The following is a 144,179-nucleotide window of genomic DNA, read 5'->3' on the forward strand; positions in this document are numbered from 1 at the left end:
TTACAGACTCTCTACCTGCTTCACCTTGTCTTACAGACTCTCTACCTGCTTCACCTTGTCTTACAGACTCTCTACCTGCTTCACCTTGTCTTACAGACTCTCTACCTGCTTCACCTTGTCTTACAGACTCTCTACCTGCTTCACCTTGTCTTACAGACTCTCCACCTGCTTCACCTTGTCTTACAGACTCTCTACCTGCTTCACCTTGTCTTACAGACTCTCTACCTGCTTCAACTTGTCTTACAGACTCTCTACCTGCTTCACCTTGTCTTACAGACTCTCCTCCTGCTTCACCTTGTCTTACAGACTCTCCTCCTGCTTCACCTTGTCTTACAGACTATCCACCTGCTTCACCTTGTCTTACAGACGATCTACCTGCTTCACCTTGTCTTACAGACTCTCCACCTGCTTCACCTTGTCTTACAGACGATCTACCTGCTTCACCTTGTCTTACAGACTCTCTACCTGCTTCACCTTGTCTTACAGACTCTCCTCCTGCTTCACCTTGTCTTACAGACTCTCCTCCTGCTTCACCTTGTCTTACATACTCTCTACCTGCTTCACCTTGTCTTACAGACTCTCCTCCTGCTTCACCTTGTCTTACAGACTCTCTACCTGCTTCACCTTGTCTTACAGACTCTCTACCTGCTTCACCTTGTCTTACAGACTCTCCTCCTGCTTCACCTTGTCTTACAGACTCTCTACCTGCTTCACCTTGTCTTACAGACTCTCTACCTGCTTCACCTTGTCTTACAGACTCTCTACCTGCTTCACCTTGTCTTACAGACTCTCTACCTGATTCACCTTGTCTTACAGACTCTCTACCTGCTTCACCTTGTCTTACAGACTCTCCACCTGCTTCACCTTGTCTTACAGACTCTCTACCTGCTTCACATTGTCTTACAGACTCTCTACCTGTTCACCTTGTCTTACAGACTCTCCACCTGCTTCACCTTGTCTTACAGACTCTCTACCTGCTTCACCTTGTCTTACAGACTCTCCACCTGCTTCACCTTGTCTTACAGACTCTCCACCTGCTTCACCTTGTCTTACAGACTCTCTACCTGCTTCACCTTGTCTTACAGACTCTCCACCTGCTTCACCTTGTCTTACAGACTCTCTACCTGCTTCACCTTGTCTTACAGACTCTCCACCTGCTTCACCTTGTCTTACAGACTCTCCACCTGCTTCACCTTGTCTTACAGACTCTCTACCTGCTTCACCTTGTCTTACAGACTCTCTACCTGCTTCACCTTGTCTTACAGACTCTCCTCCTGCTTCACCTTGTCTTACAGACTCTCCTCCTGCTTCACCTTGTCTTACAGACTCTCCTCCTGCTTCACCTTGTCTTACAGACTCTCTACCTGCTTCACCTTGTCTTACAGACTCTATACCTGCTTCACCTTGTCTTACAGACTCTCTACCTGCTTCACCTTGTCTTACAGACTCTCTACCTGCTTCACCTTGTCTTACAGACTCTCCTCCTGCTTCACCTTGTCTTACAGACTCTCTACCTGCTTCACCTTGTCTTACAGACTCTCCACCTGCTTCACCTTGTCTTACAGACTCTCTACCTGCTTCACCTTGTCTTACAGACTCTCCTCCTGCTTCACCTTGTCTTACAGACTCTCCTCCTGCTTCACCTTGTCTTACAGACTCTCTACCTGCTTCACCTTGTCTTACAGACTCTCCACCTGCTTCACCTTGTCTTACAGACTCTCCACCTGCTTCACCTTGTCTTACAGACTCTCTACCTGCTTCACCTTGTCTTACAGACTCTCTACCTGCTTCACCTTGTCTTACAGACTCTCTACCTGCTTCACCTTGTCTTACAGACTCTCATCCTGCTTCACCTTGTCTTACAGACTCTCTACCTGCTTCACCTTGTCTTCCAGACTCTCTACCTGCTTCACCTTGTCTTCCAGACTCTCTACCTGCTGCACCTTGTCTTACAGACTCTCTGCCTGCTTCACCTTGTCTTACATACTCTCTACCTGCTTCACCTTGTCTTACAGACTCTCTACCTGCTTCACCTTGTCTTACAGACTTTCTACCTGCTTCACCTTGTCTTACAGACTCTCCTCCTGCTTCACCTTGTCTTACAGACTCTCCTCCTGCTTCACCTTGTCTTACAGACTCTCTACCTGCTTCACCTTGTCTTACAGACTCTCTACCTGCTTCACCTTGTCTTACATACTCTCATCCTGCTTCACCTTGTCTTACAGACTCTCCACCTGCTTCACCTTGTCTTACAGACTCTCTACCTGCTTCACCTTGTCTTACAGACTCTCTACCTGCTTCACCTTGTCTTACAGACTCTCTACCTGCTTCACCTTGTCTTACAGACTCTCCTCCTGCTTCACCTTGTCTTACAGACTCTCCTCCTGCTTCACCTTGTCTTACAGACTCTCTACCTGCTCCACCTTGTCTTACAGACTCTCTACCTGTTTCACCTTGTCTTACAGACTCTCTACCTGCTTCACCTTGTCTTACAGACTCTCTACCTGCTTCACCTTGTCTTACAGACTCTCTACCTGCTTCACCTTGTCTTACAGACTCTCCTCCTGCTTCACCTTGTCTTACAGACTCTCCTCCTGCTTCACCTTGTCTTACAGACTCTCTACCTGCTTCACATTGTCTTACAGACTCTGTACCTGCTTCACCTTGTCTTACATACTCTCCTCCTGCTTCACCTTGTCTTACAGACTATCTACCTGCTTCACCTTGTCTTACAGACTCTCTACCTTCTTCACCTTGTCTTACATACTCTCTACCTGCTTCACCTTGTCTTACAGACTCTCATCCTGCTTCACCTTGTCTTACAGACTCTCCTCCTGCTTCACCTTGTCTTACAGACTCTCTACCTGCTTCACCTTGTCTTACAGACTCTCTACCTGCTTCACCTTGTCTTACAGACTCTTATCCTGCTTCACCTTGTCTTACAGACTCTCCACCTGCTTCACCTTGTCTTACAGACTATCTACCTGCTTCACCTTGTCTTACAGACTCTCTACCTGCTTCACCTTGTCTTACAGACTCTCTACCTGCTTCACGTTGTCTTACAGACTCTCCTCCTGCTTCACCTTGTCTTACAGACTCTCTACCTGCTTCACCTTGTCTTACAGACTCTCCTCCTGCTTCACCTTGTCTTACAGACTCTCTACCTGCTCCACCTTGTCTTACAGACTCTCTACCTGCTTCACCTTGTCTTACAGACTCTCTACCTGCTTCACCTTGTCTTACAGACTCTCTACCTGCTTCACCTTGTCTTACAGACTCTCCACCTGCTTCACCTTGTCTTACAGACTCTCTACCTGCTTCACCTTGTCTTACAGACTCTCTACCTGCTTCACCTTGTCTTACAGACTCTCCTCCTGCTGCACCTTGTCTTACAGACTCTCCTCCTGCTTCACCTTGTCTTACAGACTCTCTACCTGCTGCACCTTGTCTTACAGACTCTCCTCCTGCTGCACCTTGTCTTACAGACTCTCCACCTGCTTCACCTTGTCTTACAGACTCTCTACCTGCTTCACCTTGTCTTACAGACTCTCTACCTGCTTCACCTTGTCTTACAGACTATCTACCTGCTTCACCTTGTCTTACAGACTCTCTACCTGCTTCACCTTGTCTTACAGACTCTCTACCTGCTTCACCTTGTCTTACAGACTCTACCTGCTTCACCTTGTCTTACAGACTCTCCACCTGCTTCACCTTGTCTTACAGACTCTGTACCTGCTTCACCTTGTCTTATAGACTCTCTACCTGCTTCACCTTGTCTTACAGACTCTCTACCTGCTTCACCTTGTCTTACAGACTCTCCTCCTGCTTCACCTTGTCTTACAGACTCTCCTCCTGCTTCACCTTGTCTTACAGACTCTCTACCTGCTTCACCTTGTCTTACAGACTTTCTACCTGCTTCACCTTGTCTTACAGACTCTATACCTGCTTCACCTTGTCTTACAGACTCTCTACCTGCTTCACCTTGTCTTACAGACTCTCTACCTGCTTCACCTTGTCTTACAGACTCTCCACCTGCTTCACCTTGTCTTACAGACTCTCTACCTGCTTCACCTTGTCTTACAGACTCTCCTCCTGCTTCACCTTGTCTTACAGACTCTCTACCTGCTTCACCTTGTCTTACAGACTATCCACCTGCTTCACCTTGTCTTACAGACTCTCCACCTGCTTCACCTTGTCTTACAGACTCTCTACCTGCTTCACCTTGTCTTACAGACTCTCTACCTGCTTCACCTTGTCTTACAGACTCTCTACCTGCTTCACCTTGTCTTACAGACTCTCATCCTGCTTCACCTTGTCTTACAGACTCTCTACCTGCTTCACCTTGTCTTCCAGACTCTCTACCTGCTTCACCTTGTCTTCCAGACTCTCTACCTGCTGCACCTTGTCTTACAGACTCTCTGCCTGCTTCACCTTGTCTTACATACTCTCTACCTGCTTCACCTTGTCTTACAGACTCTCTACCTGCTTCACCTTGTCTTACAGACTTTCTACCTGCTTCACCTTGTCTTACAGACTCTCCTCCTGCTTCACCTTGTCTTACAGACTCTCCTCCTGCTTCACCTTGTCTTACAGACTCTCTACCTGCTTCACCTTGTCTTACAGACTCTCTACCTGCTTCACCTTGTCTTACATACTCTCATCCTGCTTCACCTTGTCTTACAGACTCTCCACCTGCTTCACCTTGTCTTACAGACTCTCTACCTGCTTCACCTTGTCTTACAGACTCTCTACCTGCTTCACCTTGTCTTACAGACTCTCTACCTGCTTCACCTTGTCTTACAGACTCTCCTCCTGCTTCACCTTGTCTTACAGACTCTCCTCCTGCTTCACCTTGTCTTACAGACTCTCTACCTGCTCCACCTTGTCTTACAGACTCTCTACCTGTTTCACCTTGTCTTACAGACTCTCTACCTGCTTCACCTTGTCTTACAGACTCTCTACCTGCTTCACCTTGTCTTACAGACTCTCTACCTGCTTCACCTTGTCTTACAGACTCTCCTCCTGCTTCACCTTGTCTTACAGACTCTCCTCCTGCTTCACCTTGTCTTACAGACTCTCTACCTGCTTCACATTGTCTTACAGACTCTGTACCTGCTTCACCTTGTCTTACATACTCTCCTCCTGCTTCACCTTGTCTTACAGACTATCTACCTGCTTCACCTTGTCTTACAGACTCTCTACCTTCTTCACCTTGTCTTACATACTCTCTACCTGCTTCACCTTGTCTTACAGACTCTCATCCTGCTTCACCTTGTCTTACAGACTCTCCTCCTGCTTCACCTTGTCTTACAGACTCTCTACCTGCTTCACCTTGTCTTACAGACTCTCTACCTGCTTCACCTTGTCTTACAGACTCTTATCCTGCTTCACCTTGTCTTACAGACTCTCCACCTGCTTCACCTTGTCTTACAGACTATCTACCTGCTTCACCTTGTCTTACAGACTCTCTACCTGCTTCACCTTGTCTTACAGACTCTCTACCTGCTTCACGTTGTCTTACAGACTCTCCTCCTGCTTCACCTTGTCTTACAGACTCTCTACCTGCTTCACCTTGTCTTACAGACTCTCCTCCTGCTTCACCTTGTCTTACAGACTCTCTACCTGCTCCACCTTGTCTTACAGACTCTCTACCTGCTTCACCTTGTCTTACAGACTCTCTACCTGCTTCACCTTGTCTTACAGACTCTCTACCTGCTTCACCTTGTCTTACAGACTCTCCACCTGCTTCACCTTGTCTTACAGACTCTCTACCTGCTTCACCTTGTCTTACAGACTCTCTACCTGCTTCACCTTGTCTTACAGACTCTCCTCCTGCTGCACCTTGTCTTACAGACTCTCCTCCTGCTTCACCTTGTCTTACAGACTCTCTACCTGCTGCACCTTGTCTTACAGACTCTCCTCCTGCTGCACCTTGTCTTACAGACTCTCCACCTGCTTCACCTTGTCTTACAGACTCTCTACCTGCTTCACCTTGTCTTACAGACTCTCTACCTGCTTCACCTTGTCTTACAGACTATCTACCTGCTTCACCTTGTCTTACAGACTCTCTACCTGCTTCACCTTGTCTTACAGACTCTCTACCTGCTTCACCTTGTCTTACAGACTCTACCTGCTTCACCTTGTCTTACAGACTCTCCACCTGCTTCACCTTGTCTTACAGACTCTGTACCTGCTTCACCTTGTCTTATAGACTCTCTACCTGCTTCACCTTGTCTTACAGACTCTCTACCTGCTTCACCTTGTCTTACAGACTCTCCTCCTGCTTCACCTTGTCTTACAGACTCTCCTCCTGCTTCACCTTGTCTTACAGACTCTCTACCTGCTTCACCTTGTCTTACAGACTTTCTACCTGCTTCACCTTGTCTTACAGACTCTATACCTGCTTCACCTTGTCTTACAGACTCTCTACCTGCTTCACCTTGTCTTACAGACTCTCTACCTGCTTCACCTTGTCTTACAGACTCTCTACCTTCTTCACCTTGTCTTACAGACTCTCCTCCTGCTTCACCTTGTCTTAGAGACTCTCTACCTGCTGCACCTTGTCTTACAGACTCTCCTCCTGCTTCACCTTGTCTTAGAGACTCTCTACCTGCTTCACCTTGTCTTACAGACTCTCTACCTGCTTCACCTTGTCTTACAGACTCTCTACCTGCTTCACCTTGTCTTACAGAATCTCTACCTGCTTCACCTTGTCTTACAGACTCTCTACCTGCTTCACCTTGTCTTACAGACTCTCTACCTGCTTCACCTTGTCTTACAGACTCTCTACTTGCTTCACCTTGTCTTACAGACTCTCCTCCTGCTTCACCTTGTCTTACAGACTCTCCACCTGCTTCACCTTGTCTTACAGACTCTCTACCTGCTTCACCTGGTCTTACAGACTCTCTACCTGCTTCACCTTGTCTTACAGACTCTCTACCTGCTTCACCTTGTCTTACAAACTCTCTACCTGCTTCACCTTGTCTTACAGACTCTCCACCTGCTTCACCTTGTCTTACAGACTCTCCTCCTGCTTCACCTTGTCTTACAGACTCTCTACCTGCTTCACCTTGTCTTACAGACTCTCTACCTGCTTCACCTTGTCTTACAGACTCTCCTCCTGCTTCACCTTGTCTTACAGACTCTCCTCCTGCTTCACCTTGTCTTACATACTCTCTACCTGCTTCACCTTGTCTTACAGACTCTCCTCCTGCTTCACCTTGTCTTACAGACTCTCTACCTGCTTCACCTTGTCTTACAGACTCTCTACCTGCTTCACCTTGTCTTACAGACTCTCTACCTGCTTCACCGTGTCTTACAGACTCTCTACCTGCTTCACCTTGTCTTACAGACTCTCCATCTGCTTCACCTTGTCTTACAGACTCTCTACCTGCTTCACCTTGTCTTACAGACTCTCTACCTGCTTCACCTTGTCTTACAGACTCTCTACCTGCTTCACCTTGTCTTACAGACTCTCTACCTGCTTCACCTTGTCTTACAGACTCTCTACCTGCTTCACCTTGTCTTACAGACTCTCTACCTGATTCACCTTGTCTTACAGACTCTCTACCTGCTTCACCTTGTCTTACAGACTCTCCTCCTGCTTCACCTTGTCTTACAGACTCTCTACCTGCTTCACCTTGTCTTACAGACTCTCTACCTGCTTCACCTTGTCTTACAGACTCTCTACCTGCTTCACCTTGTCTTACAGACTCTCTACCTGCTTCACCTTGTCTTACAGACTCTCCATCTGCTTCACCTTGTCTTACAGACTCTCTACCTGCTTCACCTTGTCTTACAGACTCTCTACCTGCTTCACCTTGTCTTACAGACTCTCTACCTGCTTCACCTTGTCTTACAGACTCTCTACCTGCTTCACCTTGTCTTACAGACTCTCTACCTGCTTCACCTTGTCTTACAGACTCTCCACCTGCTTCACCTTGTCTTACAGACTCTCTACCTGCTTCACCTTGTCTTACAGACTCTCTACCTGCTTCACCTTGTCTTACAGACTCTCCACCTGCTTCACCTTGTCTTACAGACTCTCCACCTGCTTCACCTTGTCTTACAGACTCTCTACCTGCTTCACCTTGTCTTACAGACTCTCCACCTGCTTCACCTTGTCTTACAGACTCTCTACCTGCTTTACCTTGTCTTACAGACTCTCCACCTGCTTCACCTTGTCTTACAGACTCTCCACCTGCTTCACCTTGTCTTACAGACTCTCCATCTGCTTCACCTTGTCTTACAGACTCTATACCTGCTTCACCTTGTCTTACAGACTCTCCTCCTGCTTCACCTTGTCTTACAGACTCTCCTCCTGCTTCACCTTGTCTTACAGACTCTCCTCCTGCTTCACCTTGTCTTACAGACTCTCTACCTGCTTCACCTTGTCTTACAGACTCTATACCTGCTTCACCTTGTCTTACAGACTCTCTACCTGCTTCACCTTGTCTTACAGACTCTCTACCTGCTTCACCTTGTCTTACAGACTCTCCTCCTGCTTCACCTTGTCTTACAGACTCTCTACCTGCTTCACCTTGTCTTACAGACTCTCCACCTGCTTCACCTTGTCTTACAGACTCTCTACCTGCTTCACCTTGTCTTACAGACTCTCTACCTGCTTCACCTTGTCTTACAGACTCTCCTCCTGCTTCACCTTGTCTTACAGACTCTCTACCTGCTTCACCTTGTCTTACAGACTCTCTACCTGCTTCACCTTGTCTTACAGACTCTCTACCTGCTTCACCTTGTCTTACAGACTCTCTACCTGCTTCACCTTGTCTTACAGACTCTCTACCTGATTCACCTTGTCTTACAGACTCTCTACCTGCTTCACCTTGTCTTACAGACTCTCCACCTGCTTCACCTTGTCTTACAGACTCTCTACCTGCTTCACATTGTCTTACAGACTCTCTACCTGTTCACCTTGTCTTACAGACTCTCCACCTGCTTCACCTTGTCTTACAGACTCTCTACCTGCTTCACCTTGTCTTACAGACTCTCCACCTGCTTCACCTTGTCTTACAGACTCTCCACCTGCTTCACCTTGTCTTACAGACTCTCTACCTGCTTCACCTTGTCTTACAGACTCTCTACCTGCTTCACCTTGTCTTACAGACTCTCTACCTGCTTCACCTTGTCTTACAGACTCTCCTCCTGCTTCACCTTGTCTTACAGACTCTCCTCCTGCTTCACCTTGTCTTACAGACTCTCTACCTGCTTCACATTGTCTTACAGACTCTGTACCTGCTTCACCTTGTCTTACATACTCTCCTCCTGCTTCACCTTGTCTTACAGACTATCTACCTGCTTCACCTTGTCTTACAGACTCTCTACCTTCTTCACCTTGTCTTACAGACTCTCTACCTGCTTCACCTTGTCTTACAGACTCTCATCCTGCTTCACCTTGTCTTACAGACTCTCCTCCTGCTTCACCTTGTCTTACAGACTCTCTACCTGCTTCACCTTGTCTTACAGACTCTCTACCTGCTTCACCTTGTCTTACAGACTCTTATCCTGCTTCACCTTGTCTTACAGACTCTCCACCTGCTTCACCTTGTCTTACAGACTATCTACCTGCTTCACCTTGTCTTACAGACTCTCTACCTGCTTCACCTTGTCTTACAGACTCTCTACCTGCTTCACGTTGTCTTACAGACTCTCCTCCTGCTTCACCTTGTCTTACAGACTCTCTACCTGCTTCACCTTGTCTTACAGACTCTCCTCCTGCTTCACCTTGTCTTACAGACTCTCTACCTGCTCCACCTTGTCTTACAGACTCTCTACCTGCTTCACCTTGTCTTACAGACTCTCTACCTGCTTCACCTTGTCTTACAGACTCTCTACCTGCTTCACCTTGTCTTACAGACTCTCCACCTGCTTCACCTTGTCTTACAGACTCTCTACCTGCTTCACCTTGTCTTACAGACTCTCTACCTGCTTCACCTTGTCTTACAGACTCTCCTCCTGCTGCACCTTGTCTTACAGACTCTCCTCCTGCTTCACCTTGTCTTACAGACTCTCTACCTGCTGCACCTTGTCTTACAGACTCTCCTCCTGCTGCACCTTGTCTTACAGACTCTCCACCTGCTTCACCTTGTCTTACAGACTCTCTACCTGCTTCACCTTGTCTTACAGACTCTCTACCTGCTTCACCTTGTCTTACAGACTATCTACCTGCTTCACCTTGTCTTACAGACTCTCTACCTGCTTCACCTTGTCTTACAGACTCTCTACCTGCTTCACCTTGTCTTACAGACTCTACCTGCTTCACCTTGTCTTACAGACTCTCCACCTGCTTCACCTTGTCTTACAGACTCTGTACCTGCTTCACCTTGTCTTATAGACTCTCTACCTGCTTCACCTTGTCTTACAGACTCTCTACCTGCTTCACCTTGTCTTACAGACTCTCCTCCTGCTTCACCTTGTCTTACAGACTCTCCTCCTGCTTCACCTTGTCTTACAGACTCTCTACCTGCTTCACCTTGTCTTACAGACTTTCTACCTGCTTCACCTTGTCTTACAGACTCTATACCTGCTTCACCTTGTCTTACAGACTCTCTACCTGCTTCACCTTGTCTTACAGACTCTCCTCCTGCTTCACCTTGTCTTAGAGTCTCTCTACCTGCTTCACCTTGTCTTACAGACTCTCTACCTGCTTCACCTTGTCTTACAGACTCTCTACCTTCTTCACCTTGTCTTACAGACTCTCCTCCTGCTTCACCTTGTCTTAGAGACTCTCTACCTGCTGCACCTTGTCTTACAGACTCTCCTCCTGCTTCACCTTGTCTTAGAGACTCTCTACCTGCTTCACCTTGTCTTACAGACTCTCTACCTGCTTCACCTTGTCTTACAGACTCTCTACCTGCTTCACCTTGTCTTACAGAATCTCTACCTGCTTCACCTTGTCTTACAGACTCTCTACCTGCTTCACCTTGTCTTACAGACTCTCTACCTGCTTCACCTTGTCTTACAGACTCTCTACTTGCTTCACCTTGTCTTACAGACTCTCCACCTGCTTCACCTTGTCTTACAGACTCTCCTCCTGCTTCACCTTGTCTTACAGACTCTCTACCTGCTTCACCTTGTCTTACAGACTCTCTACCTGCTTCACCTTGTCTTACAGACTCTCCTCCTGCTTCACCTTGTCTTACAGACTCTCCTCCTGCTTCACCTTGTCTTACATACTCTCTACCTGCTTCACCTTGTCTTACAGACTCTCCTCCTGCTTCACCTTGTCTTACAGACTCTCTACCTGCTTCACCTTGTCTTACAGACTCTCTACCTGCTTCACCTTGTCTTACAGACTCTCCTCCTGCTTCACCTTGTCTTACAGACTCTCCTCCTGCTTCACCTTGTCTTACATACTCTCTACCTGCTTCACCTTGTCTTACAGACTCTCCTCCTGCTTCACCTTGTCTTACAGACTCTCTACCTGCTTCACCTTGTCTTACAGACTCTCTACCTGCTTCACCTTGTCTTACAGACTCTCTACCTGCTTCACCGTGTCTTACAGACTCTCTACCTGCTTCACCTTGTCTTACAGACTCTCCATCTGCTTCACCTTGTCTTACAGACTCTCTACCTGCTTCACCTTGTCTTACAGACTCTCTACCTGCTTCACCTTGTCTTACAGACTCTCTACCTGCTTCACCTTGTCTTACAGACTCTCTACCTGCTTCACCTTGTCTTACAGACTCTCTACCTGCTTCACCTTGTCTTACAGACTCTCTACCTGATTCACCTTGTCTTACAGACTCTCTACCTGCTTCACCTTGTCTTACAGACTCTCCTCCTGCTTCACCTTGTCTTACAGACTCTCTACCTGCTTCACCTTGTCTTACAGACTCTCTACCTGCTTCACCTTGTCTTACAGACTCTCTACCTGCTTCACCTTGTCTTACAGACTCTCTACCTGCTTCACCTTGTCTTACAGACTCTCTACTTGCTTCACCTTGTCTTACAGACTCTCCTCCTGCTTCACCTTGTCTTACAGACTCTCCACCTGCTTCACCTTGTCTTACAGACTCTCTACCTGCTTCACCTGGTCTTACAGACTCTCTACCTGCTTCACCTTGTCTTACAGACTCTCTACCTGCTTCACCTTGTCTTACAAACTCTCTACCTGCTTCACCTTGTCTTACAGACTCTCCACCTGCTTCACCTTGTCTTACAGACTCTCCTCCTGCTTCACCTTGTCTTACAGACTCTCTACCTGCTTCACCTTGTCTTACAGACTCTCTACCTGCTTCACCTTGTCTTACAGACTCTCCTCCTGCTTCACCTTGTCTTACAGACTCTCCTCCTGCTTCACCTTGTCTTACATACTCTCTACCTGCTTCACCTTGTCTTACAGACTCTCCTCCTGCTTCACCTTGTCTTACAGACTCTCTACCTGCTTCACCTTGTCTTACAGACTCTCTACCTGCTTCACCTTGTCTTACAGACTCTCTACCTGCTTCACCGTGTCTTACAGACTCTCTACCTGCTTCACCTTGTCTTACAGACTCTCCATCTGCTTCACCTTGTCTTACAGACTCTCTACCTGCTTCACCTTGTCTTACAGACTCTCTACCTGCTTCACCTTGTCTTACAGACTCTCTACCTGCTTCACCTTGTCTTACAGACTCTCTACCTGCTTCACCTTGTCTTACAGACTCTCTACCTGCTTCACCTTGTCTTACAGACTCTCTACCTGATTCACCTTGTCTTACAGACTCTCTACCTGCTTCACCTTGTCTTACAGACTCTCCTCCTGCTTCACCTTGTCTTACAGACTCTCTACCTGCTTCACCTTGTCTTACAGACTCTCTACCTGCTTCACCTTGTCTTACAGACTCTCTACCTGCTTCACCTTGTCTTACAGACTCTCTACCTGCTTCACCTTGTCTTACAGACTCTCCATCTGCTTCACCTTGTCTTACAGACTCTCTACCTGCTTCACCTTGTCTTACAGACTCTCTACCTGCTTCACCTTGTCTTACAGACTCTCTACCTGCTTCACCTTGTCTTACAGACTCTCTACCTGCTTCACCTTGTCTTACAGACTCTCTACCTGCTTCACCTTGTCTTACAGACTCTCCACCTGCTTCACCTTGTCTTACAGACTCTCTACCTGCTTCACCTTGTCTTACAGACTCTCTACCTGCTTCACCTTGTCTTACAGACTCTCCACCTGCTTCACCTTGTCTTACAGACTCTCCACCTGCTTCACCTTGTCTTACAGACTCTCTACCTGCTTCACCTTGTCTTACAGACTCTCCACCTGCTTCACCTTGTCTTACAGACTCTCTACCTGCTTTACCTTGTCTTACAGACTCTCCACCTGCTTCACCTTGTCTTACAGACTCTCCACCTGCTTCACCTTGTCTTACAGACTCTCCATCTGCTTCACCTTGTCTTACAGACTCTATACCTGCTTCACCTTGTCTTACAGACTCTCCTCCTGCTTCACCTTGTCTTACAGACTCTCCTCCTGCTTCACCTTGTCTTACAGACTCTCCTCCTGCTTCACCTTGTCTTACAGACTCTCTACCTGCTTCACCTTGTCTTACAGACTCTATACCTGCTTCACCTTGTCTTACAGACTCTCTACCTGCTTCACCTTGTCTTACAGACTCTCTACCTGCTTCACCTTGTCTTACAGACTCTCCTCCTGCTTCACCTTGTCTTACAGACTCTCTACCTGCTTCACCTTGTCTTACAGACTCTCCACCTGCTTCACCTTGTCTTACAGACTCTCTACCTGCTTCACCTTGTCTTACAGACTCTCTACCTGCTTCACCTTGTCTTACAGACTCTCCTCCTGCTTCACCTTGTCTTACAGACTCTCTACCTGCTTCACCTTGTCTTACAGACTCTCTACCTGCTTCACCTTGTCTTACAGACTCTCTACCTGCTTCACCTTGTCTTACAGACTCTCTACCTGCTTCACCTTGTCTTACAGACTCTCTACCTGATTCACCTTGTCTTACAGACTCTCTACCTGCTTCACCTTGTCTTACAGACTCTCCACCTGCTTCACCTTGTCTTACAGACTCTCTACCTGCTTCACATTGTCTTACAGACTCTCTACCTGTTCACCTTGTCTTACAGACTCTCCACCTGCTTCACCTTGTCTTACAGACTCTCTACCTGCTTCACCTTGTCTTACAGACTCTCCACCTGCTTCACCTTGTCTTACAGACTCTCCACCTGCTTCACCTTGTCTTACAGACTCTCTACCTGCTTCACCTTGTCTTACAGACTCTCCACCTGCTTCACCTTGTCTTACAGACTCTCTACCTGCTTCACCTTGTCTTACAGACTCTCTACCTGCTTCACCTTGTCTTACAGACTCTCCACCTGCTTCACCTTGTCTTACAGACTCTCTACCTGCTTCACCTTGTCTTACAGACTATCCACCTGCTTCACCTTGTCTTACAGACTCTCCACCTGCTTCACCTTGTCTTACAGACTCTCGACCTGCTTCACCTTGTCTTACAGACTCTCTACCTGCTTCACCTTGTCTTACAGACTCTCCTCCTGCTTCACCTTGTCTTACAGACTCTCCTCCTGCTTCACCTTGTCTTACAGACTCTCCTCCTGCTTCACCTTGTCTTACAGACTCTCTACCTGCTTCACCTTGTCTTACAGACTCTATACCTGCTTCACCTTGTCTTACAGACTCTCTACCTGCTTCACCTTGTCTTACAGACTCTCTACCTGCTTCACCTTGTCTTACAGACTCTCCTCCTGTTTCACCTTGTCTTACAGACTCTCTACCTGCTTCACATTGTCTTACAGACTCTCTACCTGCTTCACCTTGTCTTACAGACTCTCCTCCTGCTTCACCTTGTCTTACAGACTCTCTACCTGCTTCACCTTGTCTTACAGACTCTCTACCTGCTTCACCTTGTCTTACAGACTCTCTACCTGCTTCACCTTGTCTTACAGACTCTCTACCTGCTTCACCTTGTCTTACAGACTCTCTACCTGATTCACCTTGTCTTACAGACTCTCTACCTGCTTCACCTTGTCTTACAGACTCTCCACCTGCTTCACCTTGTCTTACAGACTCTCTACCTGCTTCACCTTGTCTTACAGACTCTCTACCTGTTCACCTTGTCTTACAGACTCTCCACCTGCTTCACCTTGTCTTACAGACTCTCTACCTGCTTCACCTTGTCTTACAGACTCTCCACCTGCTTCACCTTGTCTTACAGACTCTCCACCTGCTTCACCTTGTCTTACAGACTCTCTACCTGCTTCACCTTGTCTTACAGACTCTCTACCTGCTTTACCTTGTCTTACAGACTCTCCTCCTGCTTCACCTTGTCTTAGAGTCTCTCTACCTGCTTCACCTTGTCTTACAGACTCTCTACCTGCTTCACCTTGTCTTACAGACTCTCTACCTGCTTCACCTTGTCTTACAGACTCTCCTCCTGCTTCACCTTGTCTTAGAGACTCTCTACCTGCTGCACCTTGTCTTACAGACTCTCCTCCTGCTTCACCTTGTCTTAGAGACTCTCTACCTGCTTCACCTTGTCTTACAGACTCTCTACCTGCTTCACCTTGTCTTACAGACTCTCTACCTGCTTCACCTTGTCTTACAGAATCTCTACCTGCTTCACCTTGTCTTACAGACTCTCTACCTGCTTCACCTTGTCTTACAGACTCTCTACCTGCTTCACCTTGTCTTACAGACTCTCTACTTGCTTCACCTTGTCTTACAGACTCTCCTCCTGCTTCACCTTGTCTTACAGACTCTCCACCTGCTTCACCTTGTCTTACAGACTCTCTACCTGCTTCACCTGGTCTTACAGACTCTCTACCTGCTTCACCTTGTCTTACAGACTCTCTACCTGCTTCACCTTGTCTTACAAACTCTCTACCTGCTTCACCTTGTCTTACAGACTCTCCACCTGCTTCACCTTGTCTTACAGACTCTCCTCCTGCTTCACCTTGTCTTACAGACTCTCTACCTGCTTCACCTTGTCTTACAGACTCTCTACCTGCTTCACCTTGTCTTACAGACTCTCCTCCTGCTTCACCTTGTCTTACAGACTCTCCTCCTGCTTCACCTTGTCTTACATACTCTCTACCTGCTTCACCTTGTCTTACAGACTCTCCTCCTGCTTCACCTTGTCTTACAGACTCTCTACCTGCTTCACCTTGTCTTACAGACTCTCTACCTGCTTCACCTTGTCTTACAGACTCTCTACCTGCTTCACCTTGTCTTACAGACTCTCTACCTGCTTCACCTTGTCTTACAGACTCTCCATCTGCTTCACCTTGTCTTACAGACTCTCTACCTGCTTCACCTTGTCTTACAGACTCTCTACCTGCTTCACCTTGTCTTACAGACTCTCTACCTGCTTCACCTTGTCTTACAGACTCTATACCTGCTTCACCTTGTCTTACAGACTCTCTACCTGCTTCACCTTGTCTTACAGACTCTCCACCTGCTTCACCTTGTCTTACAGACTCTCTACCTGCTTCACCTTGTCTTACAGACTCTCCACCTGCTTCACCTTGTCTTACAGACTCTCCACCTGCTTCACCTTGTCTTACAGACTCTCTACCTGCTTCACCTTGTCTTACAGACTCTCCACCTGCTTCACCTTGTCTTACAGACTCTCTACCTGCTTTACCTTGTCTTACAGACTCTCCACCTGCTTCACCTTGTCTTACAGACTCTCCACCTGCTTCACCTTGTCTTACAGACTCTCTACCTGCTTCACCTTGTCTTACAGACTCTCTACCTGCTTCACCTTGTCTTACAGACTCTCCTCCTGCTTCACCTTGTCTTACAGACTCTCCTCCTGCTTCACCTTGTCTTACAGACTCTCCTCCTGCTTCACCTTGTCTTACAGACTCTCTACCTGCTTCACCTTGTCTTACAGACTCTATACCTGCTTCACCTTGTCTTACAGACTCTCTACCTGCTTCACCTTGTCTTACAGACTCTCTACCTGCTTCACCTTGTCTTACAGACTCTCCTCCTGCTTCACCTTGTCTTACAGACTCTCTACCTGCTTCACCTTGTCTTACAGACTCTCCACCTGCTTCACCTTGTCTTACAGACTCTCTACCTGCTTCACCTTGTCTTACAGACTCTCCACCTGCTTCACCTTGTCTTACAGACTCTCCACCTGCTTCACCTTGTCTTACAGACTCTCTACCTGCTTCACCTTGTCTTACAGACTCTCTACCTGCTTCACCTTGTCTTACAGACTCTCTACCTGCTTCACCTTGTCTTACAGACTCTCATCCTGCTTCACCTTGTCTTACAGACTCTCTACCTGCTTCACCTTGTCTTACAGACTCTCCTCCTGCTTCACCTTGTCTTACAGACTCTCCTCCTGCTTCACCTTGTCTTACAGACTCTCTACCTGCTTCACCTTGTCTTACAGACTCTATACCTGCTTCACCTTGTCTTACAGACTCTCTACCTGCTTCACCTTGTCTTACAGACTCTCTACCTGCTTCACCTTGTCTTACAGACTCTCCTCCTGCTTCACCTTGTCTTACAGACTCTCTACCTGCTTCACCTTGTCTTACAGACTCTCTACCTGCTTCACCTTGTCTTACAGACTCTCCTCCTGCTTCACCTTGTCTTACAGACTCTCTACCTGCTTCACCTTGTCTTACAGACTCTATACCTGCTTCACCTTGTCTTACAGACTCTCTACCTGCTTCACCTTGTCTTACAGACTCTCTACCTGCTTCACCTTGTCTTACAGACTCTCTACCTGATTCACCTTGTCTTACAGACTCTCTACCTGCTTCACCTTGTCTTACAGACTCTCCACCTGCTTCACCTTGTCTTACAGACTCTCTACCTGCTTCACATTGTCTTACAGACTCTCTACCTGTTCACCTTGTCTTACAGACTCTCCACCTGCTTCACCTTGTCTTACAGACTCTCTACCTGCTTCACCTTGTCTTACAGACTCTCCACCTGCTTCACCTTGTCTTACAGACTCTCCACCTGCTTCACCTTGTCTTACAGACTCTCTACCTGCTTCACCTTGTCTTACAGACTCTCCACCTGCTTCACCTTGTCTTACAGACTCTCTACCTGCTTCACCTTGTCTTACAGACTCTCTACCTGCTTCACCTTGTCTTACAGACTCTCCACCTGCTTCACCTTGTCTTACAGACTCTCTACCTGCTTCACCTTGTCTTACAGACTCTCCACCTGCTTCACCTTGTCTTACAGACTCTCCACCTGCTTCACCTTGTCTTACAGACTCTCGACCTGCTTCACCTTGTCTTACAGACTATCTACCTGCTTCACCTTGTCTTACAGACTCTCCTCCTGCTTCACCTTGTCTTACAGACTCTCCTCCTGCTTCACCTTGTCTTACAGACTCTCCTCCTGCTTCACCTTGTCTTACAGACTCTCTACCTGCTTCACCTTGTCTTACAGACTCTATACCTGCTTCACCTTGTCTTACAGACTCTCTACCTGCTTCACCTTGTCTTACAGACTCTCTACCTGCTTCACCTTGTCTTACAGACTCTCCTCCTGTTTCACCTTGTCTTACAGACTCTCTACCTGCTTCACCTTGTCTTACAGACTCTCTACCTGCTTCACCTTGTCTTACAGACTCTCCTCCTGCTTCACCTTGTCTTACAGACTCTCTACCTGCTTCACCTTGTCTTACAGACTCTCTACCTGCTTCACCTTGTCTTACAGACTCTCTACCTGCTTCACCTTGTCTTACAGACTCTCTACCTGCTTCACCTTGTCTTACAGACTCTCTACCTGATTCACCTTGTCTTACAGACTCTCTACCTGCTTCACCTTGTCTTACAGACTCTCCACCTGCTTCACCTTGTCTTACAGACTCTCTACCTGCTTCACCTTGTCTTACAGACTCTCTACCTGTTCACCTTGTCTTACAGACTCTCCACCTGCTTCACCTTGTCTTACAGACTCTCTACCTGCTTCACCTTGTCTTACAGACTCTCCACCTGCTTCACCTTGTCTTACAGACTCTCCACCTGCTTCACCTTGTCTTACAGACTCTCTACCTGCTTCACCTTGTCTTACAGACTCTCTACCTGCTTTACCTTGTCTTACAGACTCTCCACCTGCTTCACCTTGTCTTACAGACTCTCTACCTGCTTCACCTTGTCTTACAGACTCTCCTCCTGCTTCACCTTGTCTTACAGACTCTCTACCTGCTTCACCTTGTCTTACAGACTCTCTACCTGCTTCACCTTGTCTTACAGACTCTCTACCTGCTTCACCTTGTCTTACAGACTCTCCTCCTGCTTCACCTTGTCTTACAGACTCTCTACCTGCTTCACCTTGTCTTACAGACTCTCTACCTGCTTCACCTTGTCTTACAGACTCTCTACCTGCTTCACCTTGTCTTACAGACTCTCCACCTGCTTCACCTTGTCTTACAGACTCTCTACCTGCTTCACCTTGTCTTACAGACTCTCCACCTGCTTCACCTTGTCTTACAGACTCTCCACCTGCTTCACCTTGTCTTACAGACTCTCTACCTGCTTCACCTTGTCTTACAGACTCTCTACCTGCTTCACCTTGTCTTACAGACTCTCTACCTGCTTCACCTTGTCTTACAGACTCTCCTCCTGCTTCACCTTGTCTTACAGACTCTCCTCCTGCTTCACCTTGTCTTACAGACTCTCTACCTGCTTCACATTGTCTTACAGACTCTGTACCTGCTTCACCTTGTCTTACATACTCTCCTCCTGCTTCACCTTGTCTTACAGACTATCTACCTGCTTCACCTTGTCTTACAGACTCTCTACCTTCTTCACCTTGTCTTACAGACTCTCTACCTGCTTCACCTTGTCTTACAGACTCTCATCCTGCTTCACCTTGTCTTACAGACTCTCCTCCTGCTTCACCTTGTCTTACAGACTCTCTACCTGCTTCACCTTGTCTTACAGACTCTCTACCTGCTTCACCTTGTCTTACAGACTCTTATCCTGCTTCACCTTGTCTTACAGACTCTCCACCTGCTTCACCTTGTCTTACAGACTATCTACCTGCTTCACCTTGTCTTACAGACTCTCTACCTGCTTCACCTTGTCTTACAGACTCTCTACCTGCTTCACGTTGTCTTACAGACTCTCCTCCTGCTTCACCTTGTCTTACAGACTCTCTACCTGCTTCACCTTGTCTTACAGACTCTCCTCCTGCTTCACCTTGTCTTACAGACTCTCCTCCTGCTGCACCTTGTCTTACAGACTCTCCTCCTGCTTCACCTTGTCTTACAGACTCTCTACCTGCTGCACCTTGTCTTACAGACTCTCCTCCTGCTGCACCTTGTCTTACAGACTCTCCACCTGCTTCACCTTGTCTTACAGACTCTCTACCTGCTTCACCTTGTCTTACAGACTCTCTACCTGCTTCACCTTGTCTTACAGACTATCTACCTGCTTCACCTTGTCTTACAGACTCTCTACCTGCTTCACCTTGTCTTACAGACTCTCTACCTGCTTCACCTTGTCTTACAGACTCTACCTGCTTCACCTTGTCTTACAGACTCTCCACCTGCTTCACCTTGTCTTACAGACTCTGTACCTGCTTCACCTTGTCTTATAGACTCTCTACCTGCTTCACCTTGTCTTACAGACTCTCTACCTGCTTCACCTTGTCTTACAGACTCTCCTCCTGCTTCACCTTGTCTTACAGACTCTCCTCCTGCTTCACCTTGTCTTACAGACTCTCTACCTGCTTCACCTTGTCTTACAGACTTTCTACCTGCTTCACCTTGTCTTACAGACTCTATACCTGCTTCACCTTGTCTTACAGACTCTCTACCTGCTTCACCTTGTCTTACAGACTCTCCTCCTGCTTCACCTTGTCTTAGAGTCTCTCTACCTGCTTCACCTTGTCTTACAGACTCTCTACCTGCTTCACCTTGTCTTACAGACTCTCTACCTTCTTCACCTTGTCTTACAGACTCTCCTCCTGCTTCACCTTGTCTTAGAGACTCTCTACCTGCTGCACCTTGTCTTACAGACTCTCCTCCTGCTTCACCTTGTCTTAGAGACTCTCTACCTGCTTCACCTTGTCTTACAGACTCTCTACCTGCTTCACCTTGTCTTACAGACTCTCTACCTGCTTCACCTTGTCTTACAGAATCTCTACCTGCTTCACCTTGTCTTACAGACTCTCTACCTGCTTCACCTTGTCTTACAGACTCTCTACCTGCTTCACCTTGTCTTACAGACTCTCTACTTGCTTCACCTTGTCTTACAGACTCTCCTCCTGCTTCACCTTGTCTTACAGACTCTCCACCTGCTTCACCTTGTCTTACAGACTCTCTACCTGCTTCACCTGGTCTTACAGACTCTCTACCTGCTTCACCTTGTCTTACAGACTCTCTACCTGCTTCACCTTGTCTTACAAACTCTCTACCTGCTTCACCTTGTCTTACAGACTCTCCACCTGCTTCACCTTGTCTTACAGACTCTCCTCCTGCTTCACCTTGTCTTACAGACTCTCTACCTGCTTCACCTTGTCTTACAGACTCTCTACCTGCTTCACCTTGTCTTACAGACTCTCCTCCTGCTTCACCTTGTCTTACAGACTCTCCTCCTGCTTCACCTTGTCTTACATACTCTCTACCTGCTTCACCTTGTCTTACAGACTCTCCTCCTGCTTCACCTTGTCTTACAGACTCTCTACCTGCTTCACCTTGTCTTACAGACTCTCTACCTGCTTCACCTTGTCTTACAGACTCTCTACCTGCTTCACCGTGTCTTACAGACTCTCTACCTGCTTCACCTTGTCTTACAGACTCTCCATCTGCTTCACCTTGTCTTACAGACTCTCTACCTGCTTCACCTTGTCTTACAGACTCTCTACCTGCTTCACCTTGTCTTACAGACTCTCTACCTGCTTCACCTTGTCTTACAGACTCTCTACCTGCTTCACCTTGTCTTACAGACTCTCTACCTGCTTCACCTTGTCTTACAGACTCTCTACCTGATTCACCTTGTCTTACAGACTCTCTACCTGCTTCACCTTGTCTTACAGACTCTCCTCCTGCTTCACCTTGTCTTACAGACTCTCTACCTGCTTCACCTTGTCTTACAGACTCTCTACCTGCTTCACCTTGTCTTACAGACTCTCTACCTGCTTCACCTTGTCTTACAGACTCTCTACCTGCTTCACCTTGTCTTACAGACTCTCTACTTGCTTCACCTTGTCTTACAGACTCTCCTCCTGCTTCACCTTGTCTTACAGACTCTCCACCTGCTTCACCTTGTCTTACAGACTCTCTACCTGCTTCACCTGGTCTTACAGACTCTCTACCTGCTTCACCTTGTCTTACAGACTCTCTACCTGCTTCACCTTGTCTTACAAACTCTCTACCTGCTTCACCTTGTCTTACAGACTCTCCACCTGCTTCACCTTGTCTTACAGACTCTCCTCCTGCTTCACCTTGTCTTACAGACTCTCTACCTGCTTCACCTTGTCTTACAGACTCTCTACCTGCTTCACCTTGTCTTACAGACTCTCCTCCTGCTTCACCTTGTCTTACAGACTCTCCTCCTGCTTCACCTTGTCTTACATACTCTCTACCTGCTTCACCTTGTCTTACAGACTCTCCTCCTGCTTCACCTTGTCTTACAGACTCTCTACCTGCTTCACCTTGTCTTACAGACTCTCTACCTGCTTCACCTTGTCTTACAGACTCTCTACCTGCTTCACCGTGTCTTACAGACTCTCTACCTGCTTCACCTTGTCTTACAGACTCTCCATCTGCTTCACCTTGTCTTACAGACTCTCTACCTGCTTCACCTTGTCTTACAGACTCTCTACCTGCTTCATCTTGTCTTACAGACTCTCTACCTGCTTCACCTTGTCTTACAGACTCTCTACCTGCTTCACCTTGTCTTACAGACTCTCTACCTGCTTCACCTTGTCTTACAGACTCTCTACCTGATTCACCTTGTCTTACAGACTCTCTACCTGCTTCACCTTGTCTTACAGACTCTCCTCCTGCTTCACCTTGTCTTACAGACTCTCTACCTGCTTCACCTTGTCTTACAGACTCTCTACCTGCTTCACCTTGTCTTACAGACTCTCTACCTGCTTCACCTTGTCTTACAGACTCTCTACCTGCTTCACCTTGTCTTACAGACTCTCCATCTGCTTCACCTTGTCTTACAGACTCTCTACCTGCTTCACCTTGTCTTACAGACTCTCTACCTGCTTCACCTTGTCTTACAGACTCTCTACCTGCTTCACCTTGTCTTACAGACTCTCTACCTGCTTCACCTTGTCTTACAGACTCTCTACCTGCTTCACCTTGTCTTACAGACTCTCCACCTGCTTCACCTTGTCTTACAGACTCTCTACCTGCTTCACCTTGTCTTACAGACTCTCTACCTGCTTCACCTTGTCTTACAGACTCTCCACCTGCTTCACCTTGTCTTACAGACTCTCCACCTGCTTCACCTTGTCTTACAGACTCTCTACCTGCTTCACCTTGTCTTACAGACTCTCCACCTGCTTCACCTTGTCTTACAGACTCTCTACCTGCTTTACCTTGTCTTACAGACTCTCCACCTGCTTCACCTTGTCTTACAGACTCTCCACCTGCTTCACCTTGTCTTACAGACTCTCCATCTGCTTCACCTTGTCTTACAGACTCTATACCTGCTTCACCTTGTCTTACAGACTCTCCTCCTGCTTCACCTTGTCTTACAGACTCTCCTCCTGCTTCACCTTGTCTTACAGACTCTCCTCCTGCTTCACCTTGTCTTACAGACTCTCTACCTGCTTCACCTTGTCTTACAGACTCTATACCTGCTTCACCTTGTCTTACAGACTCTCTACCTGCTTCACCTTGTCTTACAGACTCTCTACCTGCTTCACCTTGTCTTACAGACTCTCCTCCTGCTTCACCTTGTCTTACAGACTCTCTACCTGCTTCACCTTGTCTTACAGACTCTCCACCTGCTTCACCTTGTCTTACAGACTCTCTACCTGCTTCACCTTGTCTTACAGACTCTCTACCTGCTTCACCTTGTCTTACAGACTCTCCTCCTGCTTCACCTTGTCTTACAGACTCTCTACCTGCTTCACCTTGTCTTACAGACTCTCTACCTGCTTCACCTTGTCTTACAGACTCTCTACCTGCTTCACCTTGTCTTACAGACTCTCTACCTGCTTCACCTTGTCTTACAGACTCTCTACCTGATTCACCTTGTCTTACAGACTCTCTACCTGCTTCACCTTGTCTTACAGACTCTCCACCTGCTTCACCTTGTCTTACAGACTCTCTACCTGCTTCACATTGTCTTACAGACTCTCTACCTGTTCACCTTGTCTTACAGACTCTCCACCTGCTTCACCTTGTCTTACAGACTCTCTACCTGCTTCACCTTGTCTTACAGACTCTCCACCTGCTTCACCTTGTCTTACAGACTCTCCACCTGCTTCACCTTGTCTTACAGACTCTCTACCTGCTTCACCTTGTCTTACAGACTCTCCACCTGCTTCACCTTGTCTTACAGACTCTCTACCTGCTTCACCTTGTCTTACAGACTCTCTACCTGCTTCACCTTGTCTTACAGACTCTCCACCTGCTTCACCTTGTCTTACAGACTCTCTACCTGCTTCACCTTGTCTTACAGACTATCCACCTGCTTCACCTTGTCTTACAGACTCTCCACCTGCTTCACCTTGTCTTACAGACTCTCGACCTGCTTCACCTTGTCTTACAGACTCTCTACCTGCTTCACCTTGTCTTACAGACTCTCCTCCTGCTTCACCTTGTCTTACAGACTCTCCTCCTGCTTCACCTTGTCTTACAGACTCTCCTCCTGCTTCACCTTGTCTTACAGACTCTCTACCTGCTTCACCTTGTCTTACAGACTCTATACCTGCTTCACCTTGTCTTACAGACTCTCTACCTGCTTCACCTTGTCTTACAGACTCTCTACCTGCTTCACCTTGTCTTACAGACTCTCCTCCTGTTTCACCTTGTCTTACAGACTCTCTACCTGCTTCACCTTGTCTTACAGACTATCTACCTGCTTCACCTTGTCTTACAGACTCTCCTCCTGCTTCACCTTGTCTTACAGACTCTCTACCTGCTTCACCTTGTCTTACAGACTCTCTACCTGCTTCACCTTGTCTTACAGACTCTCTACCTGCTTCACCTTGTCTTACAGACTCTCTACCTGCTTCACCTTGTCTTACAGACTCTCTACCTGATTCACCTTGTCTTACAGACTCTCTACCTGCTTCACCTTGTCTTACAGACTCTCCACCTGCTTCACCTTGTCTTACAGACTCTCTACCTGCTTCACCTTGTCTTACAGACTCTCTACCTGTTCACCTTGTCTTACAGACTCTCCACCTGCTTCACCTTGTCTTACAGACTCTCTACCTGCTTCACCTTGTCTTACAGACTCTCCACCTGCTTCACCTTGTCTTACAGACTCTCCACCTGCTTCACCTTGTCTTACAGACTCTCTACCTGCTTCACCTTGTCTTACAGACTCTCTACCTGCTTTACCTTGTCTTACAGACTCTCCTCCTGCTTCACCTTGTCTTAGAGTCTCTCTACCTGCTTCACCTTGTCTTACAGACTCTCTACCTGCTTCACCTTGTCTTACAGACTCTCTACCTGCTTCACCTTGTCTTACAGACTCTCCTCCTGCTTCACCTTGTCTTAGAGACTCTCTACCTGCTGCACCTTGTCTTACAGACTCTCCTCCTGCTTCACCTTGTCTTAGAGACTCTCTACCTGCTTCACCTTGTCTTACAGACTCTCTACCTGCTTCACCTTGTCTTACAGACTCTCTACCTGCTTCACCTTGTCTTACAGAATCTCTACCTGCTTCACCTTGTCTTACAGACTCTCTACCTGCTTCACCTTGTCTTACAGACTCTCTACCTGCTTCACCTTGTCTTACAGACTCTCTACTTGCTTCACCTTGTCTTACAGACTCTCCTCCTGCTTCACCTTGTCTTACAGACTCTCCACCTGCTTCACCTTGTCTTACAGACTCTCTACCTGCTTCACCTGGTCTTACAGACTCTCTACCTGCTTCACCTTGTCTTACAGACTCTCTACCTGCTTCACCTTGTCTTACAAACTCTCTACCTGCTTCACCTTGTCTTACAGACTCTCCACCTGCTTCACCTTGTCTTACAGACTCTCCTCCTGCTTCACCTTGTCTTACAGACTCTCTACCTGCTTCACCTTGTCTTACAGACTCTCTACCTGCTTCACCTTGTCTTACAGACTCTCCTCCTGCTTCACCTTGTCTTACAGACTCTCCTCCTGCTTCACCTTGTCTTACATACTCTCTACCTGCTTCACCTTGTCTTACAGACTCTCCTCCTGCTTCACCTTGTCTTACAGACTCTCTACCTGCTTCACCTTGTCTTACAGACTCTCTACCTGCTTCACCTTGTCTTACAGACTCTCTACCTGCTTCACCTTGTCTTACAGACTCTCTACCTGCTTCACCTTGTCTTACAGACTCTCCATCTGCTTCACCTTGTCTTACAGACTCTCTACCTGCTTCACCTTGTCTTACAGACTCTCTACCTGCTTCACCTTGTCTTACAGACTCTCTACCTGCTTCACCTTGTCTTACAGACTCTATACCTGCTTCACCTTGTCTTACAGACTCTCTACCTGCTTCACCTTGTCTTACAGACTCTCCACCTGCTTCACCTTGTCTTACAGACTCTCTACCTGCTTCACCTTGTCTTACAGACTCTCCACCTGCTTCACCTTGTCTTACAGACTCTCCACCTGCTTCACCTTGTCTTACAGACTCTCTACCTGCTTCACCTTGTCTTACAGACTCTCCACCTGCTTCACCTTGTCTTACAGACTCTCTACCTGCTTTACCTTGTCTTACAGACTCTCCACCTGCTTCACCTTGTCTTACAGACTCTCCACCTGCTTCACCTTGTCTTACAGACTCTCTACCTGCTTCACCTTGTCTTACAGACTCTCTACCTGCTTCACCTTGTCTTACAGACTCTCCTCCTGCTTCACCTTGTCTTACAGACTCTCCTCCTGCTTCACCTTGTCTTACAGACTCTCCTCCTGCTTCACCTTGTCTTACAGACTCTCTACCTGCTTCACCTTGTCTTACAGACTCTATACCTGCTTCACCTTGTCTTACAGACTCTCTACCTGCTTCACCTTGTCTTACAGACTCTCTACCTGCTTCACCTTGTCTTACAGACTCTCCTCCTGCTTCACCTTGTCTTACAGACTCTCTACCTGCTTCACCTTGTCTTACAGACTCTCCACCTGCTTCACCTTGTCTTACAGACTCTCTACCTGCTTCACCTTGTCTTACAGACTCTCCACCTGCTTCACCTTGTCTTACAGACTCTCCACCTGCTTCACCTTGTCTTACAGACTCTCTACCTGCTTCACCTTGTCTTACAGACTCTCTACCTGCTTCACCTTGTCTTACAGACTCTCTACCTGCTTCACCTTGTCTTACAGACTCTCATCCTGCTTCACCTTGTCTTACAGACTCTCTACCTGCTTCACCTTGTCTTACAGACTCTCCTCCTGCTTCACCTTGTCTTACAGACTCTCCTCCTGCTTCACCTTGTCTTACAGACTCTCTACCTGCTTCACCTTGTCTTACAGACTCTATACCTGCTTCACCTTGTCTTACAGACTCTCTACCTGCTTCACCTTGTCTTACAGACTCTCTACCTGCTTCACCTTGTCTTACAGACTCTCCTCCTGCTTCACCTTGTCTTACAGACTCTCTACCTGCTTCACCTTGTCTTACAGACTCTCTACCTGCTTCACCTTGTCTTACAGACTCTCCTCCTGCTTCACCTTGTCTTACAGACTCTCTACCTGCTTCACCTTGTCTTACAGACTCTATACCTGCTTCACCTTGTCTTACAGACTCTCTACCTGCTTCACCTTGTCTTACAGACTCTCTACCTGCTTCACCTTGTCTTACAGACTCTCTACCTGATTCACCTTGTCTTACAGACTCTCTACCTGCTTCACCTTGTCTTACAGACTCTCCACCTGCTTCACCTTGTCTTACAGACTCTCTACCTGCTTCACATTGTCTTACAGACTCTCTACCTGTTCACCTTGTCTTACAGACTCTCCACCTGCTTCACCTTGTCTTACAGACTCTCTACCTGCTTCACCTTGTCTTACAGACTCTCCACCTGCTTCACCTTGTCTTACAGACTCTCCACCTGCTTCACCTTGTCTTACAGACTCTCTACCTGCTTCACCTTGTCTTACAGACTCTCCACCTGCTTCACCTTGTCTTACAGACTCTCTACCTGCTTCACCTTGTCTTACAGACTCTCTACCTGCTTCACCTTGTCTTACAGACTCTCCACCTGCTTCACCTTGTCTTACAGACTCTCTACCTGCTTCACCTTGTCTTACAGACTCTCCACCTGCTTCACCTTGTCTTACAGACTCTCCACCTGCTTCACCTTGTCTTACAGACTCTCGACCTGCTTCACCTTGTCTTACAGACTATCTACCTGCTTCACCTTGTCTTACAGACTCTCCTCCTGCTTCACCTTGTCTTACAGACTCTCCTCCTGCTTCACCTTGTCTTACAGACTCTCCTCCTGCTTCACCTTGTCTTACAGACTCTCTACCTGCTTCACCTTGTCTTACAGACTCTATACCTGCTTCACCTTGTCTTACAGACTCTCTACCTGCTTCACCTTGTCTTACAGACTCTCCACCTGCTTCACCTTGTCTTACAGACTCTCTACCTGCTTCACCTGGTCTTACAGACTCTCTACCTGCTTCACCTTGTCTTACAGACTCTCTACCTGCTTCACCTTGTCTTACAAACTCTCTACCTGCTTCACCTTGTCTTACAGACTCTCCACCTGCTTCACCTTGTCTTACAGACTCTCCTCCTGCTTCACCTTGTCTTACAGACTCTCTACCTGCTTCACCTTGTCTTACAGACTCTCTACCTGCTTCACCTTGTCTTACAGACTCTCCTCCTGCTTCACCTTGTCTTACAGACTCTCCTCCTGCTTCACCTTGTCTTACATACTCTCTACCTGCTTCACCTTGTCTTACAGACTCTCCTCCTGCTTCACCTTGTCTTACAGACTCTCTACCTGCTTCACCTTGTCTTACAGACTCTCTACCTGCTTCACCTTGTCTTACAGACTCTCTACCTGCTTCACCTTGTCTTACAGACTCTCTACCTGCTTCACCTTGTCTTACAGACTCTCCATCTGCTTCACCTTGTCTTACAGACTCTCTACCTGCTTCACCTTGTCTTACAGACTCTCTACCTGCTTCACCTTGTCTTACAGACTCTCTACCTGCTTCACCTTGTCTTACAGACTCTATACCTGCTTCACCTTGTCTTACAGACTCTCTACCTGCTTCACCTTGTCTTACAGACTCTCCACCTGCTTCACCTTGTCTTACAGACTCTCTACCTGCTTCACCTTGTCTTACAGACTCTCCACCTGCTTCACCTTGTCTTACAGACTCTCCACCTGCTTCACCTTGTCTTACAGACTCTCTACCTGCTTCACCTTGTCTTACAGACTCTCCACCTGCTTCACCTTGTCTTACAGACTCTCTACCTGCTTTACCTTGTCTTACAGACTCTCCACCTGCTTCACCTTGTCTTACAGACTCTCCACCTGCTTCACCTTGTCTTACAGACTCTCTACCTGCTTCACCTTGTCTTACAGACTCTCTACCTGCTTCACCTTGTCTTACAGACTCTCCTCCTGCTTCACCTTGTCTTACAGACTCTCCTCCTGCTTCACCTTGTCTTACAGACTCTCCTCCTGCTTCACCTTGTCTTACAGACTCTCTACCTGCTTCACCTTGTCTTACAGACTCTATACCTGCTTCACCTTGTCTTACAGACTCTCTACCTGCTTCACCTTGTCTTACAGACTCTCTACCTGCTTCACCTTGTCTTACAGACTCTCCTCCTGCTTCACCTTGTCTTACAGACTCTCTACCTGCTTCACCTTGTCTTACAGACTCTCCACCTGCTTCACCTTGTCTTACAGACTATCTACCTGCTTCACCTTGTCTTACAGACTCTCCACCTGCTTCACCTTGTCTTACAGACTCTCCACCTGCTTCACCTTGTCTTACAGACTCTCTACCTGCTTCACCTTGTCTTACAGACTCTCTACCTGCTTCACCTTGTCTTACAGACTCTCTACCTGCTTCACCTTGTCTTACAGACTCTCATCCTGCTTCACCTTGTCTTACAGACTCTCTACCTGCTTCACCTTGTCTTACAGACTCTCCTCCTGCTTCACCTTGTCTTACAGACTCTCCTCCTGCTTCACCTTGTCTTACAGACTCTCTACCTGCTTCACCTTGTCTTACAGACTCTATACCTGCTTCACCTTGTCTTACAGACTCTCTACCTGCTTCACCTTGTCTTACAGACTCTCTACCTGCTTCACCTTGTCTTACAGACTCTCTACCTGCTTCACCTTGTCTTACAGACTCTCCTCCTGCTTCACCTTGTCTTACAGACTCTCTACCTGCTTCACCTTGTCTTACAGACTCTATACCTGCTTCACCTTGTCTTACAGACTCTCTACCTGCTTCACCTTGTCTTACAGACTCTCTACCTGCTTCACCTTGTCTTACAGACTCTCTACCTGATTCACCTTGTCTTACAGACTCTCTACCTGCTTCACCTTGTCTTACAGACTCTCCACCTGCTTCACCTTGTCTTACAGACTCTCTACCTGCTTCACATTGTCTTACAGACTCTCTACCTGTTCACCTTGTCTTACAGACTCTCCACCTGCTTCACCTTGTCTTACAGACTCTCTACCTGCTTCACCTTGTCTTACAGACTCTCCACCTGCTTCACCTTGTCTTACAGACTCTCCACCTGCTTCACCTTGTCTTACAGACTCTCTACCTGCTTCACCTTGTCTTACAGACTCTCCACCTGCTTCACCTTGTCTTACAGACTCTCTACCTGCTTCACCTTGTCTTACAGACTCTCTACCTGCTTCACCTTGTCTTACAGACTCTCCACCTGCTTCACCTTGTCTTACAGACTCTCTACCTGCTTCACCTTGTCTTACAGACTCTCCACCTGCTTCACCTTGTCTTACAGACTCTCCACCTGCTTCACCTTGTCTTACAGACTCTCGACCTGCTTCACCTTGTCTTACAGACTATCTACCTGCTTCACCTTGTCTTACAGACTCTCCTCCTGCTTCACCTTGTCTTACAGACTCTCCTCCTGCTTCACCTTGTCTTACAGACTCTCCTCCTGCTTCACCTTGTCTTACAGACTCTCTACCTGCTTCACCTTGTCTTACAGACTCTATACCTGCTTCACCTTGTCTTACAGACTCTCTACCTGCTTCACCTTGTCTTACAGACTCTCTACCTGCTTCACCTTGTCTTACAGACTCTCCTCCTGTTTCACCTTGTCTTACAGACTCTCTACCTGCTTCACCTTGTCTTACAGACTCTCTACCTGCTTCACCTTGTCTTACAGACTCTCCTCCTGCTTCACCTTGTCTTACAGACTCTCTACCTGCTTCACCTTGTCTTACAGACTCTCTACCTGCTTCACCTTGTCTTACAGACTCTCTACCTGCTTCACCTTGTCTTACAGACTCTCTACCTGCTTCACCTTGTCTTACAGACTCTCTACCTGATTCACCTTGTCTTACAGACTCTCTACCTGCTTCACCTTGTCTTACAGACTCTCCACCTGCTTCACCTTGTCTTACAGACTCTCTACCTGCTTCACCTTGTCTTACAGACTCTCTACCTGTTCACCTTGTCTTACAGACTCTCCACCTGCTTCACCTTGTCTTACAGACTCTCTACCTGCTTCACCTTGTCTTACAGACTCTCCACCTGCTTCACCTTGTCTTACAGACTCTCCACCTGCTTCACCTTGTCTTACAGACTCTCTACCTGCTTCACCTTGTCTTACAGACTCTCTACCTGCTTTACCTTGTCTTACAGACTCTCCACCTGCTTCACCTTGTCTTACAGACTCTCTACCTGCTTCACCTTGTCTTACAGACTCTCCTCCTGCTTCACCTTGTCTTACAGACTCTCTACCTGCTTCACCTTGTCTTACAGACTCTCTACCTGCTTCACCTTGTCTTACAGACTCTCTACCTGCTTCACCTTGTCTTACAGACTCTCCTCCTGCTTCACCTTGTCTTACAGACTCTCTACCTGCTTCACCTTGTCTTACAGACTCTCTACCTGCTTCACCTTGTCTTACAGACTCTCTACCTGCTTCACCTTGTCTTACAGACTCTCTACCTGCTTCACCTTGTCTTACAGACTCTCCTCCTGCTTCACCTTGTCTTACAGACTCTCTACCTGCTTCACCTTGTCTTACAGACTCTCTACCTGCTTCACCTTGTCTTACAGACTCTCTACCTGCTTCACCTTGTCTTACAGACTCTCTACCTGCTTCACCTTGTCTTACAGACTCTCTACCTGCTTCACCTTGTCTTACAGACTCTCCACCTGCTTCACCTTGTCTTACAGACTCTCTACCTGCTTCACCTTGTCTTACAGACTCTCTACCTGCTTCAACTTGTCTTACAGACTCTCTACCTGCTTCACCTTGTCTTACAGACTCTCCTCCTGCTTCACCTTGTCTTACAGACTCTCCTCCTGCTTCACCTTGTCTTACAGACTATCCACCTGCTTCACCTTGTCTTACAGACGATCTACCTGCTTCACCTTGTCTTACAGACTCTCCACCTGCTTCACCTTGTCTTACAGACGATCTACCTGCTTCACCTTGTCTTACAGACTCTCTACCTGCTTCACCTTGTCTTACAGACTCTCCTCCTGCTTCACCTTGTCTTACAGACTCTCCTCCTGCTTCACCTTGTCTTACATACTCTCTACCTGCTTCACCTTGTCTTACAGACTCTCCTCCTGCTTCACCTTGTCTTACAGACTCTCTACCTGCTTCACCTTGTCTTACAGACTCTCTACCTGCTTCACCTTGTCTTACAGACTCTCCTCCTGCTTCACCTTGTCTTACAGACTCTCTACCTGCTTCACCTTGTCTTACAGACTCTCTACCTGCTTCACCTTGTCTTACAGACTCTCCTCCTGCTTCACCTTGTCTTACAGACTCTCTACCTGCTTCACCTTGTCTTACAGACTCTCTACCTGCTTCACCTTGTCTTACAGACTCTCTACCTGCTTCACCTTGTCTTACAGACTCTCTACCTGCTTCACCTTGTCTTACAGACTCTCTACCTGATTCACCTTGTCTTACAGACTCTCTACCTGCTTCACCTTGTCTTACAGACTCTCCACCTGCTTCACCTTGTCTTACAGACTCTCTACCTGCTTCACCTTGTCTTACAGACTCTCTACCTGTTCACCTTGTCTTACAGACTCTCCACCTGCTTCACCTTGTCTTACAGACTCTCTACCTGCTTCACCTTGTCTTACAGACTCTCCACCTGCTTCACCTTGTCTTACAGACTCTCCACCTGCTTCACCTTGTCTTACAGACTCTCTACCTGCTTCACCTTGTCTTACAGACTCTCTACCTGCTTTACCTTGTCTTACAGACTCTCCACCTGCTTCACCTTGTCTTACAGACTCTCTACCTGCTTCACCTTGTCTTACAGACTCTCCTCCTGCTTCACCTTGTCTTACAGACTCTCTACCTGCTTCACCTTGTCTTACAGACTCTCTACTTGCTTCACCTTGTCTTACAGACTCTCTACCTGCTTCACCTTGTCTTACAGACTCTCCTCCTGCTTCACCTTGTCTTACAGACTCTCTACCTGCTTCACCTTGTCTTACAGACTCTCTACCTGCTTCACCTTGTCTTACAGACTCTCTACCTGCTTCACCTTGTCTTACAGACTCTCTACCTGCTTCACCTTGTCTTACAGACTCTCCTCCTGCTTCACCTTGTCTTACAGACTCTCTACCTGCTTCACCTTGTCTTACAGACTCTCTACCTGCTTCACCTTGTCTTACAGACTCTCTACCTGCTTCACCTTGTCTTACAGACTCTCTACCTGCTTCACCTTGTCTTACAGACTCTCTACCTGCTTCACCTTGTCTTACAGACTCTCCACCTGCTTCACCTTGTCTTACAGACTCTCTACCTGCTTCACCTTGTCTTACAGACTCTCTACCTGCTTCAACTTGTCTTACAGACTCTCTACCTGCTTCACCTTGTCTTACAGACTCTCCTCCTGCTTCACCTTGTCTTACAGACTCTCCTCCTGCTTCACCTTGTCTTACAGACTATCCACCTGCTTCACCTTGTCTTACAGACGATCTACCTGCTTCACCTTGTCTTACAGACTCTCCACCTGCTTCACCTTGTCTTACAGACGATCTACCTGCTTCACCTTGTCTTACAGACTCTCTACCTGCTTCACCTTGTCTTACAGACTCTCCTCCTGCTTCACCTTGTCTTACAGACTCTCCTCCTGCTTCACCTTGTCTTACATACTCTCTACCTGCTTCACCTTGTCTTACAGACTCTCCTCCTGCTTCACCTTGTCTTACAGACTCTCTACCTGCTTCACCTTGTCTTACAGACTCTCTACCTGCTTCACCTTGTCTTACAGACTCTCCTCCTGCTTCACCTTGTCTTACAGACTCTCTACCTGCTTCACCTTGTCTTACAGACTCTCTACCTGCTTCACCTTGTCTTACAGACTCTCTACCTGTTCACCTTGTCTTACAGACTCTCCACCTGCTTCACCTTGTCTTACAGACTCTCTACCTGCTTCACCTTGTCTTACAGACTCTCCACCTGCTTCACCTTGTCTTACAGACTCTCCACCTGCTTCACCTTGTCTTACAGACTCTCTACCTGCTTCACCTTGTCTTACAGACTCTCTACCTGCTTTACCTTGTCTTACAGACTCTCCACCTGCTTCACCTTGTCTTACAGACTCTCTACCTGCTTCACCTTGTCTTACAGACTCTCCTCCTGCTTCACCTTGTCTTACAGACTCTCTACCTGCTTCACCTTGTCTTACAGACTCTCTACCTGCTTCACCTTGTCTTACAGACTCTCTACCTGCTTCACCTTGTCTTACAGACTCTCCTCCTGCTTCACCTTGTCTTACAGACTCTCTACCTGCTTCACCTTGTCTTACAGACTCTCTACCTGCTTCACCTTGTCTTACAGACTCTCTACCTGCTTCACCTTGTCTTACAGACTCTCTACCTGCTTCACCTTGTCTTACAGACTCTCCTCCTGCTTCACCTTGTCTTACAGACTCTCTACCTGCTTCACCTTGTCTTACAGACTCTCTACCTGCTTCACCTTGTCTTACAGACTCTCTACCTGCTTCACCTTGTCTTACAGACTCTCTACCTGCTTCACCTTGTCTTACAGACTCTCTACCTGCTTCACCTTGTCTTACAGACTCTCCACCTGCTTCACCTTGTCTTACAGACTCTCTACCTGCTTCACCTTGTCTTACAGACTCTCTACCTGCTTCAACTTGTCTTACAGACTCTCTACCTGCTTCACCTTGTCTTACAGACTCTCCTCCTGCTTCACCTTGTCTTACAGACTCTCCTCCTGCTTCACCTTGTCTTACAGACTATCCACCTGCTTCACCTTGTCTTACAGACGATCTACCTGCTTCACCTTGTCTTACAGACTCTCCACCTGCTTCACCTTGTCTTACAGACGATCTACCTGCTTCACCTTGTCTTACAGACTCTCTACCTGCTTCACCTTGTCTTACAGACTCTCCTCCTGCTTCACCTTGTCTTACAGACTCTCCTCCTGCTTCACCTTGTCTTACATACTCTCTACCTGCTTCACCTTGTCTTACAGACTCTCCTCCTGCTTCACCTTGTCTTACAGACTCTCTACCTGCTTCACCTTGTCTTACAGACTCTCTACCTGCTTCACCTTGTCTTACAGACTCTCCTCCTGCTTCACCTTGTCTTACAGACTCTCTACCTGCTTCACCTTGTCTTACAGACTCTCTACCTGCTTCACCTTGTCTTACAGACTCTCCTCCTGCTTCACCTTGTCTTACAGACTCTCTACCTGCTTCACCTTGTCTTACAGACTCTCTACCTGCTTCACCTTGTCTTACAGACTCTCTACCTGCTTCACCTTGTCTTACAGACTCTCTACCTGCTTCACCTTGTCTTACAGACTCTCTACCTGATTCACCTTGTCTTACAGACTCTCTACCTGCTTCACCTTGTCTTACAGACTCTCCACCTGCTTCACCTTGTCTTACAGACTCTCTACCTGCTTCACCTTGTCTTACAGACTCTCTACCTGTTCACCTTGTCTTACAGACTCTCCACCTGCTTCACCTTGTCTTACAGACTCTCTACCTGCTTCACCTTGTCTTACAGACTCTCCACCTGCTTCACCTTGTCTTACAGACTCTCCACCTGCTTCACCTTGTCTTACAGACTCTCTACCTGCTTCACCTTGTCTTACAGACTCTCTACCTGCTTTACCTTGTCTTACAGACTCTCCACCTGCTTCACCTTGTCTTACAGACTCTCTACCTGCTTCACCTTGTCTTACAGACTCTCCTCCTGCTTCACCTTGTCTTACAGACTCTCTACCTGCTTCACCTTGTCTTACAGACTCTCTACTTGCTTCACCTTGTCTTACAGACTCTCTACCTGCTTCACCTTGTCTTACAGACTCTCCTCCTGCTTCACCTTGTCTTACAGACTCTCTACCTGCTTCACCTTGTCTTACAGACTCTCTACCTGCTTCACCTTGTCTTACAGACTCTCTACCTGCTTCACCTTGTCTTACAGACTCTCTACCTGCTTCACCTTGTCTTACAGACTCTCCTCCTGCTTCACCTTGTCTTACAGACTCTCTACCTGCTTCACCTTGTCTTACAGACTCTCTACCTGCTTCACCTTGTCTTACAGACTCTCTACCTGCTTCACCTTGTCTTACAGACTCTCTACCTGCTTCACCTTGTCTTACAGACTCTCTACCTGCTTCACCTTGTCTTACAGACTCTCCACCTGCTTCACCTTGTCTTACAGACTCTCTACCTGCTTCACCTTGTCTTACAGACTCTCTACCTGCTTCAACTTGTCTTACAGACTCTCTACCTGCTTCACCTTGTCTTACAGACTCTCCTCCTGCTTCACCTTGTCTTACAGACTCTCCTCCTGCTTCACCTTGTCTTACAGACTATCCACCTGCTTCACCTTGTCTTACAGACGATCTACCTGCTTCACCTTGTCTTACAGACTCTCCACCTGCTTCACCTTGTCTTACAGACGATCTACCTGCTTCACCTTGTCTTACAGACTCTCTACCTGCTTCACCTTGTCTTACAGACTCTCCTCCTGCTTCACCTTGTCTTACAGACTCTCCTCCTGCTTCACCTTGTCTTACATACTCTCTACCTGCTTCACCTTGTCTTACAGACTCTCCTCCTGCTTCACCTTGTCTTACAGACTCTCTACCTGCTTCACCTTGTCTTACAGACTCTCTACCTGCTTCACCTTGTCTTACAGACTCTCTACCTGCTTCACCTTGTCTTACAGACTCTCTACCTGCTTCACCTTGTCTTACAGACTCTCCATCTGCTTCACCTTGTCTTACAGACTCTCTACCTGCTTCACCTTGTCTTACAGACTCTCTACCTGCTTCACCTTGTCTTACAGACTCTCTACCTGCTTCACCTTGTCTTACAGACTCTATACCTGCTTCACCTTGTCTTACAGACTCTCTACCTGCTTCACCTTGTCTTACAGACTCTCCACCTGCTTCACCTTGTCTTACAGACTCTCTACCTGCTTCACCTTGTCTTACAGACTCTCCACCTGCTTCACCTTGTCTTACAGACTCTCCACCTGCTTCACCTTGTCTTACAGACTCTCTACCTGCTTCACCTTGTCTTACAGACTCTCCACCTGCTTCACCTTGTCTTACAGACTCTCTACCTGCTTTACCTTGTCTTACAGACTCTCCACCTGCTTCACCTTGTCTTACAGACTCTCCACCTGCTTCACCTTGTCTTACAGACTCTCTACCTGCTTCACCTTGTCTTACAGACTCTCTACCTGCTTCACCTTGTCTTACAGACTCTCCTCCTGCTTCACCTTGTCTTACAGACTCTCCTCCTGCTTCACCTTGTCTTACAGACTCTCCTCCTGCTTCACCTTGTCTTACAGACTCTCTACCTGCTTCACCTTGTCTTACAGACTCTATACCTGCTTCACCTTGTCTTACAGACTCTCTACCTGCTTCACCTTGTCTTACAGACTCTCTACCTGCTTCACCTTGTCTTACAGACTCTCCTCCTGCTTCACCTTGTCTTACAGACTCTCTACCTGCTTCACCTTGTCTTACAGACTCTCCACCTGCTTCACCTTGTCTTACAGACTCTCTACCTGCTTCACCTTGTCTTACAGACTCTCCACCTGCTTCACCTTGTCTTACAGACTCTCCACCTGCTTCACCTTGTCTTACAGACTCTCTACCTGCTTCACCTTGTCTTACAGACTCTCTACCTGCTTCACCTTGTCTTACAGACTCTCTACCTGCTTCACCTTGTCTTACAGACTCTCATCCTGCTTCACCTTGTCTTACAGACTCTCTACCTGCTTCACCTTGTCTTACAGACTCTCCTCCTGCTTCACCTTGTCTTACAGACTCTCCTCCTGCTTCACCTTGTCTTACAGACTCTCTACCTGCTTCACCTTGTCTTACAGACTCTATACCTGCTTCACCTTGTCTTACAGACTCTCTACCTGCTTCACCTTGTCTTACAGACTCTCTACCTGCTTCACCTTGTCTTACAGACTCTCCTCCTGCTTCACCTTGTCTTACAGACTCTCTACCTGCTTCACCTTGTCTTACAGACTCTCTACCTGCTTCACCTTGTCTTACAGACTCTCCTCCTGCTTCACCTTGTCTTACAGACTCTCTACCTGCTTCACCTTGTCTTACAGACTCTATACCTGCTTCACCTTGTCTTACAGACTCTCTACCTGCTTCACCTTGTCTTACAGACTCTCTACCTGCTTCACCTTGTCTTACAGACTCTCTACCTGATTCACCTTGTCTTACAGACTCTCTACCTGCTTCACCTTGTCTTACAGACTCTCCACCTGCTTCACCTTGTCTTACAGACTCTCTACCTGCTTCACATTGTCTTACAGACTCTCTACCTGTTCACCTTGTCTTACAGACTCTCCACCTGCTTCACCTTGTCTTACAGACTCTCTACCTGCTTCACCTTGTCTTACAGACTCTCCACCTGCTTCACCTTGTCTTACAGACTCTCCACCTGCTTCACCTTGTCTTACAGACTCTCTACCTGCTTCACCTTGTCTTACAGACTCTCCACCTGCTTCACCTTGTCTTACAGACTCTCTACCTGCTTCACCTTGTCTTACAGACTCTCTACCTGCTTCACCTTGTCTTACAGACTCTCCACCTGCTTCACCTTGTCTTACAGACTCTCTACCTGCTTCACCTTGTCTTACAGACTCTCCACCTGCTTCACCTTGTCTTACAGACTCTCCACCTGCTTCACCTTGTCTTACAGACTCTCGACCTGCTTCACCTTGTCTTACAGACTATCTACCTGCTTCACCTTGTCTTACAGACTCTCCTCCTGCTTCACCTTGTCTTACAGACTCTCCTCCTGCTTCACCTTGTCTTACAGACTCTCCTCCTGCTTCACCTTGTCTTACAGACTCTCTACCTGCTTCACCTTGTCTTACAGACTCTATACCTGCTTCACCTTGTCTTACAGACTCTCTACCTGCTTCACCTTGTCTTACAGACTCTCCACCTGCTTTCACCTTGTCTTACAGACTCTCTACCTGCTTCACCTTGTCTTACAGACTCTCTACCTGCTTCACCTTGTCTTACAGACTCTCCATCTGCTTCACCTTGTCTTACAGACTCTCTACCTGCTTCACCTTGTCTTACAGACTCTCTACCTGCTTCACCTTGTCTTACAGACTCTCTACCTGCTTCACCTTGTCTTACAGACTCTCTACCTGCTTCACCTTGTCTTACAGACTCTCTACCTGCTTCACCTTGTCTTACAGACTCTCCACCTGCTTCACCTTGTCTTACAGACTCTCTACCTGCTTCACCTTGTCTTACAGACTCTCTACCTGCTTCAACTTGTCTTACAGACTCTCTACCTGCTTCACCTTGTCTTACAGACTCTCCTCCTGCTTCACCTTGTCTTACAGACTATCCTCCTGCTTCACCTTGTCTTACAGACTATCCACCTGCTTCACCTTGTCTTACAGACGATCTACCTGCTTCACCTTGTCTTACAGACTCTCCACCTGCTTCACCTTGTCTTACAGACTATCTACCTGCTTCACCTTGTCTTACAGACTCTCCACCTGCTTCACCTTGTCTTACAGACTCTCCACCTGCTTCACCTTGTCTTACAGACTCTCTACCTGCTTCACCTTGTCTTACAGACTCTCTACCTGCTTCACCTTGTCTTACAGACTCTCTACCTGCTTCACCTTGTCTTACAGACTCTCCTCCTGCTTCACCTTGTCTTACATACTCTCCACCTGCTTCACATTGTCTTACAGACTCTCTACCTGCTTCACCTTGTCTTACAGACTCTCCACCTGCTTCACCTTGTCTTACAGACTCTCTACCTGCTTCACCTTGTCTTACAGACTCTCTACCTGCTTCACCTTGTCTTACAGACTCTCTACCTGCTTCACCTTGTCTTACAGACTCTCTACCTGCTTCACCTTGTCTTACAGACTCTCCTCCTGCTTCACCTTGTCTTACAGACTCTCCACCTGCTTCACCTTGTCTTACAGACTCTCTACCTGCTTCACCTTGTCTTACAGACTCTCTACCTGCTTCACCTTGTCTTACAGGCTCTCTACCTGCTTCACCTTGTCTTACAGACTCTCCACCTGCTTCACCTTGTCTTACAGACTCTCCTCCTGCTTCACCTTGTCTTACAGACTCTCTACCTGCTTCACCTTGTCTTACAGACTCTCCTCCTGCTTCACCTTGTCTTACAGACTCTCCTCCTGCTTCACCTTGTCTTACAGACTCTCCTCCTGCTTCACCTTGTCTTACAGACTCTCTACCTGCTTCACCTTGTCTTACAGACTCTCCTCCTGCTTCACCTTGTCTTACAGACTCTCCTCCTGCTTCACCTTGTCTTACATACTCTCTACCTGCTTCACCTTGTCTTACAGACTCTCCTCCTGCTTCACCTTGTCTTACAGACTCTCTACCTGCTTCACCTTGTCTTACAGACTCTCTACCTGCTTCACCTTGTCTTACAGACTCTCTACCTGCTTCACCTTGTCTTACAGACTCTCTACCTGCTTCACCTTGTCTTACAGACTATCCACCTGCTTCACCTTGTCTTACAGACTCTATACCTGCTTCACCTTGTCTTACAGACTCTCTACCTGCTTCACCTTGTCTTACAGACTATCTACCTGCTTCACCTTGTCTTACAGACTCTCTACCTGCTTCACCTTGTCTTACAGACTCTCTACCTGCTTCACCTTGTCTTACAGACTCTCCTCCTGCTTCACCTTGTCTTACAGACTCTCTACCTGCTTCACCTTGTCTTACAGACTCTCTTCCTGCTTCACCTTGTCTTACAGACTCTCTACCTGCTTCACCTTGTCTTACAGACTCTCCACCTGCTTCACCTTGTCTTACAGACTCTCCTCTTGCTTCACCTTGTCTTACAGACTCTCTACCTGCTTCACCTTGTCTTACAGACTCTCCTCCTGCTTCACCTTGTCTTACAGACTCGCTACCTGCTTCACCTTGTCTTACAGACTCTCCACCTGCTTCACCTTGTCTTACAGACTCTCTACCTTCTTCACCTTGTCTTACAGACTCTCTATCTGCTTCACCTTGTCTTACAGACTCTCTACCTGCTTCACCTTGTCTTACAGACTCTCCTCCTGCTTCACCTTGTCTTACAGACTCTCCTCCTGCTTCACCTTGTCTTACATACTCTCTACCTGCTTCACCTTGTCTTACAGACTCTCCTCCTGCTTCACCTTGTCTTACAGACTCTCTACCTGCTTCACCTTGTCTTACAGACTCTCTACCTGCTTCACCTTGTCTTACAGACTCTCTACCTGCTTCACCTTGTCTTACAGACTCTCTACCTGCTTCACCTTGTCTTACAGACTATCCACCTGCTTCACCTTGTCTTACAGACTCTATACCTGCTTCACCTTGTCTTACAGACTCTCTACCTGCTTCACCTTGTCTTACAGACTATCTACCTGCTTCACCTTGTCTTACAGACTCTCTACCTGCTTCACCTTGTCTTACAGACTCTCTACCTGCTTCACCTTGTCTTACAGACTCTCCTCCTGCTTCACCTTGTCTTACAGACTCTCTACCTGCTTCACCTTGTCTTACAGACTCTCTTCCTGCTTCACCTTGTCTTACAGACTCTCTACCTGCTTCACCTTGTCTTACAGACTCTCCACCTGCTTCACCTTGTCTTACAGACTCTCCTCTTGCTTCACCTTGTCTTACAGACTCTCTACCTGCTTCACCTTGTCTTACAGACTCTCCTCCTGCTTCACCTTGTCTTACAGACTCGCTACCTGCTTCACCTTGTCTTACAGACTCTCTACCTGCTTCACCTTGTCTTACAGACTCTCTACCTTCTTCACCTTGTCTTACAGACTCTCTACCTGCTTCACCTTGTCTTACAGACTCTCTACCTGCTTCACCTTGTCTTACAGACTCTCCTCCTGCTTCACCTTGTCTTACAGACTCTCTACCTGCTTCACCTTGTCTTACAGACTCTCCTCCTGCTTCACCTTGTCTTACAGACTCTCCACCTGCTTCACCTTGTCTTACAGACTCTCCTCCTGCTTCACCTTGTCTTACAGACTCTCTACCTGCTTCACCTTGTCTTACAGACTCTCCACCTGCTTCACCTTGTCTTACAGACTTTCTACCTGCTTCACCTTGTCTTACAGACTCTCCTCCTGCTTCACCTTGTCTTACAGACTCGCTACCTGCTTCACCTTGTCTTACAGACTCTCCACCTGCTTCACCTTGTCTTACAGACTCTCTACCTGCTTCACCTGGTCTTACAGACTCTCTACCTGCTTCACCTTGTCTTACAGACTCTCTACCTGCTTCACCTTGTCTTACAAACTCTCTACCTGCTTCACCTTGTCTTACAGACTCTCCACCTGCTTCACCTTGTCTTACAGACTCTCCTCCTGCTTCACCTTGTCTTACAGACTCTCCTCCTGCTTCACCTTGTCTTACAGACTCTCCTCCTGCTTCACCTTGTCTTACATACTATCTACCTGCTTCACCTTGTCTTACAGACTCTCCTCCTGCTTCACCTTGTCTTACAGACTCTCTACCTGCTTCACCTTGTCTTACAGACTCTCTACCTGCTTCACCTTGTCTTACAGACTCTCTACCTGCTTCACCTTGTCTTACAGACTCTCTACCTGCTTCACCTTGTCTTACAGACTCTCCATCTGCTTCACCTTGTCTTACAGACTCTCTACCTGCTTCACCTTGTCTTACAGACTCTATACCTGCTTCACCTTGTCTTACAGACTCTCTACCTGCTTCACCTTGTCTTACATACTCTCTACCTGCTTCACCTTGTCTTACAGACTCTCCTCCTGCTTCACCTTGTCTTACAGACTCTCCTCCTGCTTCACCTTGTCTTACAGACTCTCCTCCTGCTTCACCTTGTCTTACAGACTCTCTACCTGCTTCACCTTGTCTTACAGACTCTCTACCTGCTTCACCTTGTCTTACAGACTCTCTACCTGCTTCACCTTGTCTTACAGACTCTCTACCTGCTTCACCTTGTCTTACAGACTCTCCTCCTGCTTCACCTTGTCTTACAGACTCTCTACCTGCTTCACCTTGTATTACAGACTCTCTACCTGCTTCACCTTGTCTTACAGACTCTCCTCCTGCTTCACCTTGTCTTACAGACTCTCTACCTGCTTCACCTTGTCTTACAGACTCTCTACCTGCTTCACCGTGTCTTACAGACTCTCTACCTGCTTCACCTTGTCTTACAGATTCTCTACCTGCTTCACCTTGTCTTACAGACTCTCCTCCTGCTTCACCTTGTCTTACAGACTCTCCACCTGCTTCACCTTGTCTTACAGACTCTCTACCTGCTTCACCTTGTCTTACAGACTCTCCACCTGCTTCACCTTGTCTTACAGACTCTCTACCTGCTTCACCTTGTCTTACAGACTCTCTACCTGCTTCACCTTGTCTTACAGACTCTCCTCCTGCTTCACCTTGTCTTACAGACTCTCCTCCTGCTTCACCTTGTCTTACAGACTCTCCTCCTGCTTCACCTTGTCTTACAGACTCTCTACCTGCTTCACCTTGTCTTACAGACTCTATACCTGCTTCACCTTGTCTTACAGACTCTCTACCTGCTTCACCTTGTCTTACAGACTCTCTACCTGCTTCACCTTGTCTTACAGACTCTCCTCCTGCTTCACCTTGTCTTACAGACTCGCTACCTGCTTCACCTTGTCTTACAGACTCTCCTCCTGCTTCACCTTGTCTTACAGACTCTCTACCTGCTTCACCTTGTCTTACAGACTCTCTACCTGCTTCACTTTGTCTTACAGACTCTCTACCTGCTTCACCTTGTCTTACAGACTCTCTACCTGCTTCACCTTGTCTTACAGACTATCCACCTGCTTCACCTTGTCTTACAGACTCTATACCTGCTTCACCTTGTCTTACAGACTCTCTACCTGCTTCACCTTGTCTTACAGACTATCTACCTGCTTCACCTTGTCTTACAGACTCTCTACCTGCTTCACCTTGTCTTACAGACTCTCTACCTGCTTCACCTTGTCTTACAGACTCTCCTCCTGCTTCACCTTGTCTTACAGACTCTCTACCTGCTTCACCTTGTCTTACAGACTCTCTTCCTGCTTCACCTTGTCTTACAGACTCTCTACCTGCTTCACCTTGTCTTACAGACTCTCCACCTGCTTCACCTTGTCTTACAGACTCTCCTCTTGCTTCACCTTGTCTTACAGACTCTCTACCTGCTTCACCTTGTCTTACAGACTCTCCTCCTGCTTCACCTTGTCTTACAGACTCGCTACCTGCTTCACCTTGTCTTACAGACTCTCTACCTGCTTCACCTTGTCTTACAGACTCTCTACCTTCTTCACCTTGTCTTACAGACTCTCTACCTGCTTCACCTTGTCTTACAGACTCTCTACCTGCTTCACCTTGTCTTACAGACTCTCCTCCTGCTTCACCTTGTCTTACAGACTCTCTACCTGCTTCACCTTGTCTTACAGACTCTCCTCCTGCTTCACCTTGTCTTACAGACTCTCCACCTGCTTCACCTTGTCTTACAGACTCTCCTCCTGCTTCACCTTGTCTTACAGACTCTCTACCTGCTTCACCTTGTCTTACAGACTCTCCACCTGCTTCACCTTGTCTTACAGACTTTCTACCTGCTTCACCTTGTCTTACAGACTCTCCTCCTGCTTCACCTTGTCTTACAGACTCGCTACCTGCTTCACCTTGTCTTACAGACTCTCCACCTGCTTCACCTTGTCTTACAGACTCTCTACCTGCTTCACCTGGTCTTACAGACTCTCTACCTGCTTCACCTTGTCTTACAGACTCTCTACCTGCTTCACCTTGTCTTACAAACTCTCTACCTGCTTCACCTTGTCTTACAGACTCTCCACCTGCTTCACCTTGTCTTACAGACTCTCCTCCTGCTTCACCTTGTCTTACAGACTCTCCTCCTGCTTCACCTTGTCTTACAGACTCTCCTCCTGCTTCACCTTGTCTTACATACTATCTACCTGCTTCACCTTGTCTTACAGACTCTCCTCCTGCTTCACCTTGTCTTACAGACTCTCTACCTGCTTCACCTTGTCTTACAGACTCTCTACCTGCTTCACCTTGTCTTACAGACTCTCTACCTGCTTCACCTTGTCTTACAGACTCTCCATCTGCTTCACCTTGTCTTACAGACTCTCCTCCTGCTTCACCTTGTCTTACAGACTCTCTACCTGCTTCACCTTGTCTTACAGACTCTCTACCTGCTTCACTTTGTCTTACAGACTCTCTACCTGCTTCACCTTGTCTTACAGACTCTCTACCTGCTTCACCTTGTCTTACAGACTATCCACCTGCTTCACCTTGTCTTACAGACTCTATACCTGCTTCACCTTGTCTTACAGACTCTCTACCTGCTTCACCTTGTCTTACAGACTATCTACCTGCTTCACCTTGTCTTACAGACTCTCTACCTGCTTCACCTTGTCTTACAGACTCTCTACCTGCTTCACCTTGTCTTACAGACTCTCCTCCTGCTTCACCTTGTCTTACAGACTCTCTACCTGCTTCACCTTGTCTTACAGACTCTCTTCCTGCTTCACCTTGTCTTACAGACTCTCTACCTGCTTCACCTTGTCTTACAGACTCTCCACCTGCTTCACCTTGTCTTACAGACTCTCCTCTTGCTTCACCTTGTCTTACAGACTCTCTACCTGCTTCACCTTGTCTTACAGACTCTCCTCCTGCTTCACCTTGTCTTACAGACTCGCTACCTGCTTCACCTTGTCTTACAGACTCTCTACCTGCTTCACCTTGTCTTACAGACTCTCTACCTTCTTCACCTTGTCTTACAGACTCTCTACCTGCTTCACCTTGTCTTACAGACTCTCTACCTGCTTCACCTTGTCTTACAGACTCTCCTCCTGCTTCACCTTGTCTTACAGACTCTCTACCTGCTTCACCTTGTCTTACAGACTCTCCTCCTGCTTCACCTTGTCTTACAGACTCTCCACCTGCTTCACCTTGTCTTACAGACTCTCCTCCTGCTTCACCTTGTCTTACAGACTCTCTACCTGCTTCACCTTGTCTTACAGACTCTCCACCTGCTTCACCTTGTCTTACAGACTTTCTACCTGCTTCACCTTGTCTTACAGACTCTCCTCCTGCTTCACCTTGTCTTACAGACTCGCTACCTGCTTCACCTTGTCTTACAGACTCTCCACCTGCTTCACCTTGTCTTACAGACTCTCTACCTGCTTCACCTGGTCTTACAGACTATCTACCTGCTTCACCTTGTCTTACAGACTCTCTACCTGCTTCACCTTGTCTTACAAACTCTCTACCTGCTTCACCTTGTCTTACAGACTCTCCACCTGCTTCACCTTGTCTTACAGACTCTCCTCCTGCTTCACCTTGTCTTACAGACTCTCCTCATGCTTCACCTTGTCTTACAGACTCTCCTCCTGCTTCACCTTGTCTTACATACTATCTACCTGCTTCACCTTGTCTTACAGACTCTCCTCCTGCTTCACCTTGTCTTACAGACTCTCTACCTGCTTCACCTTGTCTTACAGACTCTCTACCTGCTTCACCTTGTCTTACAGACTCTCTACCTGCTTCACCTTGTCTTACAGACTCTCTACCTGCTTCACCTTGTCTTACAGACTCTCCATCTGCTTCACCTTGTCTTACAGACTCTCTACCTGCTTCACCTTGTCTTACAGACTCTCTACCTGCTTCACCTTGTCTTACAGACTCTCTACCTGCTTCACCTTGTCTTACATACTCTCTACCTGCTTCACCTTGTCTTACAGACTCTCCTCCTGCTTCACCTTGTCTTACAGACTCTCCTCCTGCTTCACCTTGTCTTACAGACTCTCCTCCTGCTTCACCTTGTCTTACAGACTCTCTACCTGCTTCACCTTGTCTTACAGACTCTCTACCTGCTTCACCTTGTCTTACAGACTCTCTACCTGCTTCACCTTGTCTTACAGACTCTCTACCTGCTTCACCTTGTCTTACAGACTCTCCTCCTGCTTCACCTTGTCTTACAGACTCTCTACCTGCTTCACCTTGTATTACAGACTCTCTACCTGCTTCACCTTGTCTTACAGACTCTCCTCCTGCTTCACCTTGTCTTACAGACTCTCTACCTGCTTCACCTTGTCTTACAGACTCTCTACCTGCTTCACCTTGTCTTACAGACTCTCTACCTGCTTCACCGTGTCTTACAGACTCTCTACCTGCTTCACCTTGTCTTACAGATTCTCTACCTGCTTCACCTTGTCTTACAGACTCTCCTCCTGCTTCACCTTGTCTTACAGACTCTCCACCTGCTTCACCTTGTCTTACAGACTCTCTACCTGCTTCACCTTGTCTTACAGACTCTCCACCTGCTTCACCTTGTCTTACAGACTCTCTACCTGCTTCACCTTGTCTTACAGACTCTCTACCTGCTTCACCTTGTCTTACATACTCTCCTCCTGCTTCACCTTGTCTTACAGACTCTCCTCCTGCTTCACCTTGTCTTACAGACTCTCCTCCTGCTTCACCTTGTCTTACAGACTCTCTACCTGCTTCACCTTGTCTTACAGACTCTATACCTGCTTCACCTTGTCTTACAGACTCTCTACCTGCTTCACCTTGTCTTACAGACTCTCTACCTGCTTCACCTTGTCTTACAGACTCTCCTCCTGCTTCACCTTGTCTTACAGACTCTCTACCTGCTTCACCTTGTCTTACAGACTCTCTACCTGCTTCACCTTGTCTTACAGACTCTCCTCCTGCTTCACCTTGTCTTACAGACTCTCTACCTGCTTCACCTTGTCTTACAGACTCTCTACCTGCTTCACCTTGTCTTACAGACTCTCTACCTGCTTCACCTTGTCTTACAGACTCTCTACCTGCTTCACCTTGTCTTACAGACTCTCTACCTGATTCAGCTTGTCTTACAGACTCTCTACCTGCTTCACCTTGTCTTACAGACTCTCCACCTGCTTCACCTTGTCTTACAGACTCTCTACCTGCTTCACATTGTCTTACAGACTCTCTACCTGTTCACCTTGTCTTACAGACTCTCCACCTGCTTCACCTTGTCTTACAGACTCTCTACCTGCTTCACCTTGTCTTACAGACTCTCCACCTGCTTCACCTTGTCTTACAGACTCTCCACCTGCTTCACCTTGTCTTACAGACTCTCTACCTGCTTCACCTTGTCTTACAGACTCTCTACCTGCTTCACCTTGTCTTACAGACTCTCCACCTGCTTCACCTTGTCTTACAGACTCTCTACCTGCTTCACCTTGTCTTACAGACTCTCCTCCTGCTTCACCTTGTCTTACAGACTCTCTACCTGCTTCACCTTGTCTTACAGACTCTCTTCCTGCTTCACCTTGTCTTACAGACTCTCTACCTGCTTCACCTTGTCTTACAGACTCTCCACCTGCTTCACCTTGTCTTACAGACTCTCCTCTTGCTTCACCTTGTCTTACAGACTCTCTACCTGCTTCACCTTGTCTTACAGACTCTCCTCCTGCTTCACCTTGTCTTACAGACTCGCTACCTGCTTCACCTTGTCTTACAGACTCTCTACCTGCTTCACCTTGTCTTACAGACTCTCTACCTTCTTCACCTTGTCTTACAGACTCTCTACCTGCTTCACCTTGTCTTACAGACTCTCTACCTGCTTCACCTTGTCTTACAGACTCTCCTCCTGCTTCACCTTGTCTTACAGACTCTCCTCCTGCTTCACCTTGTCTTACAGACTCTCTACCTGCTTCACCTTGTCTTACAGACTCTCCACCTGCTTCACCTTGTCTTACAGACTCTCTACCTGCTTCACCTTGTCTTACAGACTCTCCTCCTGCTTCACCTTGTCTTACAGACTCGCTACCTGCTTCACCTTGTCTTACAGACTCTCCACCTGCTTCACCTTGTCTTACAGACTCTCTACCTGCTTCACCTGGTCTTACAGACTCTCTACCTGCTTCACCTTGTCTTACAGACTCTCTACCTGCTTCACCTTGTCTTACAAACTCTCTACCTGCTTCACCTTGTCTTACAGACTCTCCACCTGCTTCACCTTGTCTTACAGACTCTCCTCCTGCTTCACCTTGTCTTACAGACTCTCCTCCTGCTTCACCTTGTCTTACAGACTCTCCTCCTGCTTCACCTTGTCTTACATACTCTCTACCTGCTTCACCTTGTCTTACAGACTCTCCTCCTGCTTCACCTTGTCTTACAGACTCTCTACCTGCTTCACCTTGTCTTACAGACTCTCTACCTGCTTCACCTTGTCTTACAGACTCTCTACCTGCTTCACCTTGTCTTACAGACTCTCTACCTGCTTCACCTTGTCTTACAGACTCTCCATCTGCTTCACCTTGTCTTACAGACTCTCCACCTGCTTCACCTTGTCTTACAGACTCTCTACCTGCTTCACCTTGTCTTACAGACTCTCTACCTGCTTCACCTTGTCTTACATACTCTCTACCTGCTTCACCTTGTCTTACAGACTCTCCTCCTGCTTCACCTTGTCTTACAGACTCTCCTCCTGCTTCACCTTGTCTTACAGACTCTCCTCCTGCTTCACCTTGTCTTACAGACTCTCTACCTGCTTCACCTTGTCTTACAGACTCTCTACCTGCTTCACCTTGTCTTACAGACTCTCTACCTGCTTCACCTTGTCTTACAGACTCTCTACCTGCTTCACCTTGTCTTACAGACTCTCCTCCTGCTTCACCTTGTCTTACAGACTCTCTACCTGCTTCACCTTGTATTACAGAATCTCTACCTGCTTCACCTTGTCTTACAGACTCTCCTCCTGCTTCACCTTGTCTTACAGACTCTCTACCTGCTTCACCTTGTCTTACAGACTCTCTACCTGCTTCACCGTGTCTTACAGACTCTCTACCTGCTTCACCTTGTCTTACAGACTCTCCTCCTGCTTCACCTTGTCTTACAGACTCTCTACCTGCTTCACCTTGTATTACAGACTCTCTACCTGCTTCACCTTGTCTTACAGACTCTCCTCCTGCTTCACCTTGTCTTACAGACTCTCTACCTGCTTCACCTTGTCTTACAGACTCTCTACCTGCTTCACCGTGTCTTACAGACTCTCTACCTGCTTCACCTTGTCTTACAGATTCTCTACCTGCTTCACCTTGTCTTACAGACTCTCCTCCTGCTTCACCTTGTCTTACAGACTCTCCACCTGCTTCACCTTGTCTTACAGACTCTCTACCTGCTTCACCTTGTCTTACAGACTCTCCACCTGCTTCACCTTGTCTTACAGACTCTCTACCTGCTTCACCTTGTCTTACAGACTCTCTACCTGCTTCACCTTGTCTTACAGACTCTCCTCCTGCTTCACCTTGTCTTACAGACTCTCCTCCTGCTTCACCTTGTCTTACAGACTCTCCTCCTGCTTCACCTTGTCTTACAGACTCTCTACCTGCTTCACCTTGTCTTACAGACTCTATACCTGCTTCACCTTGTCTTACAGACTCTCTACCTGCTTCACCTTGTCTTACAGACTCTCTACCTGCTTCACCTTGTCTTACAGACTCTCCTCCTGCTTCACCTTGTCTTACAGACTCTCTACCTGCTTCACCTTGTCTTACAGACTCTCTACCTGCTTCACCTTGTCTTACAGACTCTCCTCCTGCTTCACCTTGTCTTACAGACTCTCTACCTGCTTCACCTTGTCTTACAGACTCTCTACCTGCTTCACCTTGTCTTACAGACTCTCTACCTGCTTCACCTTGTCTTACAGACTCTCTACCTGCTTCACCTTGTCTTACAGACTCTCTACCTGATTCAGCTTGTCTTACAGACTCTCTACCTGCTTCACCTTGTCTTACAGACTCTCCACCTGCTTCACCTTGTCTTACAGACTCTCTACCTGCTTCACATTGTCTTACAGACTCTCTACCTGTTCACCTTGTCTTACAGACTCTCCACCTGCTTCACCTTGTCTTACAGACTCTCTACCTGCTTCACCTTGTCTTACAGACTCTCCACCTGCTTCACCTTGTCTTACAGACTCTCCACCTGCTTCACCTTGTCTTACAGACTCTCTACCTGCTTCACCTTGTCTTACAGACTCTCTACCTGCTTCACCTTGTCTTACAGACTCTCCACCTGCTTCACCTTGTCTTACAGACTCTCTACCTGCTTCACCTTGTCTTACAGACTCTCCTCCTGCTTCACCTTGTCTTACAGACTCTCTACCTGCTTCACCTTGTCTTACAGACTCTCTTCCTGCTTCACCTTGTCTTACAGACTCTCTACCTGCTTCACCTTGTCTTACAGACTCTCCACCTGCTTCACCTTGTCTTACAGACTCTCCTCTTGCTTCACCTTGTCTTACAGACTCTCTACCTGCTTCACCTTGTCTTACAGACTCTCCTCCTGCTTCACCTTGTCTTACAGACTCGCTACCTGCTTCACCTTGTCTTACAGACTCTCTACCTGCTTCACCTTGTCTTACAGACTCTCTACCTTCTTCACCTTGTCTTACAGACTCTCTACCTGCTTCACCTTGTCTTACAGACTCTCTACCTGCTTCACCTTGTCTTACAGACTCTCCTCCTGCTTCACCTTGTCTTACAGACTCTCTACCTGCTTCACCTTGTCTTACAGACTCTCCTCCTGCTTCACCTTGTCTTACAGACTCTCCACCTGCTTCACCTTGTCTTACAGACTCTCCTCCTGCTTCACCTTGTCTTACAGACTCTCTACCTGCTTCACCTTGTCTTACAGACTCTCCACCTGCTTCACCTTGTCTTACAGACTCTCTACCTGCTTCACCTTGTCTTACAGACTCTCCTCCTGCTTCACCTTGTCTTACAGACTCGCTACCTGCTTCACCTTGTCTTACAGACTCTCCACCTGCTTCACCTTGTCTTACAGACTCTCTACCTGCTTCACCTGGTCTTACAGACTCTCTACCTGCTTCACCTTGTCTTACAGACTCTCTACCTGCTTCACCTTGTCTTACAAACTCTCTACCTGCTTCACCTTGTCTTACAGACTCTCCACCTGCTTCACCTTGTCTTACAGACTCTCCTCCTGCTTCACCTTGTCTTACAGACTCTCCTCCTGCTTCACCTTGTCTTACAGACTCTCCTCCTGCTTCACCTTGTCTTACATACTCTCTACCTGCTTCACCTTGTCTTACAGACTCTCCTCCTGCTTCACCTTGTCTTACAGACTCTCTACCTGCTTCACCTTGTCTTACAGACTCTCTACCTGCTTCACCTTGTCTTACAGACTCTCTACCTGCTTCACCTTGTCTTACAGACTCTCTACCTGCTTCACCTTGTCTTACAGACTCTCCATCTGCTTCACCTTGTCTTACAGACTCTCCACCTGCTTCACCTTGTCTTACAGACTCTCTACCTGCTTCACCTTGTCTTACAGACTCTCTACCTGCTTCACCTTGTCTTACATACTCTCTACCTGCTTCACCTTGTCTTACAGACTCTCCTCCTGCTTCACCTTGTCTTACAGACTCTCCTCCTGCTTCACCTTGTCTTACAGACTCTCCTCCTGCTTCACCTTGTCTTACAGACTCTCTACCTGCTTCACCTTGTCTTACAGACTCTCTACCTGCTTCACCTTGTCTTACAGACTCTCTACCTGCTTCACCTTGTCTTACAGACTCTCTACCTGCTTCACCTTGTCTTACAGACTCTCCTCCTGCTTCACCTTGTCTTACAGACTCTCTACCTGCTTCACCTTGTATTACAGACTCTCTACCTGCTTCACCTTGTCTTACAGACTCTCCTCCTGCTTCACCTTGTCTTACAGACTCTCTACCTGCTTCACCTTGTCTTACAGACTCTCTACCTGCTTCACCGTGTCTTACAGACTCTCTACCTGCTTCACCTTGTCTTACAGACTCTCTACCTGCTTCACCTTGTCTTACAGACTCTCCTCCTGCTTCACCTTGTCTTACAGACTCTCCACCTGCTTCACCTTGTCTTACAGACTCTCTACCTGCTTCACCTTGTCTTACAGACTCTCCACCTGCTTCACCTTGTCTTACAGACTCTCTACCTGCTTCACCTTGTCTTACAGACTCTCTACCTGCTTCACCTTGTCTTACAGACTCTCCTCCTGCTTCACCTTGTCTTACAGACTCTCCTCCTGCTTCACCTTGTCTTACAGACTCTCCTCCTGCTTCACCTTGTCTTACAGACTCTCTACCTGCTTCACCTTGTCTTACAGACTCTATACCTGCTTCACCTTGTCTTACAGACTCTCTACCTGCTTCACCTTGTCTTACAGACTCTCTACCTGCTTCACCTTGTCTTACAGACTCTCCTCCTGCTTCACCTTGTCTTACAGACTCTCTACCTGCTTCACCTTGTCTTACAGACTCTCTACCTGCTTCACCTTGTCTTACAGACTCTCCTCCTGCTGCACCTTGTCTTACAGACTCTCTACCTGCTTCACCTTGTCTTACAGACTCTCTACCTGCTTCACCTTGTCTTACAGACTCTCTACCTGCTTCACCTTGTCTTACAGACTCTCTACCTGCTTCACCTTGTCTTACAGACTCTCTACCTGATTCACCTTGTCTTACAGACTCTCTACCTGCTTCACCTTGTCTTACAGACTCTCCACCTGCTTCACCTTGTCTTACAGACTCTCTACCTGCTTCACATTGTCTTACAGACTCTCTACCTGTTCACCTTGTCTTACAGACTCTCCACCTGCTTCACCTTGTCTTACAGACTCTCTACCTGCTTCACCTTGTCTTACAGACTCTCCACCTGCTTCACCTTGTCTTACAGACTCTCCACCTGCTTCACCTTGTCTTACAAACTCTCTACCTGCTTCACCTTGTCTTACAGACTCTCCACCTGCTTCACCTTGTCTTACAGACTCTCCTCCTGCTTCACCTTGTCTTACAGACTCTCCTCCTGCTTCACCTTGTCTTACAGACTATCCTCCTGCTTCACCTTGTCTTACATACTCTCTACCTGCTTCACCTTGTCTTACAGACTCTCCTCCTGCTTCACCTTGTCTTACAGACTCTCTACCTGCTTCACCTTGTCTTACAGACTCTCTACCTGCTTCACCTTGTCTTACAGACTCTCTACCTGCTTCACCTTGTCTTACAGACTCTCTACCTGCTTCACCTTGTCTTACAGACTCTCCATCTGCTTCACCTTGTCTTACAGACTCTCCACCTGCTTCACCTTGTCTTACAGACTCTCTACCTGCTTCACCTTGTCTTACAGACTCTCCTCCTGCTTCACCTTGTCTTACAGACTCTCTACCTGCTTCACCTTGTCTTACAGACTCTCTACCTGCTTCACCTTGTCTTACAGACTCTCTACCTGCTTCACCTTGTCTTACAGACTCTCTACCTGCTTCACCTTGTCTTACAGACTCTCCATCTGCTTCACCTTGTCTTACAGACTCTCCACCTGCTTCACCTTGTCTTACAGACTCTCTACCTGCTTCACCTTGTCTTACAGACTCTCTACCTGCTTCACCTTGTCTTACATACTCTCTACCTGCTTCACCTTGTCTTACAGACTCTCCTCCTGCTTCACCTTGTCTTACAGACTCTCCTCCTGCTTCACCTTGTCTTACAGACTCTCCTCCTGCTTCACCTTGTCTTACAGACTCTCTACCTGCTTCACCTTGTCTTACAGACTCTCTACCTGCTTCACCTTGTCTTACAGACTCTCTACCTGCTTCACCTTGTCTTACAGACTCTCTACCTGCTTCACCTTGTCTTACAGACTCTCCTCCTGCTTCACCTTGTCTTACAGACTCTCTACCTGCTTCACCTTGTATTACAGAATCTCTACCTGCTTCACCTTGTCTTACAGACTCTCCTCCTGCTTCACCTTGTCTTACAGACTCTCTACCTGCTTCACCTTGTCTTACAGACTCTCTACCTGCTTCACCGTGTCTTACAGACTCTCTACCTGCTTCACCTTGTCTTACAGACTCTCCTCCTGCTTCACCTTGTCTTACAGACTCTCTACCTGCTTCACCTTGTATTACAGACTCTCTACCTGCTTCACCTTGTCTTACAGACTCTCCTCCTGCTTCACCTTGTCTTACAGACTCTCTACCTGCTTCACCTTGTCTTACAGACTCTCTACCTGCTTCACCGTGTCTTACAGACTCTCTACCTGCTTCACCTTGTCTTACAGATTCTCTACCTGCTTCACCTTGTCTTACAGACTCTCCTCCTGCTTCACCTTGTCTTACAGACTCTCCACCTGCTTCACCTTGTCTTACATACTCTCTACCTGCTTCACCTTGTCTTACAGACTCTCCACCTGCTTCACCTTGTCTTACAGACTCTCTACCTGCTTCACCTTGTCTTACAGACTCTCTACCTGCTTCACCTTGTCTTACAGACTCTCCTCCTGCTTCACCTTGTCTTACAGACTCTCCTCCTGCTTCACCTTGTCTTACAGACTCTCCTCCTGCTTCACCTTGTCTTACAGACTCTCTACCTGCTTCACCTTGTCTTACAGACTCTATACCTGCTTCACCTTGTCTTACAGACTCTCTACCTGCTTCACCTTGTCTTACAGACTCTCTACCTGCTTCACCTTGTCTTACAGACTCTCCTCCTGCTTCACCTTGTCTTACAGACTCTCTACCTGCTTCACCTTGTCTTACAGACTCTCTACCTGCTTCACCTTGTCTTACAGACTCTCCTCCTGCTTCACCTTGTCTTACAGACTCTCTACCTGCTTCACCTTGTCTTACAGACTCTCTACCTGCTTCACCTTGTCTTACAGACTCTCTACCTGCTTCACCTTGTCTTACAGACTCTCTACCTGCTTCACCTTGTCTTACAGACTCTCTACCTGATTCAGCTTGTCTTACAGACTCTCTACCTGCTTCACCTTGTCTTACAGACTCTCCACCTGCTTCACCTTGTCTTACAGACTCTCTACCTGCTTCACATTGTCTTACAGACTCTCTACCTGTTCACCTTGTCTTACAGACTCTCCACCTGCTTCACCTTGTCTTACAGACTCTCTACCTGCTTCACCTTGTCTTACAGACTCTCCACCTGCTTCACCTTGTCTTACAGACTCTCCACCTGCTTCACCTTGTCTTACAGACTCTCTACCTGCTTCACCTTGTCTTACAGACTCTCTACCTGCTTCACCTTGTCTTACAGACTCTCCACCTGCTTCACCTTGTCTTACAGACTCTCTACCTGCTTCACCTTGTCTTACAGACTCTCCTCCTGCTTCACCTTGTCTTACAGACTCTCTACCTGCTTCACCTTGTCTTACAGACTCTCTTCCTGCTTCACCTTGTCTTACAGACTCTCTACCTGCTTCACCTTGTCTTACAGACTCTCCACCTGCTTCACCTTGTCTTACAGACTCTCCTCTTGCTTCACCTTGTCTTACAGACTCTCTACCTGCTTCACCTTGTCTTACAGACTCTCCTCCTGCTTCACCTTGTCTTACAGACTCGCTACCTGCTTCACCTTGTCTTACAGACTCTCTACCTGCTTCACCTTGTCTTACAGACTCTCTACCTTCTTCACCTTGTCTTACAGACTCTCTACCTGCTTCACCTTGTCTTACAGACTCTCTACCTGCTTCACCTTGTCTTACAGACTCTCCTCCTGCTTCACCTTGTCTTACAGACTCTCTACCTGCTTCACCTTGTCTTACAGACTCTCCTCCTGCTTCACCTTGTCTTACAGACTCTCCACCTGCTTCACCTTGTCTTACAGACTCTCCTCCTGCTTCACCTTGTCTTACAGACTCTCTACCTGCTTCACCTTGTCTTACAGACTCTCCACCTGCTTCACCTTGTCTTACAGACTCTCTACCTGCTTCACCTTGTCTTACAGACTCTCCTCCTGCTTCACCTTGTCTTACAGACTCGCTACCTGCTTCACCTTGTCTTACAGACTCTCCACCTGCTTCACCTTGTCTTACAGACTCTCTACCTGCTTCACCTGGTCTTACAGACTCTCTACCTGCTTCACCTTGTCTTACAGACTCTCTACCTGCTTCACCTTGTCTTACAAACTCTCTACCTGCTTCACCTTGTCTTACAGACTCTCCACCTGCTTCACCTTGTCTTACAGACTCTCCTCCTGCTTCACCTTGTCTTACAGACTCTCCTCCTGCTTCACCTTGTCTTACAGACTCTCCTCCTGCTTCACCTTGTCTTACATACTCTCTACCTGCTTCACCTTGTCTTACAGACTCTCCTCCTGCTTCACCTTGTCTTACAGACTCTCTACCTGCTTCACCTTGTCTTACAGACTCTCTACCTGCTTCACCTTGTCTTACAGACTCTCTACCTGCTTCACCTTGTCTTACAGACTCTCTACCTGCTTCACCTTGTCTTACAGACTCTCCATCTGCTTCACCTTGTCTTACAGACTCTCCACCTGCTTCACCTTGTCTTACAGACTCTCTACCTGCTTCACCTTGTCTTACAGACTCTCTACCTGCTTCACCTTGTCTTACATACTCTCTACCTGCTTCACCTTGTCTTACAGACTCTCCTCCTGCTTCACCTTGTCTTACAGACTCTCCTCCTGCTTCACCTTGTCTTACAGACTCTCCTCCTGCTTCACCTTGTCTTACAGACTCTCTACCTGCTTCACCTTGTCTTACAGACTCTCTACCTGCTTCACCTTGTCTTACAGACTCTCTACCTGCTTCACCTTGTCTTACAGACTCTCTACCTGCTTCACCTTGTCTTACAGACTCTCCTCCTGCTTCACCTTGTCTTACAGACTCTCTACCTGCTTCACCTTGTATTACAGACTCTCTACCTGCTTCACCTTGTCTTACAGACTCTCCTCCTGCTTCACCTTGTCTTACAGACTCTCTACCTGCTTCACCTTGTCTTACAGACTCTCTACCTGCTTCACCGTGTCTTACAGACTCTCTACCTGCTTCACCTTGTCTTACAGACTCTCTACCTGCTTCACCTTGTCTTACAGACTCTCCTCCTGCTTCACCTTGTCTTACAGACTCTCCACCTGCTTCACCTTGTCTTACAGACTCTCTACCTGCTTCACCTTGTCTTACAGACTCTCCACCTGCTTCACCTTGTCTTACAGACTCTCTACCTGCTTCACCTTGTCTTACAGACTCTCTACCTGCTTCACCTTGTCTTACAGACTCTCCTCCTGCTTCACCTTGTCTTACAGACTCTCCTCCTGCTTCACCTTGTCTTACAGACTCTCCTCCTGCTTCACCTTGTCTTACAGACTCTCTACCTGCTTCACCTTGTCTTACAGACTCTATACCTGCTTCACCTTGTCTTACAGACTCTCTACCTGCTTCACCTTGTCTTACAGACTCTCTACCTGCTTCACCTTGTCTTACAGACTCTCCTCCTGCTTCACCTTGTCTTACAGACTCTCTACCTGCTTCACCTTGTCTTACAGACTCTCTACCTGCTTCACCTTGTCTTACAGACTCTCCTCCTGCTGCACCTTGTCTTACAGACTCTCTACCTGCTTCACCTTGTCTTACAGACTCTCTACCTGCTTCACCTTGTCTTACAGACTCTCTACCTGCTTCACCTTGTCTTACAGACTCTCTACCTGCTTCACCTTGTCTTACAGACTCTCTACCTGATTCACCTTGTCTTACAGACTCTCTACCTGCTTCACCTTGTCTTACAGACTCTCCACCTGCTTCACCTTGTCTTACAGACTCTCTACCTGCTTCACATTGTCTTACAGACTCTCTACCTGTTCACCTTGTCTTACAGACTCTCCACCTGCTTCACCTTGTCTTACAGACTCTCTACCTGCTTCACCTTGTCTTACAGACTCTCCACCTGCTTCACCTTGTCTTACAGACTCTCCACCTGCTTCACCTTGTCTTACAAACTCTCTACCTGCTTCACCTTGTCTTACAGACTCTCCACCTGCTTCACCTTGTCTTACAGACTCTCCTCCTGCTTCACCTTGTCTTACAGACTCTCCTCCTGCTTCACCTTGTCTTACAGACTATCCTCCTGCTTCACCTTGTCTTACATACTCTCTACCTGCTTCACCTTGTCTTACAGACTCTCCTCCTGCTTCACCTTGTCTTACAGACTCTCTACCTGCTTCACCTTGTCTTACAGACTCTCTACCTGCTTCACCTTGTCTTACAGACTCTCTACCTGCTTCACCTTGTCTTACAGACTCTCTACCTGCTTCACCTTGTCTTACAGACTCTCCATCTGCTTCACCTTGTCTTACAGACTCTCCACCTGCTTCACCTTGTCTTACAGACTCTCTACCTGCTTCACCTTGTCTTACAGACTCTCTACCTGCTTCACCTTGTCTTACATACTCTCTACCTGCTTCACCTTGTCTTACAGACTCTCCTCCTGCTTCACCTTGTCTTACAGACTCTCCTCCTGCTTCACCTTGTCTTACAGACTCTCCTCCTGCTTCACCTTGTCTTACAGACTCTCTACCTGCTTCACCTTGTCTTACAGACTCTCTACCTGCTTCACCTTGTCTTACAGACTCTCTACCTGCTTCACCTTGTCTTACAGACTATCTACCTGCTTCACCTTGTCTTACAGACTCTCTACCTGCTTCACCTTGTCTTACAGACTCTCTACCTGCTTCACCTTGTCTTACAGACTCTCTACCTGATTCAGCTTGTCTTACAGACTCTCTACCTGCTTCACCTTGTCTTACAGACTCTCCACCTGCTTCACCTTGTCTTACAGACTCTCTACCTGCTTCACATTGTCTTACAGACTCTCTACCTGTTCACCTTGTCTTACAGACTCTCCACCTGCTTCACCTTGTCTTACAGACTCTCTACCTGCTTCACCTTGTCTTACAGACTCTCCACCTGCTTCACCTTGTCTTACAGACTCTCCACCTGCTTCACCTTGTCTTACAGACTCTCTACCTGCTTCACCTTGTCTTACAGACTCTCTACCTGCTTCACCTTGTCTTACAGACTCTCCACCTGCTTCACCTTGTCTTACAGACTCTCTACCTGCTTCACCTTGTCTTACAGACTCTCCTCCTGCTTCACCTTGTCTTACAGACTCTCTACCTGCTTCACCTTGTCTTACAGACTCTCTTCCTGCTTCACCTTGTCTTACAGACTCTCTACCTGCTTCACCTTGTCTTACAGACTCTCCACCTGCTTCACCTTGTCTTACAGACTCTCCTCTTGCTTCACCTTGTCTTACAGACTCTCTACCTGCTTCACCTTGTCTTACAGACTCTCCTCCTGCTTCACCTTGTCTTACAGACTCGCTACCTGCTTCACCTTGTCTTACAGACTCTCTACCTGCTTCACCTTGTCTTACAGACTCTCTACCTTCTTCACCTTGTCTTACAGACTCTCTACCTGCTTCACCTTGTCTTACAGACTCTCTACCTGCTTCACCTTGTCTTACAGACTATCCTCCTGCTTCACCTTGTCTTACAGACTCTCTACCTGCTTCACCTTGTCTTACAGACTCTCCTCCTGCTTCACCTTGTCTTACAGACTCTCCACCTGCTTCACCTTGTCTTACAGACTCTCCTCCTGCTTCACCTTGTCTTACAGACTCTCTACCTGCTTCACCTTGTCTTACAGACTCTCCACCTGCTTCACCTTGTCTTACAGACTCTCTACCTGCTTCACCTTGTCTTACAGACTCTCCTCCTGCTTCACCTTGTCTTACAGACTCGCTACCTGCTTCACCTTGTCTTACAGACTCTCCACCTGCTTCACCTTGTCTTACAGACTCTCTACCTGCTTCACCTGGTCTTACAGACTCTCTACCTGCTTCACCTTGTCTTACAGACTCTCTACCTGCTTCACCTTGTCTTACAAACTCTCTACCTGCTTCACCTTGTCTTACAGACTCTCCACCTGCTTCACCTTGTCTTACAGACTCTCCTCCTGCTTCACCTTGTCTTACAGACTCTCCTCCTGCTTCACCTTGTCTTACAGACTCTCCTCCTGCTTCACCTTGTCTTACATACTCTCTACCTGCTTCACCTTGTCTTACAGACTCTCCTCCTGCTTCACCTTGTCTTACAGACTCTCTACCTGCTTCACCTTGTCTTACAGACTCTCTACCTGCTTCACCTTGTCTTACAGACTCTCTACCTGCTTCACCTTGTCTTACAGACTCTCTACCTGCTTCACCTTGTCTTACAGACTCTATACCTGCTTCACCTTGTCTTACAGACTCTCTACCTGCTTCACCTTATCTTACAGACTCTCTACCTGCTTCACCTTGTCTTACAGACTCTCCACCTGCTTCACCTTGTCTTACAGACTCTCTACCTGCTTCACCTTGTCTTACAGACTCTCCACCTGCTTCACCTTGTCTTACAGACTCTCTACCTGCTTCACCTTGTCTTACAGACTCTCTACCTGCTTCACCTTGTCTTACAGACTCTCCTCCTGCTGCACCTTGTCTTACAGACTCTCCTCCTGCTTCACCTTGTCTTACAGACTCTCTACCTGCTGCACCTTGTCTTACAGACTCTCCTCCTGCTGCACCTTGTCTTACAGACTCTCCACCTGCTTCACCTTGTCTTACAGACTCTCTACCTGCTTCACCTTGTCTTACAGACTCTCTACCTGCTTCACCTTGTCTTACAGACTATCTACCTGCTTCACCTTGTCTTACAGACTCTCTACCTGCTTCACCTTGTCTTACAGACTCTCTACCTGCTTCACCTTGTCTTACAGACTCTACCTGCTTCACCTTGTCTTACAGACTCTCCACCTGCTTCACCTTGTCTTACAGACTCTGTACCTGCTTCACCTTGTCTTATAGACTCTCTACCTGCTTCACCTTGTCTTACAGACTCTCTACCTGCTTCACCTTGTCTTACAGACTCTCCTCCTGCTTCACCTTGTCTTACAGACTCTCCTCCTGCTTCACCTTGTCTTACAGACTCTCTACCTGCTTCACCTTGTCTTACAGACTTTCTACCTGCTTCACCTTGTCTTACAGACTCTATACCTGCTTCACCTTGTCTTACAGACTCTCTACCTGCTTCACCTTGTCTTACAGACTCTCCTCCTGCTTCACCTTGTCTTAGAGTCTCTCTACCTGCTTCACCTTGTCTTACAGACTCTCTACCTGCTTCACCTTGTCTTACAGACTCTCTACCTGCTTCACCTTGTCTTACAGACTCTCCTCCTGCTTCACCTTGTCTTAGAGACTCTCTACCTGCTGCACCTTGTCTTACAGACTCTCCTCCTGCTTCACCTTGTCTTAGAGACTCTCTACCTGCTTCACCTTGTCTTACAGACTCTGCTTCACCATGTCTTACAGACTCTCTACCTGCTTCACCTTGTCTTACAGAATCTCTACCTGCTTCACCTTGTCTTACAGACTCTCTACCTGCTTCACCTTGTCTTACAGACTCTCTACCTGCTTCACCTTGTCTTACAGACTCTCTACTTGCTTCACCTTGTCTTACAGACTCTCCTCCTGCTTCACCTTGTCTTACAGACTCTCCACCTGCTTCACCTTGTCTTACAGACTCTCTACCTGCTTCACCTGGTCTTACAGACTCTCTACCTGCTTCACCTTGTCTTACAGACTCTCTACCTGCTTCACCTTGTCTTACAAACTCTCTACCTGCTTCACCTTGTCTTACAGACTCTCCACCTGCTTCACCTTGTCTTACAGACTCTCCTCCTGCTTCACCTTGTCTTACAGACTCTCTACCTGCTTCACCTTGTCTTACAGACTCTCTGCCTGCTTCACCTTGTCTTACAGACTCTCCTCCTGCTTCACCTTGTCTTACAGACTCTCCTCCTGCTTCACCTTGTCTTACATACTCTCTACCTGCTTCACCTTGTCTTACAGACTCTCCTCCTGCTTCACCTTGTCTTACAGACTCTCTACCTGCTTCACCTTGTCTTACAGACTCTCTACCTGCTTCACCTTGTCTTACAGACTCTCCTCCTGCTTCACCTTGTCTTACAGACTCTCTACCTGCTTCACCTTGTCTTACAGACTCTCTACCTGCTTCACCTTGTCTTACAGACTCTCTACCTGCTTCACCTTGTCTTACAGACTCTCTACCTGATTCACCTTGTCTTACAGACTCTCTACCTGCTTCACCTTGTCTTACAGACTCTCCACCTGCTTCACCTTGTCTTACAGACTCTCTACCTGCTTCACATTGTCTTACAGACTCTCTACCTGTTCACCTTGTCTTACAGACTCTCCACCTGCTTCACCTTGTCTTACAGACTCTCTACCTGCTTCACCTTGTCTTACAGACTCTCCACCTGCTTCACCTTGTCTTACAGACTCTCCACCTGCTTCACCTTGTCTTACAGACTCTCTACCTGCTTCACCTTGTCTTACAGACTCTCCACCTGCTTCACCTTGTCTTACAGACTCTCTACCTGCTTCACCTTGTCTTACAGACTCTCCACCTGCTTCACCTTGTCTTACAGACTCTCCACCTGCTTCACCTTGTCTTACAGACTCTCTACCTGCTTCACCTTGTCTTACAGACTCTCTACCTGCTTCACCTTGTCTTACAGACTCTCCTCCTGCTTCACCTTGTCTTACAGACTCTCCTCCTGCTTCACCTTGTCTTACAGACTCTCCTCCTGCTTCACCTTGTCTTACAGACTCTCTACCTGCTTCACCTTGTCTTACAGACTCTATACCTGCTTCACCTTGTCTTACAGACTCTCTACCTGCTTCACCTTGTCTTACAGACTCTCTACCTGCTTCACCTTGTCTTACAGACTCTCCTCCTGCTTCACCTTGTCTTACAGACTCTCTACCTGCTTCACCTTGTCTTACAGACTCTCCACCTGCTTCACCTTGTCTTACAGACTCTCTACCTGCTTCACCTTGTCTTACAGACTCTCCTCCTGCTTCACCTTGTCTTACAGACTCTCCTCCTGCTTCACCTTGTCTTACAGACTCTCTACCTGCTTCACCTTGTCTTACAGACTCTCCACCTGCTTCACCTTGTCTTACAGACTCTCCACCTGCTTCACCTTGTCTTACAGACTCTCTACCTGCTTCACCTTGTCTTACAGACTCTCTACCTGCTTCACCTTGTCTTACAGACTATCTACCTGCTTCACCTTGTCTTACAGACTCTCATCCTGCTTCACCTTGTCTTACAGACTCTCTACCTGCTTCACCTTGTCTTACAGACTCTCTACCTGCTTCACCTTGTCTTACAGACTTTCTACCTGCTTCACCTTGTCTTACAGACTCTCCTCCTGCTTCACCTTGTCTTACAGACTCTCCTCCTGCTTCACCTTGTCTTACAGACTCTCTACCTGCTTCACCTTGTCTTACAGACTCTCTACCTGCTTCACCTTGTCTTACAGACTCTCATCCTGCTTCACCTTGTCTTACAGACTCTCCACCAGCTTCACCTTGTCTTACAGACTCTCTACCTGCTTCACCTTGTCTTACAGACTCTCTACCTGCTTCACCTTGTCTTACAGACTCTCTACCTGCTTCACCTTGTCTTACAGACTCTCCACCTGCTTCACCTTGTCTTACAGACTCTCTACCTGCTTCACCTTGTCTTACAGACTCTCCTCCTGCTTCACCTTGTCTTACAGACTCTCTACCTGCTTCACCTTGTCTTACAGACTCTCTTCCTGCTTCACCTTGTCTTACAGACTCTCTACCTGCTTCACCTTGTCTTACAGACTCTCCACCTGCTTCACCTTGTCTTACAGACTCTCCTCTTGCTTCACCTTGTCTTACAGACTCTCTACCTGCTTCACCTTGTCTTACAGACTCTCCTCCTGCTTCACCTTGTCTTACAGACTCGCTACCTGCTTCACCTTGTCTTACAGACTCTCTACCTGCTTCACCTTGTCTTACAGACTCTCTACCTTCTTCACCTTGTCTTACAGACTCTCTACCTGCTTCACCTTGTCTTACAGACTCTCTACCTGCTTCACCTTGTCTTACAGACTCTCCTCCTGCTTCACCTTGTCTTACAGACTCTCTACCTGCTTCACCTTGTCTTACAGACTCTCCTCCTGCTTCACCTTGTCTTACAGACTCTCCACCTGCTTCACCTTGTCTTACAGACTCTCCTCCTGCTTCACCTTGTCTTACAGACTCTCTACCTGCTTCACCTTGTCTTACAGACTCTCCACCTGCTTCACCTTGTCTTACAGACTCTCTACCTGCTTCACCTTGTCTTACAGACTCTCCTCCTGCTTCACCTTGTCTTACAGACTCTCTACCTGCTTCACCTTGTCTTACAGACTCTCTTCCTGCTTCACCTTGTCTTACAGACTCTCTACCTGCTTCACCTTGTCTTACAGACTCTCCACCTGCTTCACCTTGTCTTACAGACTCTCCTCTTGCTTCACCTTGTCTTACAGACTCTCTACCTGCTTCACCTTGTCTTACAGACTCTACTCCTGCTTCACCTTGTCTTACAGACTCGCTACCTGCTTCACCTTGTCTTACAGACTCTCTACCTGCTTCACCTTGTCTTACAGACTCTCTACCTTCTTCACCTTGTCTTACAGACTCTCTACCTGCTTCACCTTGTCTTACAGACTCTCTACCTGCTTCACCTTGTCTTACAGACTCTCCTCCTGCTTCACCTTGTCTTACAGACTCTCTACCTGCTTCACCTTGTCTTACAGACTCTCCTCCTGCTTCACCTTGTCTTACAGACTCTCCACCTGCTTCACCTTGTCTTACAGACTCTCCTCCTGCTTCACCTTGTCTTACAGACTCTCTACCTGCTTCACCTTGTCTTACAGACTCTCCACCTGCTTCACCTTGTCTTACAGACTCTCTACCTGCTTCACCTTGTCTTACAGACTCTCCTCCTGCTTCACCTTGTCTTACAGACTCGCTACCTGCTTCACCTTGTCTTACAGACTCTCCACCTGCTTCACCTTGTCTTACAGACTCTCTACCTGCTTCACCTGGTCTTACAGACTCTCTACCTGCTTCACCTTGTCTTACAGACTCTCTACCTGCTTCACCTTGTCTTACAAACTCTCTACCTGCTTCACCTTGTCTTACAGACTCTCCACCTGCTTCACCTTGTCTTACAGACTCTCCTCCTGCTTCACCTTGTCTTACAGACTCTCCTCCTGCTTCACCTTGTCTTACAGACTCTCCTCCTGCTTCACCTTGTCTTACATACTCTCTACCTGCTTCACCTTGTCTTACAGACTCTCCTCCTGCTTCACCTTGTCTTACAGACTCTCTACCTGCTTCACCTTGTCTTACAGACTCTCTACCTGCTTCACCTTGTCTTACAGACTCTCTACCTGCTTCACCTTGTCTTACAGACTCTCTACCTGCTTCACCTTGTCTTACAGACTCTCCATCTGCTTCACCTTGTCTTACAGACTCTCTACCTGCTTCACCTTGTCTTACAGACTCTCTACCTGCTTCACCTTGTCTTACAGACTCTCTACCTGCTTCACCTTGTCTTACATACTCTCTACCTGCTTCACCTTGTCTTACAGACTATCCTCCTGCTTCACCTTGTCTTACAGACTCTCCTCCTGCTTCACCTTGTCTTACAGACTCTCCTCCTGCTTCACCTTGTCTTACAGACTCTCTACCTGCTTCACCTTGTCTTACAGACTCTCTACCTGCTTCACCTTGTCTTACAGACTCTTATCCTGCTTCACCTTGTCTTACAGACTCTCCACCTGCTTCACCTTGTCTTACAGACTCTCTACCTGCTTCACCTTGTCTTACAGACTCTCTACCTGCTTCACCTTGTCTTACAGACTCTCTACCTGCTTCACGTTGTCTTACAGACTCTCCTCCTGCTTCACCTTGTCTTACAGACTCTCTACCTGCGTCACCTTGTCTTACAGACTCTCCTCCTGCTTCACCTTGTCTTACAGACTCTCTACCTGCTCCACCTTGTCTTACAGACTCTCTACCTGCTTCACCTTGTCTTACAGACTCTCTACCTGCTTCACCTTGTCTTACAGACTCTCTACCTGCTTCACCTTGTCTTACAGACTCTCTACCTGCTTCACCTTGTCTTACAGACTCTATACCTGCTTCACCTTGTCTTACAGACTCTCTACCTGCTTCACCTTGTCTTACAGACTCTCTACCTGCTTCACCTTGTCTTACAGACTCTCCACCTGCTTCACCTTGTCTTACAGACTCTCTACCTGCTTCACCTTGTCTTACAGACTCTCCACCTGCTTCACCTTGTCTTACAGACTATCTACCTGCTTCACCTTGTCTTACAGACTCTCTACCTGCTTCACCTTGTCTTACAGACTCTCCTCCTGCTGCACCTTGTCTTACAGACTCTCCTCCTGCTTCACCTTGTCTTACAGACTCTCTACCTGCTGCACCTTGTCTTACAGACTCTCCTCCTGCTGCACCTTGTCTTACAGACTCTCCACCTGCTTCACCTTGTCTTACAGACTCTCTACCTGCTTCACCTTGTCTTACAGACTCTTATCCTGCTTCACCTTGTCTTACAGACTCTCCACCTGCTTCACCTTGTCTTACAGACTCTCTACCTGCTTCACCTTGTCTTACAGACTCTCTACCTGCTTCACCTTGTCTTACAGACTCTCTACCTGCTTCACGTTGTCTTACAGACTCTCCTCCTGCTTCACCTTGTCTTACAGACTCTCTACCTGCTTCACCTTGTCTTACAGACTCTCCTCCTGCTTCACCTTGTCTTACAGACTCTCTACCTGCTCCACCTTGTCTTACAGACTCTCTACCTGCTTCACCTTGTCTTACAGACTCTCTACCTGCTTCACCTTGTCTTACAGACTCTCTACCTGCTTCACCTTGTCTTACAGACTCTCTACCTGCTTCACCTTGTCTTACAGACTCTATACCTGCTTCACCTTGTCTTACAGACTCTCTACCTGCTTCACCTTGTCTTACAGACTCTCTACCTGCTTCACCTTGTCTTACAGACTCTCCACCTGCTTCACCTTGTCTTACAGACTCTCTACCTGCTTCACCTTGTCTTACAGACTCTCTACCTGCTTCACCTTGTCTTACAGACTCTCTACCTTCTTCACCTTGTCTTACAGACTCTCCTCCTGCTTCACCTTGTCTTACAGACTCTCCACCTGCTTCACCTTGTCTTACAGACTCTCCTCCTGCTTCACCTTGTCTTACAGACTCTCTACCTGCTTCACCTTGTCTTACAGACTCTCCACCTGCTTCACCTTGTCTTACAGACTCTCTACCTGCTTCACCTTGTCTTACAGACTCTCCTCCTGCTTCACCTTGTCTTACAGACTCTCTACCTGCTTCACCTTGTCTTACAGACTCTCTTCCTGCTTCACCTTGTCTTACAGACTCTCTACCTGCTTCACCTTGTCTTACAGACTCTCCACCTGCTTCACCTTGTCTTACAGACTCTCCTCTTGCTTCACCTTGTCTTACAGACTCTCTACCTGCTTCACCTTGTCTTACAGACTCTCCTCCTGCTTCACCTTGTCTTACAGACTCGCTACCTGCTTCACCTTGTCTTACAGACTCTCTACCTGCTTCACCTTGTCTTACAGACTCTCTACCTTCTTCACCTTGTCTTACAGACTCTCTACCTGCTTCACCTTGTCTTACAGACTCTCTACCTGCTTCACCTTGTCTTACAGACTCTCCTCCTGCTTCACCTTGTCTTACAGACTCTCTACCTGCTTCACCTTGTCTTACAGACTCTCCTCCTGCTTCACCTTGTCTTACAGACTCTCCACCTGCTTCACCTTGTCTTACAGACTCTCCTCCTGCTTCACCTTGTCTTACAGACTCTCTACCTGCTTCACCTTGTCTTACAGACTCTCCACCTGCTTCACCTTGTCTTACAGACTCTCTACCTGCTTCACCTTGTCTTACAGACTCTCCTCCTGCTTCACCTTGTCTTACAGACTCGCTACCTGCTTCACCTTGTCTTACAGACTCTCCACCTGCTTCACCTTGTCTTACAGACTCTCTACCTGCTTCACCTGGTCTTACAGACTCTCTACCTGCTTCACCTTGTCTTACAGACTCTCTACCTGCTTCACCTTGTCTTACAAACTCTCTACCTGCTTCACCTTGTCTTACAGACTCTCCTCCTGCTTCACCTTGTCTTACAGACTCTCCTCCTGCTTCACCTTGTCTTACAGACTCTCCTCCTGCTTCACCTTGTCTTACATACTCTCTACCTGCTTCACCTTGTCTTACAGACTCTCCTCCTGCTTCACCTTGTCTTACAGACTCTCTACCTGCTTCACCTTGTCTTACAGACTCTCTACCTGCTTCACCTTGTCTTACAGACTCTCTACCTGCTTCACCTTGTCTTACAGACTCTCTACCTGCTTCACCTTGTCTTACAGACTCTCCATCTGCTTCACCTTGTCTTACAGACTCTCTACCTGCTTCACCTTGTCTTACAGACTCTCTACCTGCTTCACCTTGTCTTACAGACTCTCTACCTGCTTCACCTTGTCTTACAGACTCTCCATCTGCTTCACCTTGTCTTACAGACTCTCTACCTGCTTCACCTTGTCTTACAGACTCTCTACCTGCTTCACCTTGTCTTACAGACTCTCCTCCTGCTTCACCTTGTCTTACAGACTCTCCACCTGCTTCACCTTGTCTTACAGACTCTCCTCCTGCTTCACCTTGTCTTACAGACTCTCTACCTGCTTCACCTTGTCTTACAGACTCTCCACCTGCTTCACCTTGTCTTACAGACTCTCTACCTGCTTCACCTTGTCTTACAGACTCTCCTCCTGCTTCACCTTGTCTTACAGACTCGCTACCTGCTTCACCTTGTCTTACAGACTCTCCACCTGCTTCACCTTGTCTTACAGACTCTCTACCTGCTTCACCTGGTCTTACAGACTCTCTACCTGCTTCACCTTGTCTTACAGACTCTCTACCTGCTTCACCTTGTCTTACAAACTCTCTACCTGCTTCACCTTGTCTTACAGACTCTCCACCTGCTTCACCTTGTCTTACAGACTCTCCTCCTGCTTCACCTTGTCTTACAGACTCTCCTCCTGCTTCACCTTGTCTTACAGACTCTCCTCCTGCTTCACCTTGTCTTACATACTCTCTACCTGCTTCACCTTGTCTTACAGACTCTCCTCCTGCTTCACCTTGTCTTACAGACTCTCTACCTGCTTCACCTTGTCTTACAGACTCTCTACCTGCTTCACCTTGTCTTACAGACTCTCTACCTGCTTCACCTTGTCTTACAGACTCTCTACCTGCTTCACCTTGTCTTACAGACTCTCCATCTGCTTCACCTTGTCTTACAGACTCTCTACCTGCTTCACCTTGTCTTACAGACTCTCTACCTGCTTCACCTTGTCTTACAGACTCTCTACCTGCTTCACCTTGTCTTACATACTCTCTACCTGCTTCACCTTGTCTTACAGACTCTCCTCCTGCTTCACCTTGTCTTACAGACTCTCCTCCTGCTTCACCTTGTCTTACAGACTCTCCTCCTGCTTCACCTTGTCTTACAGACTCTCTACCTGCTTCACCTTGTCTTACAGACTCTCTACCTGCTTCACCTTGTCTTACAGACTCTTATCCTGCTTCACCTTGTCTTACAGACTCTCCACCTGCTTCACCTTGTCTTACAGACTCTCTACCTGCTTCACCTTGTCTTACAGACTCTCTACCTGCTTCACCTTGTCTTACAGACTCTCTACCTGCTTCACGTTGTCTTACAGACTCTCCTCCTGCTTCACCTTGTCTTACAGACTCTCTACCTGCTTCACCTTGTCTTACAGACTCTCCTCCTGCTTCACCTTGTCTTACAGACTCTCTACCTGCTCCACCTTGTCTTACAGACTCTCTACCTGCTTCACCTTGTCTTACAGACTCTCTACCTGCTTCACCTTGTCTTACAGACTCTCTACCTGCTTCACCTTGTCTTACAGACTCTCTACCTGCTTCACCTTGTCTTACAGACTCTATACCTGCTTCACCTTGTCTTACAGACTATCTACCTGCTTCACCTTGTCTTACAGACTCTCTACCTGCTTCACCTTGTCTTACAGACTCTCCACCTGCTTCACCTTGTCTTACAGACTCTCTACCTGCTTCACCTTGTCTTACAGACTCTCCACCTGCTTCACCTTGTCTTACAGACTCTCTACCTGCTTCACCTTGTCTTACAGACTCTCTACCTGCTTCACCTTGTCTTACAGACTCTCCTCCTGCTGCACCTTGTCTTACAGACTCTCCTCCTGCTTCACCTTGTCTTACAGACTCTCTACCTGCTGTACCTTGTCTTACAGACTCTCCTCCTGCTGCACCTTGTCTTACAGACTCTCCACCTGCTTCACCTTGTCTTACAGACTCTCTACCTGCTTCACCTTGTCTTACAGACTCTCTACCTGCTTCACCTTGTCTTACAGACTATCTACCTGCTTCACCTTGTCTTACAGACTCTCTACCTGCTTCACCTTGTCTTACAGACTCTCTACCTGCTTCACCTTGTCTTACAGACTCTACCTGCTTCACCTTGTCTTACAGACTCTCCACCTGCTTCACCTTGTCTTACAGACTCTGTACCTGCTTCACCTTGTCTTATAGACTCTCTACCTGCTTCACCTTGTCTTACAGACTCTCTACCTGCTTCACCTTGTCTTACAGACTCTCCTCCTGCTTCACCTTGTCTTACAGACTCTCCTCCTGCTTCACCTTGTCTTACAGACTCTCTACCTGCTTCACCTTGTCTTACAGACTCTCTACCTGCTTCACCTTGTCTTACAGACTCTCTACCTGCTTCACCTTGTCTTACAGACTCTCATCCTGCTTCACCTTGTCTTACAGACTCTCCACCTGCTTCACCTTGTCTTACAGACTCTCTACCTGCTTCACCTTGTCTTACAGACTCTCTACCTGCTTCACCTTGTCTTACAGACTCTCTACCTGCTTCACCCTGTCTTACAGACTCTCCTCCTGCTTCACCTTGTCTTACAGACTCTCCTCCTGCTTCACCTTGTCTTACAGACTCTCTACCTGCTCCACCTTGTCTTACAGACTCTCTACCTGCTTCACCTTGTCTTACAGACTCTCCTCCTGCTTCACCTTGTCTTACAGACTCTCCTCCTGCTTCACCTTGTCTTACAGACTCTCTACCTGCTTCACCTTGTCTTACAGACTCTCCTCCTGCTTCACCTTGTCTTACAGACTCTCCTCCTGCTTCACCTTGTCTTACAGACTCTCTACCTGCTTCACATTGTCTTACAGACTCTGTACCTGCTTCACCTTGTCTTACAGACTCTCCTCCTGCTTCACCTTGTCTTACAGACTATCTACCTGCTTCACCTTGTCTTACAGACTCTCTACCTTCTTCACCTTGTCTTACAGACTCTCTACCTGCTTCACCTTGTCTTACAGACTCTCATCCTGCTTCACCTTGTCTTACAGACTCTCTACCTGCTTCACCTTGTCTTACAGACTCTCTACCTGCTTCACCTTGTCTTCCAGACTCTCTACCTGCTGCACCTTGTCTTACAGACTCTCTGCCTGCTTCACCTTGTCTTACAGACTCTCTACCTGCTTCACCTTGTCTTACAGACTCTCTACCTGCTTCACCTTGTCTTACAGACTCTCTACCTGCTTCACCTTGTCTTATAGACTCTCCTCCTGCTTCACCTTGTCTTACAGACTCTCCTCCTGCTTCACCTTGTCTTACAGACTCTCTACCTGCTTCACCTTGTCTTACAGACTCTCTACCTGCTTCACCTTGTCTTACAGACTCTTATCCTGCTTCACCTTGTCTTACAGACTCTCCACCTGCTTCACCTTGTCTTACAGACTCTCTACCTGCTTCACCTTGTCTTACAGACTCTCTACCTGCTTCACCTTGTCTTACAGACTCTCTACCTGCTTCACGTTGTCTTACAGACTCTCCTCCTGCTTCACCTTGTCTTACAGACTCTCTACCTGCTTCACCTTGTCTTACAGACTCTCCTCCTGCTTCACCTTGTCTTACAGACTCTCTACCTGCTCCACCTTGTCTTACAGACTCTCTACCTGCTTCACCTTGTCTTACAGACTCTCTACCTGCTTCACCTTGTCTTACAGACTCTCTACCTGCTTCACCTTGTCTTACAGACTCTCTACCTGCTTCACCTTGTCTTACAGACTCTATACCTGCTTCACCTTGTCTTACAGACTCTCTACCTGCTTCACCTTATCTTACAGACTCTCTACCTGCTTCACCTTGTCTTACAGACTCTCCACCTGCTTCACCTTGTCTTACAGACTCTCTACCTGCTTCACCTTGTCTTACAGACTCTCCACCTGCTTCACCTTGTCTTACAGACTCTCTACCTGCTTCACCTTGTCTTACAGACTCTCTACCTGCTTCACCTTGTCTTACAGACTCTCCTCCTGCTGCACCTTGTCTTACAGACTCTCCTCCTGCTTCACCTTGTCTTACAGACTCTCTACCTGCTGCACCTTGTCTTACAGACTCTCCTCCTGCTGCACCTTGTCTTACAGACTCTCCACCTGCTTCACCTTGTCTTACAGACTCTCTACCTGCTTCACCTTGTCTTACAGACTCTCTACCTGCTTCACCTTGTCTTACAGACTATCTACCTGCTTCACCTTGTCTTACAGACTCTCTACCTGCTTCACCTTGTCTTACAGACTCTCTACCTGCTTCACCTTGTCTTACAGACTCTACCTGCTTCACCTTGTCTTACAGACTCTCCACCTGCTTCACCTTGTCTTACAGACTCTGTACCTGCTTCACCTTGTCTTATAGACTCTCTACCTGCTTCACCTTGTCTTACAGACTCTCTACCTGCTTCACCTTGTCTTACAGACTCTCCTCCTGCTTCACCTTGTCTTACAGACTCTCCTCCTGCTTCACCTTGTCTTACAGACTCTCTACCTGCTTCACCTTGTCTTACAGACTTTCTACCTGCTTCACCTTGTCTTACAGACTCTATACCTGCTTCACCTTGTCTTACAGACTCTCTACCTGCTTCACCTTGTCTTACAGACTCTCCTCCTGCTTCACCTTGTCTTAGAGTCTCTCTACCTGCTTCACCTTGTCTTACAGACTCTCTACCTGCTTCACCTTGTCTTACAGACTCTCTACCTGCTTCACCTTGTCTTACAGACTCTCCTCCTGCTTCACCTTGTCTTAGAGACTCTCTACCTGCTGCACCTTGTCTTACAGACTCTCCTCCTGCTTCACCTTGTCTTAGAGACTCTCTACCTGCTTCACCTTGTCTTACAGACTCTGCTTCACCATGTCTTACAGACTCTCTACCTGCTTCACCTTGTCTTACAGAATCTCTACCTGCTTCACCTTGTCTTACAGACTCTCTACCTGCTTCACCTTGTCTTACAGACTCTCTACCTGCTTCACCTTGTCTTACAGACTCTCTACTTGCTTCACCTTGTCTTACAGACTCTCCTCCTGCTTCACCTTGTCTTACAGACTCTCCACCTGCTTCACCTTGTCTTACAGACTCTCTACCTGCTTCACCTGGTCTTACAGACTCTCTACCTGCTTCACCTTGTCTTACAGACTCTCTACCTGCTTCACCTTGTCTTACAAACTCTCTACCTGCTTCACCTTGTCTTACAGACTCTCCACCTGCTTCACCTTGTCTTACAGACTCTCCTCCTGCTTCACCTTGTCTTACAGACTCTCTACCTGCTTCACCTTGTCTTACAGACTCTCTGCCTGCTTCACCTTGTCTTACAGACTCTCCTCCTGCTTCACCTTGTCTTACAGACTCTCCTCCTGCTTCACCTTGTCTTACATACTCTCTACCTGCTTCACCTTGTCTTACAGACTCTCCTCCTGCTTCACCTTGTCTTACAGACTCTCTACCTGCTTCACCTTGTCTTACAGACTCTCTACCTGCTTCACCTTGTCTTACAGACTCTCCTCCTGCTTCACCTTGTCTTACAGACTCTCTACCTGCTTCACCTTGTCTTACAGACTCTCTACCTGCTTCACCTTGTCTTACAGACTCTCTACCTGCTTCACCTTGTCTTACAGACTCTCTACCTGATTCACCTTGTCTTACAGACTCTCTACCTGCTTCACCTTGTCTTACAGACTCTCCACCTGCTTCACCTTGTCTTACAGACTCTCTACCTGCTTCACATTGTCTTACAGACTCTCTACCTGTTCACCTTGTCTTACAGACTCTCCACCTGCTTCACCTTGTCTTACAGACTCTCTACCTGCTTCACCTTGTCTTACAGACTCTCCACCTGCTTCACCTTGTCTTACAGACTCTCCACCTGCTTCACCTTGTCTTACAGACTCTCTACCTGCTTCACCTTGTCTTACAGACTCTCCACCTGCTTCACCTTGTCTTACAGACTCTCTACCTGCTTCACCTTGTCTTACAGACTCTCCACCTGCTTCACCTTGTCTTACAGACTCTCCACCTGCTTCACCTTGTCTTACAGACTCTCTACCTGCTTCACCTTGTCTTACAGACTCTCTACCTGCTTCACCTTGTCTTACAGACTCTCCTCCTGCTTCACCTTGTCTTACAGACTCTCCTCCTGCTTCACCTTGTCTTACAGACTCTCCTCCTGCTTCACCTTGTCTTACAGACTCTCTACCTGCTTCACCTTGTCTTACAGACTCTATACCTGCTTCACCTTGTCTTACAGACTCTCTACCTGCTTCACCTTGTCTTACAGACTCTCTACCTGCTTCACCTTGTCTTACAGACTCTCCTCCTGCTTCACCTTGTCTTACAGACTCTCTACCTGCTTCACCTTGTCTTACAGACTCTCCACCTGCTTCACCTTGTCTTACAGACTCTCTACCTGCTTCACCTTGTCTTACAGACTCTCCTCCTGCTTCACCTTGTCTTACAGACTCTCCTCCTGCTTCACCTTGTCTTACAGACTCTCTACCTGCTTCACCTTGTCTTACAGACTCTCCACCTGCTTCACCTTGTCTTACAGACTCTCCACCTGCTTCACCTTGTCTTACAGACTCTCTACCTGCTTCACCTTGTCTTACAGACTCTCTACCTGCTTCACCTTGTCTTACAGACTATCTACCTGCTTCACCTTGTCTTACAGACTCTCATCCTGCTTCACCTTGTCTTACAGACTCTCTACCTGCTTCACCTTGTCTTCCAGACTCTCTACCTGCTTCACCTTGTCTTCCAGACTCTCTACCTGCTGCACCTTGTCTTACAGACTCTCTGCCTGCTTCACCTTGTCTTACAGACTCTCTACCTGCTTCACCTTGTCTTACAGACTCTCTACCTGCTTCACCTTGTCTTACAGACTTTCTACCTGCTTCACCTTGTCTTACAGACTCTCCTCCTGCTTCACCTTGTCTTACAGACTCTCCTCCTGCTTCACCTTGTCTTACAGACTCTCTACCTGCTTCACCTTGTCTTACAGACTCTCTACCTGCTTCACCTTGTCTTACAGACTCTCATCCTGCTTCACCTTGTCTTACAGACTCTCCACCAGCTTCACCTTGTCTTACAGACTCTCTACCTGCTTCACCTTGTCTTACAGACTCTCTACCTGCTTCACCTTGTCTTACAGACTCTCTACCTGCTTCACCTTGTCTTACAGACTCTCCACCTGCTTCACCTTGTCTTACAGACTCTCTACCTGCTTCACCTTGTCTTACAGACTCTCCTCCTGCTTCACCTTGTCTTACAGACTCTCTACCTGCTTCACCTTGTCTTACAGACTCTCTTCCTGCTTCACCTTGTCTTACAGACTCTCTACCTGCTTCACCTTGTCTTACAGACTCTCCACCTGCTTCACCTTGTCTTACAGACTCTCCTCTTGCTTCACCTTGTCTTACAGACTCTCTACCTGCTTCACCTTGTCTTACAGACTCTCCTCCTGCTTCACCTTGTCTTACAGACTCGCTACCTGCTTCACCTTGTCTTACAGACTCTCTACCTGCTTCACCTTGTCTTACAGACTCTCTACCTTCTTCACCTTGTCTTACAGACTCTCTACCTGCTTCACCTTGTCTTACAGACTCTCTACCTGCTTCACCTTGTCTTACAGACTCTCCTCCTGCTTCACCTTGTCTTACAGACTCTCTACCTGCTTCACCTTGTCTTACAGACTCTCCTCCTGCTTCACCTTGTCTTACAGACTCTCCACCTGCTTCACCTTGTCTTACAGACTCTCCTCCTGCTTCACCTTGTCTTACAGACTCTCTACCTGCTTCACCTTGTCTTACAGACTCTCCACCTGCTTCACCTTGTCTTACAGACTCTCTACCTGCTTCACCTTGTCTTACAGACTCTCCTCCTGCTTCACCTTGTCTTACAGACTCTCTACCTGCTTCACCTTGTCTTACAGACTCTCTTCCTGCTTCACCTTGTCTTACAGACTCTCTACCTGCTTCACCTTGTCTTACAGACTCTCCACCTGCTTCACCTTGTCTTACAGACTCTCCTCTTGCTTCACCTTGTCTTACAGACTCTCTACCTGCTTCACCTTGTCTTACAGACTCTCCTCCTGCTTCACCTTGTCTTACAGAATCGCTACCTGCTTCACCTTGTCTTACAGACTCTCTACCTGCTTCACCTTGTCTTACAGACTCTCTACCTTCTTCACCTTGTCTTACAGACTCTCTACCTGCTTCACCTTGTCTTACAGACTCTCTACCTGCTTCACCTTGTCTTACAGACTCTCCTCCTGCTTCACCTTGTCTTACAGACTCTCTACCTGCTTCACCTTGTCTTACAGACTCTCCTCCTGCTTCACCTTGTCTTACAGACTCTCCACCTGCTTCACCTTGTCTTACAGACTCTCCTCCTGCTTCACCTTGTCTTACAGACTCTCTACCTGCTTCACCTTGTCTTACAGACTCTCCACCTGCTTCACCTTGTCTTACAGACTCTCTACCTGCTTCACCTTGTCTTACAGACTCTCCTCCTGCTTCACCTTGTCTTACAGACTCGCTACCTGCTTCACCTTGTCTTACAGACTCTCCACCTGCTTCACCTTGTCTTACAGACTCTCTACCTGCTTCACCTGGTCTTACAGACTCTCTACCTGCTTCACCTTGTCTTACAGACTCTCTACCTGCTTCACCTTGTCTTACAAACTCTCTACCTGCTTCACCTTGTCTTACAGACTCTCCACCTGCTTCACCTTGTCTTACAGACTCTCCTCCTGCTTCACCTTGTCTTACAGACTCTCCTCCTGCTTCACCTTGTCTTACAGACTCTCCTCCTGCTTCACCTTGTCTTACATACTCTCTACCTGCTTCACCTTGTCTTACAGACTCTCCTCCTGCTTCACCTTGTCTTACAGACTCTCTACCTGCTTCACCTTGTCTTACAGACTCTCTACCTGCTTCACCTTGTCTTACAGACTCTCTACCTGCTTCACCTTGTCTTACAGACTCTCTACCTGCTTCACCTTGTCTTACAGACTCTCCATCTGCTTCACCTTGTCTTACAGACTCTCTACCTGCTTCACCTTGTCTTACAGACTCTCTACCTGCTTCACCTTGTCTTACAGACTCTCTACCTGCTTCACCTTGTCTTACATACTCTCTACCTGCTTCACCTTGTCTTACAGACTATCCTCCTGCTTCACCTTGTCTTACAGACTCTCCTCCTGCTTCACCTTGTCTTACAGACTCTCCTCCTGCTTCACCTTGTCTTACAGACTCTCTACCTGCTTCACCTTGTCTTACAGACTCTCTACCTGCTTCACCTTGTCTTACAGACTCTTATCCTGCTTCACCTTGTCTTACAGACTCTCCACCTGCTTCACCTTGTCTTACAGACTCTCTACCTGCTTCACCTTGTCTTACAGACTCTCTACCTGCTTCACCTTGTCTTACAGACTCTCTACCTGCTTCACGTTGTCTTACAGACTCTCCTCCTGCTTCACCTTGTCTTACAGACTCTCTACCTGCGTCACCTTGTCTTACAGACTCTCCTCCTGCTTCACCTTGTCTTACAGACTCTCTACCTGCTCCACCTTGTCTTACAGACTCTCTACCTGCTTCACCTTGTCTTACAGACTCTCTACCTGCTTCACCTTGTCTTACAGACTCTCTACCTGCTTCACCTTGTCTTACAGACTCTCTACCTGCTTCACCTTGTCTTACAGACTCTATACCTGCTTCACCTTGTCTTACAGACTCTCTACCTGCTTCACCTTGTCTTACAGACTCTCTACCTGCTTCACCTTGTCTTACAGACTCTCCACCTGCTTCACCTTGTCTTACAGACTCTCTACCTGCTTCACCTTGTCTTACAGACTCTCCTCCTGCTTCACCTTGTCTTAGAGTCTCTCTACCTGCTTCACCTTGTCTTACAGACTCTCTACCTGCTTCACCTTGTCTTACAGACTCTCTACCTGCTTCACCTTGTCTTACAGACTCTCCTCCTGCTTCACCTTGTCTTAGAGACTCTCTACCTGCTGCACCTTGTCTTACAGACTCTCCTCCTGCTTCACCTTGTCTTAGAGACTCTCTACCTGCTTCACCTTGTCTTACAGACTCTGCTTCACCATGTCTTACAGACTCTCTACCTGCTTCACCTTGTCTTACAGAATCTCTACCTGCTTCACCTTGTCTTACAGACTCTCTACCTGCTTCACCTTGTCTTACAGACTCTCTACCTGCTTCACCTTGTCTTACAGACTCTCTACTTGCTTCACCTTGTCTTACAGACTCTCCTCCTGCTTCACCTTGTCTTACAGACTCTCCACCTGCTTCACCTTGTCTTACAGACTCTCTACCTGCTTCACCTGGTCTTACAGACTCTCTACCTGCTTCACCTTGTCTTACAGACTCTCTACCTGCTTCACCTTGTCTTACAAACTCTCTACCTGCTTCACCTTGTCTTACAGACTCTCCACCTGCTTCACCTTGTCTTACAGACTCTCCTCCTGCTTCACCTTGTCTTACAGACTCTCTACCTGCTTCACCTTGTCTTACAGACTCTCTGCCTGCTTCACCTTGTCTTACAGACTCTCCTCCTGCTTCACCTTGTCTTACAGACTCTCCTCCTGCTTCACCTTGTCTTACATACTCTCTACCTGCTTCACCTTGTCTTACAGACTCTCCTCCTGCTTCACCTTGTCTTACAGACTCTCTACCTGCTTCACCTTGTCTTACAGACTCTCTACCTGCTTCACCTTGTCTTACAGACTCTCCTCCTGCTTCACCTTGTCTTACAGACTCTCTACCTGCTTCACCTTGTCTTACAGACTCTCTACCTGCTTCACCTTGTCTTACAGACTCTCTACCTGCTTCACCTTGTCTTACAGACTCTCTACCTGATTCACCTTGTCTTACAGACTCTCTACCTGCTTCACCTTGTCTTACAGACTCTCCACCTGCTTCACCTTGTCTTACAGACTCTCTACCTGCTTCACATTGTCTTACAGACTCTCTACCTGTTCACCTTGTCTTACAGACTCTCCACCTGCTTCACCTTGTCTTACAGACTCTCTACCTGCTTCACCTTGTCTTACAGACTCTCCACCTGCTTCACCTTGTCTTACAGACTCTCCACCTGCTTCACCTTGTCTTACAGACTCTCTACCTGCTTCACCTTGTCTTACAGACTCTCCACCTGCTTCACCTTGTCTTACAGACTCTCTACCTGCTTCACCTTGTCTTACAGACTCTCCACCTGCTTCACCTTGTCTTACAGACTCTCCACCTGCTTCACCTTGTCTTACAGACTCTCTACCTGCTTCACCTTGTCTTACAGACTCTCTACCTGCTTCACCTTGTCTTACAGACTCTCCTCCTGCTTCACCTTGTCTTACAGACTCTCCTCCTGCTTCACCTTGTCTTACAGACTCTCCTCCTGCTTCACCTTGTCTTACAGACTCTCTACCTGCTTCACCTTGTCTTACAGACTCTATACCTGCTTCACCTTGTCTTACAGACTCTCTACCTGCTTCACCTTGTCTTACAGACTCTCTACCTGCTTCACCTTGTCTTACAGACTCTCCTCCTGCTTCACCTTGTCTTACAGACTCTCTACCTGCTTCACCTTGTCTTACAGACTCTCCACCTGCTTCACCTTGTCTTACAGACTCTCTACCTGCTTCACCTTGTCTTACAGACTCTCCTCCTGCTTCACCTTGTCTTACAGACTCTCCTCCTGCTTCACCTTGTCTTACAGACTCTCTACCTGCTTCACCTTGTCTTACAGACTCTCCACCTGCTTCACCTTGTCTTACAGACTCTCCACCTGCTTCACCTTGTCTTACAGACTCTCTACCTGCTTCACCTTGTCTTACAGACTCTCTACCTGCTTCACCTTGTCTTACAGACTATCTACCTGCTTCACCTTGTCTTACAGACTCTCATCCTGCTTCACCTTGTCTTACAGACTCTCTACCTGCTTCACCTTGTCTTCCAGACTCTCTACCTGCTTCACCTTGTCTTCCAGACTCTCTACCTGCTGCACCTTGTCTTACAGACTCTCTGCCTGCTTCACCTTGTCTTACAGACTCTCTACCTGCTTCACCTTGTCTTACAGACTCTCTACCTGCTTCACCTTGTCTTACAGACTTTCTACCTGCTTCACCTTGTCTTACAGACTCTCCTCCTGCTTCACCTTGTCTTACAGACTCTCCTCCTGCTTCACCTTGTCTTACAGACTCTCTACCTGCTTCACCTTGTCTTACAGACTCTCTACCTGCTTCACCTTGTCTTACAGACTCTCATCCTGCTTCACCTTGTCTTACAGACTCTCCACCAGCTTCACCTTGTCTTACAGACTCTCTACCTGCTTCACCTTGTCTTACAGACTCTCTACCTGCTTCACCTTGTCTTACAGACTCTCTACCTGCTTCACCTTGTCTTACAGACTCTCCACCTGCTTCACCTTGTCTTACAGACTCTCTACCTGCTTCACCTTGTCTTACAGACTCTCCTCCTGCTTCACCTTGTCTTACAGACTCTCTACCTGCTTCACCTTGTCTTACAGACTCTCTTCCTGCTTCACCTTGTCTTACAGACTCTCTACCTGCTTCACCTTGTCTTACAGACTCTCCACCTGCTTCACCTTGTCTTACAGACTCTCCTCTTGCTTCACCTTGTCTTACAGACTCTCTACCTGCTTCACCTTGTCTTACAGACTCTCCTCCTGCTTCACCTTGTCTTACAGACTCGCTACCTGCTTCACCTTGTCTTACAGACTCTCTACCTGCTTCACCTTGTCTTACAGACTCTCTACCTTCTTCACCTTGTCTTACAGACTCTCTACCTGCTTCACCTTGTCTTACAGACTCTCTACCTGCTTCACCTTGTCTTACAGACTCTCCTCCTGCTTCACCTTGTCTTACAGACTCTCTACCTGCTTCACCTTGTCTTACAGACTCTCCTCCTGCTTCACCTTGTCTTACAGACTCTCCACCTGCTTCACCTTGTCTTACAGACTCTCCTCCTGCTTCACCTTGTCTTACAGACTCTCTACCTGCTTCACCTTGTCTTACAGACTCTCCACCTGCTTCACCTTGTCTTACAGACTCTCTACCTGCTTCACCTTGTCTTACAGACTCTCCTCCTGCTTCACCTTGTCTTACAGACTCTCTACCTGCTTCACCTTGTCTTACAGACTCTCTTCCTGCTTCACCTTGTCTTACAGACTCTCTACCTGCTTCACCTTGTCTTACAGACTCTCCACCTGCTTCACCTTGTCTTACAGACTCTCCTCTTGCTTCACCTTGTCTTACAGACTCTCTACCTGCTTCACCTTGTCTTACAGACTCTCCTCCTGCTTCACCTTGTCTTACAGAATCGCTACCTGCTTCACCTTGTCTTACAGACTCTCTACCTGCTTCACCTTGTCTTACAGACTCTCTACCTTCTTCACCTTGTCTTACAGACTCTCTACCTGCTTCACCTTGTCTTACAGACTCTCTACCTGCTTCACCTTGTCTTACAGACTCTCCTCCTGCTTCACCTTGTCTTACAGACTCTCTACCTGCTTCACCTTGTCTTACAGACTCTCCTCCTGCTTCACCTTGTCTTACAGACTCTCCACCTGCTTCACCTTGTCTTACAGACTCTCCTCCTGCTTCACCTTGTCTTACAGACTCTCTACCTGCTTCACCTTGTCTTACAGACTCTCCACCTGCTTCACCTTGTCTTACAGACTCTCTACCTGCTTCACCTTGTCTTACAGACTCTCCTCCTGCTTCACCTTGTCTTACAGACTCGCTACCTGCTTCACCTTGTCTTACAGACTCTCCACCTGCTTCACCTTGTCTTACAGACTCTCTACCTGCTTCACCTGGTCTTACAGACTCTCTACCTGCTTCACCTTGTCTTACAGACTCTCTACCTGCTTCACCTTGTCTTACAAACTCTCTACCTGCTTCACCTTGTCTTACAGACTCTCCACCTGCTTCACCTTGTCTTACAGACTCTCCTCCTGCTTCACCTTGTCTTACAGACTCTCCTCCTGCTTCACCTTGTCTTACAGACTCTCCTCCTGCTTCACCTTGTCTTACATACTCTCTACCTGCTTCACCTTGTCTTACAGACTCTCCTCCTGCTTCACCTTGTCTTACAGACTCTCTACCTGCTTCACCTTGTCTTACAGACTCTCTACCTGCTTCACCTTGTCTTACAGACTCTCTACCTGCTTCACCTTGTCTTACAGACTCTCTACCTGCTTCACCTTGTCTTACAGACTCTCCATCTGCTTCACCTTGTCTTACAGACTCTCTACCTGCTTCACCTTGTCTTACAGACTCTCTACCTGCTTCACCTTGTCTTACAGACTCTCTACCTGCTTCACCTTGTCTTACATACTCTCTACCTGCTTCACCTTGTCTTACAGACTATCCTCCTGCTTCACCTTGTCTTACAGACTCTCCTCCTGCTTCACCTTGTCTTACAGACTCTCCTCCTGCTTCACCTTGTCTTACAGACTCTCTACCTGCTTCACCTTGTCTTACAGACTCTCTACCTGCTTCACCTTGTCTTACAGACTCTTATCCTGCTTCACCTTGTCTTACAGACTCTCCACCTGCTTCACCTTGTCTTACAGACTCTCTACCTGCTTCACCTTGTCTTACAGACTCTCTACCTGCTTCACCTTGTCTTACAGACTCTCTACCTGCTTCACGTTGTCTTACAGACTCTCCTCCTGCTTCACCTTGTCTTACAGACTCTCTACCTGCGTCACCTTGTCTTACAGACTCTCCTCCTGCTTCACCTTGTCTTACAGACTCTCTACCTGCTCCACCTTGTCTTACAGACTCTCTACCTGCTTCACCTTGTCTTACAGACTCTCTACCTGCTTCACCTTGTCTTACAGACTCTCTACCTGCTTCACCTTGTCTTACAGACTCTCTACCTGCTTCACCTTGTCTTACAGACTCTATACCTGCTTCACCTTGTCTTACAGACTCTCTACCTGCTTCACCTTGTCTTACAGACTCTCTACCTGCTTCACCTTGTCTTACAGACTCTCCACCTGCTTCACCTTGTCTTACAGACTCTCTACCTGCTTCACCTTGTCTTACAGACTCTCCACCTGCTTCACCTTGTCTTACAGACTATCTACCTGCTTCACCTTGTCTTACAGACTCTCTACCTGCTTCACCTTGTCTTACAGACTCTCCTCCTGCTGCACCTTGTCTTACAGACTCTCCTCCTGCTTCACCTTGTCTTACAGACTCTCTACCTGCTGCACCTTGTCTTACAGACTCTCCTCCTGCTGCACCTTGTCTTACAGACTCTCCACCTGCTTCACCTTGTCTTACAGACTCTCTACCTGCTTCACCTTGTCTTACAGACTCTTATCCTGCTTCACCTTGTCTTACAGACTCTCCACCTGCTTCACCTTGTCTTACAGACTCTCTACCTGCTTCACCTTGTCTTACAGACTCTCTACCTGCTTCACCTTGTCTTACAGACTCTCTACCTGCTTCACGTTGTCTTACAGACTCTCCTCCTGCTTCACCTTGTCTTACAGACTCTCTACCTGCTTCACCTTGTCTTACAGACTCTCCTCCTGCTTCACCTTGTCTTACAGACTCTCTACCTGCTCCACCTTGTCTTACAGACTCTCTACCTGCTTCACCTTGTCTTACAGACTCTCTACCTGCTTCACCTTGTCTTACAGACTCTCTACCTGCTTCACCTTGTCTTACAGACTCTCTACCTGCTTCACCTTGTCTTACAGACTCTATACCTGCTTCACCTTGTCTTACAGACTCTCTACCTGCTTCACCTTGTCTTACAGACTCTCTACCTGCTTCACCTTGTCTTACAGACTCTCCACCTGCTTCACCTTGTCTTACAGACTCTCTACCTGCTTCACCTTGTCTTACAGACTCTCTACCTGCTTCACCTTGTCTTACAGACTCTCTACCTTCTTCACCTTGTCTTACAGACTCTCCTCCTGCTTCACCTTGTCTTACAGACTCTCCACCTGCTTCACCTTGTCTTACAGACTCTCCTCCTGCTTCACCTTGTCTTACAGACTCTCTACCTGCTTCACCTTGTCTTACAGACTCTCCACCTGCTTCACCTTGTCTTACAGACTCTCTACCTGCTTCACCTTGTCTTACAGACTCTCCTCCTGCTTCACCTTGTCTTACAGACTCTCTACCTGCTTCACCTTGTCTTACAGACTCTCTTCCTGCTTCACCTTGTCTTACAGACTCTCTACCTGCTTCACCTTGTCTTACAGACTCTCCACCTGCTTCACCTTGTCTTACAGACTCTCCTCTTGCTTCACCTTGTCTTACAGACTCTCTACCTGCTTCACCTTGTCTTACAGACTCTCCTCCTGCTTCACCTTGTCTTACAGACTCGCTACCTGCTTCACCTTGTCTTACAGACTCTCTACCTGCTTCACCTTGTCTTACAGACTCTCTACCTTCTTCACCTTGTCTTACAGACTCTCTACCTGCTTCACCTTGTCTTACAGACTCTCTACCTGCTTCACCTTGTCTTACAGACTCTCCTCCTGCTTCACCTTGTCTTACAGACTCTCTACCTGCTTCACCTTGTCTTACAGACTCTCCTCCTGCTTCACCTTGTCTTACAGACTCTCCACCTGCTTCACCTTGTCTTACAGACTCTCCTCCTGCTTCACCTTGTCTTACAGACTCTCTACCTGCTTCACCTTGTCTTACAGACTCTCCACCTGCTTCACCTTGTCTTACAGACTCTCTACCTGCTTCACCTTGTCTTACAGACTCTCCTCCTGCTTCACCTTGTCTTACAGACTCGCTACCTGCTTCACCTTGTCTTACAGACTCTCCACCTGCTTCACCTTGTCTTACAGACTCTCTACCTGCTTCACCTGGTCTTACAGACTCTCTACCTGCTTCACCTTGTCTTACAGACTCTCTACCTGCTTCACCTTGTCTTACAAACTCTCTACCTGCTTCACCTTGTCTTACAGACTCTCCACCTGCTTCACCTTGTCTTACAGACTCTCCTCCTGCTTCACCTTGTCTTACAGACTCTCCTCCTGCTTCACCTTGTCTTACAGACTCTCCTCCTGCTTCACCTTGTCTTACATACTCTCTACCTGCTTCACCTTGTCTTACAGACTCTCCTCCTGCTTCACCTTGTCTTACAGACTCTCTACCTGCTTCACCTTGTCTTACAGACTCTCTACCTGCTTCACCTTGTCTTACAGACTCTCTACCTGCTTCACCTTGTCTTACAGACTCTCTACCTGCTTCACCTTGTCTTACAGACTCTCCATCTGCTTCACCTTGTCTTACAGACTCTCTACCTGCTTCACCTTGTCTTACAGACTCTCTACCTGCTTCACCTTGTCTTACAGACTCTCTACCTGCTTCACCTTGTCTTACAGACTCTCCATCTGCTTCACCTTGTCTTACAGACTCTCTACCTGCTTCACCTTGTCTTACAGACTCTCTACCTGCTTCACCTTGTCTTACAGACTCTCCTCCTGCTTCACCTTGTCTTACAGACTCTCCACCTGCTTCACCTTGTCTTACAGACTCTCCTCCTGCTTCACCTTGTCTTACAGACTCTCTACCTGCTTCACCTTGTCTTACAGACTCTCCACCTGCTTCACCTTGTCTTACAGACTCTCTACCTGCTTCACCTTGTCTTACAGACTCTCCTCCTGCTTCACCTTGTCTTACAGACTCGCTACCTGCTTCACCTTGTCTTACAGACTCTCCACCTGCTTCACCTTGTCTTACAGACTCTCTACCTGCTTCACCTGGTCTTACAGACTCTCTACCTGCTTCACCTTGTCTTACAGACTCTCTACCTGCTTCACCTTGTCTTACAAACTCTCTACCTGCTTCACCTTGTCTTACAGACTCTCCACCTGCTTCACCTTGTCTTACAGACTCTCCTCCTGCTTCACCTTGTCTTACAGACTCTCCTCCTGCTTCACCTTGTCTTACAGACTCTCCTCCTGCTTCACCTTGTCTTACATACTCTCTACCTGCTTCACCTTGTCTTACAGACTCTCCTCCTGCTTCACCTTGTCTTACAGACTCTCTACCTGCTTCACCTTGTCTTACAGACTCTCTACCTGCTTCACCTTGTCTTACAGACTCTCTACCTGCTTCACCTTGTCTTACAGACTCTCTACCTGCTTCACCTTGTCTTACAGACTCTCCATCTGCTTCACCTTGTCTTACAGACTCTCTACCTGCTTCACCTTGTCTTACAGACTCTCTACCTGCTTCACCTTGTCTTACAGACTCTCTACCTGCTTCACCTTGTCTTACATACTCTCTACCTGCTTCACCTTGTCTTACAGACTCTCCTCCTGCTTCACCTTGTCTTACAGACTCTCCTCCTGCTTCACCTTGTCTTACAGACTCTCCTCCTGCTTCACCTTGTCTTACAGACTCTCTACCTGCTTCACCTTGTCTTACAGACTCTCTACCTGCTTCACCTTGTCTTACAGACTCTTATCCTGCTTCACCTTGTCTTACAGACTCTCCACCTGCTTCACCTTGTCTTACAGACTCTCTACCTGCTTCACCTTGTCTTACAGACTCTCTACCTGCTTCACCTTGTCTTACAGACTCTCTACCTGCTTCACGTTGTCTTACAGACTCTCCTCCTGCTTCACCTTGTCTTACAGACTCTCTACCTGCTTCACCTTGTCTTACAGACTCTCCTCCTGCTTCACCTTGTCTTACAGACTCTCTACCTGCTCCACCTTGTCTTACAGACTCTCTACCTGCTTCACCTTGTCTTACAGACTCTCTACCTGCTTCACCTTGTCTTACAGACTCTCTACCTGCTTCACCTTGTCTTACAGACTCTCTACCTGCTTCACCTTGTCTTACAGACTCTATACCTGCTTCACCTTGTCTTACAGACTATCTACCTGCTTCACCTTGTCTTACAGACTCTCTACCTGCTTCACCTTGTCTTACAGACTCTCCACCTGCTTCACCTTGTCTTACAGACTCTCTACCTGCTTCACCTTGTCTTACAGACTCTCCACCTGCTTCACCTTGTCTTACAGACTCTCTACCTGCTTCACCTTGTCTTACAGACTCTCTACCTGCTTCACCTTGTCTTACAGACTCTCCTCCTGCTGCACCTTGTCTTACAGACTCTCCTCCTGCTTCACCTTGTCTTACAGACTCTCTACCTGCTGTACCTTGTCTTACAGACTCTCCTCCTGCTGCACCTTGTCTTACAGACTCTCCACCTGCTTCACCTTGTCTTACAGACTCTCTACCTGCTTCACCTTGTCTTACAGACTCTCTACCTGCTTCACCTTGTCTTACAGACTATCTACCTGCTTCACCTTGTCTTACAGACTCTCTACCTGCTTCACCTTGTCTTACAGACTCTCTACCTGCTTCACCTTGTCTTACAGACTCTACCTGCTTCACCTTGTCTTACAGACTCTCCACCTGCTTCACCTTGTCTTACAGACTCTGTACCTGCTTCACCTTGTCTTATAGACTCTCTACCTGCTTCACCTTGTCTTACAGACTCTCTACCTGCTTCACCTTGTCTTACAGACTCTCCTCCTGCTTCACCTTGTCTTACAGACTCTCCTCCTGCTTCACCTTGTCTTACAGACTCTCTACCTGCTTCACCTTGTCTTACAGACTCTCTACCTGCTTCACCTTGTCTTACAGACTCTCTACCTGCTTCACCTTGTCTTACAGACTCTCATCCTGCTTCACCTTGTCTTACAGACTCTCCACCTGCTTCACCTTGTCTTACAGACTCTCTACCTGCTTCACCTTGTCTTACAGACTCTCTACCTGCTTCACCTTGTCTTACAGACTCTCTACCTGCTTCACCCTGTCTTACAGACTCTCCTCCTGCTTCACCTTGTCTTACAGACTCTCCTCCTGCTTCACCTTGTCTTACAGACTCTCTACCTGCTCCACCTTGTCTTACAGACTCTCTACCTGCTTCACCTTGTCTTACAGACTCTCTACCTGCTTCACCTTGTCTTACAGACTCTCTACCTGCTTCACCTTGTCTTACAGACTCTCTACCTGCTTCACCTTGTCTTACAGACTCTCCTCCTGCTTCACCTTGTCTTACAGACTCTCCTCCTGCTTCACCTTGTCTTACAGACTCTCTACCTGCTTCACATTGTCTTACAGACTCTGTACCTGCTTCACCTTGTCTTACAGACTCTCCTCCTGCTTCACCTTGTCTTACAGACTATCTACCTGCTTCACCTTGTCTTACAGACTCTCTACCTTCTTCACCTTGTCTTACAGACTCTCTACCTGCTTCACCTTGTCTTACAGACTCTCATCCTGCTTCACCTTGTCTTACAGACTCTCTACCTGCTTCACCTTGTCTTACAGACTCTCTACCTGCTTCACCTTGTCTTCCAGACTCTCTACCTGCTGCACCTTGTCTTACAGACTCTCTGCCTGCTTCACCTTGTCTTACAGACTCTCTACCTGCTTCACCTTGTCTTACAGACTCTCTACCTGCTTCACCTTGTCTTACAGACTCTCTACCTGCTTCACCTTGTCTTATAGACTCTCCTCCTGCTTCACCTTGTCTTACAGACTCTCCTCCTGCTTCACCTTGTCTTACAGACTCTCTACCTGCTTCACCTTGTCTTACAGACTCTCTACCTGCTTCACCTTGTCTTACAGACTCTTATCCTGCTTCACCTTGTCTTACAGACTCTCCACCTGCTTCACCTTGTCTTACAGACTCTCTACCTGCTTCACCTTGTCTTACAGACTCTCTACCTGCTTCACCTTGTCTTACAGACTCTCTACCTGCTTCACGTTGTCTTACAGACTCTCCTCCTGCTTCACCTTGTCTTACAGACTCTCTACCTGCTTCACCTTGTCTTACAGACTCTCCTCCTGCTTCACCTTGTCTTACAGACTCTCTACCTGCTCCACCTTGTCTTACAGACTCTCTACCTGCTTCACCTTGTCTTACAGACTCTCTACCTGCTTCACCTTGTCTTACAGACTCTCTACCTGCTTCACCTTGTCTTACAGACTCTCTACCTGCTTCACCTTGTCTTACAGACTCTATACCTGCTTCACCTTGTCTTACAGACTCTCTACCTGCTTCACCTTATCTTACAGACTCTCTACCTGCTTCACCTTGTCTTACAGACTCTCCACCTGCTTCACCTTGTCTTACAGACTCTCTACCTGCTTCACCTTGTCTTACAGACTCTCCACCTGCTTCACCTTGTCTTACAGACTCTCTACCTGCTTCACCTTGTCTTACAGACTCTCTACCTGCTTCACCTTGTCTTACAGACTCTCCTCCTGCTGCACCTTGTCTTACAGACTCTCCTCCTGCTTCACCTTGTCTTACAGACTCTCTACCTGCTGCACCTTGTCTTACAGACTCTCCTCCTGCTGCACCTTGTCTTACAGACTCTCCACCTGCTTCACCTTGTCTTACAGACTCTCTACCTGCTTCACCTTGTCTTACAGACTCTCTACCTGCTTCACCTTGTCTTACAGACTATCTACCTGCTTCACCTTGTCTTACAGACTCTCTACCTGCTTCACCTTGTCTTACAGACTCTCTACCTGCTTCACCTTGTCTTACAGACTCTACCTGCTTCACCTTGTCTTACAGACTCTCCACCTGCTTCACCTTGTCTTACAGACTCTGTACCTGCTTCACCTTGTCTTATAGACTCTCTACCTGCTTCACCTTGTCTTACAGACTCTCTACCTGCTTCACCTTGTCTTACAGACTCTCCTCCTGCTTCACCTTGTCTTACAGACTCTCCTCCTGCTTCACCTTGTCTTACAGACTCTCTACCTGCTTCACCTTGTCTTACAGACTTTCTACCTGCTTCACCTTGTCTTACAGACTCTATACCTGCTTCACCTTGTCTTACAGACTCTCTACCTGCTTCACCTTGTCTTACAGACTCTCCTCCTGCTTCACCTTGTCTTAGAGTCTCTCTACCTGCTTCACCTTGTCTTACAGACTCTCTACCTGCTTCACCTTGTCTTACAGACTCTCTACCTGCTTCACCTTGTCTTACAGACTCTCCTCCTGCTTCACCTTGTCTTAGAGACTCTCTACCTGCTGCACCTTGTCTTACAGACTCTCCTCCTGCTTCACCTTGTCTTAGAGACTCTCTACCTGCTTCACCTTGTCTTACAGACTCTGCTTCACCATGTCTTACAGACTCTCTACCTGCTTCACCTTGTCTTACAGAATCTCTACCTGCTTCACCTTGTCTTACAGACTCTCTACCTGCTTCACCTTGTCTTACAGACTCTCTACCTGCTTCACCTTGTCTTACAGACTCTCTACTTGCTTCACCTTGTCTTACAGACTCTCCTCCTGCTTCACCTTGTCTTACAGACTCTCCACCTGCTTCACCTTGTCTTACAGACTCTCTACCTGCTTCACCTGGTCTTACAGACTCTCTACCTGCTTCACCTTGTCTTACAGACTCTCTACCTGCTTCACCTTGTCTTACAAACTCTCTACCTGCTTCACCTTGTCTTACAGACTCTCCACCTGCTTCACCTTGTCTTACAGACTCTCCTCCTGCTTCACCTTGTCTTACAGACTCTCTACCTGCTTCACCTTGTCTTACAGACTCTCTGCCTGCTTCACCTTGTCTTACAGACTCTCCTCCTGCTTCACCTTGTCTTACAGACTCTCCTCCTGCTTCACCTTGTCTTACATACTCTCTACCTGCTTCACCTTGTCTTACAGACTCTCCTCCTGCTTCACCTTGTCTTACAGACTCTCTACCTGCTTCACCTTGTCTTACAGACTCTCTACCTGCTTCACCTTGTCTTACAGACTCTCCTCCTGCTTCACCTTGTCTTACAGACTCTCTACCTGCTTCACCTTGTCTTACAGACTCTCTACCTGCTTCACCTTGTCTTACAGACTCTCTACCTGCTTCACCTTGTCTTACAGACTCTCTACCTGATTCACCTTGTCTTACAGACTCTCTACCTGCTTCACCTTGTCTTACAGACTCTCCACCTGCTTCACCTTGTCTTACAGACTCTCTACCTGCTTCACATTGTCTTACAGACTCTCTACCTGTTCACCTTGTCTTACAGACTCTCCACCTGCTTCACCTTGTCTTACAGACTCTCTACCTGCTTCACCTTGTCTTACAGACTCTCCACCTGCTTCACCTTGTCTTACAGACTCTCCACCTGCTTCACCTTGTCTTACAGACTCTCTACCTGCTTCACCTTGTCTTACAGACTCTCCACCTGCTTCACCTTGTCTTACAGACTCTCTACCTGCTTCACCTTGTCTTACAGACTCTCCACCTGCTTCACCTTGTCTTACAGACTCTCCACCTGCTTCACCTTGTCTTACAGACTCTCTACCTGCTTCACCTTGTCTTACAGACTCTCTACCTGCTTCACCTTGTCTTACAGACTCTCCTCCTGCTTCACCTTGTCTTACAGACTCTCCTCCTGCTTCACCTTGTCTTACAGACTCTCCTCCTGCTTCACCTTGTCTTACAGACTCTCTACCTGCTTCACCTTGTCTTACAGACTCTATACCTGCTTCACCTTGTCTTACAGACTCTCTACCTGCTTCACCTTGTCTTACAGACTCTCTACCTGCTTCACCTTGTCTTACAGACTCTCCTCCTGCTTCACCTTGTCTTACAGACTCTCTACCTGCTTCACCTTGTCTTACAGACTCTCCACCTGCTTCACCTTGTCTTACAGACTCTCTACCTGCTTCACCTTGTCTTACAGACTCTCCTCCTGCTTCACCTTGTCTTACAGACTCTCCTCCTGCTTCACCTTGTCTTACAGACTCTCTACCTGCTTCACCTTGTCTTACAGACTCTCCACCTGCTTCACCTTGTCTTACAGACTCTCCACCTGCTTCACCTTGTCTTACAGACTCTCTACCTGCTTCACCTTGTCTTACAGACTCTCTACCTGCTTCACCTTGTCTTACAGACTATCTACCTGCTTCACCTTGTCTTACAGACTCTCATCCTGCTTCACCTTGTCTTACAGACTCTCTACCTGCTTCACCTTGTCTTCCAGACTCTCTACCTGCTTCACCTTGTCTTCCAGACTCTCTACCTGCTGCACCTTGTCTTACAGACTCTCTGCCTGCTTCACCTTGTCTTACAGACTCTCTACCTGCTTCACCTTGTCTTACAGACTCTCTACCTGCTTCACCTTGTCTTACAGACTTTCTACCTGCTTCACCTTGTCTTACAGACTCTCCTCCTGCTTCACCTTGTCTTACAGACTCTCCTCCTGCTTCACCTTGTCTTACAGACTCTCTACCTGCTTCACCTTGTCTTACAGACTCTCTACCTGCTTCACCTTGTCTTACAGACTCTCATCCTGCTTCACCTTGTCTTACAGACTCTCCACCAGCTTCACCTTGTCTTACAGACTCTCTACCTGCTTCACCTTGTCTTACAGACTCTCTACCTGCTTCACCTTGTCTTACAGACTCTCTACCTGCTTCACCTTGTCTTACAGACTCTCCACCTGCTTCACCTTGTCTTACAGACTCTCTACCTGCTTCACCTTGTCTTACAGACTCTCCTCCTGCTTCACCTTGTCTTACAGACTCTCTACCTGCTTCACCTTGTCTTACAGACTCTCTTCCTGCTTCACCTTGTCTTACAGACTCTCTACCTGCTTCACCTTGTCTTACAGACTCTCCACCTGCTTCACCTTGTCTTACAGACTCTCCTCTTGCTTCACCTTGTCTTACAGACTCTCTACCTGCTTCACCTTGTCTTACAGACTCTCCTCCTGCTTCACCTTGTCTTACAGACTCGCTACCTGCTTCACCTTGTCTTACAGACTCTCTACCTGCTTCACCTTGTCTTACAGACTCTCTACCTTCTTCACCTTGTCTTACAGACTCTCTACCTGCTTCACCTTGTCTTACAGACTCTCTACCTGCTTCACCTTGTCTTACAGACTCTCCTCCTGCTTCACCTTGTCTTACAGACTCTCTACCTGCTTCACCTTGTCTTACAGACTCTCCTCCTGCTTCACCTTGTCTTACAGACTCTCCACCTGCTTCACCTTGTCTTACAGACTCTCCTCCTGCTTCACCTTGTCTTACAGACTCTCTACCTGCTTCACCTTGTCTTACAGACTCTCCACCTGCTTCACCTTGTCTTACAGACTCTCTACCTGCTTCACCTTGTCTTACAGACTCTCCTCCTGCTTCACCTTGTCTTACAGACTCTCTACCTGCTTCACCTTGTCTTACAGACTCTCTTCCTGCTTCACCTTGTCTTACAGACTCTCTACCTGCTTCACCTTGTCTTACAGACTCTCCACCTGCTTCACCTTGTCTTACAGACTCTCCTCTTGCTTCACCTTGTCTTACAGACTCTCTACCTGCTTCACCTTGTCTTACAGACTCTCCTCCTGCTTCACCTTGTCTTACAGACTCGCTACCTGCTTCACCTTGTCTTACAGACTCTCTACCTGCTTCACCTTGTCTTACAGACTCTCTACCTTCTTCACCTTGTCTTACAGACTCTCTACCTGCTTCACCTTGTCTTACAGACTCTCTACCTGCTTCACCTTGTCTTACAGACTCTCCTCCTGCTTCACCTTGTCTTACAGACTCTCTACCTGCTTCACCTTGTCTTACAGACTCTCCTCCTGCTTCACCTTGTCTTACAGACTCTCCACCTGCTTCACCTTGTCTTACAGACTCTCCTCCTGCTTCACCTTGTCTTACAGACTCTCTACCTGCTTCACCTTGTCTTACAGACTCTCCACCTGCTTCACCTTGTCTTACAGACTCTCTACCTGCTTCACCTTGTCTTACAGACTCTCCTCCTGCTTCACCTTGTCTTACAGACTCGCTACCTGCTTCACCTTGTCTTACAGACTCTCCACCTGCTTCACCTTGTCTTACAGACTCTCTACCTGCTTCACCTGGTCTTACAGACTCTCTACCTGCTTCACCTTGTCTTACAGACTCTCTACCTGCTTCACCTTGTCTTACAAACTCTCTACCTGCTTCACCTTGTCTTACAGACTCTCCACCTGCTTCACCTTGTCTTACAGACTCTCCTCCTGCTTCACCTTGTCTTACAGACTCTCCTCCTGCTTCACCTTGTCTTACAGACTCTCCTCCTGCTTCACCTTGTCTTACATACTCTCTACCTGCTTCACCTTGTCTTACAGACTCTCCTCCTGCTTCACCTTGTCTTACAGACTCTCTACCTGCTTCACCTTGTCTTACAGACTCTCTACCTGCTTCACCTTGTCTTACAGACTCTCTACCTGCTTCACCTTGTCTTACAGACTCTCTACCTGCTTCACCTTGTCTTACAGACTCTCCATCTGCTTCACCTTGTCTTACAGACTCTCTACCTGCTTCACCTTGTCTTACAGACTCTCTACCTGCTTCACCTTGTCTTACAGACTCTCTACCTGCTTCACCTTGTCTTACATACTCTCTACCTGCTTCACCTTGTCTTACAGACTATCCTCCTGCTTCACCTTGTCTTACAGACTCTCCTCCTGCTTCACCTTGTCTTACAGACTCTCCTCCTGCTTCACCTTGTCTTACAGACTCTCTACCTGCTTCACCTTGTCTTACAGACTCTCTACCTGCTTCACCTTGTCTTACAGACTCTTATCCTGCTTCACCTTGTCTTACATACTCTCCACCTGCTTCACCTTGTCTTACAGACTCTCTACCTGCTTCACCTTGTCTTACAGACTCTCTACCTGCTTCACCTTGTCTTACAGACTCTCTACCTGCTTCACGTTGTCTTACAGACTCTCCTCCTGCTTCACCTTGTCTTACAGACTCTCTACCTGCGTCACCTTGTCTTACAGACTCTCCTCCTGCTTCACCTTGTCTTACAGACTCTCTACCTGCTCCACCTTGTCTTACAGACTCTCTACCTGCTTCACCTTGTCTTACAGACTCTCTACCTGCTTCACCTTGTCTTACAGACTCTCTACCTGCTTCACCTTGTCTTACAGACTCTCTACCTGCTTCACCTTGTCTTACAGACTCTATACCTGCTTCACCTTGTCTTACAGACTCTCTACCTGCTTCACCTTGTCTTACAGACTCTCTACCTGCTTCACCTTGTCTTACAGACTCTCCACCTGCTTCACCTTGTCTTACAGACTCTCTACCTGCTTCACCTTGTCTTACAGACTCTCCACCTGCTTCACCTTGTCTTACAGACTATCTACCTGCTTCACCTTGTCTTACAGACTCTCTACCTGCTTCACCTTGTCTTACAGACTCTCCTCCTGCTGCACCTTGTCTTACAGACTCTCCTCCTGCTTCACCTTGTCTTACAGACTCTCTACCTGCTGCACCTTGTCTTACAGACTCTCCTCCTGCTGCACCTTGTCTTACAGACTCTCCACCTGCTTCACCTTGTCTTACAGACTCTCTACCTGCTTCACCTTGTCTTACAGACTCTCTACCTGCTTCACCTTGTCTTACAGACTATCTACCTGCTTCACCTTGTCTTACAGACTCTCTACCTGCTTCACCTTGTCTTACAGACTCTCTACCTGCTTCACCTTGTCTTACAGACTCTCCACCTGCTTCACCTTGTCTTACAGACTCTGTACCTGCTTCACCTTGTCTTATAGACTCTCTACCTGCTTCACCTTGTCTTACAGACTCTCTACCTGCTTCACCTTGTCTTACAGACTCTCCTCCTGCTTCACCTTGTCTTACAGACTCTCCTCCTGCTTCACCTTGTCTTACAGACTCTCTACCTGCTTCACCTTGTCTTACAGACTTTCTACCTGCTTCACCTTGTCTTACAGACTCTATACCTGCTTCACCTTGTCTTACAGACTCTCTACCTGCTTCACCTTGTCTTACAGACTCTCCTCCTGCTTCACCTTGTCTTAGAGTCTCTCTACCTGCTTCACCTTGTCTTACAGACTCTCTACCTGCTTCACCTTGTCTTACAGACTCTCTACCTGCTTCACCTTGTCTTACAGACTCTCCTCCTGCTTCACCTTGTCTTAGAGACTCTCTACCTGCTGCACCTTGTCTTACAGACTCTCCTCCTGCTTCACCTTGTCTTAGAGACTCTCTACCTGCTTCACCTTGTCTTACAGACTCTCTACCTGCTTCACCTTGTTTTACAGACTCTCTACCTGCTTCACCTTGTCTTACAGAATCTCTACCTGCTTCACCTTGTCTTACAGACTCTCTACCTGCTTCACCTTGTCTTACAGACTCTCTACCTGCTTCACCTTGTCTTACAGACTCTCTACTTGCTTCACCTTGTCTTACAGACTCTCCTCCTGCTTCACCTTGTCTTACAGACTCTCCACCTGCTTCACCTTGTCTTACAGACTCTCTACCTGCTTCACCTGGTCTTACAGACTCTCTACCTGCTTCACCTTGTCTTACAGACTCTCTACCTGCTTCACCTTGTCTTACAAACTCTCTACCTGCTTCACCTTGTCTTACAGACTCTCCACCTGCTTCACCTTGTCTTACAGACTCTCCTCCTGCTTCACCTTGTCTTACAGACTCTCTACCTGCTTCACCTTGTCTTACAGACTCTCTACCTGCTTCACCTTGTCTTACAGACTCTCCTCCTGCTTCACCTTGTCTTACAGACTCTCCTCCTGCTTCACCTTGTCTTACATACTCTCTACCTGCTTCACCTTGTCTTACAGACTCTCCTCCTGCTTCACCTTGTCTTACAGACTATCTACCTGCTTCACCTTGTCTTACAGACTCTCTACCTGCTTCACCTTGTCTTACAGACTCTCCTCCTGCTTCACCTTGTCTTACAGACTCTCTACCTGCTTCACCTTGTCTTACAGACTCTCTACCTGCTTCACCTTGTCTTACAGACTCTCTACCTGCTTCACCTTGTCTTACAGACTCTCTACCTGATTCACCTTGTCTTACAGACTCTCTACCTGCTTCACCTTGTCTTACAGACTCTCCACCTGCTTCACCTTGTCTTACAGACTCTCTACCTGCTTCACATTGTCTTACAGACTCTCTACCTGTTCACCTTGTCTTACAGACTCTCCACCTGCTTCACCTTGTCTTACAGACTCTCTACCTGCTTCACCTTGTCTTACAGACTCTCCACCTGCTTCACCTTGTCTTACAGACTCTCCACCTGCTTCACCTTGTCTTACAGACTCTCTACCTGCTTCACCTTGTCTTACAGACTCTCCACCTGCTTCACCTTGTCTTACAGACTCTCTACCTGCTTCACCTTGTCTTACAGACTCTCCACCTGCTTCACCTTGTCTTACAGACTCTCCACCTGCTTCACCTTGTCTTACAGACTCTCTACCTGCTTCACCTTGTCTTACAGACTCTCTACCTGCTTCACCTTGTCTTACAGACTCTCTACCTGCTTCACCTTGTCTTACAGACTCTCCTCCTGCTTCACCTTGTCTTACAGACTCTCCTCCTGCTTCACCTTGTCTTACAGACTCTCCTCCTGCTTCACCTTGTCTTACAGACTCTCTACCTGCTTCACCTTGTCTTACAGACTCTCTACCTGCTTCACCTTGTCTTACAGACTCTTATCCTGCTTCACCTTGTCTTACAGACTCTCCACCTGCTTCACCTTGTCTTACAGACTCTCTACCTGCTTCACCTTGTCTTACAGACTCTCTACCTGCTTCACCTTGTCTTACAGACTCTCTACCTGCTTCACGTTGTCTTACAGACTCTCCTCCTGCTTCACCTTGTCTTACAGACTCTCTACCTGCTTCACCTTGTCTTACAGACTCTCCTCCTGCTTCACCTTGTCTTACAGACTCTCTACCTGCTCCACCTTGTCTTACAGACTCTCTACCTGCTTCACCTTGTCTTACAGACTCTCTACCTGCTTCACCTTGTCTTACAGACTCTCTACCTGCTTCACCTTGTCTTACAGACTCTCTACCTGCTTCACCTTGTCTTACAGACTCTATACCTGCTTCACCTTGTCTTACAGACTCTCTACCTGCTTCACCTTGTCTTACAGACTCTCTACCTGCTTCACCTTGTCTTACAGACTCTCCACCTGCTTCACCTTGTCTTACAGACTCTCTACCTGCTTCACCTTGTCTTACAGACTCTCTACCTGCTTCACCTTGTCTTACAGACTCTCCTCCTGCTTCACCTTGTCTTACAGACTCTCTACCTGCTTCACCTTGTCTTACAGACTCTCTTCCTGCTTCACCTTGTCTTACAGACTCTCTACCTGCTTCACCTTGTCTTACAGACTCTCCACCTGCTTCACCTTGTCTTACAGACTCTCCTCTTGCTTCACCTTGTCTTACAGACTCTCTACCTGCTTCACCTTGTCTTACAGACTCTCCTCCTGCTTCACCTTGTCTTACAGACTCGCTACCTGCTTCACCTTGTCTTACAGACTCTCTACCTGCTTCACCTTGTCTTACAGACTCTCTACCTTCTTCACCTTGTCTTACAGACTCTCTACCTGCTTCACCTTGTCTTACAGACTCTCTACATGCTTCACCTTGTCTTACAGACTCTCCTCCTGCTTCACCTTGTCTTACAGACTCTCTACCTGCTTCACCTTGTCTTACAGACTCTCCTCCTGCTTCACCTTGTCTTACAGACTCTCCACCTGCTTCACCTTGTCTTACAGACTCTCCTCCTGCTTCACCTTGTCTTACAGACTCTCTACCTGCTTCACCTTGTCTTACAGACTCTCCACCTGCTTCACCTTGTCTTACAGACTCTCTACCTGCTTCACCTTGTCTTACAGACTCTCCTCCTGCTTCACCTTGTCTTACAGACTCGCTACCTGCTTCACCTTGTCTTACAGACTCTCCACCTGCTTCACCTTGTCTTACAGACTCTCTACCTGCTTCACCTGGTCTTACAGACTCTCTACCTGCTTCACCTTGTCTTACAGACTCTCTACCTGCTTCACCTTGTCTTACAAACTCTCTACCTGCTTCACCTTGTCTTACAGACTCTCCACCTGCTTCACCTTGTCTTACAGACTCTCCTCCTGCTTCACCTTGTCTTACAGACTCTCCTCCTGCTTCACCTTGTCTTACAGACTCTCCTCCTGCTTCACCTTGTCTTACATACTCTCTACCTGCTTCACCTTGTCTTACAGACTCTCCTCCTGCTTCACCTTGTCTTACAGACTCTCTACCTGCTTCACCTTGTCTTACAGACTCTCTACCTGCTTCACCTTGTCTTACAGACTCTCTACCTGCTTCACCTTGTCTTACAGACTCTCTACCTGCTTCACCTTGTCTTACAGACTCTCCATCTGCTTCACCTTGTCTTACAGACTCTCTACCTGCTTCACCTTGTCTTACAGACTCTCTACCTGCTTCACCTTGTCTTACAGACTCTCTACCTGCTTCACCTTGTCTTACATACTCTCTACCTGCTTCACCTTGTCTTACAGACTCTCCTCCTGCTTCACCTTGTCTTACAGACTCTCCTCCTGCTTCACCTTGTCTTACAGACTCTCCTCCTGCTTCACCTTGTCTTACAGACTCTCTACCTGCTTCACCTTGTCTTACAGACTCTCTACCTGCTTCACCTTGTCTTACAGACTCTTATCCTGCTTCACCTTGTCTTACAGACTCTCCACCTGCTTCACCTTGTCTTACAGACTCTCTACCTGCTTCACCTTGTCTTACAGACTCTCTACCTGCTTCACCTTGTCTTACAGACTCTCTACCTGCTTCACGTTGTCTTACAGACTCTCCTCCTGCTTCACCTTGTCTTACAGACTCTCTACCTGCTTCACCTTGTCTTACAGACTCTCCTCCTGCTTCACCTTGTCTTACAGACTCTCTACCTGCTCCACCTTGTCTTACAGACTCTCTACCTGCTTCACCTTGTCTTACAGACTCTCTACCTGCTTCACCTTGTCTTACAGACTCTCTACCTGCTTCACCTTGTCTTACAGACTCTCTACCTGCTTCACCTTGTCTTACAGACTCTATACCTGCTTCACCTTGTCTTACAGACTCTCTACCTGCTTCACCTTGTCTTACAGACTCTCTACCTGCTTCACCTTGTCTTACAGACTCTCCACCTGCTTCACCTTGTCTTACAGACTCTCCACCTGCTTCACCTTGTCTTACAGACTATCTACCTGCTTCACCTTGTCTTACAGACTCTCTACCTGCTTCACCTTGTCTTACAGACTCTCCTCCTGCTGCACCTTGTCTTACAGACTCTCCTCCTGCTTCACCTTGTCTTACAGACTCTCTACCTGCTGCACCTTGTCTTACAGACTCTCCTCCTGCTGCACCTTGTCTTACAGACTCTCCACCTGCTTCACCTTGTCTTACAGACTCTCTACCTGCTTCACCTTGTCTTACAGACTCTCTACCTGCTTCACCTTGTCTTACAGACTATCTACCTGCTTCACCCTGTCTTACAGACTCTCTACCTGCTTCACCTTGTCTTACAGACTCTCTACCTGCTTCACCTTGTCTTACAGACTCTACCTGCTTCACCTTGTCTTACAGACTCTCCACCTGCTTCACCTTGTCTTACAGACTCTGTACCTGCTTCACCTTGTCTTATAGACTCTCTACCTGCTTCACCTTGTCTTACAGACTCTCTACCTGCTTCACCTTGTCTTACAGACTCTCCTCCTGCTTCACCTTGTCTTACAGACTCTCCTCCTGCTTCACCTTGTCTTACAGACTCTCTACCTGCTTCACCTTGTCTTACAGACTCTCTACCTGCTTCACCTTGTCTTACAGACTCTCTACCTGCTTCACCTTGTCTTACAGACTCTCCTCCTGCTTCACCTTGTCTTAGAGACTCTCTACCTGCTGCACCTTGTCTTACAGACTCTCCTCCTGCTTCACCTTGTCTTAGAGACTCTCTACCTGCTTCACCTTGTCTTACAGACTCTCTACCTGCTTCACCTTGTTTTACAGACTCTCTACCTGCTTCACCTTGTCTTACAGAATCTCTACCTGCTTCACCTTGTCTTACAGACTCTCTACCTGCTTCACCTTGTCTTACAGACTCTCTACCTGCTTCACCTTGTCTTACAGACTCTCTACTTGCTTCACCTTGTCTTACAGACTCTCCTCCTGCTTCACCTTGTCTTACAGACTCTCCACCTGCTTCACCTTGTCTTACAGACTCTCTACCTGCTTCACCTGGTCTTACAGACTCTCTACCTGCTTCACCTTGTCTTACAGACTCTCTACCTGCTTCACCTTGTCTTACAAACTCTCTACCTGCTTCACCTTGTCTTACAGACTCTCCACCTGCTTCACCTTGTCTTACAGACTCTCCTCCTGCTTCACCTTGTCTTACAGACTCTCTACCTGCTTCACCTTGTCTTACAGACTCTCTACCTGCTTCACCTTGTCTTACAGACTCTCCTCCTGCTTCACCTTGTCTTACAGACTCTCCTCCTGCTTCACCTTGTCTTACATACTCTCTACCTGCTTCACCTTGTCTTACAGACTCTCCTCCTGCTTCACCTTGTCTTACAGACTCTCTACCTGCTTCACCTTGTCTTACAGACTCTCTACCTGCTTCACCTTGTCTTACAGACTCTCCTCCTGCTTCACCTTGTCTTACAGACTCTCCTCCTGCTTCACCTTGTCTTACAGACTCTCTACCTGCTTCACCTTGTCTTACAGACTCTCTACCTGCTTCACCTTGTCTTACAGACTCTTATCCTGCTTCACCTTGTCTTACAGACTCTCCACCTGCTTCACCTTGTCTTACAGACTCTCTACCTGCTTCACCTTGTCTTACAGACTCTCTACCTGCTTCACCTTGTCTTACAGACTCTCTACCTGCTTCACGTTGTCTTACAGACTCTCCTCCTGCTTCACATTGTCTTACAGACTCTCTACCTGCTTCACCTTGTCTTACAGACTCTCCTCCTGCTTCACCTTGTCTTACAGACTCTCTACCTGCTCCACCTTGTCTTACAGACTCTCTACCTGCTTCACCTTGTCTTACAGACTCTCTACCTGCTTCACCTTGTCTTACAGACTCTCTACCTGCTTCACCTTGTCTTACAGACTCTCTACCTGCTTCACCTTGTCTTACAGACTCTATACCTGCTTCACCTTGTCTTACAGACTCTCTACCTGCTTCACCTTGTCTTACAGACTCTCTACCTGCTTCACCTTGTCTTACAGACTCTCCACCTGCTTCACCTTGTCTTACAGACTCTCTACCTGCTTCACCTTGTCTTACAGACTCTTCACCTGCTTCACCTTGTCTTACAGACTCTCTACCTGCTTCACCTTGTCTTACAGACTCTCTACCTGCTTCACCTTGTCTTACAGACTCTCCTCCTGCTGCACCTTGTCTTACAGACTCTCCTCCTGCTTCACCTTGTCTTACAGACTCTCTACCTGCTGCACCTTGTCTTACAGACTCTCCTCCTGCTGCACCTTGTCTTACAGACTCTCCACCTGCTTCACCTTGTCTTACAGACTCTCTACCTGCTTCACCTTGTCTTACAGACTCTCTACCTGCTTCACCTTGTCTTACAGACTATCTACCTGCTTCACCTTGTCTTACAGACTCTCTACCTGCTTCACCTTGTCTTACAGACTCTCTACCTGCTTCACCTTGTCTTACAGACTCTACCTGCTTCACCTTGTCTTACAGACTCTCCACCTGCTTCACCTTGTCTTACAGACTCTGTACCTGCTTCACCTTGTCTTATAGACTCTCTACCTGCTTCACCTTGTCTTACAGACTCTCTACCTGCTTCACCTTGTCTTACAGACTCTCCTCCTGCTTCACCTTGTCTTACAGACTCTCCTCCTGCTTCACCTTGTCTTACAGACTCTCTACCTGCTTCACCTTGTCTTACAGACTTTCTACCTGCTTCACCTTGTCTTACAGACTCTATACCTGCTTCACCTTGTCTTACAGACTCTCTACCTGCTTCACCTTGTCTTACAGACTCTCCTCCTGCTTCACCTTGTCTTAGAGTCTCTCTACCTGCTTCACCTTGTCTTACAGACTCTCTACCTGCTTCACCTTGTCTTACAGACTCTCTACCTGCTTCACCTTGTCTTACAGACTCTCCTCCTGCTTCACCTTGTCTTAGAGACTCTCTACCTGCTGCACCTTGTCTTACAGACTCTCCTCCTGCTTCACCTTGTCTTAGAGACTCTCTACCTGCTTCACCTTGTCTTACAGACTCTCTACCTGCTTCACCTTGTTTTACATACTCTCTACCTGCTTCACCTTGTCTTACAGAATCTCTACCTGCTTCACCTTGTCTTACAGACTCTCTACCTGCTTCACCTTGTCTTACAGACTCTCTACCTGCTTCACCTTGTCTTACAGACTCTCTACTTGCTTCACCTTGTCTTACAGACTCTCCTCCTGCTTCACCTTGTCTTACAGACTCTCCACCTGCTTCACCTTGTCTTACAGACTCTCTACCTGCTTCACCTGGTCTTACAGACTCTCTACCTGCTTCACCTTGTCTTACAGACTCTCTACCTGCTTCACCTTGTCTTACAAACTCTCTACCTGCTTCACCTTGTCTTACAGACTCTCCACCTGCTTCACCTTGTCTTACAGACTCTCCTCCTGCTTCACCTTGTCTTACAGACTCTCTACCTGCTTCACCTTGTCTTACAGACTCTCTACCTGCTTCACCTTGTCTTACAGACTCTCCTCCTGCTTCACCTTGTCTTACAGACTCTCCTCCTGCTTCACCTTGTCTTACATACTCTCTACCTGCTTCACCTTGTCTTACAGACTCTCCTCCTGCTTCACCTTGTCTTACAGACTCTCTACCTGCTTCACCTTGTCTTACAGACTCTCTACCTGCTTCACCTTGTCTTACAGACTCTCTACCTGCTTCACCTTGTCTTACAGACTCTCTACCTGCTTCACCTTGTCTTACAGACTCTCCATCTGCTTCACCTTGTCTTACAGACTCTCTACCTGCTTCACCTTGTCTTACAGACTCTCTACCTGCTTCACCTTGTCTTACAGACTCTCTACCTGCTTCACCTTGTCTTACATACTCTCTACCTGCTTCACCTTGTCTTACAGACTATCCTCCTGCTTCACCTTGTCTTACAGACTCTCCTCCTGCTTCACCTTGTCTTACAGACTCTCCTCCTGCTTCACCTTGTCTTACAGACTCTCTACCTGCTTCACCTTGTCTTACAGACTCTCTACCTGCTTCACCTTGTCTTACAGACTCTTATCCTGCTTCACCTTGTCTTACAGACTCTCCACCTGCTTCACCTTGTCTTACAGACTCTCTACCTGCTTCACCTTGTCTTACAGACTCTCTACCTGCTTCACCTTGTCTTACAGACTCTCTACCTGCTTCACGTTGTCTTACAGACTCTCCTCCTGCTTCACCTTGTCTTACAGACTCTCTACCTGCGTCACCTTGTCTTACAGACTCTCCTCCTGCTTCACCTTGTCTTACAGACTCTCTACCTGCTCCACCTTGTCTTACAGACTCTCTACCTGCTTCACCTTGTCTTACAGACTCTCTACCTGCTTCACCTTGTCTTACAGACTCTCTACCTGCTTCACCTTGTCTTACAGACTCTCTACCTGCTTCACCTTGTCTTACAGACTCTATACCTGCTTCACCTTGTCTTACAGACTCTCTACCTGCTTCACCTTGTCTTACAGACTCTCTACCTGCTTCACCTTGTCTTACAGACTCTCCACCTGCTTCACCTTGTCTTACAGACTCTCTACCTGCTTCACCTTGTCTTACAGACTCTCCACCTGCTTCACCTTGTCTTACAGACTATCTACCTGCTTCACCTTGTCTTACAGACTCTCTACCTGCTTCACCTTGTCTTACAGACTCTCCTCCTGCTGCACCTTGTCTTACAGACTCTCCTCCTGCTTCACCTTGTCTTACAGACTCTCTACCTGCTGCACCTTGTCTTACAGACTCTCCTCCTGCTGCACCTTGTCTTACAGACTCTCCACCTGCTTCACCTTGTCTTACAGACTCTCTACCTGCTTCACCTTGTCTTACAGACTCTCTACCTGCTTCACCTTGTCTTACAGACTATCTACCTGCTTCACCTTGTCTTACAGACTCTCTACCTGCTTCACCTTGTCTTACAGACTCTCTACCTGCTTCACCTTGTCTTACAGACTCTCCACCTGCTTCACCTTGTCTTACAGACTCTGTACCTGCTTCACCTTGTCTTATAGACTCTCTACCTGCTTCACCTTGTCTTACAGACTCTCTACCTGCTTCACCTTGTCTTACAGACTCTCCTCCTGCTTCACCTTGTCTTACAGACTCTCCTCCTGCTTCACCTTGTCTTACAGACTCTCTACCTGCTTCACCTTGTCTTACAGACTTTCTACCTGCTTCACCTTGTCTTACAGACTCTATACCTGCTTCACCTTGTCTTACAGACTCTCTACCTGCTTCACCTTGTCTTACAGACTCTCCTCCTGCTTCACCTTGTCTTAGAGTCTCTCTACCTGCTTCACCTTGTCTTACAGACTCTCTACCTGCTTCACCTTGTCTTACAGACTCTCTACCTGCTTCACCTTGTCTTACAGACTCTCCTCCTGCTTCACCTTGTCTTAGAGACTCTCTACCTGCTGCACCTTGTCTTACAGACTCTCCTCCTGCTTCACCTTGTCTTAGAGACTCTCTACCTGCTTCACCTTGTCTTACAGACTCTCTACCTGCTTCACCTTGTTTTACAGACTCTCTACCTGCTTCACCTTGTCTTACAGAATCTCTACCTGCTTCACCTTGTCTTACAGACTCTCTACCTGCTTCACCTTGTCTTACAGACTCTCTACCTGCTTCACCTTGTCTTACAGACTCTCTACTTGCTTCACCTTGTCTTACAGACTCTCCTCCTGCTTCACCTTGTCTTACAGACTCTCCACCTGCTTCACCTTGTCTTACAGACTCTCTACCTGCTTCACCTGGTCTTACAGACTCTCTACCTGCTTCACCTTGTCTTACAGACTCTCTACCTGCTTCACCTTGTCTTACAAACTCTCTACCTGCTTCACCTTGTCTTACAGACTCTCCACCTGCTTCACCTTGTCTTACAGACTCTCCTCCTGCTTCACCTTGTCTTACAGACTCTCTACCTGCTTCACCTTGTCTTACAGACTCTCTACCTGCTTCACCTTGTCTTACAGACTCTCCTCCTGCTTCACCTTGTCTTACAGACTCTCCTCCTGCTTCACCTTGTCTTACATACTCTCTACCTGCTTCACCTTGTCTTACAGACTCTCCTCCTGCTTCACCTTGTCTTACAGACTATCTACCTGCTTCACCTTGTCTTACAGACTCTCTACCTGCTTCACCTTGTCTTACAGACTCTCCTCCTGCTTCACCTTGTCTTACAGACTCTCTACCTGCTTCACCTTGTCTTACAGACTCTCTACCTGCTTCACCTTGTCTTACAGACTCTCTACCTGCTTCACCTTGTCTTACAGACTCTCTACCTGATTCACCTTGTCTTACAGACTCTCTACCTGCTTCACCTTGTCTTACAGACTCTCCACCTGCTTCACCTTGTCTTACAGACTCTCTACCTGCTTCACATTGTCTTACAGACTCTCTACCTGTTCACCTTGTCTTACAGACTCTCCACCTGCTTCACCTTGTCTTACAGACTCTCTACCTGCTTCACCTTGTCTTACAGACTCTCCACCTGCTTCACCTTGTCTTACAGACTCTCCACCTGCTTCACCTTGTCTTACAGACTCTCTACCTGCTTCACCTTGTCTTACAGACTCTCCACCTGCTTCACCTTGTCTTACAGACTCTCTACCTGCTTCACCTTGTCTTACAGACTCTCCACCTGCTTCACCTTGTCTTACAGACTCTCCACCTGCTTCACCTTGTCTTACAGACTCTCTACCTGCTTCACCTTGTCTTACAGACTCTCTACCTGCTTCACCTTGTCTTACAGACTCTCTACCTGCTTCACCTTGTCTTACAGACTCTCCTCCTGCTTCACCTTGTCTTACAGACTCTCCTCCTGCTTCACCTTGTCTTACAGACTCTCCTCCTGCTTCACCTTGTCTTACAGACTCTCTACCTGCTTCACCTTGTCTTACAGACTCTCTACCTGCTTCACCTTGTCTTACAGACTCTTATCCTGCTTCACCTTGTCTTACAGACTCTCCACCTGCTTCACCTTGTCTTACAGACTCTCTACCTGCTTCACCTTGTCTTACAGACTCTCTACCTGCTTCACCTTGTCTTACAGACTCTCTACCTGCTTCACGTTGTCTTACAGACTCTCCTCCTGCTTCACCTTGTCTTACAGACTCTCTACCTGCTTCACCTTGTCTTACAGACTCTCCTCCTGCTTCACCTTGTCTTACAGACTCTCTACCTGCTCCACCTTGTCTTACAGACTCTCTACCTGCTTCACCTTGTCTTACAGACTCTCTACCTGCTTCACCTTGTCTTACAGACTCTCTACCTGCTTCACCTTGTCTTACAGACTCTCTACCTGCTTCACCTTGTCTTACAGACTCTATACCTGCTTCACCTTGTCTTACAGACTCTCTACCTGCTTCACCTTGTCTTACAGACTCTCTACCTGCTTCACCTTGTCTTACAGACTCTCCACCTGCTTCACCTTGTCTTACAGACTCTCTACCTGCTTCACCTTGTCTTACAGACTCTCTACCTGCTTCACCTTGTCTTACAGACTCTCCTCCTGCTTCACCTTGTCTTACAGACTCTCTACCTGCTTCACCTTGTCTTACAGACTCTCTTCCTGCTTCACCTTGTCTTACAGACTCTCTACCTGCTTCACCTTGTCTTACAGACTCTCCACCTGCTTCACCTTGTCTTACAGACTCTCCTCTTGCTTCACCTTGTCTTACAGACTCTCTACCTGCTTCACCTTGTCTTACAGACTCTCCTCCTGCTTCACCTTGTCTTACAGACTCGCTACCTGCTTCACCTTGTCTTACAGACTCTCTACCTGCTTCACCTTGTCTTACAGACTCTCTACCTTCTTCACCTTGTCTTACAGACTCTCTACCTGCTTCACCTTGTCTTACAGACTCTCTACATGCTTCACCTTGTCTTACAGACTCTCCTCCTGCTTCACCTTGTCTTACAGACTCTCTACCTGCTTCACCTTGTCTTACAGACTCTCCTCCTGCTTCACCTTGTCTTACAGACTCTCCACCTGCTTCACCTTGTCTTACAGACTCTCCTCCTGCTTCACCTTGTCTTACAGACTCTCTACCTGCTTCACCTTGTCTTACAGACTCTCCACCTGCTTCACCTTGTCTTACAGACTCTCTACCTGCTTCACCTTGTCTTACAGACTCTCCTCCTGCTTCACCTTGTCTTACAGACTCGCTACCTGCTTCACCTTGTCTTACAGACTCTCCACCTGCTTCACCTTGTCTTACAGACTCTCTACCTGCTTCACCTGGTCTTACAGACTCTCTACCTGCTTCACCTTGTCTTACAGACTCTCTACCTGCTTCACCTTGTCTTACAAACTCTCTACCTGCTTCACCTTGTCTTACAGACTCTCCACCTGCTTCACCTTGTCTTACAGACTCTCCTCCTGCTTCACCTTGTCTTACAGACTCTCCTCCTGCTTCACCTTGTCTTACAGACTCTCCTCCTGCTTCACCTTGTCTTACATACTCTCTACCTGCTTCACCTTGTCTTACAGACTCTCCTCCTGCTTCACCTTGTCTTACAGACTCTCTACCTGCTTCACCTTGTCTTACAGACTCTCTACCTGCTTCACCTTGTCTTACAGACTCTCTACCTGCTTCACCTTGTCTTACAGACTCTCTACCTGCTTCACCTTGTCTTACAGACTCTCCATCTGCTTCACCTTGTCTTACAGACTCTCTACCTGCTTCACCTTGTCTTACAGACTCTCTACCTGCTTCACCTTGTCTTACAGACTCTCTACCTGCTTCACCTTGTCTTACATACTCTCTACCTGCTTCACCTTGTCTTACAGACTCTCCTCCTGCTTCACCTTGTCTTACAGACTCTCCTCCTGCTTCACCTTGTCTTACAGACTCTCCTCCTGCTTCACCTTGTCTTACAGACTCTCTACCTGCTTCACCTTGTCTTACAGACTCTCTACCTGCTTCACCTTGTCTTACAGACTCTTATCCTGCTTCACCTTGTCTTACAGACTCTCCACCTGCTTCACCTTGTCTTACAGACTCTCTACCTGCTTCACCTTGTCTTACAGACTCTCTACCTGCTTCACCTTGTCTTACAGACTCTCTACCTGCTTCACGTTGTCTTACAGACTCTCCTCCTGCTTCACCTTGTCTTACAGACTCTCTACCTGCTTCACCTTGTCTTACAGACTCTCCTCCTGCTTCACCTTGTCTTACAGACTCTCTACCTGCTCCACCTTGTCTTACAGACTCTCTACCTGCTTCACCTTGTCTTACAGACTCTCTACCTGCTTCACCTTGTCTTACAGACTCTCTACCTGCTTCACCTTGTCTTACAGACTCTCTACCTGCTTCACCTTGTCTTACAGACTCTATACCTGCTTCACCTTGTCTTACAGACTCTCTACCTGCTTCACCTTGTCTTACAGACTCTCTACCTGCTTCACCTTGTCTTACAGACTCTCCACCTGCTTCACCTTGTCTTACAGACTCTCCACCTGCTTCACCTTGTCTTACAGACTATCTACCTGCTTCACCTTGTCTTACAGACTCTCTACCTGCTTCACCTTGTCTTACAGACTCTCCTCCTGCTGCACCTTGTCTTACAGACTCTCCTCCTGCTTCACCTTGTCTTACAGACTCTCTACCTGCTGCACCTTGTCTTACAGACTCTCCTCCTGCTGCACCTTGTCTTACAGACTCTCCACCTGCTTCACCTTGTCTTACAGACTCTCTACCTGCTTCACCTTGTCTTACAGACTCTCTACCTGCTTCACCTTGTCTTACAGACTATCTACCTGCTTCACCCTGTCTTACAGACTCTCTACCTGCTTCACCTTGTCTTACAGACTCTCTACCTGCTTCACCTTGTCTTACAGACTCTACCTGCTTCACCTTGTCTTACAGACTCTCCACCTGCTTCACCTTGTCTTACAGACTCTGTACCTGCTTCACCTTGTCTTATAGACTCTCTACCTGCTTCACCTTGTCTTACAGACTCTCTACCTGCTTCACCTTGTCTTACAGACTCTCCTCCTGCTTCACCTTGTCTTACAGACTCTCCTCCTGCTTCACCTTGTCTTACAGACTCTCTACCTGCTTCACCTTGTCTTACAGACTCTCTACCTGCTTCACCTTGTCTTACAGACTCTCTACCTGCTTCACCTTGTCTTACAGACTCTCCTCCTGCTTCACCTTGTCTTAGAGACTCTCTACCTGCTGCACCTTGTCTTACAGACTCTCCTCCTGCTTCACCTTGTCTTAGAGACTCTCTACCTGCTTCACCTTGTCTTACAGACTCTCTACCTGCTTCACCTTGTTTTACAGACTCTCTACCTGCTTCACCTTGTCTTACAGAATCTCTACCTGCTTCACCTTGTCTTACAGACTCTCTACCTGCTTCACCTTGTCTTACAGACTCTCTACCTGCTTCACCTTGTCTTACAGACTCTCTACTTGCTTCACCTTGTCTTACAGACTCTCCTCCTGCTTCACCTTGTCTTACAGACTCTCCACCTGCTTCACCTTGTCTTACAGACTCTCTACCTGCTTCACCTGGTCTTACAGACTCTCTACCTGCTTCACCTTGTCTTACAGACTCTCTACCTGCTTCACCTTGTCTTACAAACTCTCTACCTGCTTCACCTTGTCTTACAGACTCTCCACCTGCTTCACCTTGTCTTACAGACTCTCCTCCTGCTTCACCTTGTCTTACAGACTCTCTACCTGCTTCACCTTGTCTTACAGACTCTCTACCTGCTTCACCTTGTCTTACAGACTCTCCTCCTGCTTCACCTTGTCTTACAGACTCTCCTCCTGCTTCACCTTGTCTTACATACTCTCTACCTGCTTCACCTTGTCTTACAGACTCTCCTCCTGCTTCACCTTGTCTTACAGACTCTCTACCTGCTTCACCTTGTCTTACAGACTCTCTACCTGCTTCACCTTGTCTTACAGACTCTCCTCCTGCTTCACCTTGTCTTACAGACTCTCCTCCTGCTTCACCTTGTCTTACAGACTCTCTACCTGCTTCACCTTGTCTTACAGACTCTCTACCTGCTTCACCTTGTCTTACAGACTCTTATCCTGCTTCACCTTGTCTTACAGACTCTCCACCTGCTTCACCTTGTCTTACAGACTCTCTACCTGCTTCACCTTGTCTTACAGACTCTCTACCTGCTTCACCTTGTCTTACAGACTCTCTACCTGCTTCACGTTGTCTTACAGACTCTCCTCCTGCTTCACATTGTCTTACAGACTCTCTACCTGCTTCACCTTGTCTTACAGACTCTCCTCCTGCTTCACCTTGTCTTACAGACTCTCTACCTGCTCCACCTTGTCTTACAGACTCTCTACCTGCTTCACCTTGTCTTACAGACTCTCTACCTGCTTCACCTTGTCTTACAGACTCTCTACCTGCTTCACCTTGTCTTACAGACTCTCTACCTGCTTCACCTTGTCTTACAGACTCTATACCTGCTTCACCTTGTCTTACAGACTCTCTACCTGCTTCACCTTGTCTTACAGACTCTCTACCTGCTTCACCTTGTCTTACAGACTCTCCACCTGCTTCACCTTGTCTTACAGACTCTCTACCTGCTTCACCTTGTCTTACAGACTCTTCACCTGCTTCACCTTGTCTTACAGACTCTCTACCTGCTTCACCTTGTCTTACAGACTCTCTACCTGCTTCACCTTGTCTTACAGACTCTCCTCCTGCTGCACCTTGTCTTACAGACTCTCCTCCTGCTTCACCTTGTCTTACAGACTCTCTACCTGCTGCACCTTGTCTTACAGACTCTCCTCCTGCTGCACCTTGTCTTACAGACTCTCCACCTGCTTCACCTTGTCTTACAGACTCTCTACCTGCTTCACCTTGTCTTACAGACTCTCTACCTGCTTCACCTTGTCTTACAGACTATCTACCTGCTTCACCTTGTCTTACAGACTCTCTACCTGCTTCACCTTGTCTTACAGACTCTCTACCTGCTTCACCTTGTCTTACAGACTCTACCTGCTTCACCTTGTCTTACAGACTCTCCACCTGCTTCACCTTGTCTTACAGACTCTGTACCTGCTTCACCTTGTCTTATAGACTCTCTACCTGCTTCACCTTGTCTTACAGACTCTCTACCTGCTTCACCTTGTCTTACAGACTCTCCTCCTGCTTCACCTTGTCTTACAGACTCTCCTCCTGCTTCACCTTGTCTTACAGACTCTCTACCTGCTTCACCTTGTCTTACAGACTTTCTACCTGCTTCACCTTGTCTTACAGACTCTATACCTGCTTCACCTTGTCTTACAGACTCTCTACCTGCTTCACCTTGTCTTACAGACTCTCCTCCTGCTTCACCTTGTCTTAGAGTCTCTCTACCTGCTTCACCTTGTCTTACAGACTCTCTACCTGCTTCACCTTGTCTTACAGACTCTCTACCTGCTTCACCTTGTCTTACAGACTCTCCTCCTGCTTCACCTTGTCTTAGAGACTCTCTACCTGCTGCACCTTGTCTTACAGACTCTCCTCCTGCTTCACCTTGTCTTAGAGACTCTCTACCTGCTTCACCTTGTCTTACAGACTCTCTACCTGCTTCACCTTGTTTTACAGACTCTCTACCTGCTTCACCTTGTCTTACAGAATCTCTACCTGCTTCACCTTGTCTTACAGACTCTCTACCTGCTTCACCTTGTCTTACAGACTCTCTACCTGCTTCACCTTGTCTTACAGACTCTCTACTTGCTTCACCTTGTCTTACAGACTCTCCTCCTGCTTCACCTTGTCTTACAGACTCTCCACCTGCTTCACCTTGTCTTACAGACTCTCTACCTGCTTCACCTGGTCTTACAGACTCTCTACCTGCTTCACCTTGTCTTACAGACTCTCTACCTGCTTCACCTTGTCTTACAAACTCTCTACCTGCTTCACCTTGTCTTACAGACTCTCCACCTGCTTCACCTTGTCTTACAGACTCTCCTCCTGCTTCACCTTGTCTTACAGACTCTCTACCTGCTTCACCTTGTCTTACAGACTCTCTACCTGCTTCACCTTGTCTTACAGACTCTCCTCCTGCTTCACCTTGTCTTACAGACTCTCCTCCTGCTTCACCTTGTCTTACATACTCTCTACCTGCTTCACCTTGTCTTACAGACTCTCCTCCTGCTTCACCTTGTCTTACAGACTCTCTACCTGCTTCACCTTGTCTTACAGACTCTCTACCTGCTTCACCTTGTCTTACAGACTCTCCTCCTGCTTCACCTTGTCTTACAGACTCTCTACCTGCTTCACCTTGTCTTACAGACTCTCTACCTGCTTCACCTTGTCTTACAGACTCTCTACCTGCTTCACCTTGTCTTACAGACTCTCTACCTGATTCACCTTGTCTTACAGACTCTCTACCTGCTTCACCTTGTCTTACAGACTCTCCACCTGCTTCACCTTGTCTTACAGACTCTCTACCTGCTTCACATTGTCTTACAGACTCTCTACCTGTTCACCTTGTCTTACAGACTCTCCACCTGCTTCACCTTGTCTTACAGACTCTCTACCTGCTTCACCTTGTCTTACAGACTCTCCACCTGCTTCACCTTGTCTTACAGACTCTCCACCTGCTTCACCTTGTCTTACAGACTCTCTACCTGCTTCACCTTGTCTTACAGACTCTCCACCTGCTTCACCTTGTCTTACAGACTCTCTACCTGCTTCACCTTGTCTTACAGACTCTCCACCTGCTTCACCTTGTCTTACAGACTCTCCACCTGCTTCACCTTGTCTTACAGACTCTCTACCTGCTTCACCTTGTCTTACAGACTCTCTACCTGCTTCACCTTGTCTTACAGACTATCTACCTGCTTCACCTTGTCTTACAGACTCTCCTCCTGCTTCACCTTGTCTTACAGACTCTCCTCCTGCTTCACCTTGTCTTACAGACTCTCCTCCTGCTTCACCTTGTCTTACAGACTCTCTACCTGCTTCACCTTGTCTTACAGACTCTATACCTGCTTCACCTTGTCTTACAGACTCTCTACCTGCTTCACCTTGTCTTACAGACTCTCTACCTGCTTCACCTTGTCTTACAGACTCTCCTCCTGCTTCACCTTGTCTTACAGACTCTCTACCTGCTTCACCTTGTCTTACAGACTCTCCACCTGCTTCACCTTGTCTTACAGACTCTCTACCTGCTTCACCTTGTCTTACAGACTCTCCTCCTGCTTCACCTTGTCTTACAGACTCTCCTCCTGCTTCACCTTGTCTTACAGACTCTCTACCTGCTTCACCTTGTCTTACAGACTCTCCACCTGCTTCACCTTGTCTTACAGACTCTCCACCTGCTTCACCTTGTCTTACAGACTCTCTTCCTGCTTCACCTTGTCTTACAGACTCTCTACCTGCTTCACCTTGTCTTACAGACTCTCCACCTGCTTCACCTTGTCTTACAGACTCTCCTCTTGCTTCACCTTGTCTTACAGACTCTCTACCTGCTTCACCTTGTCTTACAGACTCTCCTCCTGCTTCACCTTGTCTTACAGACTCGCTACCTGCTTCACCTTGTCTTACAGACTCTCTACCTGCTTCACCTTGTCTTACAGACTCTCTACCTTCTTCACCTTGTCTTACAGACTCTCTACCTGCTTCACCTTGTCTTACAGACTCTCTACCTGCTTCACCTTGTCTTACAGACTCTCCTCCTGCTTCACCTTGTCTTACAGACTCTCTACCTGCTTCACCTTGTCTTACAGACTCTCCTCCTGCTTCACCTTGTCTTACAGACTCTCCACCTGCTTCACCTTGTCTTACAGACTCTCCTCCTGCTTCACCTTGTCTTACAGACTCTCTACCTGCTTCACCTTGTCTTACAGACTCTCCACCTGCTTCACCTTGTCTTACAGACTCTCTACCTGCTTCACCTTGTCTTACAGACTCTCCTCCTGCTTCACCTTGTCTTACAGACTCTCCTCCTGCTTCACCTTGTCTTACAGACTCTCTACCTGCTTCACCTTGTCTTACAGACTCTCCACCTGCTTCACCTTGTCTTACAGACTCTCCACCTGCTTCACCTTGTCTTACAGACTCTCTTCCTGCTTCACCTTGTCTTACAGACTCTCTACCTGCTTCACCTTGTCTTACAGACTCTCCACCTGCTTCACCTTGTCTTACAGACTCTCCTCTTGCTTCACCTTGTCTTACAGACTCTACCTGCTTCACCTTGTCTTACAGACTCTCCTCCTGCTTCACCTTGTCTTACAGACTCGCTACCTGCTTCACCTTGTCTTACAGACTCTCTACCTGCTTCACCTTGTCTTACAGACTCTCTACCTTCTTCACCTTGTCTTACAGACTCTCTACCTGCTTCACCTTGTCTTACAGACTCTCTACCTGCTTCACCTTGTCTTACAGACTCTCCTCCTGCTTCACCTTGTCTTACAGACTCTCTACCTGCTTCACCTTGTCTTACAGACTCTCCTCCTGCTTCACCTTGTCTTACAGACTCTCCACCTGCTTCACCTTGTCTTACAGACTCTCCTCCTGCTTCACCTTGTCTTACAGACTCTCTACCTGCTTCACCTTGTCTTACAGACTCTCCACCTGCTTCACCTTGTCTTACAGACTCTCTACCTGCTTCACCTTGTCTTACAGACTCTCCTCCTGCTTCACCTTGTCTTACAGACTCGCTACCTGCTTCACCTTGTCTTACAGACTCTCCACCTGCTTCACCTTGTCTTACAGACTCTCTACCTGCTTCACCTGGTCTTACAGACTCTCTACCTGCTTCACCTTGTCTTACAGACTCTCTACCTGCTTCACCTTGTCTTACAAACTCTCTACCTGCTTCACCTTGTCTTACAGACTCTCCACCTGCTTCACCTTGTCTTACAGACTCTCCTCCTGCTTCACCTTGTCTTACAGACTCTCCTCCTGCTTCACCTTGTCTTACAGACTCTCCTCCTGCTTCACCTTGTCTTACATACTCTCTACCTGCTTCACCTTGTCTTACAGACTCTCCTCCTGCTTCACCTTGTCTTACAGACTCTCTACCTGCTTCACCTTGTCTTACAGACTCTCCACCTGCTTCACCTTGTCTTACAGACTCTCCACCTGCTTCACCTTGTCTTACAGACTCTCTACCTGCTTCACCTTGTCTTACAGACTCTCCACCTGCTTCACCTTGTCTTACAGACTCTCTACCTGCTTCACCTTGTCTTACAGACTCTCCACCTGCTTCACCTTGTCTTACAGACTCTCCACCTGCTTCACCTTGTCTTACAGACTCTCTACCTGCTTCACCTTGTCTTACAGACTCTCTACCTGCTTCACCTTGTCTTACAGACTCTCTACCTGCTTCACCTTGTCTTACAGACTCTCCTCCTGCTTCACCTTGTCTTACAGACTCTCCTCCTGCTTCACCTTGTCTTACAGACTCTCCTCCTGCTTCACCTTGTCTTACAGACTCTCTACCTGCTTCACCTTGTCTTACAGACTCTCTACCTGCTTCACCTTGTCTTACAGACTCTTATCCTGCTTCACCTTGTCTTACAGACTCTCCACCTGCTTCACCTTGTCTTACAGACTCTCTACCTGCTTCACCTTGTCTTACAGACTCTCTACCTGCTTCACCTTGTCTTACAGACTCTCTACCTGCTTCACGTTGTCTTACAGACTCTCCTCCTGCTTCACCTTGTCTTACAGACTCTCTACCTGCTTCACCTTGTCTTACAGACTCTCCTCCTGCTTCACCTTGTCTTACAGACTCTCTACCTGCTCCACCTTGTCTTACAGACTCTCTACCTGCTTCACCTTGTCTTACAGACTCTCTACCTGCTTCACCTTGTCTTACAGACTCTCTACCTGCTTCACCTTGTCTTACAGACTCTCTACCTGCTTCACCTTGTCTTACAGACTCTATACCTGCTTCACCTTGTCTTACAGACTTTCTACCTGCTTCACCTTGTCTTACAGACTCTCTACCTGCTTCACCTTGTCTTACAGACTCTCCACCTGCTTCACCTTGTCTTACATACTCTCTACCTGCTTCACCTTGTCTTACAGACTCTCTACCTGCTTCACCTTGTCTTACAGACTCTCCTCCTGCTTCACCTTGTCTTACAGACTCTCTACCTGCTTCACCTTGTCTTACAGACTCTCTTCCTGCTTCACCTTGTCTTACAGACTCTCTACCTGCTTCACCTTGTCTTACAGACTCTCCACCTGCTTCACCTTGTCTTACAGACTCTCCTCTTGCTTCACCTTGTCTTACAGACTCTCTACCTGCTTCACCTTGTCTTACAGACTCTCCTCCTGCTTCACCTTGTCTTACAGACTCGCTACCTGCTTCACCTTGTCTTACAGACTATCTACCTGCTTCACCTTGTCTTACAGACTCTCTACCTTCTTCACCTTGTCTTACAGACTCTCTACCTGCTTCACCTTGTCTTACAGACTCTCTACCTGCTTCACCTTGTCTTACAGACTCTCCTCCTGCTTCACCTTGTCTTACAGACTCTCTACCTGCTTCACCTTGTCTTACAGACTCTCCTCCTGCTTCACCTTGTCTTACAGACTCTCCACCTGCTTCACCTTGTCTTACAGACTCTCCTCCTGCTTCACCTTGTCTTACAGACTCTCTACCTGCTTCACCTTGTCTTACAGACTCTCCACCTGCTTCACCTTGTCTTACAGACTCTCTACCTGCTTCACCTTGTCTTACAGACTCTCCTCCTGCTTCACCTTGTCTTACAGACTCGCTACCTGCTTCACCTTGTCTTACAGACTCTCCACCTGCTTCACCTTGTCTTACAGACTCTCTACCTGCTTCACCTGGTCTTACAGACTCTCTACCTGCTTCACCTTGTCTTACAGACTCTCTACCTGCTTCACCTTGTCTTACAAACTCTCTACCTGCTTCACCTTGTCTTACAGACTCTCCACCTGCTTCACCTTGTCTTACAGACTCTCCTCCTGCTTCACCTTGTCTTACAGACTCTCCTCCTGCTTCACCTTGTCTTACAGACTCTCCTCCTGCTTCACCTTGTCTTACATACTCTCTACCTGCTTCACCTTGTCTTACAGACTCTCCTCCTGCTTCACCTTGTCTTACAGACTCTCTACCTGCTTCACCTTGTCTTACAGACTCTCTACCTGCTTCACCTTGTCTTACAGACTCTCTACCTGCTTCACCTTGTCTTACAGACTCTCTACCTGCTTCACCTTGTCTTACAGACTCTCCATCTGCTTCACCTTGTCTTACAGACTCTCTACCTGCTTCACCTTGTCTTACAGACTCTCTACCTGCTTCACCTTGTCTTACAGACTCTCTACCTGCTTCACCTTGTCTTACATACTCTCTACCTGCTTCACCTTGTCTTACAGACTCTCCTCCTGCTTCACCTTGTCTTACAGACTCTCCTCCTGCTTCACCTTGTCTTACAGACTCTCCTCCTGCTTCACCTTGTCTTACAGACTCTCTACCTGCTTCACCTTGTCTTACAGACTCTCTACCTGCTTCACCTTGTCTTACAGACTCTTATCCTGCTTCACCTTGTCTTACAGACTCTCCACCTGCTTCACCTTGTCTTACAGACTCTCTACCTGCTTCACCTTGTCTTACAGACTCTCTACCTGCTTCACCTTGTCTTACAGACTCTCTACCTGCTTCACGTTGTCTTACAGACTCTCCTCCTGCTTCACCTTGTCTTACAGACTCTCTACCTGCTTCACCTTGTCTTACAGACTCTCCTCCTGCTTCACCTTGTCTTACAGACTCTCTACCTGCTCCACCTTGTCTTACAGACTCTCTACCTGCTTCACCTTGTCTTACAGACTCTCTACCTGCTTCACCTTGTCTTACAGACTCTCTACCTGCTTCACCTTGTCTTACAGACTCTCTACCTGCTTCACCTTGTCTTACAGACTCTATACCTGCTTCACCTTGTCTTACAGACTCTCTACCTGCTTCACCTTGTCTTACAGACTCTCTACCTGCTTCACCTTGTCTTACAGACTCTCCACCTGCTTCACCTTGTCTTACAGACTCTCTACCTGCTTCACCTTGTCTTACAGACTCTCCACCTGCTTCACCTTGTCTTACAGACTATCTACCTGCTTCACCTTGTCTTACAGACTCTCTACCTGCTTCACCTTGTCTTACAGACTCTCCTCCTGCTGCACCTTGTCTTACAGACTCTCCTCCTGCTTCACCTTGTCTTACAGACTCTCTACCTGCTGCACCTTGTCTTACAGACTCTCCTCCTGCTGCACCTTGTCTTACAGACTCTCCACCTGCTTCACCTTGTCTTACAGACTCTCTACCTGCTTCACCTTGTCTTACAGACTCTCTACCTGCTTCACCTTGTCTTACAGACTATCTACCTGCTTCACCTTGTCTTACAGACTCTCTACCTGCTTCACCTTGTCTTACAGACTCTCTACCTGCTTCACCTTGTCTTACAGACTCTACCTGCTTCACCTTGTCTTACAGACTCTCCACCTGCTTCACCTTGTCTTACAGACTCTGTACCTGCTTCACCTTGTCTTATAGACTCTCTACCTGCTTCACCTTGTCTTACAGACTCTCTACCTGCTTCACCTTGTCTTACAGACTCTCCTCCTGCTTCACCTTGTCTTACAGACTCTCCTCCTGCTTCACCTTGTCTTACAGACTATCTACCTGCTTCACCTTGTCTTACAGACTTTCTACCTGCTTCACCTTGTCTTACAGACTCTATACCTGCTTCACCTTGTCTTACAGACTCTCTACCTGCTTCACCTTGTCTTACAGACTCTCCTCCTGCTTCACCTTGTCTTAGAGTCTCTCTACCTGCTTCACCTTGTCTTACAGACTCTCTACCTGCTTCACCTTGTCTTACAGACTCTCTACCTGCTTCACCTTGTCTTACAGACTCTCCTCCTGCTTCACCTTGTCTTAGAGACTCTCTACCTGCTGCACCTTGTCTTACAGACTCTCCTCCTGCTTCACCTTGTCTTAGAGACTCTCTACCTGCTTCACCTTGTCTTACAGACTCTCTACCTGCTTCACCTTGTTTTACAGACTCTCTACCTGCTTCACCTTGTCTTACAGAATCTCTACCTGCTTCACCTTGTCTTACAGACTCTCTACCTGCTTCACCTTGTCTTACAGACTCTCTACCTGCTTCACCTTGTCTTACAGACTCTCTACTTGCTTCACCTTGTCTTACAGACTCTCCTCCTGCTTCACCTTGTCTTACAGACTCTCCACCTGCTTCACCTTGTCTTACAGACTCTCTACCTGCTTCACCTGGTCTTACAGACTCTCTACCTGCTTCACCTTGTCTTACAGACTCTCTACCTGCTTCACCTTGTCTTACAAACTCTCTACCTGCTTCACCTTGTCTTACAGACTCTCCACCTGCTTCACCTTGTCTTACAGACTCTCCTCCTGCTTCACCTTGTCTTACAGACTCTCTACCTGCTTCACCTTGTCTTACAGACTCTCTACCTGCTTCACCTTGTCTTACAGACTCTCCTCCTGCTTCACCTTGTCTTACAGACTCTCCTCCTGCTTCACCTTGTCTTACATACTCTCTACCTGCTTCACCTTGTCTTACAGACTCTCCTCCTGCTTCACCTTGTCTTACAGACTCTCTACCTGCTTCACCTTGTCTTACAGACTCTCTACCTGCTTCACCTTGTCTTACAGACTCTCCTCCTGCTTCACCTTGTCTTACAGACTCTCTACCTGCTTCACCTTGTCTTACAGACTCTCTACCTGCTTCACCTTGTCTTACAGACTCTCTACCTGCTTCACCTTGTCTTACAGACTCTCTACCTGATTCACCTTGTCTTACAGACTCTCTACCTGCTTCACCTTGTCTTACAGACTCTCCACCTGCTTCACCTTGTCTTACAGACTCTCTACCTGCTTCACATTGTCTTACAGACTCTCTACCTGTTCACCTTGTCTTACAGACTCTCCACCTGCTTCACCTTGTCTTACAGACTCTCTACCTGCTTCACCTTGTCTTACAGACTCTCCACCTGCTTCACCTTGTCTTACAGACTCTCCACCTGCTTCACCTTGTCTTACAGACTCTCTACCTGCTTCACCTTGTCTTACAGACTCTCCACCTGCTTCACCTTGTCTTACAGACTCTCTACCTGCTTCACCTTGTCTTACAGACTCTCCACCTGCTTCACCTTGTCTTACAGACTCTCCACCTGCTTCACCTTGTCTTACAGACTCTCTACCTGCTTCACCTTGTCTTACAGACTCTCTACCTGCTTCACCTTGTCTTACAGACTCTCTACCTGCTTCACCTTGTCTTACAGACTCTCCTCCTGCTTCACCTTGTCTTACAGACTCTCCTCCTGCTTCACCTTGTCTTACAGACTCTCCTCCTGCTTCACCTTGTCTTACAGACTCTCTACCTGCTTCACCTTGTCTTACAGACTCTCTACCTGCTTCACCTTGTCTTACAGACTCTTATCCTGCTTCACCTTGTCTTACAGACTCTCCACCTGCTTCACCTTGTCTTACAGACTCTCTACCTGCTTCACCTTGTCTTACAGACTCTCTACCTGCTTCACCTTGTCTTACAGACTCTCTACCTGCTTCACGTTGTCTTACAGACTCTCCTCCTGCTTCACCTTGTCTTACAGACTCTCTACCTGCTTCACCTTGTCTTACAGACTCTCCTCCTGCTTCACCTTGTCTTACAGACTCTCTACCTGCTCCACCTTGTCTTACAGACTCTCTACCTGCTTCACCTTGTCTTACAGACTCTCTACCTGCTTCACCTTGTCTTACAGACTCTCTACCTGCTTCACCTTGTCTTACAGACTCTCTACCTGCTTCACCTTGTCTTACAGACTCTATACCTGCTTCACCTTGTCTTACAGACTCTCTACCTGCTTCACCTTGTCTTACAGACTCTCTACCTGCTTCACCTTGTCTTACAGACTCTCCACCTGCTTCACCTTGTCTTACAGACTCTCTACCTGCTTCACCTTGTCTTACAGACTCTTCACCTGCTTCACCTTGTCTTACAGACTCTCTACCTGCTTCACCTTGTCTTACAGACTCTCTACCTGCTTCACCTTGTCTTACAGACTCTCCTCCTGCTGCACCTTGTCTTACAGACTCTCCTCCTGCTTCACCTTGTCTTACAGACTCTCTACCTGCTGCACCTTGTCTTACAGACTCTCCTCCTGCTGCACCTTGTCTTACAGACTCTCCACCTGCTTCACCTTGTCTTACAGACTCTCTACCTGCTTCACCTTGTCTTACAGACTCTCTACCTGCTTCACCTTGTCTTACAGACTATCTACCTGCTTCACCTTGTCTTACAGACTCTCTACCTGCTTCACCTTGTCTTACAGACTATCTACCTGCTTCACCTTGTCTTACAGACTCTACCTGCTTCACCTTGTCTTACAGACTCTCCACCTGCTTCACCTTGTCTTACAGACTCTGTACCTGCTTCACCTTGTCTTATAGACTCTCTACCTGCTTCACCTTGTCTTACAGACTCTCTACCTGCTTCACCTTGTCTTACAGACTCTCCTCCTGCTTCACCTTGTCTTACAGACTCTCCTCCTGCTTCACCTTGTCTTACAGACTCTCTACCTGCTTCACCTTGTCTTACAGACTTTCTACCTGCTTCACCTTGTCTTACAGACTCTATACCTGCTTCACCTTGTCTTACAGACTCTCTACCTGCTTCACCTTGTCTTACAGACTCTCCTCCTGCTTCACCTTGTCTTAGAGTCTCTCTACCTGCTTCACCTTGTCTTACAGACTCTCTACCTGCTTCACCTTGTCTTACAGACTCTCTACCTGCTTCACCTTGTCTTACAGACTCTCCTCCTGCTTCACCTTGTCTTAGAGACTCTCTACCTGCTGCACCTTGTCTTACAGACTCTCCTCCTGCTTCACCTTGTCTTAGAGACTCTCTACCTGCTTCACCTTGTCTTACAGACTCTCTACCTGCTTCACCTTGTTTTACAGACTCTCTACCTGCTTCACCTTGTCTTACAGAATCTCTACCTGCTTCACCTTGTCTTACAGACTCTCTACCTGCTTCACCTTGTCTTACAGACTCTCTACCTGCTTCACCTTGTCTTACAGACTCTCTACTTGCTTCACCTTGTCTTACAGACTCTCCTCCTGCTTCACCTTGTCTTACAGACTCTCCACCTGCTTCACCTTGTCTTACAGACTCTCTACCTGCTTCACCTGGTCTTACAGACTCTCTACCTGCTTCACCTTGTCTTACAGACTCTCTACCTGCTTCACCTTGTCTTACAAACTCTCTACCTGCTTCACCTTGTCTTACAGACTCTCCACCTGCTTCACCTTGTCTTACAGACTCTCCTCCTGCTTCACCTTGTCTTACAGACTCTCTACCTGCTTCACCTTGTCTTACAGACTCTCTACCTGCTTCACCTTGTCTTACAGACTCTCCTCCTGCTTCACCTTGTCTTACAGACTCTCCTCCTGCTTCACCTTGTCTTACATACTCTCTACCTGCTTCACCTTGTCTTACAGACTCTCCTCCTGCTTCACCTTGTCTTACAGACTCTCTACCTGCTTCACCTTGTCTTACAGACTCTCCTCCTGCTTCACCTTGTCTTACAGACTCTCTACCTGCTTCACCTTGTCTTACAGACTCTCTACCTGCTTCACCTTGTCTTACAGACTCTCCTCCTGCTTCACCTTGTCTTACAGACTCTCTACCTGCTTCACCTTGTCTTACAGACTCTCTACCTGCTTCACCTTGTCTTACAGACTCTCTACCTGCTTCACCTTGTCTTACAGACTCTCTACCTGATTCACCTTGTCTTACAGACTCTCTACCTGCTTCACCTTGTCTTACAGACTCTCCACCTGCTTCACCTTGTCTTACAGACTCTCTACCTGCTTCACATTGTCTTACAGACTCTCTACCTGTTCACCTTGTCTTACAGACTCTCCACCTGCTTCACCTTGTCTTACAGACTCTCTACCTGCTTCACCTTGTCTTACAGACTCTCCACCTGCTTCACCTTGTCTTACAGACTCTCCACCTGCTTCACCTTGTCTTACAGACTCTCTACCTGCTTCACCTTGTCTTACAGACTCTCCACCTGCTTCACCTTGTCTTACAGACTCTCTACCTGCTTCACCTTGTCTTACAGACTCTCCACCTGCTTCACCTTGTCTTACAGACTCTCCACCTGCTTCACCTTGTCTTACAGACTCTCTACCTGCTTCACCTTGTCTTACAGACTCTCTACCTGCTTCACCTTGTCTTACAGACTATCTACCTGCTTCACCTTGTCTTACAGACTCTCCTCCTGCTTCACCTTGTCTTACAGACTCTCCTCCTGCTTCACCTTGTCTTACAGACTCTCCTCCTGCTTCACCTTGTCTTACAGACTCTCTACCTGCTTCACCTTGTCTTACAGACTCTATACCTGCTTCACCTTGTCTTACAGACTCTCTACCTGCTTCACCTTGTCTTACAGACTCTCTACCTGCTTCACCTTGTCTTACAGACTCTCCTCCTGCTTCACCTTGTCTTACAGACTCTCTACCTGCTTCACCTTGTCTTACAGACTCTCCACCTGCTTCACCTTGTCTTACAGACTCTCTACCTGCTTCACCTTGTCTTACAGACTCTCCTCCTGCTTCACCTTGTCTTACAGACTCTCCTCCTGCTTCATCTTGTCTTACAGACTCTCTACCTGCTTCACCTTGTCTTACAGACTCTCCACCTGCTTCACCTTGTCTTACAGACTCTCCACCTGCTTCACCTTGTCTTACAGACTCTCTTCCTGCTTCACCTTGTCTTACAGACTCTCTACCTGCTTCACCTTGTCTTACAGACTCTCCACCTGCTTCACCTTGTCTTACAGACTCTCCTCTTGCTTCACCTTGTCTTACAGACTCTCTACCTGCTTCACCTTGTCTTACAGACTCTCCTCCTGCTTCACCTTGTCTTACAGACTCGCTACCTGCTTCACCTTGTCTTACAGACTCTCTACCTGCTTCACCTTGTCTTACAGACTCTCTACCTTCTTCACCTTGTCTTACAGACTCTCTACCTGCTTCACCTTGTCTTACAGACTCTCTACCTGCTTCACCTTGTCTTACAGACTCTCCTCCTGCTTCACCTTGTCTTACAGACTCTCTACCTGCTTCACCTTGTCTTACAGACTCTCCTCCTGCTTCACCTTGTCTTACAGACTCTCCACCTGCTTCACCTTGTCTTACAGACTCTCCTCCTGCTTCACCTTGTCTTACAGACTCTCTACCTGCTTCACCTTGTCTTACAGACTCTCCACCTGCTTCACCTTGTCTTACAGACTCTCTACCTGCTTCACCTTGTCTTACAGACTCTCCTCCTGCTTCACCTTGTCTTACAGACTCGCTACCTGCTTCACCTTGTCTTACAGACTCTCCACCTGCTTCACCTTGTCTTACAGACTCTCTACCTGCTTCACCTGGTCTTACAGACTCTCTACCTGCTTCACCTTGTCTTACAGACTCTCTACCTGCTTCACCTTGTCTTACAAACTCTCTACCTGCTTCACCTTGTCTTACAGACTCTCCACCTGCTTCACCTTGTCTTACAGACTCTCCTCCTGCTTCACCTTGTCTTACAGACTCTCCTCCTGCTTCACCTTGTCTTACAGACTCTCCTCCTGCTTCACCTTGTCTTACATACTCTCTACCTGCTTCACCTTGTCTTACAGACTCTCCTCCTGCTTCACCTTGTCTTACAGACTCTCTACCTGCTTCACCTTGTCTTACAGACTCTCTACCTGCTTCACCTTGTCTTACAGACTCTCTACCTGCTTCACCTTGTCTTACAGACTCTCTACCTGCTTCACCTTGTCTTACAGACTCTCCATCTGCTTCACCTTGTCTTACAGACTCTCTACCTGCTTCACCTTGTCTTACAGACTCTCTACCTGCTTCACCTTGTCTTACAGACTCTCTACCTGCTTCACCTTGTCTTACATACTCTCTACCTGCTTCACCTTGTCTTACAGACTCTCCTCCTGCTTCACCTTGTCTTACAGACTCTCCTCCTGCTTCACCTTGTCTTACAGACTCTCCTCCTGCTTCACCTTGTCTTACAGACTCTCTACCTGCTTCACCTTGTCTTACAGACTCTCTACCTGCTTCACCTTGTCTTACAGACTCTTATCCTGCTTCACCTTGTCTTACAGACTCTCCACCTGCTTCACCTTGTCTTACAGACTCTCTACCTGCTTCACCTTGTCTTACAGACTCTCTACCTGCTTCACCTTGTCTTACAGACTCTCTACCTGCTTCACGTTGTCTTACAGACTCTCCTCCTGCTTCACCTTGTCTTACAGACTCTCTACCTGCTTCACCTTGTCTTACAGACTCTCCTCCTGCTTCACCTTGTCTTACAGACTCTCTACCTGCTCCACCTTGTCTTACAGACTCTCTACCTGCTTCACCTTGTCTTACAGACTCTCTACCTGCTTCACCTTGTCTTACAGACTCTCTACCTGCTTCACCTTGTCTTACAGACTCTCTACCTGCTTCACCTTGTCTTACAGACTCTATACCTGCTTCACCTTGTCTTACAGACTCTCTACCTGCTTCACCTTGTCTTACAGACTCTCTACCTGCTTCACCTTGTCTTACAGACTCTCCACCTGCTTCACCTTGTCTTACAGACTCTCTACCTGCTTCACCTTGTCTTACAGACTCTCCACCTGCTTCACATTGTCTTACAGACTCTCTACCTGCTTCACCTTGTCTTACAGACTCTCTACCTGCTTCACCTTGTCTTACAGACTCTCCTCCTGCTGCACCTTGTCTTACAGACTCTCCTCCTGCTTCACCTTGTCTTACAGACTCTCTACCTGCTGCACCTTGTCTTACAGACTCTCCTCCTGCTGCACCTTGTCTTACAGACTCTCCACCTGCTTCACCTTGTCTTACAGACTCTCTACCTGCTTCACCTTGTCTTACAGACTCTCTACCTGCTTCACCTTGTCTTACAGACTATCTACCTGCTTCACCTTGTCTTACAGACTCTCTACCTGCTTCACCTTGTCTTACAGACTCTCTACCTGCTTCACCTTGTCTTACAGACTCTACCTGCTTCACCTTGTCTTACAGACTCTCCACCTGCTTCACCTTGTCTTACAGACTCTGTACCTGCTTCACCTTGTCTTATAGACTCTCTACCTGCTTCACCTTGTCTTACAGACTCTCTACCTGCTTCACCTTGTCTTACAGACTCTCCTCCTGCTTCACCTTGTCTTACAGACTCTCCTCCTGCTTCACCTTGTCTTACAGACTCTCTACCTGCTTCACCTTGTCTTACAGACTTTCTACCTGCTTCACCTTGTCTTACAGACTCTATACCTGCTTCACCTTGTCTTACAGACTCTCTACCTGCTTCACCTTGTCTTACAGACTCTCCTCCTGCTTCACCTTGTCTTAGAGTCTCTCTACCTGCTTCACCTTGTCTTACAGACTCTCTACCTGCTTCACCTTGTCTTACAGACTCTCTACCTGCTTCACCTTGTCTTACAGACTCTCCTCCTGCTTCACCTTGTCTTAGAGACTCTCTACCTGCTGCACCTTGTCTTACAGACTCTCCTCCTGCTTCACCTTGTCTTAGAGACTCTCTACCTGCTTCACCTTGTCTTACAGACTCTCTACCTGCTTCACCTTGTTTTACAGACTCTCTACCTGCTTCACCTTGTCTTACAGAATCTCTACCTGCTTCACCTTGTCTTACAGACTCTCTACCTGCTTCACCTTGTCTTACAGACTCTCTACCTGCTTCACCTTGTCTTACAGACTCTCTACTTGCTTCACCTTGTCTTACAGACTCTCCTCCTGCTTCACCTTGTCTTACAGACTCTCCACCTGCTTCACCTTGTCTTACAGACTCTCTACCTGCTTCACCTGGTCTTACAGACTCTCTACCTGCTTCACCTTGTCTTACAGACTCTCTACCTGCTTCACCTTGTCTTACAAACTCTCTACCTGCTTCACCTTGTCTTACAGACTCTCCACCTGCTTCACCTTGTCTTACAGACTCTCCTCCTGCTTCACCTTGTCTTACAGACTCTCTACCTGCTTCACCTTGTCTTACAGACTCTCTACCTGCTTCACCTTGTCTTACAGACTCTCCTCCTGCTTCACCTTGTCTTACAGACTCTCCTCCTGCTTCACCTTGTCTTACATACTCTCTACCTGCTTCACCTTGTCTTACAGACTCTCCTCCTGCTTCACCTTGTCTTACAGACTCTCTACCTGCTTCACCTTGTCTTACAGACTCTCCTCCTGCTTCACCTTGTCTTACAGACTCTCTACCTGCTTCACCTTGTCTTACAGACTCTCTACCTGCTTCACCTTGTCTTACAGACTCTCTACCTGCTTCACCTTGTCTTACAGACTCTCTACCTGATTCACCTTGTCTTACAGACTCTCTACCTGCTTCACCTTGTCTTACAGACTCTTATCCTGCTTCACCTTGTCTTACAGACTCTCCACCTGCTTCACCTTGTCTTACAGACTCTCTACCTGCTTCACCTTGTCTTACAGACTCTCTACCTGCTTCACCTTGTCTTACAGACTCTCTACCTGCTTCACGTTGTCTTACAGACTCTCCTCCTGCTTCACCTTGTCTTACAGACTCTCTACCTGCTTCACCTTGTCTTACAGACTCTCCTCCTGCTTCACCTTGTCTTACAGACTCTCTACCTGCTCCACCTTGTCTTACAGACTCTCTACCTGCTTCACCTTGTCTTACAGACTCTCTACCTGCTTCACCTTGTCTTACAGACTCTCTACCTGCTTCACCTTGTCTTACAGACTCTCTACCTGCTTCACCTTGTCTTACAGACTCTATACCTGCTTCACCTTGTCTTACAGACTCTCTACCTGCTTCACCTTGTCTTACAGACTCTCTACCTGCTTCACCTTGTCTTACAGACTCTCCACCTGCTTCACCTTGTCTTACAGACTCTCTACCTGCTTCACCTTGTCTTACAGACTCTTCACCTGCTTCACCTTGTCTTACAGACTCTCTACCTGCTTCACCTTGTCTTACAGACTCTCTACCTGCTTCACCTTGTCTTACAGACTCTCCTCCTGCTGCACCTTGTCTTACAGACTCTCCTCCTGCTTCACCTTGTCTTACAGACTCTCTACCTGCTGCACCTTGTCTTACAGACTCTCCTCCTGCTGCACCTTGTCTTACAGACTCTCCACCTGCTTCACCTTGTCTTACAGACTCTCTACCTGCTTCACCTTGTCTTACAGACTCTCTACCTGCTTCACCTTGTCTTACAGACTATCTACCTGCTTCACCTTGTCTTACAGACTCTCTACCTGCTTCACCTTGTCTTACAGACTCTCTACCTGCTTCACCTTGTCTTACAGACTCTACCTGCTTCACCTTGTCTTACAGACTCTCCACCTGCTTCACCTTGTCTTACAGACTCTGTACCTGCTTCACCTTGTCTTATAGACTATCTACCTGCTTCACCTTGTCTTACAGACTCTCTACCTGCTTCACCTTGTCTTACAGACTCTCCTCCTGCTTCACCTTGTCTTACAGACTCTCCTCCTGCTTCACCTTGTCTTACAGACTCTCTACCTGCTTCACCTTGTCTTACAGACTTTCTACCTGCTTCACCTTGTCTTACAGACTCTATACCTGCTTCACCTTGTCTTACAGACTCTCTACCTGCTTCACCTTGTCTTACAGACTCTCCTCCTGCTTCACCTTGTCTTAGAGTCTCTCTACCTGCTTCACCTTGTCTTACAGACTCTCTACCTGCTTCACCTTGTCTTACAGACTCTCTACCTGCTTCACCTTGTCTTACAGACTCTCCTCCTGCTTCACCTTGTCTTAGAGACTCTCTACCTGCTGCACCTTGTCTTACAGACTCTCCTCCTGCTTCACCTTGTCTTAGAGACTCTCTACCTGCTTCACCTTGTCTTACAGACTCTCTACCTGCTTCACCTTGTTTTACAGACTCTCTACCTGCTTCACCTTGTCTTACAGAATCTCTACCTGCTTCACCTTGTCTTACAGACTCTCTACCTGCTTCACCTTGTCTTACAGACTCTCTACCTGCTTCACCTTGTCTTACAGACTCTCTACTTGCTTCACCATGTCTTACAGACTCTCCTCCTGCTTCACCTTGTCTTACAGACTCTCCACCTGCTTCACCTTGTCTTACAGACTCTCTACCTGCTTCACCTGGTCTTACAGACTCTCTACCTGCTTCACCTTGTCTTACAGACTCTCTACCTGCTTCACCTTGTCTTACAAACTCTCTACCTGCTTCACCTTGTCTTACAGACTCTCCACCTGCTTCACCTTGTCTTACAGACTCTCCTCCTGCTTCACCTTGTCTTACAGACTCTCTACCTGCTTCACCTTGTCTTACAGACTCTCTACCTGCTTCACCTTGTCTTACAGACTCTCCTCCTGCTTCACCTTGTCTTACAGACTCTCCTCCTGCTTCACCTTGTCTTACATACTCTCTACCTGCTTCACCTTGTCTTACAGACTCTCCTCCTGCTTCACCTTGTCTTACAGACTCTCTACCTGCTTCACCTTGTCTTACAGACTCTCTACCTGCTTCACCTTGTCTTACAGACTCTCCTCCTGCTTCACCTTGTCTTACAGACTCTCTACCTGCTTCACCTTGTCTTACAGACTCTCTACCTGCTTCACCTTGTCTTACAGACTCTCTACCTGCTTCACCTTGTCTTACAGACTCTCTACCTGATTCACCTTGTCTTACAGACTCTCTACCTGCTTCACCTTGTCTTACAGACTCTCCACCTGCTTCACCTTGTCTTACAGACTCTCTACCTGCTTCACATTGTCTTACAGACTCTCTACCTGTTCACCTTGTCTTACAGACTCTCCACCTGCTTCACCTTGTCTTACAGACTCTCTACCTGCTTCACCTTGTCTTACAGACTCTCCACCTGCTTCACCTTGTCTTACAGACTCTCCACCTGCTTCACCTTGTCTTACAGACTCTCTACCTGCTTCACCTTGTCTTACAGACTCTCCACCTGCTTCACCTTGTCTTACAGACTCTCTACCTGCTTCACCTTGTCTTACAGACTCTCCACCTGCTTCACCTTGTCTTACAGACTCTCCACCTGCTTCACCTTGTCTTACAGACTCTCTACCTGCTTCACCTTGTCTTACAGACTCTCTACCTGCTTCACCTTGTCTTACAGACTATCTACCTGCTTCACCTTGTCTTACACTCTCCTCCTGCTTCACCTTGTCTTACAGACTCTCCTCCTGCTTCACCTTGTCTTACAGACTCTCCTCCTGCTTCACCTTGTCTTACAGACTCTCTACCTGCTTCACCTTGTCTTACAGACTCTATACCTGCTTCACCTTGTCTTACAGACTCTCTACCTGCTTCACCTTGTCTTACAGACTCTCTACCTGCTTCACCTTGTCTTACAGACTCTCCTCCTGCTTCACCTTGTCTTACAGACTCTCTACCTGCTTCACCTTGTCTTACAGACTCTCCACCTGCTTCACCTTGTCTTACAGACTCTCTACCTGCTTCACCTTGTCTTACAGACTCTCCTCCTGCTTCACCTTGTCTTACAGACTCTCCTCCTGCTTCACCTTGTCTTACAGACTCTCTACCTGCTTCACCTTGTCTTACAGACTCTCCACCTGCTTCACCTTGTCTTACAGACTCTCCACCTGCTTCACCTTGTCTTACAGACTCTCTACCTGCTTCACCTTGTCTTACAGACTCTCTACCTGCTTCACCTTGTCTTACAGACTCTCTACCTGCTTCACCTTGTCTTACAGACTCTCATCCTGCTTCACCTTGTCTTACAGACTCTCTACCTGCTTCACCTTGTCTTCCAGACTCTCTACCTGCTTCACCTTGTCTTCCAGACTCTCTACCTGCTGCACCTTGTCTTACAGACTCTCTGCCTGCTTCACCTTGTCTTACAGACTCTCTACCTGCTTCACCTTGTCTTACAGACTCTCTACCTGCTTCACCTTGTCTTACAGACTTTCTACCTGCTTCACCTTGTCTTACAGACTCTCCTCCTGCTTCACCTTGTCTTACAGACTCTCCTCCTGCTTCACCTTGTCTTACAGACTATCTACCTGCTTCACCTTGTCTTACAGACTCTCTACCTGCTTCACCTTGTCTTACAGACTCTCATCCTGCTTCACCTTGTCTTACAGACTCTCCACCTGCTTCACCTTGTCTTACAGACTCTCTACCTGCTTCACCTTGTCTTACAGACTCTCTACCTGCTTCACCTTGTCTTACAGACTCTCCACCTGCTTCACCTTGTCTTACAGACTCTCTACCTGCTTCACCTTGTCTTACAGACTCTCCTCCTGCTTCACCTTGTCTTACAGACTCTCTACCTGCTTCACCTTGTCTTACAGACTCTCTTCCTGCTTCACCTTGTCTTACAGACTCTCTACCTGCTTCACCTTGTCTTACAGACTCTCCACCTGCTTCACCTTGTCTTACAGACTCTCCTCCTGCTTCACCTTGTCTTACAGACTCGCTACCTGCTTCACCTTGTCTTACAGACTCTCTACCTGCTTCACCTTGTCTTACAGACTCTCTACCTTCTTCACCTTGTCTTACAGACTCTCTACCTGCTTCACCTTGTCTTACAGACTCTCTACCTGCTTCACCTTGTCTTACAGACTATCCTCCTGCTTCACCTTGTCTTACAGACTCTCTACCTGCTTCACCTTGTCTTACAGACTCTCCTCCTGCTTCACCTTATCTTACAGACTCTCCACCTGCTTCACCTTGTCTTACAGACTCTCCTCCTGCTTCACCTTGTCTTACAGACTCTCTACCTGCTTCACCTTGTCTTACAGACTCTCCACCTGCTTCACCTTGTCTTACAGACTCTCTACCTGCTTCACCTTGTCTTACAGACTCTCCTCCTGCTTCACCTTGTCTTACAGACTCGCTACCTGCTTCACCTTGTCTTACAGACTATCCACCTGCTTCACCTTGTCTTACAGACTCTCTACCTGCTTCACCTGGTCTTACAGACTCTCTACCTGCTTCACCTTGTCTTACAGACTCTCTACCTGCTTCACCTTGTCTTACAAACTCTCTACCTGCTTCACCTTGTCTTACAGACTCTCCACCTGCTTCACCTTGTCTTACAGACTCTCCTCCTGCTTCACCTTGTCTTACAGACTCTCCTCCTGCTTCACCTTGTCTTACAGACTCTCCTCCTGCTTCACCTTGTCTTACATACTCTCTACCTGCTTCACCTTGTCTTACAGACTCTCCTCCTGCTTCACCTTGTCTTACAGACTCTCTACCTGCTTCACCTTGTCTTACAGACTCTCTACCTGCTTCACCTTGTCTTACAGACTCTCTACCTGCTTCACCTTGTCTTACAGACTCTCTACCTGCTTCACCTTGTCTTACAGACTCTCCATCTGCTTCACCTTGTCTTACAGACTCTCTACCTGCTTCACCTTGTCTTACAGACTCTCTACCTGCTTCACCTTGTCTTACAGACTCTCTACCTGCTTCACCTTGTCTTACATACTCTCTACCTGCTTCACCTTGTCTTACAGACTCTCCTCCTGCTTCACCTTGTCTTACAGACTCTCCTCCTGCTTCACCTTGTCTTACAGACTCTCCTCCTGCTTCACCTTGTCTTACAGACTCTCTACCTGCTTCACCTTGTCTTACAGACTCTCTACCTGCTTCACCTTGTCTTACAGACTCTCTACCTGCTTCACCTTGTCTTACAGACTCTCTACCTGCTTCACCTTGTCTTACAGACTCTCCTCCTGCTTCACCTTGTCTTACAGACTCTCTACCTGCTTCACCTTGTATTACAGACTCTCTACCTGCTTCACCTTGTCTTACAGACTCTCCTCCTGCTTCACCTTGTCTTACAGACTCTCTACCTGCTTCACCTTGTCTTACAGACTCTCTACCTGCTTCACCGTGTCTTACAGACTCTCTACCTGCTTCACCTTGTCTTACAGACTCTCTACCTGCTTCACCTTGTCTTACAGACTCTCCTCCTGCTTCACCTTGTCTTACAGACTCTCCACCTGCTTCACCTTGTCTTACAGACTCTCTACCTGCTTCACCTTGTCTTACAGACTCTCCACCTGCTTCACCTTGTCTTACAGACTCTCTACCTGCTTCACCTTGTCTTACAGACTCTCTACCTGCTTCACCTTGTCTTACAGACTCTCCTCCTGCTTCACCTTGTCTTACAGACTCTCCTCCTGCTTCACCTTGTCTTACAGACTCTCCTCCTGCTTCACCTTGTCTTACAGACTCTCTACCTGCTTCACCTTGTCTTACAGACTCTATACCTGCTTCACCTTGTCTTACAGACTCTCTACCTGCTTCACCTTGTCTTACAGACTCTCTACCTGCTTCACCTTGTCTTACAGACTCTCCTCCTGCTTCACCTTGTCTTACAGACTCTCTACCTGCTTCACCTTGTCTTACAGACTCTCTACCTGCTTCACCTTGTCTTACAGACTCTCCTCCTGCTTCACCTTGTCTTACAGACTCTCTACCTGCTTCACCTTGTCTTACAGACTCTCTACCTGCTTCACCTTGTCTTACAGACTCTCTACCTGCTTCACCTTGTCTTACAGACTCTCTACCTGCTTCACCTTGTCTTACAGACTCTCTACCTGATTCACCTTGTCTTACAGACTCTCTACCTGCTTCACCTTGTCTTACAGACTCTCCACCTGCTTCACCTTGTCTTACAGACTCTCTACCTGCTTCACATTGTCTTACAGACTCTCTACCTGTTCACCTTGTCTTACAGACTCTCCACCTGCTTCACCTTGTCTTACAGACTCTCTACCTGCTTCACCTTGTCTTACAGACTCTCCACCTGCTTCACCTTGTCTTACAGACTCTCCACCTGCTTCACCTTGTCTTACAGACTCTCTACCTGCTTCACCTTGTCTTACAGACTCTCCACGTGCTTCACCTTGTCTTACAGACTCTCTACCTGCTTCACCTTGTCTTACAGACTCTCCACCTGCTTCACCTTGTCTTACAGACTCTCCACCTGCTTCACCTTGTCTTACAGACTCTCTACCTGCTTCACCTTGTCTTACAGACTCTCTACCTGCTTCACCTTGTCTTACAGACTCTCCTCCTGCTTCACCTTGTCTTACAGACTCTCCTCCTGCTTCACCTTGTCTTACAGACTCTCCTCCTGCTTCACCTTGTCTTACAGACTCTCTACCTGCTTCACCTTGTCTTACAGACTCTATACCTGCTTCACCTTGTCTTACATACTCTCTACCTGCTTCACCTTGTCTTACAGACTCTCTACCTGTTTCACCTTGTCTTACAGACTCTCCTCCTGCTTCACCTTGTCTTACAGACTCTCTACCTGCTTCACCTTGTCTTACAGACTCTCCACCTGCTTCACCTTGTCTTACAGACTCTCTACCTGCTTCACCTTGTCTTACAGACTCTCCTCCTGCTTCACCTTGTCTTACAGACTCTCCTCCTGCTTCACCTTGTCTTACAGACTCTCCTCCTGCTTCACCTTGTCTTACAGACTCTCTACCTGCTTCACCTTGTCTTACAGACTCTCTACCTTCTTCACCTTGTCTTACAGACTCTCTACCTGCTTCACCTTGTCTTACAGACTCTCTACCTGCTTCACCTTGTCTTACAGACTATCCTCCTGCTTCACCTTGTCTTACAGACTCTCTACCTGCTTCACCTTGTCTTACAGACTCTCCTCCTGCTTCACCTTATCTTACAGACTCTCCACCTGCTTCACCTTGTCTTACAGACTCTCCTCCTGCTTCACCTTGTCTTACAGACTCTCTACCTGCTTCACCTTGTCTTACAGACTCTCCACCTGCTTCACCTTGTCTTACAGACTCTCTACCTGCTTCACCTTGTCTTACAGACTCTCCTCCTGCTTCACCTTGTCTTACAGACTCGCTACCTGCTTCACCTTGTCTTACAGACTATCCACCTGCTTCACCTTGTCTTACAGACTCTCTACCTGCTTCACCTGGTCTTACAGACTCTCTACCTGCTTCACCTTGTCTTACAGACTCTCTACCTGCTTCACCTTGTCTTACAAACTCTCTACCTGCTTCACCTTGTCTTACAGACTCTCCACCTGCTTCACCTTGTCTTACAGACTCTCCTCCTGCTTCACCTTGTCTTACAGACTCTCCTCCTGCTTCACCTTGTCTTACAGACTCTCCTCCTGCTTCACCTTGTCTTACATACTCTCTACCTGCTTCACCTTGTCTTACAGACTCTCCTCCTGCTTCACCTTGTCTTACAGACTCTCTACCTGCTTCACCTTGTCTTACAGACTCTCTACCTGCTTCACCTTGTCTTACAGACTCTCTACCTGCTTCACCTTGTCTTACAGACTCTCTACCTGCTTCACCTTGTCTTACAGACTCTCCATCTGCTTCACCTTGTCTTACAGACTCTCTACCTGCTTCACCTTGTCTTACAGACTCTCTACCTGCTTCACCTTGTCTTACAGACTCTCTACCTGCTTCACCTTGTCTTACATACTCTCTACCTGCTTCACCTTGTCTTACAGACTCTCCTCCTGCTTCACCTTGTCTTACAGACTCTCCTCCTGCTTCACCTTGTCTTACAGACTCTCCTCCTGCTTCACCTTGTCTTACAGACTCTCTACCTGCTTCACCTTGTCTTACAGACTCTCTACCTGCTTCACCTTGTCTTACAGACTCTCTACCTGCTTCACCTTGTCTTACAGACTCTCTACCTGCTTCACCTTGTCTTACAGACTCTCCTCCTGCTTCACCTTGTCTTACAGACTCTCTACCTGCTTCACCTTGTATTACAGACTCTCTACCTGCTTCACCTTGTCTTACAGACTCTCCTCCTGCTTCACCTTGTCTTACAGACTCTCTACCTGCTTCACCTTGTCTTACAGACTCTCTACCTGCTTCACCGTGTCTTACAGACTCTCTACCTGCTTCACCTTGTCTTACAGACTCTCTACCTGCTTCACCTTGTCTTACAGACTCTCCTCCTGCTTCACCTTGTCTTACAGACTCTCCACCTGCTTCACCTTGTCTTACAGACTCTCTACCTGCTTCACCTTGTCTTACAGACTCTCCACCTGCTTCACCTTGTCTTACAGACTCTCTACCTGCTTCACCTTGTCTTACAGACTCTCTACCTGCTTCACCTTGTCTTACAGACTCTCCTCCTGCTTCACCTTGTCTTACAGACTCTCCTCCTGCTTCACCTTGTCTTACAGACTCTCCTCCTGCTTCACCTTGTCTTACAGACTCTCTACCTGCTTCACCTTGTCTTACAGACTCTATACCTGCTTCACCTTGTCTTACAGACTCTCTACCTGCTTCACCTTGTCTTACAGACTCTCTACCTGCTTCACCTTGTCTTACAGACTCTCCTCCTGCTTCACCTTGTCTTACAGACTCTCTACCTGCTTCACCTTGTCTTACAGACTCTCTACCTGCTTCACCTTGTCTTACAGACTCTCCTCCTGCTTCACCTTGTCTTACAGACTCTCTACCTGCTTCACCTTGTCTTACAGACTCTCTACCTGCTTCACCTTGTCTTACAGACTCTCTACCTGCTTCACCTTGTCTTACAGACTCTCTACCTGCTTCACCTTGTCTTACAGACTCTCTACCTGATTCACCTTGTCTTACAGACTCTCTACCTGCTTCACCTTGTCTTACAGACTCTCCACCTGCTTCACCTTGTCTTACAGACTCTCTACCTGCTTCACATTGTCTTACAGACTCTCTACCTGTTCACCTTGTCTTACAGACTCTCCACCTGCTTCACCTTGTCTTACAGACTCTCTACCTGCTTCACCTTGTCTTACAGACTCTCCACCTGCTTCACCTTGTCTTACAGACTCTCCACCTGCTTCACCTTGTCTTACAGACTCTCTACCTGCTTCACCTTGTCTTACAGACTCTCCACGTGCTTCACCTTGTCTTACAGACTCTCTACCTGCTTCACCTTGTCTTACAGACTATCCACCTGCTTCACCTTGTCTTACAGACTCTCCACCTGCTTCACCTTGTCTTACAGACTCTCTACCTGCTTCACCTTGTCTTACAGACTCTCTACCTGCTTCACCTTGTCTTACAGACTCTCCTCCTGCTTCACCTTGTCTTACAGACTCTCCTCCTGCTTCACCTTGTCTTACAGACTCTCCTCCTGCTTCACCTTGTCTTACAGACTCTCTACCTGCTTCACCTTGTCTTACAGACTCTATACCTGCTTCACCTTGTCTTACATACTCTCTACCTGCTTCACCTTGTCTTACAGACTCTCTACCTGCTTCACCTTGTCTTACAGACTCTCCTCCTGCTTCACCTTGTCTTACAGACTCTCTACCTGCTTCACCTTGTCTTACAGACTCTCCACCTGCTTCACCTTGTCTTACAGACTCTCTACCTGCTTCACCTTGTCTTACAGACTCTCCTCCTGCTTCACCTTGTCTTACAGACTCTCCTCCTGCTTCACCTTGTCTTACAGACTCTCCTCCTGCTTCACCTTGTCTTACAGACTCTCTACCTGCTTCACCTTGTCTTACAGACTCTATACCTGCTTCACCTTGTCTTACAGACTCTCCTCCTGCTTCACCTTGTCTTACAGACTCTCTACCTGCTTCACCTTGTCTTACAGACTCTCCACCTGCTTCACCTTGTCTTACAGACTCTCTACCTGCTTCACCTTGTCTTACAGACTCTCCTCCTGCTTCACCTTGTCTTACAGACTCTCCTCCTGCTTCACCTTGTCTTGCATACTCTCTACCTGCTTCACCTTGTCTTACAGACTCTCCACCTGCTTCACCTTGTCTTACAGACTCTCCACCTGCTTCACCTTGTCTTACAGACTCTCTACCTGCTTCACCTTGTCTTACAGACTCTCTACCTGCTTCACCTTGTCTTACAGACTCTCTACCTGCTTCACCTTGTCTTACAGACTCTCATCCTGCTTCACCTTGTCTTACAGACTCTCTACCTGCTTCACCTTGTCTTACAGACTCTCTACCTGCTTCACCTTGTCTTCCAGACTCTCTACCTGCTGCACCTTGTCTTACAGACTCTCTGCCTGCTTCACCTTGTCTTACAGACTCTCTACCTGCTTCACCTTGTCTTACAGACTCTCTACCTGCTTCACCTTGTCTTACAGACTTTCTACCTGCTTCACCTTGTCTTACAGACTCTCCTCCTGCTTCACCTTGTCTTACAGACTCTCCTCCTGCTTCACCTTGTCTTACAGACTCTCCACCTGCTTCACCTTGTCTTACAGACTCTCTACCTGCTTCACCTTGTCTTACAGACTCTCCACCTGCTTCACCTTGTCTTACAGACTCTCCACCTGCTTCACCTTGTCTTACAGACTCTCTACCTGCTTCACCTTGTCTTACAGACTCTCCACGTGCTTCACCTTGTCTTACAGACTCTCTACCTGCTTCACCTTGTCTTACAGACTCTCCACCTGCTTCACCTTGTCTTACAGACTCTCCACCTGCTTCACCTTGTCTTACAGACTCTCTACCTGCTTCACCTTGTCTTACAGACTCTCTACCTGCTTCACCTTGTCTTACAGACTCTCCTCCTGCTTCACCTTGTCTTACAGACTCTCCTCCTGCTTCACCTTGTCTTACAGACTCTCCTCCTGCTTCACCTTGTCTTACAGACTCTCTACCTGCTTCACCTTGTCTTACAGACTCTATACCTGCTTCACCTTGTCTTACATACTCTCTACCTGCTTCACCTTGTCTTACAGACTCTCTACCTGCTTCACCTTGTCTTACAGACTCTCCTCCTGCTTCACCTTGTCTTACAGACTCTCTACCTGCTTCACCTTGTCTTACAGACTCTCCACCTGCTTCACCTTGTCTTACAGACTCTCTACCTGCTTCACCTTGTCTTACAGACTCTCCTCCTGCTTCACCTTGTCTTACAGACTCTCCTCCTGCTTCACCTTGTCTTGCATACTCTCTACCTGCTTCACCTTGTCTTACAGACTCTCCACCTGCTTCACCTTGTCTTACAGACTCTCCACCTGCTTCACCTTGTCTTACAGACTCTCTACCTGCTTCACCTTGTCTTACAGACTCTCTACCTGCTTCACCTTGTCTTACAGACTCTCTACCTATTTCACCTTGTCTTACAGACTCTCATCCTGCTTCACCTTGTCTTACAGACTTTCTACCTGCTTCACCTTGTCTTACAGACTCTCTACCTGCTTCACCTTGTCTTCCAGACTCTCTACCTGCTGCACCTTGTCTTACAGACTCTCTGCCTGCTTCACCTTGTCTTACAGACTCTCTACCTGCTTCACCTTGTCTTACAGACTCTCTACCTGCTTCACCTTGTCTTACAGACTTTCTACCTGCTTCACCTTGTCTTACAGACTCTCCTCCTGCTTCACCTTGTCTTACAGACTCTCCTCCTGCTTCACCTTGTCTTACAGACTCTCTACCTGCTTCACCTTGTCTTACAGACTCTCTACCTGCTTCACCTTGTCTTACAGACTCTCATCCTGCTTCACCTTGTCTTACAGACTCTCCACCTGCTTCACCTTGTCTTACAGACTCTCTACCTGCTTCACCTTGTCTTACAGACTCTCCTCCTGCTTCACCTTGTCTTACAGACTCTCTACCTGCTTCACCTTGTCTTACAGACTCTCCTCCTGCTTCACCTTGTCTTACAGACTCTCTACCTGCTTCACCTTGTCTTACAGACTCTCTACCTGCTTCACCTTGTCTTACAGACTCTCCTCCTGCTTCACCTTGTCTTACAGACTCTCTACCTGCTTCACCTTGTCTTACAGACTCTCTACCTGCTTCACCTTGTCTTACAGACTCTCTACCTGCTTCACCTTGTCTTACAGACTCTCTACCTGCTTCACCTTGTCTTACAGACTCTCCACCTGCTTCACCTTGTCTTACAGACTCTCTACCTGCTTCACATTGTCTTACAGACTCTCTACCTGTTCACCTTGTCTTACAGACTCTCCACCTGCTTCACCTTGTCTTACAGACTCTCTACCTGCTTCACCTTGTCTTACAGACTCTCCACCTGCTTCACCTTGTCTTACAGACTCTCCACCTGCTTCACCTTGTCTTACAGACTCTCTACCTGCTTCACCTTGTCTTACAGACTCTCCACCTGCTTCACCTTGTCTTACAGACTCTCTACCTGCTTCACCTTGTCTTACAGACTCTCCACCTGCTTCACCTTGTCTTACAGACTCTCCACCTGCTTCACCTTGTCTTACAGACTCTCTACCTGCTTCACCTTGTCTTACAGACTCTCTACCTGCTTCACCTTGTCTTACAGACTCTCCTCCTGCTTCACCTTGTCTTACAGACTCTCCTCCTGCTTCACCTTGTCTTACAGACTCTCCTCCTGCTTCACCTTGTCTTACAGACTCTCTACCTGCTTCACCTTGTCTTACAGACTCTATACCTGCTTCACCTTGTCTTACAGACTCTCTACCTGCTTCACCTTGTCTTACAGACTCTCTACCTGCTTCACCTTGTCTTACAGACTCTCCTCCTGCTTCAGCTTGTCTTACAGACTCTCTACCTGCTTCACCTTGTCTTACAGACTCTCCACCTGCTTCACCTTGTCTTACAGACTCTCTACCTGCTTCACCTTGTCTTACAGACTCTCCTCCTGCTTCACCTTGTCTTACAGACTCTCTACCTGCTTCACCTTGTCTTACAGACTCTCTACCTGCTTCACCTTGTCTTACAGACTCTCTACCTGCTTCACCTTGTCTTACAGACTCTCTACCTGCTTCACCTTGTCTTACAGACTCTCTACCTGATTCACCTTGTCTTACAGACTCTCTACCTGCTTCACCTTGTCTTACAGACTCTCCACCTGCTTCACCTTGTCTTACAGACTCTCTACCTGCTTCACATTGTCTTAC

This window comes from Notolepis coatsorum, assembly GCF_963971535.1.
Source record: "Notolepis coatsorum genome assembly, chromosome: 1".
NCBI lineage: Eukaryota > Metazoa > Chordata > Actinopteri > Aulopiformes > Paralepididae > Notolepis > Notolepis coatsorum.